Source organism: Lathyrus oleraceus, chromosome 2 (genome assembly GCF_024323335.1).
Source record: "Lathyrus oleraceus cultivar Zhongwan6 chromosome 2, CAAS_Psat_ZW6_1.0, whole genome shotgun sequence".
Taxonomy (NCBI): domain Eukaryota; kingdom Viridiplantae; phylum Streptophyta; class Magnoliopsida; order Fabales; family Fabaceae; genus Lathyrus; species Lathyrus oleraceus.
In genome coordinates, this window is record NC_066580.1 from 40883303 (window position 1) to 41027481 (window position 144179).

At 35.8% G+C, this 144179-nt stretch overlaps 4 protein-coding genes, 2 non-coding genes and 2 pseudogenes across 6 annotated transcripts; 3 read left to right on the forward strand and 5 right to left on the reverse strand.

Annotated features, from left to right (window-relative positions):
- Window positions 1-2807: 2807 nt before the first annotated feature.
- On the forward strand, window positions 2808-6827 carry LOC127117976 (uncharacterized). The gene is made up of 3 exons (XM_051048106.1): window positions 2808-3092; window positions 4203-5507; window positions 6373-6827. The coding sequence occupies exons 1-3, from the start codon at window positions 2910-2912 to the stop codon at window positions 6598-6600; spliced, it is 1716 nt and encodes a 571-aa protein (XP_050904063.1). The 5' UTR covers window positions 2808-2909; the 3' UTR covers window positions 6601-6827.
- An 81-nt stretch (window positions 6828-6908) lies between these two features.
- On the reverse strand, window positions 6909-10102 carry LOC127117977 (lysM domain receptor-like kinase 3; annotated as a pseudogene).
- A 282-nt stretch (window positions 10103-10384) lies between these two features.
- Window positions 10385-72070, reverse strand: LOC127121100 (putative UPF0481 protein At3g02645; annotated as a pseudogene).
- On the forward strand, window positions 41611-41717 carry LOC127124554 (small nucleolar RNA R71). Its single transcript, XR_007804033.1, has one exon. It is a non-coding gene; the product is annotated as a small nucleolar RNA R71 (small nucleolar RNA).
- Window positions 54708-54814, forward strand: LOC127124664 (small nucleolar RNA R71). The gene has a single exon (XR_007804128.1). It is a non-coding gene; the product is annotated as a small nucleolar RNA R71 (small nucleolar RNA).
- A 131-nt stretch (window positions 72071-72201) lies between the features above and the next one.
- LOC127117980 (lysM domain receptor-like kinase 3) lies at window positions 72202-75246 on the reverse strand. Its single transcript, XM_051048108.1, has 11 exons — window positions 74587-75246; window positions 74475-74508; window positions 74369-74373; window positions 74128-74280; window positions 73813-74015; window positions 73618-73707; window positions 73389-73482; window positions 73153-73304; window positions 72969-73060; window positions 72739-72880; window positions 72202-72631 (listed from the first exon to the last, which is right to left on the reverse strand). The coding sequence occupies exons 1-11, from the start codon at window positions 75218-75220 to the stop codon at window positions 72368-72370; spliced, it is 1863 nt and encodes a 620-aa protein (XP_050904065.1). The 5' UTR covers window positions 75221-75246; the 3' UTR covers window positions 72202-72367.
- Window positions 75247-81428: 6182 nt separating this feature from the next.
- On the reverse strand, window positions 81429-87295 carry LOC127117979 (lysM domain receptor-like kinase 3). Its single transcript, XM_051048107.1, has 13 exons — window positions 86897-87295; window positions 85248-86737; window positions 84721-84754; window positions 84607-84611; window positions 84319-84480; window positions 83846-84048; window positions 83427-83516; window positions 82937-83030; window positions 82704-82855; window positions 82523-82614; window positions 82218-82356; window positions 81986-82084; window positions 81429-81815 (listed from the first exon to the last, which is right to left on the reverse strand). Exons 2-13 carry the CDS (start codon window positions 85879-85881, stop codon window positions 81657-81659), a joined length of 1863 nt encoding a protein of 620 aa, XP_050904064.1. The 5' UTR covers window positions 85882-86737; window positions 86897-87295; the 3' UTR covers window positions 81429-81656.
- A 44653-nt stretch (window positions 87296-131948) lies between these two features.
- Window positions 131949-132394, reverse strand: LOC127121831 (uncharacterized). Its single transcript, XM_051052267.1, has 2 exons — window positions 132073-132394; window positions 131949-131986 (listed from the first exon to the last, which is right to left on the reverse strand). Exons 1-2 carry the CDS (start codon window positions 132392-132394, stop codon window positions 131949-131951), a joined length of 360 nt encoding a protein of 119 aa, XP_050908224.1.
- Window positions 132395-144179: the final 11785 nt, after the last annotated feature.

Here is a 144179-nt window from a genome sequence, read left to right on the forward strand (position 1 = left end):
CACTTTTAGACCTTCCGTGCGTCTCCGATCTTGTGGCATGTCAGTCCGTTCTATTGCAAAGAGGTAACTGCCTAAGACTCGATTCAGCGAGCTGCAACACCTACTGCTAGGACGTTGAACACATTGCCCACCCTCCTTTGACACAGCTGGTGTCCTCTTTTGTAAGTCCATGTTCAGATGACAATCCTTAACCCCTAGTTAGCCGAACTATGTTTTGCTCTGATTCTCATTCCAGATGAGATACGTAGGCATAAGACGCGACGTCTTACCGAGCACACTTCTCTTTAACCCATAGGTAGCTGAGCTACGAAGACTCTGATTCTCATACTCAGATGAGATACGTAGGCAGTGGATGCGACATCCTTGCGAGTCATTTTCTTTTAACCTTCCTTTTAGTAAATAGTACTTTAGATATACCTACACCTTTAGACTAGAACAACACTTATGAAAAGGGCTCCCTAGGAGTACCTAGGATGTTTTGGGTGCTTAAAACCTTCCCATTGCATAACCAACCCCCTTACCTAGATCTCTGACATTTTTACTAGTTTTTGATTCGATAAAACTTTTAGGTTTTTGTTCGATTTCTAACCATTCCTTTGGATAAATAGAAGTGCGGTGGCAACTCGACTTGTATGGTTTACCTTGGATTTAGTCGATATCTCTAATGGTAACGAATACCCTGCTACATACGTCTCAAAGCAGCTCGAGATACGGAACCACGCAAATAACCATAAACGGGACTTATGTGCGCGTGCTCAACTTCGTAAAAACTCTTTTGAAAAGAAGCTCTAATGTTTCCCAGTTGTAACCTCAAGTTGTTATTCATAGCTTCCCAACATTTGACCGTGTCACCTATACTGTTTCCTAACATCTGCTTTAACTTTCAATGAGCAGATTCAACACTAAAAGTATTGAAAATAACAGATAAAATATACATAAAAAAATATCACATATAAAAATAACACATAAACGATTATAACACGTACCGATTAGTCGTTGTGTTACCCAAATGTAGCACTCGATTAATCCATGCTCCAACAAATCTATGTCTATGTGGAGTCAACCATGTGTCTTTCACATAATTAATAAATCCACTATAATCAACACATGCTTGCTCAAGTTGATGCAACTGTTGACCATACTCAACCTCATCACTAGCCCAAACAACTTCCATCCATAATGTGTCTATCGTCTTTTGCAGGTCATTCATCACCTGTTGTTTGCATTTGGCACCAACGTTTTTGTTAATGTAAAATCTACATAGCAAATTAATCGACCTGGGAAACACAATTTCAATTGCTTTCATCAAAGCAAGATCTCTATCTGTCAAAATCACTTGTGGACACAAGTCTTTCTTCACAAACAACTCTTTTAGTTTCTCCAATACCCAACAAAAATTCTCTGTCTGCTCAGACTCCATATACGCAAATGCAACAGCAAAAGTCAACTCGGTTGATATCATGCCATCAATTTCAAACAAAGGTTGTCTATATTTGTTTGTCTTGTAGGTGCTATCCATAACTAACACAATCGGAAAAATATTCAACAACTTAACTGAATCAGGATGGGCCCAAAATATCTCTCTCACAACTTCCGAGTCATCCTTTTTTCTACTCCAATACACATAGCCTGCATCCTCAATAAGCTTAAACAAATATTGTATCTCACTTCTAGGACCTCTTATCTCTTTTTGTATCACACTCTTATGCTTGTATACTTGGGTAATCCGAGTGACATTCTCAGGATCTCGGTCTTGCAAGGAAAGTAATATGTGTCTAGGTGGTACATGTCTCTTTGTCAAATTAACGACATGTTGCTTCTCATCTGTGGTCAACCTACCAATGAAGGAATGACCTTCTAATCTATTAGGTAAACCATGATTATGTAACCCACATTTTACATCAATCTTCCAACCAGACCCATCTTTCGCCGGAGTCGACCTGATTTTAAATGGGCATCCACATTTCTTGGACACACTTTAGGTTCCACTATCAGTACTCTTGTGTTTCCCACCTTTATCACAACCAAATATTAATTTGTTACTTCTCCCTCTCTTCCCTGTTTCAGTATCTGAACGACTGATAATAACATTTACTTTATTATCGATTCTAACCTCTTTAGTCCATCTGATCACCTCTTCCCGTGTACCAAATCTTTCAGTCGTTATAAACGCATCAGAAGTATCTACACATATTTGGGGAAGATTTTCCATTCCTGCACAATAATTTTTTTTAAAAAAAAAAATGCAAACCGAAAGTCTTCAAAAAAGAGTTCCGGAATACATAAAACACAAACCAGAAGACTTCTTCAAAGAGTTCCGGTATGTGTCACTTTGTTTACCGGAACTCTTTCAAGAAGTGTTCCGGAACGTGTCTTTTTTATTAAAGAACCAGAACTCTTTCTTGAAGTCTTCCGGTTCACTACTTGGTGTGTTCCGGATGTCTTTTGTGAAGTCTTCCGGTTTGGAAAAAATACATACCGGAAGTCTTTTTCCAGGAGTTCCGGTGCGAGGGTGGAATGTGTAGTTTTTGGAAGTTTCAACTAAATGGTAAAAATGAAATGGTAAATTGGTTAAAACCAGTTAGGATAAAATTGGTATTTTTGAAAAATTATAGGGGTATGAGGCTAAACGTAGGGGTACGAAGTAAAATTTTCTTTTTAGAGTGTCAATAAGAAATTTCTAAAAAAATAGTGGGCTTTCATGAAAACCCATTGGATTCACAGGGCCCACGAAGAAAGGCCCAGATCATTCTAGAACAAGAAAATAAGCCATCGCACAACAACTCAAATAAAAAACTCTCAATTCAATACTTAAAAGTTAATCGATTCTTAATCAACAATCACAAATCAGAAACTCTTCTCATTTTCGTAACCAACACGAACTTACGACAACACGAAACACCGAGAAAATGGATTTTGAACTGAGAAGAGCGAGAGAGAAGATAGAGAAAGAGCAGAAGGAAAGAAAGGAGAAAGCGAGATGGAGAGTTCAGAAGGAGAAGAAAGCCAAAGAAGATGCTCGTATTCAAAGGGAAGCCATTGAAGCTGCTCAACGATCTCGTCGTATTGATGCCGCTGAAGCTCAACTCAAGGTATAATCAAATCCCTCTTTTCACTCTTTCGCTTTTCTATGAATGCGATCATCAATGGATCCTTCGAATTGATCGAAATCAATTATTAGTATGATTCGATAATCTGAGACGTGAAATTAGGGAAATGGAAGCATTAGGTTTCGATAATGGAAGATGGATATCTCTGTCTTCAAGTTTTGCGGGTCTAGGGTTTAGTATAGTTATTACTCATGAGTTTTATGTAATGTAGAAATGAAGTTCAATTCTATTGATTATTCAATTTCTATGTTTTTGTTGGCTTTTCAATTTATTTATTTATTCTTTTGTAAGGATTGGAGCATGTCTAATCATGATCTAGTGTGATTAGCTGATTATGTTACCGAACAAATTGCGAATAATTCTGTCTTCCTTTTGTTGTTTTTTTAAAAAAAAATTGTTTATACAACAACATCTTTAATTTCATCTTGTATAAAAATGTGCATTAGGTTACAATTATGTTCGATATTGTTCTATTCTAATTATGGAGATTTTGATATTACCCATACTGGTCTGTGCCCCCAACTCAAGAGAAGCTTCTGAATATGTATGGTGGTGTGATTGTCATCAAACTTTAAGAAACCATATCATACTAAAGCATAAGTAAGCTGTTCGGTATATGATGCAGTCCTTCAAACTATAACCCTTTATGGTTAAACGAGGCATATTATGTGCCAAGAAGTAATTTTATTGAATAATAGGGTAATGAATGAAGCGTTGAGCTCTTGACTGGTTAATCAATGAGTATATGTGACAAATGAGCATCACCCAGAATAACTATGCTTACAAGTATAGGTCCTTGAATGGTTTTTTATCTATAAGACTGTACCAATCAGTTGCAATATTATAACCGTCTGGTCTATTGTTTTTCTTTCTTTCATTATTTTACCTTTAATGCGTTTGAAATTTGAAATGTATAATTGTATTTGTTAGTCCTTACCCACTGCTGATATAGATAAACTTGCCAATCTACAAGTATGAATGTCAGTTTATCATACATTGCGGTCTATGGGTGCTATCAGTTAATCGTATGCCTAACTTTTTAATGTGACAATACTAAATGCACGATTCCTTGATTTACTTTGCTCAATTCAGGCTGACCAACAGATGCAAGAAAACCTACTTGCTGGGAGGGGAATTGTTTTTTATCGTTTACTAGAAGCTGTCCCTTATCAAGGTAGTGGAGATAAGATCAAATTGCCTCCTTCTTGTTTTACAGACTTGTCTGATCATGGAGCTCTTGATAAGGGACCAATGTACTTTCAGTTATCGTTAACTCACAAGGATGGATCTTCAGGCACTCAAGGTACTGACGAGGAGAAAACGGGAACCACCCATTCAGGAGTTTTAGAATTCACTGCTGATGAAGGTTCAGTGGGTCTTCCTCCTCATGTATGGAATAATTTGTTTTGTGAAGGTTCTATTATGGAATCTCCATTGGTGGAAGTCCGGTATGTTTGGCTTCCAAAAGGGACTTATGCGAAACTTCAACCTGAAAGAGTAGGATTTTCTGATTTGCCAAACCATAAAGCTATCCTCGAAACAAGTCTTCGGCAGCATGCTACTCTTTCTCAAGGTGACATTTTCATTGTAAACTATGGAGAACTTGAATACAAATTAAAGGTGCTTGAGTTAAAACCTTCTTCAAGTGTATCTGTTTTAGAAACAGATATTGAAGTCGACATAGTTGATCCGATTGAATTCTCAGAACAGACTCATCAACATGTTTTAATTCCAGTTGTATTTCGGACGCCACAATCTGGAACAGTAGAAGAAGGAAAGTTTGTGTATTACAAGTTTTCAATAGACAATGACACTTGGGAGAAAATTTCTAGTGGGAGTTCTAGTATCGAGGTCAAATTAGAATCAGAGACAAATGAGGGAGACACTGATCTTTTCATTTCTAGACATCCTCTCATATTTCCTACACGACACCAGCATGAGTGGTCTTCCCATGATATTGGATCAAAGACTTTGATTCTCAGTTCTAAAGATAAAAACTTGGCTGCGGGGACTTACAGCGTTGGTGTATACGGCTTTAAAGGATCAACCAAGTACAAGCTATCAGTCACGATTGAAGATAACTTAAACCAAAAATTGGGTCAGCAAGCATCATCTTCTATGTCATCCATGGAATTGGATACTGAACAATGCAGGAATTGCAGGCATTACATACCCTCAAGGACTATTGCACTACATGAAGCTTACTGTAGCAGGCACAATGTTACATGCCAGCATGAAGGGTGTGGAGTTGTTCTTAGAATCGAGGAGTCCAAAAATCACATTCATTGTAACAGGTGTGGTCAAGCTTTCCAGCAGGCAGAATTGGAAAAACACATGAAAGTTTTTCACGAGCCACTTAAATGCCCTTGCGGAATAGTACTTGAGAAAGAGCAAATGGTAAGTTGCCTATCTCACACCCTTGTCTATTGTAGTTTTACTTTTTTATTGTTCTTTCTTTTTTTCTGTTTTCTAGTTTCATTGTTTGATATTGTTCTTTTGGTGTTATGTTCCAAGTCTTTCACTGGAAGTAGAAAACAGATGTGTTTTATGTTCATTGCTTAAACTATAGTTCTTTTGATTTGTTGTCTATTTACATAAAACTTGTGTTTTTCTTATGGTTTTACTAGCAAATGTGATATAGCTATTATTGGATGTTTTAATCTTTCAGTCAGTATGCAATTAATGTCCTTGTTAATTATAGAAAAAACTCAATCTGACAATCTGAAATCTGAATTCATAAGAAATATGTTCAAACCATTATTTTCATTATCTTATGATACATACTAGTCGTCTCTAGATTCGATACAAAATTGAGCCCAATTGATATGAATCCCCAGGGTATATCTATTTTGGACACGAATCTCATATGGAGTCCCAATTCATTATAGATTTACTATGATGGATTTCATGGATAAGCCTCTTCTCTTTTGGGCCTGGCCGTCCTTCTATTTCAATGAATGGGTTGACTGATGAATCACTACTTAAACTTAGTGTGGTAGATACTTTTTTGTAATGTTTGTATAGCTACCCACTTTTCTTGTCATTTTATTTATGATTTGAATCTTGAACCAATTTAATGTCCTTATGTGATATATCAACTTATAAATTTGCAATGTCATTTGTTTTCACTTTAAGTTGGTAATTATTATGTGATGTTTTTATTGGTAATTATTATATGATTCATAAAATAGTCTTCTGATTCACAATTAGAAATCTGACTATCCGACTAAGAAGTTTCAATTTTTTATTTTAATTTTTGTAGGTGGAACATCAAGCATCAGTTTGTCCCTTGCGACTAATTCCATGCCGGTTTTGTGGTGATATGGTTCAAGCTGGAAGTTCTGCCATGGATGTGCGTGACAGATTAAGAGGATTGTGTGAGCATGAGAGTGTTTGTGGGTCAAGGACTGCACCCTGTGATTCTTGTGGACGTTCAGTAATGTTGAAGGAGATGGACATACACCAGATTGCTGTTCATCAAAAAGGCTAATTCTGATGCACTCTCTGTTGTGAAGGATTGCATCTGGGTAATCATCATATAGAACTTAAAAGAAAGATGAATCGTTTGTATGTATGTATTGGTTGGCCACCATGGGTTCGCACCCAGTTGTGGATGTGTTGTGTTACATTGTTGATCTTGTTATTCAATATGCACCAAATTATGATTCTTTGTAGAAAATGTTTATTTCATCTTATAAAATATGTGTTTGAGAACAAGTATTATGCATTATCATAACAAAAACTAGAGAAAGTAAAATGATTTCCAGAGTCTTCTCTTATATTAAGCTTTGCTGCTAGCTAACATTGGTCTAGACCAGTCATGCTCTTCGGTTCCACACTTTCATTCTAATTAAAGATAAATTATGTATTCAAATTTCAATATACTATCATCAACATTTTGTATGATTTTTTCTTTATGTTTTCTTCTCTTATAATAAGCTTTACAACCAGTACAAGATAAAATTGTATTAAGTTTTACAGTGGAATTTCAATTTTGATCATCATGCTCCACAATGGGACTCAATGCTTCACTACCTCTCATACTTCCATCATCAATAGTAGAATTTAGTTTCATTAGAGAAACCACAACAGCTCTCATTCTCGGGCGCCCTTTCGGATCTCGATTTGTGCAATCCTTGGCAAGCTGTGCCATCTGCAAGTGAAAAAACAGGTAAAGCTTGTATGATACTTAAATTAGAAACAAAGAAAATGTTAAATGATTCATAAATATATACCTTGCTTATAGAATCAATAGAATAGTTATCTCCTAGCCTTGGATCCACCAGCTTTCTTAGACCTTCTATATAATCTCCCTCTCCATCAATAACTTCATCAAACTGACATACATATCATCATAACTTAGATTTATATAACTATAAATAAGGTTATGAATCGAGAAATGAAAATCAATTACCAAAGTTACAAGGCTCTTGTATTCATCAACAGACTCATTAGTCTTAATCTCAAGACTTTCGAACTCGGTACTAGGTTTATCAGTCTTGATCACAGCTGCTTTAGCAGAAATTAGTTGATAAAGAACAACTCCAAAAGCATATACATCTATCTTGCGAGAAATACGTCCATATGCATTTCTACATAAAAGTGAATGGTAAAATTAAACTAAGTGGACTAACTCGACTAAGATCTCAAAACTTCAAATTCGATCATCAACTACGTAAAAAGAAAACAGAATTTGTCATACTCCGGGGGCATGTAACCGAATGTGCCTGCCACATGAATAGTGTTATCTGTTGAACTTGCAACATCAGTAAGCTTGGTTAATCCAAAATCTGCAATCTGTAATAGGAAACAATATGCATATGATCTCTCACAAGGAAAATAGTAAGAACTAAGAAGCTTTCGCAAAAGTACTATATACCTTCCCAGTGAAGTTTTCATTTAACAAAATATTGTCCGATTTTATGTCGCGGTGGATATATACAGGAACCGAATGATCATGAATATACTCAAGACCTCTCGCCACATCGAGAGCAATTTGTAACCTCGTAGACCACGACATTGGTTCTCTCTCTGAAAATAGTTCCACTTGATTTTTTTATGCTCAAGTTACATTAATGAAACATCATTGAAAATAGATATTCTTAATGTTATGACCTGAATTATGTAGATGTTGGCTTAAGTTTCCATTGTCCATGTATTCATATACAAGAAATAGAAAACCCTCAACACAATATCCAATCAAGTGTACCTATTTGAACATACAGTAGATAGATATAGATTACAAACTTACATTGTATAATTCTCTATGTTCAAACACACGCACGCGCACACACATACCAGGTTCCAGTGATGAACACTTGTTAAGACTTTGAGTTCAGCAAGAAATTCTCTTGTTGCTTGGACCTTCATCTTTTTTATTGCAGTTTTCTGTGTAATTGTTAGTTTAAAACAAGTTTTCTTTCAAATGATCAACGCAGAGTAAATCTCACAATGCTATGATTACAAACCTTCCCTCTAAGTTCTGCGTAATAGACCGTGCCAAATCCACCTTGACCAATTTTACTATCCAAGCTGAAGTTATTTGTAGCCTTTGCTAGTTCTTGATATGAAAACTCTCTTGACTTTTCCATCATAACTCCTGTAAGGCTAGTAGCGTGCCCACTGGATCCCGAAGTTTCACATCCTAAGACATCACCAGAAATAGAAGAAACAACTATCCGCATGATTAACTTGTTTTCATAAGCTATCCTAGAAATTTATTGACGTAAATAAACAATTCACGAACATGTTATAAATTATTTTCATAAGCGCTTTCGAATAGTGATACAGGTGTTCATATCATAAGAATATGAATACGAGAGATATACATTACCATTTCGAGTTGAAAGAGCCATAGAAGTTTCTTGCTGTATAGTTTTCTTTTCTTCCTTCTTTTCGAAGTATCTGACATAGATAAACATAACAAACAATAGAAGCCCAAATATTCCTGCTATAGATATACCAACAGTTGCACCCTTAGGAAAACCTGCTTATATAGAAAGAAATTTAGGATCACAAGAAGCATTGACCTTCTTTATATTCTCGTATTTTTTATGAACAAGCATCATAATAACAATTCAGAAGGCCAAACCTGTTCTGCAAGAGAGAAAAATGGAAGTTAGAAAATTACATGAGGCAATATTTACTTCTATAACGCGCATGAACAGTGAGACATTCAAAGTTACCAACCTAGGATACAAGGAAACATAATGTCCATTTTGATCTGTAAGTGACAACATGTGTCAGCGTAAGATCCAACCATTTGTATCAAACACAGTTGAGCAGAAGACCGAAAGTTGATGGAAGAAAAGTAGAAAATTCATACCTCTTCCCGGAATGAACACTATCCCACTCCCTTTGCTGAAATTGACGTCAGGATTGAAATTCTGTATCAACCCTTCATCAAGTTTAGACGCGTTCGCAATCTTCTCAAGAGAATCCGTAGACCTTAACGGATAAGTAATAAACAAGCCATAATCCTTTGAAATCTGGCTATTCCCACAAGAACAATTCACAGTGACATTAACCTTGGCCTTAATAGGTATATGATTTGGATGATAACTATTGAACTTTTGCAAAACTTGAACTGAAGTCAAACTTGCATAATAAGAATTTGCAATCAAATCATAACTATCTCTTTCATTTGCTGTGTATTCAAACACATGTCCCAAGAATTCACCTCCAATACAGTCACATGGGAATGGAATGTTGACTCTAGAATAGGAAAAGATATTAGCACGATTGGATAATATGTCTCTATTGTATCTGATTAAAACATCAGAAGAATTGAAGGCTGACACAATTTTTGATTGCATAAAGTTTGTTATATTTTGGAGTTTAAATGCAGGCATGACATGGTAAGAAGCTAAAGCTATATCACACCCCTTCACACACTTGGATTCCACTTTGGAAAAAAAACACTCCAAAAACAGAAACAATAGTAAGCTAAATATTAGTTTCATTTAGTCAATAAGAAAGAGAGAAAATGAAAATGGCTGCTGAGGGAAAATAAGAAGCAAATCAAGAGTTTGTTTTGTGAATGTAAATTGATATGCACACCTTTTAGATGTTAGGAATGCATGTTTGACTAGAGAATGTGGAGGGAACATTGTAATGGTTGGTTGGAATAAGAGTTGACATGTTACTAAATAACTCATTCATATACTGAAAATGTCAAAGAATGTTCTTGTATCACTATTAAGAATCTAAGTATCAAATATTCTGACGAAAAAAACAAACCAAATCCCCTCCCTTGGAAAATTCCAAATGTTAGTTTAGTCATCTACAACCAAAATCGGAAGCCTAAGAACACCTAGATCAAATGAAACGTCTTTGAGGCTCCATGTTTTGCTTTTCTTGAAGCTCTACTGCTGATCGAATAATCTCTTCTCCTGCTTCTAAAGTTAGTCAGTTTCTTTTTGTTGCTTTGGGCATGTGTGTTCGGTGACTTGGTCCTTGTTGAATTAGGCTTTTTCTATACATGTCCAATATGTGCATGCATTTTCCTATGTTTTTATAGAAACTAGTAAAGGACTCGTGCGTTCGCACGGGTCGCGCAAGTGCAATAATTTATTTTAAAAAAATTAAAATATATATATATGGTTGGATAAACGTATACAAATTTATTGCATAAGAGTTTTTTTTAATGTAATGAATGTTAAATGATCAATAAATGGGTTTAAAAAATTTCCACAAATAACTTTTTCCAGTTTTCTTACGGCTTTTGCTCATTCAACATGATAAGTTCATTTCTTGAATTTGGAACAATACTTGAAATGCTAATATATAATATATAAGTTACATGTTAAGAATGGATCATTTCCATTATATATATATATATATATATATATATATATATATATATATATATATATATATATATATATATATATTTGGTACGAAAATTCGTCTGTTCCATCCAAAATAATTGGCAATTACGTAACATGTGGATATGTGTAATATAGGAAAATGAAAAGTTTTTCATCAGCCTATGTATTAATATAGCCGTAAAACCTAAAGGGATTTCATTAGAGCATGTTTATCTATAGTTTTCCCAAGTTCCTACACATTTACCGATTTCATTAGAGCATGTTTATCTATAGTTTTCCCAAGTTCCTACACATTTACCGATGTTGCTGTGTCAGAAGCATTTGGATATTTGAGATTTTCCAACGTTCTCTCATTTGCAATGCCCATAAAGAAACACACGTTCCTACAATTTAAGTGGTTCATATTTATTATTAAAAAAATTCAATTTGTCATTTAAAGAAAATCAAACAACGATAATATTTGGCAAAAAAACTACAATAATAACTAATTTGATTTCAGGATATTGATTTCATTTTGGAATGATAAGATTGCAACAACAATAAAATAACGGTAATATTATTTAGTAGTATAAATAGGTAATTTATTTTATCACATTTTTCACTCACATGTAGTCTAAATTTGACCAATTTATTTTATTTAATTTTAATTTTTTTGTGTACACATTTCATTTGAAAATGAACCTCAATCAACATAACACATGCTCCAATTTTATGCAAAATGATGGAAGTCTTCTTTGTATCCCAAATCAACAAAACACCCCATATTTTGGAAATCCACCTCTTATTCCAAATCCACACCATAATTCAAGATTTCAAAATTCTCTTTTTATCCCAAATCCATAAAATAATTCACCCATTGGAAATTACTCATATCATACATCACCTTACCCAATGAAAAACTCTCTTTTAATGTATTTTGATATATTTGAATCAATTTTTTAATTATATTTTATATAATATATAGTGGGATTTAGTGGGGCCCATTTTCTTAGCCCACTTTAATTATTTACAATCATTTTCTTGTACAACTAAATGTATAAAGAATTGATATTCTTATTGATTTATTACAAATCATGCATAACATTAATTATCTTACGGCTGAATTATTTTAATACTCCACTGACCTAGCCAATAGAAAGAATGCAGTGGACATAATTATTCATTTCAACCCCCAACTATATTTTGGCAAATAAATAATTTAAATATGTTGAGTTATAATACTATATATGATGACGTGAGATTGATAAAAAGTATAGTTGCATGCTTAATTTAATCATTTCAAACAAACAATGTAGATTTTCTATTACCAATCAAAAGACAATTCACTGTATATGATAATTATACCTTGTTTTTTTTATAAATCCTTAATTCAGTTGAATGCAAGATTCAAACATTGCTCCAACATTTCTGAACTACCTGCAATTTTAACATATGTATTAGACTTTGAAAAAAAATTGTAAAAAAATGTGTTTCTATGTGTTTTCTATAATTAGTTTTGAAGGATTTCATAATAAATTTTTATGTAATTGTTTTTTTAATTTCTAACACCATTAGGCATGCTGAAACTAAACATGACATGCAATAATCTATTTATAATTTAGTTGTATACACATATTTCATAAGATGACAACGTATTTTGTTATCAATCTAAAATACTTATTAACATTTGAAGATATGATACTCATATAAATTTTGTAGTTGAAAGAACACACAAAACACAATGTTCAACATAACAACATAGGATTTTGAATAATTTCACACACATGAATTAAATACTCATTATCATCCTTTAAACCATACATGAAATATAAATGTCAATTGTAATCCCACAAAATAAACACTTCAAAAAAGTAAGAACACATCCTACAACCAAAACATATCATGTTCTTAACAACTTCATACTTAAACTCATTCTGGTGCTAAAAAGTTCATAAAATATATTTCAATATCAAATTTCCGAAAATTCTAATTAAGAAGATGGTTCTATCTTTAATTTCTTGGATGGTTTGGTGCCTGATAATTGCATAGCGCCAGACGCTTCAAAATCAACTTCTTCACCCTTGTCAGCAATTACAACATCCTTAGCCGGAGTCATTAGAATGATTGATTCTGGATCATTTTCACCAGATGCAGATAATGTTTGCTTGCAATATAAAAAATTAATTGTCAGATATAAAATGAATTATAATAATATAATATTTATCATAGAAAATTATTATGTTAACAAATGAAGATACTTACTGTGGAAGTTTCCAAATTTTCTTTGTTAGGGACCAACTTTGCATATTCAGTTTTAGACTGATTCTGCACATTGAAACATCGAATATTTATTATACTTGTTAAATGTTTAAATAATACATGAATTAAGTGAATATTATACGTCTTCTACTATGTAGTCATTTTCAATCTCTTTAACAAAGGCTTCATCATCACAAAGCTTTCAAACAGACGCTTGGGAAAACGTTGGCTGCACCTTAACTCTAAAAGCCATTTTCTTATTCAACAACATTTCAAGCTCATCAGGATAAACCATTGGATCATCTTCTCCATTCTAATGGAAAAATAAAATATCAACCATGAGTGATAATCTGAACTTTACAACTCGATAAACTATTAACATTTTAACTTATGTATAACAATGTACCTCCACCATAGAGTTATGCATAAATTCAGCAGTCATTTCAAGTATAGCAGCACATTCGGAATCCCAGAATACAAATCGATATTTTGATTCACCATTGCTAACATATATCTCAATCTTGTACCTATAGTATTTTAAACGAAGAAAATAATATGATTAATAACAAATCCATTACCAAATTTATTTGCAATTCATCTAGATTATATGTACCTTGGTATAAGCTGTTCGACTTTTTGCCCACATGAACATTCATAAGCTTTTTCAGGATTAGGTGCCTTCGAAGAACACCTTGTGCAGCCATAATAAAACCATCCATACTTTGAGACAGCAAATTTCAATGTGGTTGCTACAGTAACACATAAAGTTTCCTAAAACAAATCAAAAATGATATTAATTTCAAAAAGCAAACAATATAATTGTAATAGTAAAGATAAATTCGGCTCTATAGTATTCAACTTACATGTTTGATTTTGCAGAACTGACTTAAGGACATACATTTCGCATTATGAACAAACCTTTCTACTGGCAAATACTGAGAACCACCAGACCAATTAGAAAGAGATTTTGCAGATTGAGTAGGCTTCTCCTTCTGTTCATTAGTAGGCAACCTATAGAAATAAGATTGTTTTTGAAATTAAAAATTATGTATAATAATCTGAATATAAATAAATAAATAAAATCCATACTTAGACATAAAATCTTGAATTTCAGGGATGTCTTCATTTATCAACAATTTGGAACCACTCCATGCATTTGACACTGTAAATTGTATAATTAATATAAAAATTATTGAACTTATAATGAAAAATACAAATCAGCTATGTATTTATAAAGTCTGATAGTGTAATACCTTGGCCATCTTTTACCATTGCATGAGTGAGCAGAATTACAATAGCTCCATTGTTTTTAGGATCATTGTAGTAAGCCAAAAATTTTGATCCATAGATTTCCCATAAATTGCAATTTATGCAATTACCCCTATTTTGCAATATAAATAAACAATATTATATGATGGGATTCAGTGATGCAAAATATATAAATTTATCAAACACATAAGTTATGAAAACAATGCGCATTACTTCAAATCTTTCAGCACAACAGAAACAACAACTTTCTTCCCCGGAGTGTTGGATTGGATATGGTTTATCTCACTAACAGCACCTATAATATCTACATTAAAGTAAGGTTCATTATTGAATGTGTTTGCAAATATATAAGTTATATAAGTTATAATAGAATTTAAATTACCTTCCAGTCTATCGGTTTTGCATTTGCCTTGAAGTATCTCACCAAAATCTTTAAAGAAATATCCTTTAGGTGGAATATTTTGAAGTTCGATTGCCTTCATTGTGGTACCACCAAGAAACACAAGAGTTTGTTTAGTGAATGTAAATTGATATGCACACCTTTTAGATATTAGGAATGCATGTTTGACTAGAGAATGTGGAGGGAACATTGTAATGGTTGGTTGGAATAAGAGTTGACATGTTACTAAATAATTCATTCATATACTGACAATGTCAAAGAATGTTCTTATATCACTATTAAGAATATAAGTATCAAATATTCTGACGAAAAAAACAAACCAAATCCCCTCCCTTGGAAAATTCCAAATGTTAGTTTAGTCATCTACAACCAAAATCGGAACCCTAAGAACACCTCGATCAAATGAAACGTCTTTGAGGCTCCATGTTTTGCTTTTCTTGAAGCTCTACTGCTGATCGAATAATCTCTTCTCCTGCTTCTAAAGTTAGCCAGTTTCTTTTTGTTGCTTTGGGCATGTGTGTTCGGTGACTTGGTCCTTGTTGAATTAGGCTTTTTCTATACATGTCCAATATGTGCATGCATTTTCCTATGTTTTTATAGAAATATGTTTTTCTATTTTTGTATATTCTGTAACACAATATATATGAGTTATTTATAGATTATGAATTAGAGTAGGAAATATGGGTAATTATTCTTCCTATAAATGTTAATCCTATATAAGGTAAGAATAAAATAATACAGTTAATTACTATTTAATTACAATTTAAATCCAGCTATAATGAGTTGTACAACATAATCTGTTTTGATTTTGAGCTAATATTCAACACTCCCCCTCAGGCTGGCATGAATATATCGTTCATAGCAAGCTTGCACTTGTTGTTATCAAAGAGTCTCTTTGGAAGACTCTTTGTGAGAACATCTGATACTTTACTTTTTGTGGGTATGTAGAACATACAAATCTCACTGCTGTCAATTTTTTCTTTGATGAAATGCTTGTCCACTTCAACATGCTTCGTCCTGTCATGTAGGACAGGATTATGGGCAATAGAAATAATTGCCTTATTATCGTAGTAAACTTTAATTGGAGTTGGGCCAAAAAACTTCAATTCTTCTATGAAATTTTTGATCCATAATACTTCACAAAAATCATGGGTCACAGATCGGAATTCAGCTTCTGCACTGCTCCTGGCTACAACATTTTGTTTTTTTGCTCCTCCATGTAACTAGATTTTCACTTACAAAAGTACAATATCCTGAGGTAGACCTTCTATCATTTATATTACCTGCCCAATCAACATTTGTATAGGCTTCAACTAGTATATGTCCTTTATTTCTGAATATCAGCCCATTTCCTGGAGTACCTTTCAAATATCTTAATATTCTGAAAATAGCTTCAAAGTGGGCTGCCCTTGGTGCATGCATAAATTGGCTTAGTACACACACTGCAAAGGCTATATCTGGCATTGTATGTGATAGATAAGTTAGTCTTCCAGTCAATCATTGATAACATTCTCTATCTACTATTTCATCTTCAGCAACTAACTTTAGTTTCACATTGGGATTCATTGGTGTTTCTACTGTTTTACACCCTGTCATCCCTGTTTCTGCGAGTAAGTCGAGTATATACTTGCGCTGGTTGAGAAAAATTCCTTCTTTAGATCTTGCGAACTCCATCCCAAAAAAGTATTTTAACTTTCCAAGGTCCTTGATATCAAACTCAGCCTCAAGTCTTCTCTTCAGATCACTAATTGCTTTGAGGTCATCTCCTGTAATAATAATGTCATCAACATATACTATTAAGATATCAATCTTACCTTCACATGAGTGTTTAAAGAACATAGTGTGATCTGCTTGACTTTGGGTGAAGTCATGTCTCTTAACCACACTTCCAAATCTCTCAAACCAGGCCCTTGGCGATTGTTTCAATCCATATAAGGATTTTCTCAATCTGCATACTTTGTTTCTTCCAAGATTTTTTTCAAATCTAGGAGGTAAACTCATATATACTTCTTTATGTAATTCACCATTTAAGAAGGCATTTTTAACATCATATCGATATAGTGTCTAATTGAAATTTACTACTGATCGCGACTTAGTAAGTCTATGGGAATCGTGACTGCAAGTGCACAGTCCTATCACGTAGTTTTAAAGATTATCGAACCCACAATGACTAATAACCGAACGTATCGTTATCTAATGTTACTATGTAAATCTAAGGCTGATGATCATTCTAAGATTGAAGGGATGAATAGAATATTAATATAGATATTTAATAAAGGGATATCAGTATGTAACGCATCAAACTTCGGGGATTCGATAAATATTTGGTGTAATCTTATTGGTCAAAATATTCTTCAGTAGAAATTATTTATAAAAAGGACTTAGTCTCACAATCTCGTTTTATTGACTCTAACCATACTCCTAAACCAGAATGCTTGGCTCTCGCGGTCTCATTTTGAATTTAAAAGTAATTTTTTAATATGAATAAAGTCTAATTAATCCTAAAGCGCCCTCGATGTGTTTAGGATTAATGTCTAGTTTCAGCTTCTGATTAAAATCTCAAACTCTCGTTCTTGTTGACCATAACCTTAGTTTGTTATGTACTCTCGTACGAAAAACAGTTTGATTAAAATAAGAAACTAAAAACTGGAAAAATAAGTTTTATAAAAACTAACACCAATTATTTATGAATCCCGTTGTTTCGACGGTCTTTACATACCGATACCTAAGGGTTTAGCCGGACATGGTATTTGGAAAATCAAACATACAATAGGGCATAAATAAATAAAATAGCAATCAAAATAAAACCTGGATTACGAATTGAGAACTGGAACTGAATCTTGATTCTTCAATTAAAATAATGTCGGCAGGCTTTGGCAATGAGTAATCATTATAATTGAATTCAAATGCGTAAAATAAATTACAATAGTCCCCGATGTGGAGAAACTATCACTTTTACAAGGTAAGAAAAACTGCCTAGAAAACTAAAAGAAAATAAAATCTGACTAAAATTAAGTGTACGATCGAAAGCTGGAAGAGAGAGAGAGAGCTCTGGCGTGGAGAAACGAACTTCCTTATATATTTTCCACTTCCCTAAATTATCGCCAAAGGTGAGTGGATTCGTTATCCTCTACCTTTTTCTTGTTAGATAAGATTTCTTTGAGAAACTTAGCATATGAGTGCATTTGAGTGATGACTTCTATAAAGGGTATTGTGATATTCAATTGTTTTAGAAGCTCTACGAATTTTTTAAATTGCCCTACACTTTTAGATTTAACAAGTCTTTGAGGATAAGGGATAAGGGGTTTATATGGTGGTGAAGGCACATATGGTTCTTCTTTCTCTATGGCCTCTTCGTTTTTATCTTCCTCTTGATCGTCTTCCTTCTCAGTTTCCTTACTAGGGTCTTGGTGAATGGATGGGTTTTGAATTCTAGGGTCGGTCGGCCCGTCTAGTTCTATCCCACTTCGTAGTATAATAGCATTTGCATGACATTTCGGGTTTGGTTGCGACTGTCCAGGAAATGTGTCTATAGGAGCAGCAGTAGGTGCTTGTTGTTGAGCCACTTGTGAGATTTGTGTTTCCAACATTTTATTATGGGTGGATAACGCGTCTACCTTGTTTGCTAACTGCTTGATTTGCTCCCCAGTATGTATGTTTTGATTTAGGAAATCCTTATTTGTTTGGGCTTGGGTAGCTATGAAGTTTTCCATCATTATTTCTAGGTTCGACTTCCTAGGAGCATTTTGAGTATTTGTGGCAACTTTATGATATCCTGGTGGTACAACAGTTGCTTGGTTAGGTGCATACAATGCATTATTGTTTTTGTATGAAAAATTAGGATGGTTCTTCCAACCTGGGTTATAGGTGTTTGAGTAAGGGTTTTCTTGAGCATAGTTCACCTGGTCTGTGGAGGTTCCTGTCAAGAGTTGACATTCTGGGGCAGCATGCCCTGGAACCTCGTATATCTCGCAGTTTGGTGCTACGGCAACCACGGTGGCTGCGGGTGTTATGGTCAAGTTGTCTATCTTTTGAGTAAGAACATCTACCTTGGCGTTGATATGGTCAAGACTGATTAATTCGTACATGCCGCCTTTCGTTGGAGGTTTCTTGTTAAATTGTAATCTTAAGTGTCGGGTTTTTGTTATCATATCCACAGGGATTGTAAGATATCACCGCCGTTCGATGGTTGTATTAATTCTAGCTTAAGGTAACAATAGGGTTTTGGTTGTTGTCACGTTATCTTGCATAAAAAATGTAATAAAATGCGGTAAAAGTTATGGTTTGAATATTTGAGAAATATTGCCAAAGTTAGGGTTCAACGATCACTTTGCATGTATTTGTTCGGTCAACAATCTTATAAACTCCTTTAGATGATAAATTATTTCACAAAGTCCTCCCAATGTGTTTCTCTCGAAAACACATTGTGAGTTTTCCCATTTTGATCCATTGTTTATCTCTAACACAATCTATCAAAATGACAACTTTTTGGTTCAACCTTATGGTGAACAAAATCATTCATTACTATCTCTAGCTAACAAACAAGATTGGATGAAAACCTAGGTTAAGAGTTGGTAAACATCTCTCGATCATAAACCAACACAAAGAGTTTTGAATAAGAACAAAGTTTTCATCATAGATTCACCATTAAAGAGTTTACAAATGAAGATCCTTACATTTACACACAAAGCTAATGATCATCTACATCTAACCTTGACAAATGGAGGACTTAGCTACTCATTTTCATGGTAGCTTGGTCGGCAAGTTTCGGAAGAAGGTTGATCAACATCCAAGTCGAATAATCAAGATTGGATGGGAATCCACCTTCTTTTTGTAAAAGATGGTTAAAAGATGAAGAGAAATGAAATCTAGGTCAAAAAGATCTCTAGAGCAAAAGCTGGAAAATATCTAGAAAAAGTACAAAAGTATGGAAAGATGAAGTATGGCTCTCAAAAGTGGCACTTGCTACTTATAGTGCTGTTTCTGGGCTGTCATGCTCGCTAGGCGAGCAGACTGCTTCGCCTAGCGAGCCCCAAAATAAGGCACCTGAGGCATCTGCGCCCAGAGAAACAGCCTTTCCCAGACTGCCATGTTCGCCTAGCGAACAAAACCTTCGCCTAGCGAAGGACACGCTTCAACCTTCGCCCCAGCGAGGTTGAGAGGTTTTGCTACTGGAATGCTCGCTGGGAACTCGCTAGAGCCTCGCCTAGCGAGTGAGTGCTGGCTGCGCTTTTCACCAAGTCTGGAAGTGTTCGCTACCCACCTCGCTAGCAGCTCGCCTAGCGAGTTTGGTCATGTTTGCCACTGTAAATTACTGGAGCATTTCGCTGGACTCTCGCTGGACGCTCGCCTAGCGAGTGCTTCGCCACAGCCCTCGCCTAGTGAGCAAGCTGATGAATGCATGTTTGATTTGATCCCTTTTCCAAATTTCTTGTGTCTTCACTTTCTATTATTTCATGCCTACTTCCTGCACAATAACACACAAATCAAAGGTACCAAGATCGTTTATCATTGAATTGCATTTCATCTAAAACAAGGGTGGTTTTGAACATTTTAGCAAGGAAATGGAGTGAAAGATACCCATATTTGATAGCTCAAATTAGCACTTTTGGGTATCTAACAACTCTCCCCAACTAGATTCTTGCTTGTCCTCAAGCAAAGTATGCCTCTTGAAGGACAAGAGGATTTGCTTTAAGAAAAAGGTTTCTCCGAAGTCGGATAAAACGGCTCAAACACAAGCGAATCAGCAGGTACAAATTTCCAACGGTTCGAATAAAATAATACACAAGAACTAAAACTTAATAGTAATGCGAAATATTTATCTATCTACAACAATATTATTTTGAATGAATCACCCTATCTCTCCTCTTCGAATAAGGAATGAAGAATTTACGCGTTTGCAACCGCGGGAATAAACTCACTCTCTAACAAATAATGAAGAAATCAATTCGATTCATACAATGTCTAACAATTATAAATGGTAATGTGGAAGCACGAAGATCACTAAGGGCTTTTCGGTTGAAGCTTGGTTAGGTTAACAAACAAGGGTCATTTCTTAGGCCATTGAAAACGAGATTGCCGATGCAAAAGAGACATTCACTGTACATTATTTACACATCTCAACTTCGTTCCATTTATTTCTCATTTGAAACCTTCACAACTCTTATTTCACAACTCAAATTTTGTTTTTCACTATTTTTCTTCCAAGCAAGCATTAATTTTCATTCTTTCTATTTTTGTTCTTTTCTTTCACATCATATTTACAAAACAAATGTTTCTTTTCTATATTTTCTATATATATATATATATTTTTTGCTTGCTTGGTTTTTCTTTTTTCAAGAGTTGTGGTACTTACCGATTCTCCCCAACTTATTTCTTACTCACCCTAAGTGAATGCTCTTAACTTTTTACGGCAAAAGAACAATAATCAAGATTTTCCGGGTTGTAAAAAAAAGATTTTTGAAATCTCGCTTTATTTCAAGCTGAGATTCAACTGTTTAAGCTCAAAGGGGTTAACGAATACTCTCTCTGCTCACAGGTAAGTTATTTTTGGATGTAGTTGTGCTCGATAGAAAACAAGTGCCTCGATCATTTCTAATTGCTTCCACATATTCACAATAATAAAAGACAAAGCATGAATCAAATGAATCAACAAAACTTATTAGAATCCAGCATTTAAGTGTACAATGGAGGTTTCCTCACAATTTGTGGTCTTAAGTTCTAGATGAAACATTCATTCAATTATGTTGCAAAAAGACAATATTCAATTTACCAAAAAGAGTAAAGTTCTTAATGCATTCTAAAATTCTAGCCGGAGGTAACCATGTACCTTAGCCTCATTCACTTGTTTATTCTTATCATTGCCATCCAAGCTCGGATGCACCTTCATTGGGTACTTCTTTGAGGAGCAACCAATCTAGAAGGTTTGCCACTCAATCAACCAAAAATTTATTAAAACAACAAAATTTAAAACAGAAATAATAATATAAACTTCAAAATTTAAATTTGTTCGTGGGGGACAAAACACCCCAAAAGTACAAAACCAAAGTCAAAATACAGAATCCGAAAATACAATAGAAATAAACATAAAAACTGAAAAATACAATAACTTAACCCTCCAAGGGCTCAGAATCCTCCTCGCTACCAGCCTCAGAACCGGTAGCCTCATCATCATCATCATCAGCTGCACCACCAGAAGACGCACCAGCGCCCGCCCCCTCACCATACACAGGCCTGTCCACAGGCCAGTTGGCGTTAAGCAGAAACTGCTCACGCGTCATCAATGCATGAGCACCACTTCCCTGCAGCTGTAACCGCTGCATAGAATCGTGCATATCTATCATGGCACGCTGGGTTGCCGCCATCCATTCCCAATTGTAATCGCACACAGCCTGCAGGTAAGGATCTGGTCCAGGAGTAGAAGTACCAGGACCATCAGAAGCCCGGGTACTCTCTGCAGCTGCACTGCCTCTAACATTCTTCGTCTTGCAATATTTGGCCACATACCTGTCATCAATGGGCGACGGGATCCTTACCTGACCCCTTGAGGGTAGTCTCACCCTCTCCTGAATGCACAAACTCATGATTAAGCACGGGAAAGCCAGGGGACAATTCACACGAGCCCCCGACTTTAGCCCGCTCTCAATCACGGACTTAAGCTCATTAGCAATAATCCTCGCCACATCGATCTGGACGTTTGTGAGGATACAATGGACCAAATGTGCCACTGGGATCGGCACGGTAGAAGTGTGGGACTTTGGTTGGATGTTTGTCAGCATCATCAGCAGAATCAGTTGAGCCAAGGGAGTCATGTCCTCCCTATGATACCTCATGGGAACCCCAGATGGGTTCAGCTCAACAGATTTCCCTCTTAATAGCAGGGCGGCAGAAATGGCTTCAATATCCCGGTGAAACCGTAAGTATGTGTGGTATGTGTCCCTCTCTTCGGCTCCCAGCTGGAGCGGTTCACCTAAGACTCGGTTAATGGCATCCCGATCAAACGCAACGGGACGGCCGACCACTCGAGATTTCCAAGTAAACGGCTCGTCATCATCCGGTAGTGCGTTCGCATAGAACTCACGTACCGTTGCGATATCATAGTGCTCGAGTGGGGAAATTAACCGATCCCACTTCTTTGTGTCAATCAACCCGGCGAATGCTCTGTTTGTGCCTTGAGGGTTGATGATGAATCTCTTCTCCGGTAGAATTTTCCGCTTCTCCAAAGCAATGTACCGTGCAGCCTGCTTCGGGCCGACAAACTTGTTGGTATCAAACTGTATTGTTTCGGGACGGGAAGTGTTCCCTCCCTTTCTCTTCTTTGAAGCGCCGGATCTAGATTCCATCTGCAAAACATAAAGAGGAAGCCAACACAACACAAAACAGATTAGACAGCAAAACCAGAATTCAAAGAACTGTCATGCTCGCTGCTGCTTCGCCTAGCGAAGTGGCAGCGAATGCTCGCCCCTGGTTCGCCTAGCGAGCTGCTAGCGAACCTTGCGGGTTTTTGGGTTCTGCAGCATTTTCAGAGAAATCTTCCCAAAACCCACATGCTAATGGTTTCAATTTCAGAACCTAATGATATATCAATTAAAGAAACGTTCTATGCTATTGGTAATTACAGATTCACATGCAAACCTAAAATTCCCAATTGCAAAACCTAAAATCCCACATGCAAACCTAAAGTTTCCCATACCAACAACTTCATCCTAAATGACATTCAAATCGGAAATAAACAGAGTTCAAACATAAAGAAATTGTTTTAGGGCAAACCTTAGTTACACGGATTGATTGAAATGTGAAGTGGAATAAGGTTTGCAATCTTCCAATTAGGGTTTGAGTGAGTTGTTTGTGAGAGAGATGAAAATGAGAGAGTGAGGTGAGTGTTCAGTTAAATTGCCTCAGCAGAGTTGCAAAAACAGAAAAGTTGTGTTTAAGCCAAAATGAGTGGCCTGTTGAGATTTTAACCTTGCGCATCTCTTCCAACTTGATTGATATGCGGCATTGCGCATCTCTTCCAACTCAAGTAGCTGCACCTTCCTTTTTTCACCGGCCAAATCATTTTCAAAATTTAAAAATTTCAGGGCCCACAAGGCTTTGTGCTCCAATTCAACCGGCAAATGGCAAGTTTTACCAAACACCAATTGAAAGGGAGTTAGGCCAATTAGAGCTTTAAAGGCGGTACGGTATGCCCATAACGCTTCATCCAATTTTTGGGACCACTCTTTTTTCGAATTTGACACAGTTTTTTCGAGAATTCTCTTAATCTCTCGATTAGAGACCTCGGCTTGCCCATTAGCCTGCGGGTGATACGGAGTTGTCACCCTATGTGATACACCGTAATGTTTTAAAATGCTTTCCAACGGCGCATTACAAAAGTGTGACCCTCCGTCACTTATCAACACTCGGGGGGTTCCGAAACGGGAAAATATGTTTTTCTTCAAAAAATTTATCACCGTTTTCGCATCCGCCCGAGGTGAGGCAATCGCCTCAACCCACTTAGAAACGTAATCAACTACGACAAGCATATACTCGTTCCCATAAGAGGGCGGGAATGGTCCTACAAAATCGATGCCCCAACAATCAAATACTTCGACTTCTTGGATATTTTGGAGAGGCATCTCATCTCTCTTACCAATCCCTCCGCTTCTCTGGCAACTATCACAACTTTGCGCATGGGTATGTGCGTCTTTGAAAATAGTGGGCCAATAAAATCCCGATTGGAGGATTTTAGTGGCCGTTCTCACCCCATTATAGTGTCCGCCGTAAGGCGAGTTGTGACAATGCCAAAGGATGCTCTGCGCCTCATCGCCAGTAACGCATCTCCTTAATAGGTTATCACTACCCAACTTAAACAAGTACGGGTCATCCCAAACATAATACATGGCATCCAAAAGAAACTTCCTTTTTTGGTTCGAAGTTAGGCCGGGAGGCACAAAACCACTAGCCTTGTGGTTCGCAAAGTCTGCAAACCACGACCTAACTTTGACTTTAAACAGTTTTTCATCAGGAAATTCTTCCCGGATTTCCTTCTCTGACGCTGTAACCTCCACATTCACCAAGCGGGATAAATGATCCGCCACAAAATTTTCCGACCCCTTCTTGTCTTTGATTTCCACATCAAATTCTTGTAACAAGAGGATCCAACGGATGAGCCTTTGCTTCGAATCCGGTTTGGTTAGGAGATATTTAATCACCGCGTGGTCGGTATACACTACGACTTTAGACCCTATAAGATAAGACCTAAACTTTTCTAGCGCGTACACTATTGCAAGTAGTTCTTTCTCCGTGGTGGCATAATTTATTTGAGCCTCGTTAAGAACCTTACTTGCACAATGTATCGCATGAAACATTTTATCTTTTCTTTGGCCAAGTACCACTCCAACTGCGTAGTCGCTCGCATCACACATTAGTTCAAAATTTTCATTCCAATTGGGAGCGACTATTATTGGAGCGGTAACCAATTTTTATTTTAAAGTTTCGAAAGCTTGCAAACAATCATTGGTTAAGAGAAATACCTGGTCCTTAGCTAGCAAATTGCTCAAAGGCTTAGCCACCTTTGAGAAGTCCTTGATAAAGCGCCGATAGAACCCAACGTGCCCCAAAAAGCTTCGTATGCCCTTCACATTCACCGGAGGAGGTAACTTTTCTATCACTTCAACCTTAGCTCTATCCACTTCAAGCCCCCTTGAAGAGACTTTGTGGCCAAGCACGATCCCCTCGGTCACCATGAAGTGACACTTCTCCCAATTAAGCACCAGATTGGTCTTCACACATCTTTCCAACACCGTTTTCAAGTTTGCCAAGCATAGACTAAAAGACCCACCAAATACCGAGAAGTCATCCATGAAGACTTCCATTGTTTTCTCTATCAGATCGGCAAAAATGGCTTGCACACATCGTTGGAAAGTCGCCGGTGCATTGCACAGCCCAAAGGGCATTTTTCGGTATGCGACACTCCAAACGGACACGTGAAAGCCGTCTTCTCATGATCGGCTGGGTCAACCGCAATTTGGTTATACCCGGAATAGCCGTCCAAGAAATAATAGTATTGTTGGCCCGAGAGTCTTTCGAGCATTTGATCCATGAATGGGAGTGGAAAATGGTCCTTTCGAGTTGCGGTATTCAACCGCCTATAATCAATACACATTCTCCACCCCATTGCAACTTTAGTAGGGATCAATTCATCCTTGTCATTTCGGATTACGGTAATTCCACCCTTCTTCGGAACAACGTGTACATGACTAACCCACGGACTATCCGAGATCGGGTAAATCATCCCCGCATCCAACAACTTTACAACTTCCTTTCGAACAACCTCCTTCATGGTAGGATTTAAGCGGTGTTGTGGTTGAGCTACCGGCTTAAAATCCTCTTCCATCAAAATCTTGTGCATGCAATAGGAGGGACTAATTCCTTTTAGATCGGAAAGAGTCCAACCCATGGCTTCTTGATTTGTTTTTAGCACAGTGATCAGACGGGCTTCTTCTTCATTTGTCAAAAGGTTGCTTATGATGACCGGCTTTGCCTCGGTCTCATCTAGGAATACATACTTCAAAGTAGAGGGTAGTATTTTCAATTCAATAGGCGCTTTTTCGTCAATAACCTCCTTCTTCAAGTCTTCTTCCTCTACTTCCCACGGTTGTAGGTCGTCTAAACTATCAAGTTCCTTTAAGCATTCCTCAAGAGCTAGCTCTTCTTCAACGGTGAAAACCTCCAATGAGTCGTCAAGAGCTAACTCCATAGGAGATATCTCATGAATATTCTTTGAAACTTCCAAAATAGCGTCTTTGGTCACATCAATGCGAAAGCTATCATTTCTATCTTTTGAGTGCTTCATTGCTTCGAATAGATCGAATGTTACTTCCTCATTTTGGACTCTCACCTTCATTAAACCGTCATCAACATCTATCATCATTCGCGCGGTCTTCATGAATGGTCGGCCCAAGATGAGCGGAGCATCATCATCTTCCTCCATATCAATAATAATAAAATCGACCGGGAAAAAGAATTTGTCGACTTTAACCAAAACATCTTGGGCTACGCCATGAGGATGGGTTGTCGATTTATCCGCCAATTGCAACGTCATTCGGATGGACTTAATTTCTATATTGCCAAGCCTTTTTATAATAGACAAAGGTATAAGATTAATGCTCGACCCCAAGTCAATAGTCCCTTCCCGACATAGATATCGCCAATTTTAACCGGCAAAGTCACTCTTCCCGGATCAACCTCTTTTTTAGGAAGCGTCCTTTGAATAATTGCATTACAGCTCGCATCAAGGACGATGGTCTCCGGTTCCGTATACCTCCGTTTTTTTGTAAGTATGTCCTTCATGAATTTGGCATACTTGGGCATTTGCTCCAAGGCTTCGGCAAACGGGATGTTGATTTGTAGTTGTTTAAAAATATCCATGAACCGGGCGTAATGCCGTTCATTCTCTCTTTTGGACGGGGCATGAGGATAAGGTAGGTTTTGGATTGGAGTAGTGTTCACTACCTCCTTTCCCTTTGCAACTCTAGCACTCCTCCATCTAGGCTTTTTCACTTCCTCCCCCCTTACTTCATCAATCGTATTTTTCTCAATCTCCACACTTTTTTTCTTTTCAACTTCACCATTCTTTTCGTTATTTTCAACTTTTTCCTCCTCATTCCACTCCCCCACTTCACCATCAACATTTTCCTCCACTATTTCCTCCTCATTTTCTTTCTTTTTCTCTCTTTGTTCACTCTCAACTCTTTTGTTATTCTCACTCATCAACTCCTTCCCACTTCTCATTGTGATCGCCTTACAATGCTCCTTAGGATTTGTTTGCGTGTTTGCCGAAAAGGAAGGACCGGTTTATTGTTCCGCGAGTTGCTTAGCAAGTTGCCCAACTTGAGTCTCGAGATTTTTTATAGCCGCGTCGTTGCTTTTTTGATTTGCCATTGACATTTGCATGAATTACGTCAATGTGTCTTCCAACTTAGAAGTCACGACCGGCGGTTGTTGAGGTATATAAGGATTTTGGGGAGGGTTTTGACGGCTAGAAGAACCACTTCCATAACCTTGGTTATGGTAATAGTTACTCCTAGGTTGGAACCCTTGGTTCCCTTGGTAATGTTGTTGTTGATTTTGAGGGTGCGGTTGGTAAGGTTGTTGTTGTTGTTGTTGTCTCGGTTGGTAGTCCCTTTGGTTTGCCATGTAGTTTACATCTTTGAATCCCAGAGGTGGACAGAATCCGGTGTCATGCTCACCTTTACAAAGCTCACAACAAGCTATTTGTTTAGCTTTAGACGGTTCTCTCAACTCTTTTATTTGTTGCGTTAAGAGTTCCACTTGTTGTGAGATGAGCTTGTTTTGGGCAAGGATGGCATCGTTCGTCCCTAGCTCAAGCACTCCCGGCTTCTTCAAAGAGTTGCCTCGACTTTGACTCTGAAGATCATTTAGAGCCATTCGATTTATGATATTTGTAGCTTCTTCGGCACTTTTTGACAATAAAGAGCCACCCGAGGTAGCATCCAACAACGTCTTGCAATTTGGTTGAAGTCCATTTTTGAAGATATGGATTTGAGTCAATTCATCAAATCCATGCCCTTTACATTTCCGAAGCATGGACTTGAATCTTTCCCACGCCTCATTTAATGATTCATTGGTTCCTTGTGCAAACACCGAGATGGCCGTCTTGGATTCCATGAACCGGTTATGGGAGAAGAATCTTTCGATGAATTTCTCTTCTAACACGTTCCAGTCTGTCATGACGGCTGGTGTTTGGTCTAAGTACCAATCTTTTGCTTTGCCGAGCAAAGCGTGGGGAAATAATCTTCTGAATAACGGTAACTCCTGAGCCTGATCCACTCCGGCCGCCAATGCTATCTCATAAAATTTTGTGAGAAAAGCAAAGGGATCTTCATGGTCCATTCCGGTGAATGGACTTCCATATAATAAATTGAGAGTTCCCGTTTTCATCTCAGTTTGCCTTCCCGTGTGGTTGGCAAACTGAGCGGTGTTTCTTGGACTGTTTATGCATGGAGTAGAAATAGGTGGTGGTGGTGGCTCTATGTTAGGTATGAATGGTGGTGGATTTGTGGTAGAAGAACTTTCTCCTTGCTCTTGACGTTGTCTAGCCTGTTGCCTCCTACGTCTCGTTTTGCTATTGTTCCTCCTTGCGGTTCTTTCGATCTCGGGATCAAAAAGAAGTTCGTCCACAGGGATTTGCCCTCGCATAAAACGTAAGCTGCACACTAAACCAAACAGATTACAAGCACAAGTCAAAAATTCGAAAGCTAAAAATTAAGCAACCATTGCGATGCTCGCAATATCAATTTACAATCCCCGGCAACAGCGCCATTTTGTTAAATTGTAATCTTAAGTGTCGGGTTTTTGTTATCGTATCCACAGGGATTGTAAGATATCACCGTCGTTCGATGGTTGTATTAATTCTAGCTTAAGGTAACAATAGGGTTTTGGTTGTTGTCACGTTATCTTGCATAAAAAATGTAATAAAATGCGGTAAAAGTTATGGTTTGAATATTTGAGAAATATTGCCAAAGTTAGGGTTCAACGATCACTTTGCATGTATTTGTTCGGTCAACAATCTTATAAACTCCTTTAGATGATAAATTATTTCACAAAGTCCTCCCAATGTGTTTCTCTCGAACACACATTGTGAGTTTTCCCATTTTGATCCATTGTTTATCTCTAACACAATCTATCAAAATGACAACTTTTTGGTTCAACCTTATGGTGAACAAAATCATTCATTACTATCTCTAGCTAACAAACAAGATTGGATGAAAACCTAGGTTAAGAGTTGGTAAACATCTCTCGATCATAAACCAACACAAAGAGTTTTGAATAAGAACAAAGTTTTCATCATAGATTCATCATTAAAGAGTTTACAAATGAAGATCCTTACATTTACACACAAAGCTAATGATCATCTACATCTAACCTTGACAAATGGAGGACTTAGCTACTCATTTTCATGGTAGCTTGGTCGGCAAGTTTCGGAAGAAGGTTGATCCACATCCAAGTCGAATAATCAAGATTGGATGGGAATCCACCTTCTTTTTGTAAAAGATGGTTAAAAGATGAAGAGAAATGAAATCTAGGTCAAAAAGATCTCTAGAGCAAAAGCTGGAAAATATCTAGAAAAAGTACAAAAGTATGGAAAGATGAAGTATGGCTCTCAAAAGTGGCACTTGCTACTTATAGTGCTGTTTCTGGGCTGTCATGCTCGCTAGGCGAGCAGACTGCTTCGCCTAGCGAGCCCCAAAATAAGGCACCTGAGGCATCTGCGCCCAGAGAAACAGCCTTTCTTAGACTGCCATGTTCGCCTAGCGAACAAAACCTTCGCCTATCGAAGGACACACTTCAACCTTCGCCCCAGCGAGGTTGAGAGGTTTTGCTACTGGAATGCTCGCTGGGAACTCGCTAGAGCTTCGCCTAGCGAGTGAGTGCTGGCTGCGCTTTTCACCAAGTCTGGAAGTGTTCGCTACCCACCTCGCTAGCAGCTCGCCTAGCGAGTTTGGTCATGTTTGCCACTGTAAATTACTGGAGCATTTCGCTGGACTCTCGCTGGACGCTCGCCTAGCGAGTGCTTCGCCACAGCCCTCGCCTAGCGAGCAAGCTGATGAATGCTTGTTTGATTTGATCCCTTTGCCAAATTTCTTGTGTCTTCACTTTCTATTATTTCATGCCTACTTCCTGCACAATAACACACAAATCAAAGGTACCAAGATCGTTTATCATTGAATTGCATTTCATCTAAAACAAGGGTGGTTTTGAACATTTTAGCGAGGAAATGGAGTGAAAGATACCCATATTTGATAGCTCAAATTAGCACTTTTGGGTATCTAACAACTCTCCCCAACTAGATTCTTGCTTGTCCTCAAGCAAAGTATGCCTCTTGAAGGACAAGAGGATTTGCTTTAAGAAAAAGGTTTCTCCGAAGTCGGATAAAACGGCTCAAACACAAGCGAATCAGCAGGTACAAATTTCCAACGGTTCGAATAAAATAATACACAAGAACTAAAACTTAATAGTAATGCGAAATATTTATCTATCTACAACAATATTATTTTGAATGAATCACCCTATCTCTCCTCTTCGAATAAGGAATGAAGAATTTACGCGTTTGCAACCGCGGGAATAAACTCACTCTCTAACAAATAATGAAGAAATCAATTCGATTCATACAATGTCTAACAATTATAAATGGTAATGTGGAAGCACGAAGATCACTAAGGGCTTTTCGGTTGAAGCTTGGTTAGGTTAACAAACAAGGGTCATTTCTTAGGCCATTGAAAACGAGATTGCCGATGCAAAAGAGACATTCACTGTACATTATTTACACATCTCAACTTCGTTCCATTTATTTCTCATTTGAAACCTTCACAACTCTTATTTCACAACTCAATTTTTGTTTTTCACTATTTTTCTTCCAAGCAAGCATTAATTTTCATTCTTTCTATTTTTGTTCTTTTCTTTCACATCATATTTACAAAACAGATGTTTCTTTTCTATATTTTCTATATATATATATATATTTTTTTTTTTGCTTGCTCGGTTTTTCTTTTTTCAAGAGTTGTGGTACTTACCGATTCTCCCCAACTTATTTCTTACTCACCCTAAGTGAATGCTCTTAACTTTTTACGGCAAAAGAACAATAATCAAGATTTTCCGGGTTGTAAAAAAAAGATTTTTGAAATCTCGCTTTATTTCAAGCTGAGATTCAACTGTTTAAGCTCAAAGGGGTTAACGAATACTCTCTCTGCTCACAGGTAAGTTGTTTTTGGATGTAGTTGTGCTCGATAGAAAACAAGTGCCTCGATCATTTCTAATTGCTTCCACATATTCACAATAATAAAAGACAAAACATGAATCAAATGAATCAACAAAACTTATTAGAATCCAACATTTAAGTGTACAATGGAGGTTTCCTCACAATTTGTGGTCTTAAGTTCTAGATGAAACATTCATTCAATTATGTTGCAAAAAGACAATATTCAATTTACCAAAAAGAGTAAAGTTCTTAATGCATTCTAAAATTCTAGCCGGAGGTAACCATGTACCTTAGCCTCATTCACTTGTTTATTCTTATCATTGCCATCCAAGCTCGGATGCACCTTCATTGGGTACTTCTTTGAGGAGCAACCAATCTAGAAGGTTTGCCACTCAATCAACCAAAAATTTATTAAAACAACAAAATTTAAAATAGAAATAATAATATAAACTTCAAAATTTAAATTTGTTCGTGGGGGACAAAACACCCCAAAAGTACAAAACCAAAGTCAAAATACAGAATCCGAAAATACAATAGAAATAAACATAAAAACTGAAAAATACAATAACTTAACCCTCCAAGGGCTCAGAATCCTCCTCGCTACCGGCCTTAGAACCGGTAGCCTCATTATCATCATCATCAGCTGCACCACCAGAAGACGCACCAGCGCCCGCCCCCTCACCATACACAGGCCTGTCCACAGGCCAGTTGGCGTTAAGCAGAAACTGCTCACGCGTCATCAATGCATGAGCACCATTTCCCTGCAGCTGTAACCGCTGCATAGAATCGTGCATATCTATCATGGCACGCTGGGTTGCCGCCATCCATTCCCAATTGTAATCGCACACAGCCTGCAGGTAAGGATCTGGTCCAGGAGTAGAAGTACCAGGACCATCAGAAGCCCGGGTACTCTCTGCAGCTGCACTGCCTCTAACATTCTTCGCCCTGCAATATTTGGCCACATACCTGTCATCAATGGGCGACGGGATCCTTACCTGACCCCTTGAGGGTAGTCTCACCCTCTCCTGAATGCACAAACTCATGATTAAGCACGGGAAAGCCAGGGGACAATTCACACGAGCCCCCGACTTTAGCCCGCTCTCAATCACGGACTTAAGCTCATTAGCAATAATCCTCGCCACATCGATCTGGACGTTTGTGAGGATACAATGGACCAAATGTGCCACTGGGATCGGCACGGTAGAAGTGTGGGACTTTGGTTGGATGTTTGTCAGCACCATCAGCAGAATCAGTTGAGCCAAGGGAGTCATGTCCTCCCTATGATACCTCATGGGAACCCCAGATGGGTTCAGCTCAACAGATTTCCCTCTTAATAGCAGGGCGGCAGAAATGGCTTCAATATCCCGGTGAAGTCGTAAGTCTGTGTGGTATGTGTCCCTCTCTTCGGCTCCCAACTGGAGCGGTTCACCTAAGACTCGGTTAATGGCATCCCGATCAAACGCAACGGGACGGCCGGCCACTCGAGATTTCCAAGTAAACTGCTCGTCATCATCCGGTAGTGCGTTCGCATAGAACTCACGTACCGTTGCGATATCATAGTGCTCGAGTGGGGAAATTAACCGATCCCACTTCTTTGTGTCAATCAACCCGACGAATGCTCTGTTTGTGCCTTGAGGGTTGATGATGAATCTCTTCTCCGGTAGAATTTTCCGCTTCTCCAAAGCAATGTACCGTGCAGCCTGCTTCGGGCCGACAAAATTGTCGGTATCAAACTGTATTGTTACGGGACGGGAAGTGTTCCCTCCCTTTCTCTTCTTTGAAGCGCCGGATCTAGATTCCATCTGCAGAACATAAAGAGGAAGCCAACACAACACAAAACAGATTAGACAGCAAAACCAGAATTCAAAGAACTGTCATGCTCGCTGCTGCTTCGCCTAGCGAAGTGGCAGCGAATGCTCGCCCCTGGTTCGCCTAGCGAGCTGCTAGCGAACCTTGCGGGTTTTTGGGTTCTGCAGCATTTTTAGAGAAATCTTCCCAAAACCCACATGCTAATGGTTTCAATTTCAGAACCTAATGATATATCAATTAAAGAAACGTTCTATGCTATTGGTAATTACAGATTCACATGCAAACCTAAAATTCCCAATTGCAAAACCTAAAATCCCACATGCAAACCTAAAGTTTCCCATACCAACAACTTCATCCTAAATGACATTCAAATCGGAAATAAACAGAGTTCAAACATAAAGAAATTGTTTTAGGGCAAACCTTAGTTACACGGATTGATTGAAATGTGATGTGGAATAAGGTTTGCAATCTTCCAATTAGGGTTTGAGTGAGTTGTTTGTGAGAGAGATGAAAATGAGAGAGTGAGGTGAGTGTTCGGTTAAATTGCCTCAGCAGAGTTGCAAAAACAGAAAAGTTGTGTTTAGGCCAAAATGAGTGGCGTGCTGAGATTTTAAATAAGTGCTGTCAAGCAGCGCTCGCTGCTGCTTCGCCTAGCGAGCAGCTAGCGAATCAGCTCGCTACTGCCTCGCCTAGCGAGCATCAAGCGAGCATGACAGCAATTGCCTTTTCAAAGGCAGCATTACAGGTACTTTCAGCATGGTTTTAACAAGTGGACACCCAATACAACAGAACAGGAAAACAGTAAATACTTACAATGTTGGGGTGCCTCCCAACAAGCGCTTGTTTAACGTCGGCTAAGCTCGACGGTGTGATGCTCACAGAGGAGCATCCAACGGAATAGCACAGCTCTCGCGATCCACATGACCGCCGAGATAAACTTTCAAACGTTGGCCATTCACGGTCCAACTATCCTTCTTGTCCATGTCCTCAATGACAATAGCCCCGTACTCCTTCACCTCTTTGACCCGAAATGGCCCGGACCATTTTGATTTCAACTTTCCAGGGAATAACTTCAACCTGGAATTGAACAAGAGGACCAACTGTCCCGGCACAAATTCTTTCTTTCGGAGCTTCTTGTCATGGTACTTTTTAACCTTGTCTTTGTACAACCAACTTGAGTGATATGCGGCATTGCGCATCTCTTCCAACTCAAGTAGCTGCACCTTCCTTTTTTCACCGGCCAAATCATTTTCAAAATTTAAAAATTTCAGGGCCCACAAGGCTTTGTGCTCCAATTCAACCGGCAAATGGCAAGTTTTACCAAACACCAATTGAAAGGGAGTTAGGCCAATTGGAGCTTTAAAGGCGGTACGGTATGCCCATAACGCTTCATCCAATTTTTGGGACCACTCTTTTTTCGAATTTGACACAGTTTTTTCGAGAATTCTCTTAATCTCTCGATTAGAGACCTCGGCTTGCCCATTAGCCTGCGGGTGATACGGAGTTGTCACCCTATGTGATACACCGTAATGTTTTAAAATGCTTTCCAACGGCGCATTACAAAAGTGTGACCCTCCGTCACTTATCAACACTCGGGGGGTTCCGAAACGGGAAAATATGTTTTTCTTCAAAAAATTTATCACCGTTTTCGCATCCGCCCGAGGTGAGGCAATCGCCTCAACCCACTTAGAAACGTAATCAACTGCGACAAGCATATACTCGTTCCCATAAGAGGGCGGGAATGGTCCTACAAAATCGATGCCCCAACAATCAAATACTTCGACTTCTTGGATATTTTGGAGAGGCATCTCATCTCTCTTACCAATCCCTCCGCTTCTCTGGCAACTATCACAACTTTGCGCATGGGTATGTGCGTCTTTGAAAATAGTGGGCCAATAAAATCCCGATTGGAGGATTTTAGTGGCCGTTCTCACCCCATTATAGTGTCCGCCGTAAGGCGAGTTGTGACAATGCCAAAGGATGCTTTGCGCCTCATCGCCAGTAACGCATCTCCTTAATAGGTTATCACTACCCAACTTAAACAAGTACGGGTCATCCCAAACATAATACTTGGCATCCAAAAGAAACTTCCTTTTTTGGTTCGAAGTTAGGTCGGGAGGCACAAAACCACTAGCCTTGTGGTTCGCAAAGTCTGCAAACCACGGCCTAACTTGAACTTTAAACAGTTTTTCATCAGGAAATTCTTCCCGGATTTCCTTCTCTGACGCTGTAACCTCCACATTCACCAAGCGGGATAAATGATCCGCCACCAAATTTTCCGACCCCTTCTTGTCTTTGATTTCCACATCAAATTCTTGTAACAAGAGGATCCAACGGATGAGCCTTTGCTTCGAATCCGGTTTGGTTAGGAGATATTTAATCGCCGCGTGGTCGGTATACACTACGACTTTAGACCCTATAAGATAAGACCTAAACTTTTCTAGCGCGTACACTATTGCAAGTAGTTCTTTCTCCGTGGTGGCATAGTTTATTTGAGCCTCGTTAAGAACCTTACTTGCATAATGTATCGCATGAAAATTTTTATCTTTTCTTTGGCCAAGTACCGCTCCAACTGCGTAGTCGCTCGCATCACACATTAGTTCAAAATTTTCATTCCAATTGGGAGCGACTATTATTGGAGCGGTAACCAATTTTTCTTTTAAAGTTTCGAAAGCTTGCAAACAATCATTGGTTAAGAGAAATACCTGGTCCTTAGCTAGCAAATTGCTCAAAGGCTTAGCCACCTTTGAGAAGTCCTTGATAAAGCGCCGATAGAACCCGGCGTGCCCCAAAAAGCTTCGTATGCCCTTCACATTCACCGGAGGAGGTAACTTTTCTATCACTTCAACCTTAGCTCTATCCACTTCAAGCCCCCTTGAAGAGACTTTGTGGCCAAGCACGATCCCCTCGGTCACCATGAAGTGACACTTCTCCCAATTAAGCACCAGATTGGTCTTCACACATCTTTCCAACACCGTTTTCAAGTTTGCCAAGCATAGACTAAAAGACCCACCAAATACCGAGAAGTCATCCATGAAGACTTCCATTGTTTTCTCTATCAGATCGGCAAAAATGGCTTGCATACATCGTTGGAAAGTCGCTGGTGCATTGCACATCCCAAAGGGCATTTTTCGGTATGCGAACACTCCAAACGGACACGTGAAAGCCGTCTTCTCATGATCGGCCGGGTCAACCGCAATTTGGTTATACCCGGAATAGCCGTCCAAGAAACAATAGTATTGTTGGCCCGAGAGTCTTTCGAGCATTTGATCCATGAATGGGAGTGGAAAATGGTCCTTTCGAGTTGCGATATTCAACCGCCTATAATCAATACACATTCTCCACCCCGTTGCAACTTTAGTATGGATCAATTCATCCTTGTCATTTCAGATTACGGTAATTCCACCCTTCTTCGGAACAACGTGCACATGACTAACCCACGGACTATCCGAGATCGGGTAAATCATCCACGCATCCAACAGCTTTACAACTTCCTTTCGAACAACCTCCTTCATGGTAGGATTTAAGCGGCGTTGTGGTTGAGATACCGGCTTAAAATCCTCTTCCATCAAAATCTTGTGCATGCAATAGGAGGGACTAATTCCTTTTAGATCGGAAAGAGTCCAACCCATGGCTTCTTGATTTGTTTTTAGCACAGTGATCAGACGGGCTTCTTCTTCATTTGTCAAAAGGTTGCTTATGATGACCGGCTTTGCCTCGGTCTCATCTAGGAATACATACTTCAAAGTAGAGGGTAGTATTTTCAATTCAATAGGCGCTTTTTCGTCAATAACCTCCTTCTTCAAGTCTTCTTCCTCTACTTTCCACGGTTGTAGGTCGTCTAAACTATCAAGTTCCTTTAATCATTCCTCAAGAGCTAGCTCTTCTTCAACGGTGAAAACCTCCAATGAGTCGTCAAGAGCTAACTCCATAGGAGATATCTCATGAATATGCTTTGAAACTTCCAAAATAGCGTCTTCGGTCACATCGATGCGAAAGCTATCATTTCTATCTTTTGAGTGCTTCATTGCTTCGAATAGATCGAATGTTACTTCCTCATTTTGGACTCTCACCTTCATTAAACCGTCATCAACATTTATCATCATTCGCGCGGTCTTCATGAATGGTCGGCCCAAGATGAGCGGAGCATCATCATCTTCCTCCATATCAATAACAATAAAATCGACCGGGAAAAAGAATTTGTCGACTTTAACCAAAACATCTTGGGCTACGCCATGAGGATGGGTTGTCGATTTATCCGCCAATTGCAATGTCATTCGAATGGACTTAATTTCTATGTTGCCAAGCCTTTTTATAATAGACAAAGGTATAAGATTAATGCTCGACCCCAAGTCAATTAGTCCCTTCCCGACATAGATATCGCCAATTTTAACCGGCAAAGTCACTCTTCCCGGATCAACCTCTTTTTTAGGAAGCGTCCTTTGAATAATTGCATTACAGCTCGCATCAAGGACGATGGTCTCCGGTTCCGTATACCTCCGTTTTTTTGTAAGCATGTCCTTCATGAATTTGGCATACTTGGGCATTTGCTCAAAGGCTTCGGCAAACGGGATGTTGATTTGTAGTTGTTTAAAAATATCCATGAACCGGGCGTAATGCCGTTCATTCTCTCTTTTGGACGGGGCATGAGGATAAGGTAGGTTTTGGATTGGAGTAGTGCTCACTACCTCCTTTCCCTTTGCAACTCTAGCACTCCTCCATCTAGGCTTTTTCACTTCCTCCCCCCTTACTTCATCAATCGTATTTTTCTCAATCTCCACACTTTTTTTCTTTTCAACTTCACCATTCTTTTCGTTATTTTCAACTTTTTCCTCCTCATTCCACTCCCCCACTTCACCATCAACATTTTCCTCCACTATTTCCTCCTCATTTTCTTTCTTTTTCTCTCTTTGTTCACTCTCAACTCTTTTGTTATTCTCACTCATCAACTCCTTCCCACTTCTCGTTGTGATCGCCTTACAATGCTCCTTAGGATTTGTTTGCGTGTTTGCCGAAAAGGAAGGACCGGTTTGTTGTTCCGCGAGTTGCTTAGCAAGTTTCCCAACTTGAGTCTCGAGATTTTTTATAGCCGCGTCGTTGCTTTTTTGATTTGCCATTGACATTTGCATGAATTGCGTCAATGTGTCTTCCAACTTAGAAGTTACGACCGGCGGTTGTTGAGGTATATAAGGATTTTGGGGAGGGTTTTGACGGCTAGAAGAACCACCTCCATAACCTTGGTTATGGTAATAGTTACTCCTAGGTTGGAACCCTTGGTTCCCTTGGTAATGTTGTTGTTGATTTTGAGGGTGCGGTTGATAAGGTTGTTGTTGTTGTTGTTGTCTCGGTTGGTAGTCCCTTTGGTTTGCCATGTAGTTTACATCTTCGAATCCCGGAGGTGGACAGAATCCGGTGTCATGCTCACCTTTACAAAGCTCACAACAAGCTATTTGTTTAGCTTTAGACGATTCTCTCAACTCTTTTATTTGTTGCGTTAAGAGTTCCACTTGTTGTGAGATGAGCTTGTTTTGGGCAAGGATGGCATCGTTCGTCCCTAGCTCAAGCACTCCCGGCTTCTTCAAAGAGTTGCCTCGACTTTGACTCTGAAGATCATTTAGAGCCATTCGATTTATGATATTTGTAGCCTCTTCGGCACTTTTTGACAATAAAGAGCCACCCAAGGTAGCATCCAACAACGTCTTGCAATTTGGTTGAAGTCCATTTTTGAAGATATGGATTTGAGTCAATTCATCAAATGCATGCCCTTTACATTTCCGAAGCATGGACTTGAATCTTTCCCACGCCTCATTTATTGATTCATTGGTTCCTTGTGCAAACACCGAGATGGCCGTCTTGGATTCCATGAACCGGTTATGGGAGAAGAATCTTTCGATGAATTTCTCTTCTAACACGTTCCAGTCTGTCATGACGACTGGTGTTTGGTCTAAGTACCAATCTTTTGCTTTGCCGAGCAAAGCGTGGGGAAATAATCTTCTGAATAACGGTAACTCCTGAGCCTGATCCACTCCGGCCGCCAATGCTATCTCATAAAATTTTGTGAGAAAAGCAAAGGGATCTTCATGGTCAATTCCGGTGAATGGACTTCCATATAATAAATTGAGAGTTCCCGTTTTCATCTCAGCTTGCCTTCCCGTGTGGTTGGCAAACTGAGCGGTGTTTCTTGGACTGTTTATACATGGAGTAGAAATAGGTGGTGGTGGTGGCTCCATGTTAGGTATGAATGGTGGTGGATTTGTGGTAGAAGAACTTTCTCCTTGCTCTTGACGTTGTCTAGCCTGTTGCCTCCTACGTCTCGTTTTGCTATTGTTCCTCCTTGCGGTTCTTTCGATCTCGGGATCAAAAAGAAGTTCGTCCACAGGGATTTGCCCTCGCATAAAACGTAAGCTGCACACTAAACCAAACAGATTACAAGCACAAGTCAAAAATTCGAAAGCTAAAAATTAAGCAACCATTGCGATGCTCGCAATATCAATTTACAATCCCCGGCAACGGCGCCATTTTGTTAAATTGTAATCTTAAGTGTCGGGTTTTTGTTATCGTATCCACAGGGATTGTAAGATATCACCGCCGTTCAATGGTTGTATTAATTCTAGCTTAAGGTAACAATAGGGTTTTGGTTGTTGTCACGTTATCTTGCATAAAAAATGTAATAAAATGCGGTAAAAGTTATGGTTTGAATATTTGAGAAATATTGCCAAAGTTAGGGTTCAACGATCACTTTGCATGTATTTGTTCGGTCAACAATCTTATAAACTCCTTTAGATGATAAATTATTTCACAAAGTCCTCCCAAGGTGTTTCTCTCGAACACACATTGTGAGTTTTCCCATTTTGATCCATTGTTTATCTCTAACACAATCTATCAAAATGACAACTTTTTGGTTCAACCTTATGGTGAACAAAATCATTCATTACTATCTCTAGCTAACAAACAAGATTGGATGAAAACCTAGGTTAAGAGTTGGTAAACATCTCTCGATCATAAACCAACACAAAGAGTTTTGAATAAGAACAAAGTTTTCATCATAGATTCACCATTAAAGAGTTTACAAATGAAGATCCTTACATTTACACACAAAGCTAATGATCATCTACATCTAACCTTGACAAATGGAGGACTTAGCTACTCATTTTCATGGTAGCTTGGTCGGCAAGTTTCGGAAGAAGGTTGATCAACATCCAAGTCGAATAATCAAGATTGGATGGGAATCCACCTTCTTTTTGTAAAAGATGGTTAAAAGATGAAGAGAAATGAAATCTAGGTCAAAAAGATCTCTAGAGCAAAAGCTGGAAAATATCTAGAAAAAGTACAAAAGTATGGAAAGATGAAGTATGGCTCTCAAAAGTGGCACTTGCTACTTATAGTGTTGTTTCTGGGCTGTCATGCTCGCTAGGCGAGCAGACTGCTTCGCCTAGCGAGCCCCAAAATAAGGCACCTGAGGCATCTGCGCCCAGAGAAATAGCCTTTCCCAGACTGCCATGTTCGCCTAGCGAAGGACACGCTTCAACCTTCGCCCCAGCGAGGTTGAGAGGTTTTGCTACTGGAATGCTCGCTGGGAACTCGCTAGAGCCTCGCCTAGCGAGTGAGTGCTGGCTGCGCTTTTCACCAAGTCTGGAAGTGTTTGCTACCCACCTCGCTAGCAGCTCGCCTAGCGAGTTTGGTCATGTTTGCCACTGTAAATTACTGGAGCATTTTGCTGGACTCTCGCTGGACGCTCGCCTAGCGAGTGCTTCGCCACAGCCCTCGCCTAGCGAGCAAGCTGATAAATGCTTGTTTGATTTGATCCCTTTGCCAAATTTCTTGTGTCTTCACTTTCTATTATTTCATGCCTACTTCCTGCACAATAACACACAAATCAAAGGTACCAAGATCGTTTATCATTGAATTGCATTTCATCTAAAACAAGGGTGGTTTTGAACATTTTAGCAAGGAAATGGAGTGAAAGATTCCCATATTTGATAGCTCAAATTAGCACTTTTGGGTATCTAACATTTCTCTATTGAGGTTCTTTCGCTATCCCACTGGTAATGATTCTGGGCCATACTTTCAATAAGTTGATAGGCCTCATTGTAGGGTTTATCCATCAGTGCGCCACCTGCGGCGGCATCTATCGTCAATCTTGTGTTGTACAAGAGACCGTTGTAAAAGATATGAATGATTGACCATTCTTCTAGACCGTGATGTGGACAAAGCCTCATCATGTCTTTGTATCTCTCCCAAGCTTCAAAACGTGATTCATTATCTTTTTGTTTAAACCCGTTTATTTGGGCTTTTAGCATAACCGTCTTACTAGGTGGGAAATATCGTGCTAAGAAAACTTTCTTCAACTTGTTCCACGTAGTGACAGAGTTGACTGGTAGAGACTGGATCCAAGCTCTAGCTCTATCTCTTAATGAGAATGGGAAAATACGTAGTCTTATAGCTTCTGGGCTGACACCATTTGCTTTCACTGTGTCTGCGTATTGCAAAAATACTAACAAATGTAGGTTCGGGTCCTCCGTGGGACTACCTGGAAATTGGTTTTGCTGTACGGATGACAACAACAAAGGTTTTAGCTCGAAATTATTTTCCTCGATGGCAGGGGAAACGATGTTGTTATATGGTTCATCCTACGAAGAGATTGTATAGTACTTAAGAGGACGGTTTTACACTCCTTCGACCATCTTTGGTTGAATAACTAGTTCAGGAATAGGGATATTAAGACTGGGAAGATTTAGCTTGATAAGATGTTATCGTATCAAATCTCGTATCCGGCATTCTAATCTAAGATAACGCTCAGGTTCATCGAACGGTAGCTTTAACTTCTCGCCTTGAGAGCGAGTACTTGGCATACACTCGACAAATGTAGAAAGGGAAAAAGAATTATTTGCCTTAGTCTATACTGGGCAACACTGGAGTTACGATATCAACAAATTAGTCCCCGGCAACGACGCCAAAAACTTGATCGCGACTTAGTAAGTCTACGGGAATCGTGACTACAAGTGTACAGTCCTATCGCGCAGTTTTAAAGATTATCGAACCAACAAGGACTAATAATCGAACGTATCATTATCTAATGTTGCTATGTAAATCTAAGGATGACGATCGTTCTAATATTGGAGGGATGAAGAGAAATAACTATAACATAAATAGAATATTAATAAAGATATTTAATAAAGGGATATCGGTATGTAATGCATCAAACTTCAGGGTTTCGATATATATTTGGTGTAATCTTATTGGTCAAAATATTCTTCAGTAGAAATTATTTATAAAAATGACTTAGTCTCACACTCTCGTTTTATTGACTCTGACCATACTCCTAAACCAGAATGCTTGGCTCTCGCGGTCTTATTTTGAATTTAAAAGTAATTTTTGAATATGAATAAAGTCTAATTAATCATAAAGCGCTCTCGCTGTATTTAGGATTAATATCTAGTTTCAGCTTCTGATTAAAATCTCAAAATCTAGTTCTTGTTGACCGTAACCTTAGTTTTCTATGTACTCTCGTACGAAAAACAGTTTGATTAAAATAAGAAACTAAAAACCGGAAAAATAAGTTTTATAAAAACTAACACCAATTATTTACGAATCCCGTCGTTTCGACGGTCTTTACATACCGATGCCTAAGGGTTTAGCCGGACATGGATCCGGTAACAGACATGGTATTTGGAAAATCAAACATACAATAGGGCATAAATAAATAAAATAATAATCAAAATAAAACCTGGATTACAAATTGAGAACTGGAACTGAATCTTGATTCTTTAATTAAAATAATGTCGGCATGCTTTGGCAATGGGTAACTGTTACAACTGAATTCAAATGCGTAAAATAAATTGCAATAGTCCCCGATGTGGAGAAACTATCACTTTTACAAGGTAAGAATAACTGCTTAGAAAACTAAAAGAAAATAAAATCTGACTAAAATTAAGCGTACGATCGAAAGTTGGAAGAGAGAGAGAGAGAGAGCTCTGGCATGGAGATACTGCCCTCCTTATATATTTTCCACTTCCCTAAATTATCGCCATAGGTGAATGGATTCGTGGCTAAAGTCATGGAGAAAAAGTAGGGAAGACTGGGTTGTGCGCCACAATTTTAGGGTTGAGCGCCACAATCTTCATACTTTGTGGCGGGCGCCACCACCCTCTTTGGATTATGTGTCGGGCACCACATATCCAAGTGATGGGCACCACAAGCCCATTTGGTATGGTGGCCCATTCTCTCTGTTTTTTTTTATTTTCTTCTCTTTTTCTTTCCTTTTTGCTATTTTCCACTTTGCTTGTTTGTAAACCTTTTATTCGATAAATACCTGCAATAAACATAAAATATTGCGTAATAATAAGTGTTAATCAAGTAAAAAGCAATGCATATGAAGTCAAAAATACGATACGTTTTTGCGTTGTCAAACTCCCCCATACTAAAACCTTTGCTTGTCCTCAAGCAAATCTTGTGTATATGAATAAAACGTTTGGTAATATCTTTGCAGCATGAAGTATCAAGGCTTGTAAGAGACACAATTGCATTTGGATACTCATTCTAGTCTATAAACTTTACTTTGGTTAAAAGTTGCATTATCAAGTACTCATCTCCACACTAAGGGTATCATTGGAACACATAGTCACAATATTGCGACCATAAGTCTCCCTCCTATACAAACCAATCCGAATCATGTTATCATGCCTAAGTCTACCTTACTAAACCTTCTTTTTATCCTTTTTCATTCCGGCGCAATCACATTAAGCCCGTTATCCTTTCACATTCATAGCAAGATAATCTGTTAGTGACTATGATCTCATCATTATTTATTTATTTCTTTTTCGCACTTTGGCTCAAATAATAGTTAAAGATGGTTATACCGTTGGGCTAAATGACCGGGTGAGGGTCACCTAACTTAGAAGGAACAACATTTTTCATACATTTCGTAATCTTTTCTTCTCTTAAGCCTGAGATCATACACTTATTTGCATCGACTTCCTGCGTAGTGTGTGCTTAAGATGGTGCTGACTGCTAGATAAACTACTTAAGGAATATTAAAGGATGGAATTTAAGGCTATGACATGACAGTTACTCAAATCGATCTTATACTTGGGAGATTTAAGGTGTTAAAACGATACCGATCTTATAAAGTTTTTCGAAATCTCTACAATTCAACCTTAGTTTGATTTATAGGTTAGAATTTTCAAAAGATGTACTGTATCTCTAAGTCTAGATTTTTGCAAAAAAAATTGTATAGCTTAAGGAAATGGGAGAATCAGTAAATAACGGAAACCATGTATAAAGACTCGACAACACATTGATATTTAAATCTACTATAATATTAGGAAATAACAATAATTTAAATCTACCTAGAAAGCGATAAATAAAAAGCTGTAAAGCTTTCTCCCCCATGCTTAGACCCGCATTGTCCCCAATGCAAAGACATAAGATAGAAGAGAAAGGTAGAACCTGAGTGTCTTGCTACTAGCGCCTTCTGCCACGTGTACGTGCACGTCCACCGTTTCCTGGCTGGTGAGGTGGCGTATAGTCTTGTAGGTCCTCCACACGCATTGTCAATGTTGCCATTTCATCGATCAAGCCAGACATGTTCTGTTCGGTTCTGAAAGCATAGTCGTACTGATCATGATGCATTTGGTGAAGGATTTGCATTATTTCAGTTTGCTAAGCTTCCATGTTTTGGGTTTGTAGGTTGCGCTAAGCGTCTAATTCGCTATGCCTCAGCAGTTCAACATAAATCTCATCAAGAGTGGTTGATGCCACATTTCTTCTTCTGGGTCTTTGGCTGGAGGATGTACCTGCAACATTTTCAGATGACATGTGTGTGGTGTATGGGTAAGTAGCGGGAGCAGCTTGCTCCAGAATGTAATCCTCATCGGTGTCCCCGCCAACAGCTACATTCTCAGGAATGTGCGCGGGTGCTTGGTTAGGCACCAAATCATTAATATAACAATAATTTTCCGGGTTACGCACATCTGTGTGATTTGGATTTGGGAGGATGAAACCTTGTAAGACATTATTTTCAATTATTAAATTAAATTTACCGTCTCCCCTTCGTTTTACCAATTTCATGCTCCTTTCCATGTCTATGTCAATGGCATGATGCGGGAGCGGGGTTAGCCTGGAGAATTTTTCTTCGAGTCCTAGGACTCTGGCAATGGAGGTTATTAAACCTCCAATAATAACCGGCTCTCTCTTCGCATTGACAATGGTCTGCATGTGAGATAGCATAAAAGGGACGGTATTCACCTTTTGTGGCAAAAATGTGGCGAACAAATAAAAGAGTTTTTTTTTCGTTCACCTTGTTAGAATTTGCTCGGCCAAAAATGGTGGATGCCAATATTTGGCGGAAATATCGAATAGCCGGGTTGTGAATTAAAGTGGCTCTGTTTCCCTCAAAACTATGGGTTACTGTACCGGTTATTTCCCTCCAAAATGGTTGAAAGGCGCGTTGCCAACCCTCAGTATCTGGGACCTTACTTACTATGCCGTCCCCATGGGGGAAATGTAGCAGGTATGCTAGTTGGGAAAATGTAAGAGCATATTCGGCGTTGAACAACCGAAACTGGACTGTCTCACTGGAACAGTTTGTGTTGGGTGTGGGACTAAAAATTAACGAACTTAGAAATTCCGGTGTTAATTGAGCATAGACAGGATCCTTAAGAGATAAGAAATAATTTAAATTTAAAGTGTCTAGCATATAGTTAACACTATCTAAAATTCCTAAGGCAAATAAATAGGGTTCATCGATATACCTTGTTGATTCGATCTTTCTTGCGCTTAGAGTCGTGTATGTCTCTTCTTGTAACTCACCTGGCTCGTCGTTTCTGAACACTATTTCATATTTCCTCATCTGTGCCATGATGAAGTTTTATACTTCTTGTGTAATGTAGTAAGAATATAGCAAGAGAGAGGAGAATTATGCTTATGAGAGGTGTGGTTTTGTAAGGTTATGTTGGTGGTTTATATAGAGATGAAGGTGGTTGGAAATTTATTGATGAAATAAATTTCATTTATGGTTTTCAATGACTTGGTCAAAGAATTTGAAAATGGTTGAAAAGGATTTAAGACATTGTCAAGCATGCAAGGGACAAAGCAATTAAGGGATTTGATGTGACAAATAGTACACAACAGTGTGCATGTGAAAGGAAATGTAGTGGCTGGCGCCACTTTTCATGCTCATGGCGGGCGCTACTAGGGACTTGTGGCGGGCGCCACAGTCCTTACATGGGCACCACAGCCTGTGTGTGGCAGGTGCCACATGCAGTGTGGTTTGCTCCCATGTGGGTCTCTTTATTGCTTTGGCCACCATTTTCATTTGAAATTTTAATTTACCGGCATAAAATAATGGTTTAATAATTAGTTAGAAGAAAACCAACATAATATATGGGTAGGAATGAGAAACAAGATATAGTAAAGTGACATTAAAACGCAAAATTGAAGAATAAAAGAATGGGGCAGACGGGAAAAGATGATATAATTCGTCTACTGGAACAAAAAGAAATAAAGTAATTAAATAAATTCTCAATGTGTAAAAACAACAATAAAATTCCAAACATGAAAATAAAACAAATGTCAGTGAATCGGTAATATTCAAATAAATTAGCCATTACGACGACTGCTGGTAGGAGGAGCAAACAAGTAGAAGTGTTGGTAAATGTGATCCAGGTTCTCTGTCACTACATCCATAAAGTCGTGGAATTCCACACGCCAGATGATTAGCTCACTTCTCAGATTTGCAAGGTCTGTCTGAACAACTTCGATGGCAATAGCATGATCGGTGAGAGATGCAGCAGGTATAACTGGGGCATGCGATTCAGCATCAGAGAGATGATTATCATAGTGGTCGTAGATTTAGGATTTCTCTGGAGGAGAAATTGGTGCATCTGGTGGTCCATCCAAATCATAGAGTCAGTTGTTCCTATCATGTACACTTGTCCTATGGTTTGGCAAGGTAAACAGGTGTACTACTTGGCGTTAATTAGAAATTCAAACACATCCGGGCCTAGGTTCCTAATGATACTAGTGTTGAAACAAAATTGGATATTCATTGGTCTTATCCCACCTAAAGAGTTAAGTCTGATAAGTGGTTATCTCAGTCCAATGGCATTGGCTATCATGGTCATTGAGCCTCCCACTAAGATTGGTCCATGAATGTAGAGGCGTTAACAGGTCGGGATTGTGATGCACAATACATTATAAAGAGTTCGTCTTTGGACACGAAGGTTCTGTTTTGTTCCTTTCCAAATAAGGTGTGAGCTGGGATCTTGTGGAAATAACGAATGGCAGGGTTATGGATGTTCTCTAAATGCATAAGGTCTGGCTCGGGATGGTCATTTCCTGTGATGCTACCCCAAAAGTTATATAATTCAAGGTCTACGAGCTTGTCTTCCTAGGTAATGGTAAAGGTATCAGGACCATTAGGGCATCCTAGAAGTTCATCTATTTCTCTATGGGTGTAGTGGTAGTAATTATCGTACAACCTAAAGGTGATGAGACCGTTGTTAAATCACATACCATGGTTTGGCAGGTAAACTAGGGAGCTTAGGAATTTTAAAGTCAACCTACTGTAGGAACTAAATTTTCTTTTGATAGCAAAGGTGTCCCAGCCTAGTTGGTTAATTAGGAACATAACACTGTCTCTTATACCTAATTTGGTCATGGTGCATCCATCTGGGCATAAGGTTAGTGCCATTTCTCTCTGAGCTAGAGCCTCAAAACGTCTCTTTTGAGCTCTGCCTCTGAAGACTATATCCATGTAATCTACTTGTTGCATTGTGATGGTCAGTAGCTAGATAAAATCAAGTAGATAACAGCATTAAGTTAGTAATGGAAAATAGTAAAGAAAGATACTGATTAACTTTATGAGAAATAAGAAAGAAAGAATGAAAAATAAGCAATAGTAATAATCATAAATTTAGATAGTTAAATTAAATAGTTAAAGATAGAGTGTGGATTGTCTCCCACCAAGCGCTTTGTTTATTGTCATAAGCTCGACAGAAATAGAATAGATGTTATTCTTGTGAATGAGCGGGTAGCTCTGCAAGCTTTAGATTTGCGATGAAATCATTGTTGTCTATGTTGTGGTAATGTTTCAAATGCTGGTCGTTTTTCCCTTTATCTCTATCGCTCCATTTGGAAAGACATTGGTAATTTCGAAGGGACCAAACCACCTAGAACGAAGTTTTCCGGGGAAGAGTCTGAGGCGGGAGTTAAACTGAAGTACTTTGTCGCCTTCCTTAAACTCTTTCCTTGATATGCGATTGTCGTGCCATTTCTTATTTCTTTCTTTATAGATTCGGGCATTCTCATACACATCTAGTCTAAGTTCTTCTAGTTCATGGATATCTAATATTCTTTTTTCGCCTGCGACAGTATAATTGATATTAAGGGTCTTAATGGCCCAATATGCTTTATATTCTAATTCTACCGACAAATGACATGATTTTCCATAAACCAGCTTAAAAGGTGTGGTTCATATTGGGGTCTTATAAGCTTTCCTATATGCCCACAGGGCTTCGTGTAATTTTGAGGACCAATCTTTCCTAGAGGTGGCAATCGTCTTTTCTAAGATTTGTTTAATTTCTCGGTTCGAGACTTCTACTTGCCCACTCGTTTGTGGATTATAGGGTGTTTCTATGCGGTATCGAACTCCATATTTCAGTAATAGCTTTTCAAAAATTCTTGAAATGAAATGGGAGCCACCATCATTGATGATAAGTCTCGGCACGCCGAATCTAGGGAAGATTATACGCTTAAAGAGTCTAATAACCACTCGTGTGTCATTCATTGGAGAGGCTATGGCCTCAATCCATTTTGACACGTAATCGGCCGCAACAAGGATATACTTGTTACAAAAGGAAGATGGGAATGGTCTCATAAAATTGATTCCCCAAACATCGAAGACTTCTACTTCCAAAATGCCTTTAAGTGGCATTTTGTCGCGTCTAGATATATTGCCAGTGCGTTGACACCGGTTATAATTAATGATCGCGATATGGACATCTTTCCACCGAGTGGCCCAAAAAAGGCCTGCTTGCAAGATCTTAACACAAGTCTTTGAGGTGCTTGCATGTCCTCCATAGGGAGCGAAATGACAGTGGGAGATTATGTTTTCTACCTCATCTTCGGGGAAACATCAACGAAAAACGACATCGGCGCCTCTCTTGAAAAGCAGAGGCTCATCCCAATAGTAATGTTTAAGATCATGGAAGAAATTTTTCTTTTGTTGGTAAGTCAAGACCGGTGGAAGCACCCCGACTACTAAGTAGTTGACGAAGTCAGCGTACCATGGCAGTGTGGTTTTAGTGTAAATTGCTTCCACTGCCTCGTTTGTTTTGGTATCCTTATGGGTTAACACATATTTAGCTGTATTACTTTCCAGTTGGGCTATGAGTCTTTCGTACGGGAAATCATCGTTTATAGGCACTCGTTCAGGTTCAATACCTTCCATTCTTGACAAGTGATCGGCCACGATGTTTTCAGTTCCCCTCTTATCCTTGATTTCTAGGTCAAACTCTTGTAATAGTAAGATCCACCCTAGGAGTCTTGGTTTGGTGTCCTTTTTGTTTATCAGGTACCTAATTGCAGCATGGTCGGTATAGATAATTATCTTTGCTCCTACTAGATAGGAACATAATTTATCCAGAGCAAAAAATACGGCTAAAAGTTCCATTTATGTGGTGGCGTAGTTCATCTGTGCAGGGTCTAGGGTTCTACTTGCATACTATATTGCATGAAGTTTCTTATCCCTTCTTTGTCCTAAGACTGCACCTACAACATAGTCACTAGCGTCACACATGATTTCAAAGGGTAATCTCCAATCGGGCGGTTGCATGATAGGTGCAGTAATAAGAGCTGTTTTTAGTTGTTCAAATTCCGCTAGGCATTTTTCATCAAAGATGAATTCGACGTATTTCATCAATAAGCCAGTCAGTGGTTTGGTGATTTTCGAGAAATCTTTAATGAATCGCCGGTAGAAACCGGTGTGTCCTAAGAAGCTTCGTATTTCTCTTACGGTTTCCGGAGGCTAGAGGTTTTCTATAACTTCTATTTTGGCCTTGTCGACTTCAATCCCCTTATCGGATACTATGAGTCCGAGTATGATCCCTTGTCGGACCATGAAATGGCATTTTTCCCAGTTTAGCACGAGGTTCACTTTTACGCATCTTTTAAGTACCATTTCAAGATTCGATAAACAACCTTCAAAGCTCTGTCCGCATACAGAGAAATCTTCCATGAAGACTTCCATGATGTCATCTATAAAATCAGCAAAAATTGACATCATGCATCTTTGGAATGTTGCAGGAGCATTACACAGTCCGAATGGCATTCGTCGGTAGGCGAATGTACCATAGGGACATGTGAAGGTCGTTTTATCTTGGTCGTCAAGATGAATAGGAATTTGTAAAAATCCTGAATAACCGTCTAAGTAGCAGAAGTGAGAATGCTTAGCCAATCGTTCAAGCATTTGATCGATAAACGGTAAAGGAAAATGATCTTTCCGAGTGTTTTTGTTTAATTTTCTATAATCAATACACATTCTACTTCCAGTAACCATTCTTGGTGCTATAGATTCTCCTTTTTCATTATTAACAACTGTGACGCCTCCCTTCTTCGGTACGACATGTACTGGGCTGACCCATTGACTATCGGATATCGGGTAGATAATACCCGCTTCTAACAACTTTTGCACTTCTTTCTTTACTACATCACTCAGAATGGGATTTATTATTCTTTGATGTTCTCTAGAGGTCTTACTGTCTTCCTCTAGCATTATGTGATGCGTGTATATGGAAGGGCTTATTCCTTTTAGATCTGAGATATTATAGCCTAAAGCAGTTGGGTATTTTCTCAAAATGTGTAGAAGCTTTTCGGTCTGTATCTGCCCTAAGTCTGCATTGATGATCACACTGAATCACACTGTGTTTTTGACTCGGATTTCACATGTTTATTAGGACTTTATTATCATTTTTTTTTGTATTATGCTCTCTTTTATGTTGTTTTAAGATATTTAGCTCTTTCGGGACCCTTTTAGAAGAAACGAAGCAAAAAGACCTAAAATTAGGGTTTTTCGGCGAATATTGTACACATGGCGTTGCACATGGCGACCACTATAGGAGAAGCCATGCCTAATCATCCCTCAACCAGGAGGTAACCGCCATGTTCCCATGATCTTTCCCATTTCCACACATGGTGGGCGCCATGAAGGGATGGCGGACGCCACCTTTGCAAATCACGTTCCCACTAAGGAGAAGTTGGAGGGCACCATGGTCTTTCCAAGCTGCTGAAATCCTCTATAAATAGTTCGTTCCATTTCATTTTCAAATCATCCAACTTAGTTTACAACACTAAGACTATATTCTTCATCTGTAAAAGCGGTAATCCGTCACATCGGGGGGTTATCGCACCTTAGTGAGATTGAGTTGGGTCACCACGAGTTGTTGTCGTCTTTATCTTCAGAGTCGGAGGTTTATTTTTCCTTGTACCAGATTTAAAGCCTCCGTTTGGAGCAGGTTCTTATTTATCGCTTTATTTTATTTATTTACTTGTCTTTCTTTACTTTTATTTAATTTCTGTCTACGCTTTACTTTATTTAATTTCTGTCCACGCTTTACTTTATTTACATTCTCTGTCCACGCTTTATTTTATTTATTTTACACGCTTTACTCGTTCTTTACGCCTCACATTCTAAAACAACTTTTCATCATGATCAATATCGTTGTGTTTGTTGGTATTACCATGTCTGTCTAAATCTTTTAAAGGTTAAATGTAAGGATCGCGGTTAAAGAGATGTTTCACATATTGAATCTGTAGAAATACTTTAAAGGCTGTTTTGATTTTTAACTTGAGTTTTCTGAAACAAACTTGGTTAGTTTTAACTATTCAAGGAGTGTGAAAGCACCCCAGCTTAGTTAACTAGGAACTTTTATCACTTTAAGGAAAAACAATTTTTGAAACTGTTTTCGGACGCGTTAATAGATTTAAAATCAGGAAACTCCTTGGGTAAAACTTTCCAAATCAAAATCACTTTTCAATTAAGTTTACGAGTCTTATTTCTTAAAAATAAGTTTACTACTTTAGCGTTTTGCGCACCTTTTATAAGTGAAAATAAAAGGCCTTAATTTAAGGGTAAACTCAGTTCTGAATACGCGAAAGCGATAATTCCTGTTAAATGGATTCTTTTCAAGAGTAGAAAATATTGCCTCATAAGTAGTTCTATTTAGACAATCGAAACATCACTTAACTGACGTGATATACATTCAAACATGTCTTTATCTACACTGCATTTATTATTTACCGTTATTTTGCAACACCAATATCTCTTTTATACCGCCTTAGATAAACATCGTAACGATAGTAATCGATAGATTGACGATTTGGTCTCTGTGGGATCAATATTCTTTTATATTAATTTGACGCGATTCGTGCACTTGCGAATTCACCGATCAATTGACTATTACAGGTCGCTCGAGTTCAGTGTCTAGGAATTCGTACCTTAGATTTCTGGGTAGCGTCTTAAGTTCTAGGGTTGGTTTCTTTGGGCAAGGCATATGATCGGGCATTAGTGCTAGGCATTCGCTTAGGCTATCATCTTGGTATTCCTTACTCCAATTTCCATCTTCAAAAGTAGGAGGCCTTGGAATTTTCAGTATTTCAGAGTATGATGTTTTTTCATTCTCCATTTCTCTTATACATTCGTTGATGACATCTAGTAGATAACATGTATCGTCTATAGCTTGTGCCTTTAGGAATTGCGTCAAAGTGAATTCGACTTTTTCCTCACCAACTTTGAAGGTTAGCTTGCCTTTCTTAACATCTACAATAGCTCCGGCCGTAGCTAGGAATGGTCTTCCTAATATGATAGGGATGTTGGAATCCTCTTTTATATCCATGATTATCAAATTAATAAGAATATAGAATTGTCCTATGCATACCACAACATTTTCTAGCATATCTACGGGAAATTTAACAGAACAATCTGCAAGTTGTACGAACATCCTCGTAGGTCTTAGTTCTCCCATTTTTAGCCTTTCGCATATGGACAAGGGCATTAAGCTAATACTGACTCCTAAGTCGCATAGTGCTTTGTCTATGACAAACTTTCTGATTACACAGGGTATGTAGAAACTACCTGGGTCTTTCAGCTTAGGAAGCATATTGTTTTGTATTATGGCGCTACACTCAGTAGTAAGTGTAACAGTTTTGTTATCCTCTATCTTCTTCTTGTTAGATAAGATTTATTTGAGAAACTTAGCATATGAGGGCATTTGAGTGATGACTTCTGTAAAGGGTATTGTGATATTCAATTGTTTTAGAAGCTCTACTAATTATTTAAATTGCCCTACACTTTTAGATTTAACAAGTCTTTGAGGATAAGGGATATGGGGTTTATATGGTGGTGGAGGCACATAGGGTTCTTCTTTCTCTATGGCCTCTTCGTTTTTATCTTCCTCTTGATCGTCTTCCTTCTCAGTTTCCTTACCAGGGTCTTGGTGCATGGATGGGTTTTGAATTCTAGGGTCGGTCGGCCCGTCTAGCTCTGTCCCACTTCGTAGTATAATAGCATTTGCATGACCTTTCGGGTTTGGTTGCGGCTGTCTAGGAAATGTGCTTGCAGGAGCAGCAGTAGGTGCTTGTTATTGAGCCACTTGCGAGATTTGTGTTTCCAATATTTTGTTATGGGTAGCAAACACATCTACCTTGTTTTCTAACTGCTTGATTTGCTCACTAGTGTGTATGTTTTGATTTAGGAAATCCTTATTTGTTTGGGCTTGCGTAGCTATGAAGTTTTCCATCATTATCTATAGGTTTGACTTCCTAGGAGCATTTTGAGTATTTGTGGCAGCTTTATGATATCCCGGTGGTATAGCATGTGCTTGGTTAGGTGCATATAATGTATTATTGTTTTTGTACGAAAAATTAGGATGGTTCTTCCAACTTGGGTTATAGGTGTTTCAGTAAGGGTTTCCTTGAGCATAGTTCACCTGGTCTGTGGAGGTTCCTGTCAAGAGTTGACATTCTGGAGCATCATGCCTTGGAACTCCTCATATCTCGCAGTTTGGTGCTACGGCAACCACGGTGGGTGCGGGTGTTATGGTCAAGTTGTCTATCTTTTGAGTAAGAGTATCTACCTTGGTGTTGACATGGTCAAGACTGCTTAATTCGTACATGCCGCCTTTCGTTGGAGGTTTTTCTACGGAGGTTCTTTCGCTTCCCCACTGGTAATGATTCTGGGCCATACTTTCGATAAGTTGATAGGCTTCATTGTAGGGATGATCAACCATTCTTCTAGACCGTGATGTGGACAAAGCCTCATCATGTCTTTGTATCTCTCCCAAGCTTCAAAAAGTGATTTATTACCTTTTTGTTTAAACCCGTTTATTTGGGCTCTTACCATAGCCGTCTTACTAGGTGGGAAATATCGTGCTAAGAAAATTTTCTTCAACTTGTTCCACGTAGTGACAGATTTGGATGGTAGATACTGGAGCCAATCTCTAGCTCCATATCTTAATGAGAATGGGAAAATACGTAGTCTTATAGCTTCGGGGCTGATGCCATTTTCTTTCAATGTGTCTGTGTATTGCAAAAATACTGACAAATGTAGGTTCGGGTCCTCCGTGGGACTACCTGAAAATTGGTTTTGTTGTACGACTGACAACAATGAAGGTTTTAGCTCGAAATTATTTGCCTCAATGGCAGGGGCAACGATGCCGTTATGTGGTTCATCCTGCGAAGGGATTGCATAATACTTAAGAGGACGGTTTTGTAGTCCTTCGGCCATCTCTGGTTGAATAACTGGTTTAGGAATAAGGATATTAAGATCGGGAAGATTTAGCTTGATACGATGTTCTCGTATCAAATCTCGTATCCGACATTCTAATCTAAGATAACGCTCAGGTTCGTCAAACGGTAGCTTTAACTTCTCGCCTTGAGAGCGAGTACTTGGCATACACTCGACAAATGTAAAAAGGGAAAAAGAATTGTTTGCCTTAGTCTATACTAGGAAACATTGGAGTTACGATATCGACTAAATTAGTCCCCGGCAACGACGCCAAAAACTTGATCGCGACTTAGTAAGCCTATGGGAATCGTGACTGCAAGTGCACCGTCCTATCGCGTAGTTTTAAAGATTATTGAACCCACAAGGACTAATAATTGAACGTATCGTTATCTAATGTTGCTATATAAATTTAAGGCTGATGATCGTTCTAATATTGGAGGGATGAAGAGAAATAACTATAACGTAAATAGAATATTAATAAAGATATTTAATAAAGGGATATCTAAAGGAGAAGAGCGATCCAAAGCGCAGTGGAATTTAAAAATTTATCCTTTAATAATCCTTACGAATGGGCATGATCGGTGATAGAATTATTACCTCTTGTGGCAATTGAAACCTTTGATGCATATCTACAAAGCGATCATGAACATTGAATGGTGACAACACCTCTACTCAGTCCACACGAACGGAATCCTTCAATCTCAGTGTTAGATGCTACGAATGAAGGCTTTGAGTGAGAGAGAGAAACGAAATTACAACTGCAAAAATGTTTCTGCACAAGGGTTCTATTTATAGAACCACTTCTGTGGACTGCAAGCTAAAAAGACCACTTAAGTGTATGTGGCCCATATCTTATAATAGGCCAAAATCACTTAAGCGCGTGGTACCTTACCATATTTCGTATTCTACTTAAGTACACCGTACCTTACGATGTTCTACAATTCACTTAAGTGCATCGTACCTTACGGTGTATGAAGACATGACTTCTCAAATGTTTTGATGACGATAAACTTCTCGACAAGTCTAAGATTGATTAACAAAAAGGATTGATCAAGATTCAAGCTCATGAAGGAAGTTTTCAACTAAATGATCAAGTCTCGATGAAACTCATGAAGATTCGTATATCAAATGAATATGTATAACACTTGACCTCTAGATGATTATACAAGTGTTAAAAACATGTCTCATTCATGTCATAATCATTGGAAGTAATTTTATGCATCAAATAAATCATAACACTTCATTTTAAAGCTATTTTTCAAATTTGGGATGAAGTAATTGATTATCCATTTTAAGGTAATCAATTACTCTATGAAAAATTCAAATACTTTTGCACGTTGCAGGCAAGTAACCGATTACCCATATTAAGGTAATCGATTACCACTGAACCAGAGGCAAAAATCAGTGCATCTCTTCATAGAAACTTTTCTATTTTCTTTACCATGAACCATGATATCCTTTGGGTAATTGCATCCATTTGAGGAGGTGTTTAAACAACATATATACATCATTTTTTCAGATTTCAAATTCACCTCCTTGCAAAAATTTCAAATCAATTACTCATATTCTTTCAAACATTTTTTAAGTGTTCTTCCAAATTTTCTTAAGAGTGAAACCTTGCATAAACCTTCTTTTTAAGCATCATAGTTTCATTCCATACAAAGAACACTTGTATAATTATTGTGAGAATTAAGTGTTACAAAGGAGAAGATCAATTTATAAATTGATATACTTCAAATTTTCAACTATTTCATCTTCTACAAAAATTCAGAATTGTATCTCTTGATTACAACTTATTTTTAGGATCGTTAAGAATAAGTTTGTAAGATTTTATCCTTGCTATCCGGTGTGTGGATGCAAGAGGTCCTTTTGTGAGAATTTGAGTCTCGATTGGACTTTAAACATTGTAAATCCAAGAGGATTGTTCTTGGTGTGTTAGAATTAGATAGAAAGGTCTTAAGGTGTCTTGTCTAGGAATCTAACATTATAGTGATTTCTCTTTCGTGTTGAAAGGGGAATGGAGTTCTCTCGATCTGTGAGGGGAACCACTATACATCGTGGTGTTCTTTACTTTCCTCACTTTACCGCTTTTCATCACATAAGCATCTCAAGAAAGTAAAAATCAATAAACCGTAAACAAATTCGGAAAATCGTCTAAATCCCTCATTCACCCCCCCCCCCCCCCCCCCCCCCCCCCCCCCTCTAAGGCACTCCTTAAACTTACAATTGGCATCAGAGCAGGTTATAGGTAACCTGTTCCTAAAAGATCTGCATGGCTTCCGCAAGCACGAATCCGGTTTTCAAAGACGGTGGAAGTAGTAACAAACCACCACTTTTCTTTGGAGAATATTTTGATTTTTGGAGGATCCGCATGAAGGCACATCTAGAAGCCCAAGGAGAAGGCATATGGGAAGCCGTTGAAGATGGTTCGCATAATCCTATGAGTGTGGTCAATGGCATTGGTACTCCAAAGATAAAGAGTTCGTATGATAAAGATGATAAGAAAAAAATCTTAAATGAAAAGAAAGCAATAAACATTCTTCAAGGTGCTTTAAGCATGGATGAGTTCTTCCATATATCTCAATGCAAATCGGCGAAACAAATATGGGACACCTTAGTGGAGACACATGAAGGCACCGCCGAAGTAAAGAGATCAAGGTTGAATACATTAAGTCAAGAATATGAGATGTTTAGAATGCTGCCCGGAGAATCCATCGTGGCGCTACAAAAGAGATTTATTCACTTGACTAACCACTTGATTGCTCTTGGAAAAACATTTACAAATGACGATCTCAATCTTAAAGTACTAAGATCATTGACTCGAGAATAGAAACCGAAGGTGACGGCTATCTCCGAAAAGAAAAGTCTTTCAACAATGACGTCCGCATCACTCTTTGGCAAACTTCAAGAACATGAGTTAGAACTTAGTAGGCTTGAGAAACATGAAAGTCAAGAAAACAAATCTAAAGGAATTGCCTTGAAGGTAGACTCAAAAGAAGATAAAGATGATGATGCATTGGAGGAAGATGAGAATTTCATGCTCCTTGTTAAAAGGCTTGGTAAGTTCTTTAACAAAAATGATAAATCCTTTAACGCTAAAAAGAATAGACATTTCAGGAAAAAAGAGACCACCACATCTACGCAAGATATAACATGCTATGAATATGGAAAGCAAGGCCACATAAAGTCGGAATGTCCTAAACTTTCAAAGAAAGGCGGATTCAAGAGCAAGAAGGATTTCAAGAACAAAAAGGCATATGTTACATGGGAGGACAATGAAATTAGTTCTTCATCCGGATCGGATAGCGAGGAATGTGCAAACGTGGCGCTAATGGCTTCTCATCATTTTGATGATGAAGAAGAGGTTAGTAATGATTTTTCTCTTTTTGATGATGATGCACAAGGTTCAATTAATGAATTGTTAAATGAATGCAAAATTCTTTATAAAACTATATCATCTCAAAAGAAACAAATTTCTTCCTTGGAAGAAAAGATTGAAATTTTTGAAAAAGATTTTGAAAATGAAAAACAAAAGATGATTAGTGAAAAGAAGAATTTTGTATGTCTAAAGTGTGAGTCTCTCTCTTTCTAAATTGTCCAACTTAAAAGAGTCCTTGAAAGGTATGAAAAAGTAAAAATTGGTTTGGAAGGGGTTCTTAGCCAACAAAGGTACTCAAATGACAAAAGTGGACTTGGTTACTCCAAATTTTCTAAACCAAGTTCAAATAAAACTATCTTTGTTAGGCCTAAGGATCAATCTCCAAAAGAAAGAGTCAACACACCAAAAGTTGTGCATCAACGTCCTAAAAAGAAAAGGTTTACAAAGAAAAATTCTTATGTTCCTAGATATAAAAGCAATTTTGAACCAACTTGTTTTTATTGTGGTATTATGGTCATACACCTAATGCTTGCTATGTTAGAAACTTTAATGTAGCAAAGGGGCATTATGTATGGGTTGAGAAAGGTACTAATTATGAAGGACCCAAAGCAATTTGGGTACCTAACAAAACTTAATTTTGTTTTGTAGGTATGCTTGAAGGCCACATCAAATCTTTGGTATTTGGATAGTGGGTGCTCTAAGCATATGACTGGTGATGTGCACAAATTTTCAGATCTAATGCTTAAGGCCAAGGATTATGTTACTTATGAAGATAACAACAAAGGAAGAATTCTTGGCATAGGCAAAGTAGGTGCACCAAATTTCATAGCCATCGAAGATGTGTTATATGTCGAAGGACTAAAGCACAACCTCTTAAGCATAAGCCAACTTTGTGACAAAGGATTCAAAATAAGGTTCACAAAAGATGAATGTTTAATTGAAGACGAAGTCACAAAAGAGGTAATGCTTATAGGTAAGATAATTAATAATATTTTCATGATTTCCCTTGATGATGTTTCTTTGAAGGTTAAGTGTCTTGTGGCAAATAACAATGACTCATGGTTATGGCATAAGAGATTTGCTCACATTCACATGGAGCACTTGAATAAGTTAGTAAAACATGACCTTGTCATTGGATTGCCAAAGATAAAATTCATCAAAGATAGACTTTGTGATGCTTGTCAAAAGGGGAAGCAAATCAAATCAACTTTCACATCCAAGAATGTGGTGTCCACTTCTAGGCCACTACAATTGTTACATATGGACTTATTTGGTCCATCAAGAACAAGAAGCTTCAGAGGTAACTTATATGCTTTAGTTATTCTTGATGATTATTCTAGATATACTTGGACATTCTTTTTAATGCATAAAAGTGATGCATTCAAAGCATTCAAGAAGTATGCAAAGCAAATTCAAAATGAGAAATCATTAACAATTGCCTCCATAAGAAGCGATCATGGTGGAGAATTCCAGAATACTTCTTTTGAAGACTTTTGTGAAGATCAAGAAATATTTCACAACTTCTCGGCTCCAAGGAATCCTAAACAAAATGGAGTAGTTGAAAGAAAGAATATGTCATTGGTGGAACTTGCAAGAACAATGCTTAGCGTCGCAAATCTTCCGAAGTATTTTTTGGGCGGATGCGGTTAGCACGGCATGTTTTGTAAGTAATAGAGTTAACATAAGACCTATCTTAAAGAAGACTCCATATGAACTCTTCAAAGGAAGGAAACCCAACATTGCTTTATTTCATATCTTTGGATGCAAGTGCTTTGTCCTTAACAATGACAAAGACAACCTTGGTAAGTTCAACGAAAAATCGGATGAAAAGGAAATTGTTGTTTGTGATGATGATGATGATTTTGTAGAAATTCCTAAAGAAGATACTTCAAACAAGAATCAAGAAGAACCGATTCAACAAGAGTCAAATGAAAATGATCTATCTAAGGAATGGAGGACTCATAAAGATCATCCTATTGACAAAGTAATTAGTGACATTAGTCAAGGTGTTGCTACAAGATTGAATCTCAAGGATGCATGCTTAAACATGGAGTTCGTTTCGCAAATAGAACCCTCTAAAATTGATGAACCTCTAGGAGATGATCAATGGATTGTTGCTATGCAAGAAGAATTAAACCCATTCGAGAGAAATCAAGTTTGGGAACTTGTTTCTAGACCAAGTGGTAAGCACATCATTGGAACAAGATGGGTGTTTAAAAACAAACTTGATGAGAATGGAATAATTGTTCAAAACAAAGCAAGATTGGTCGCTCAAGGGTATAATCAAGAAGAAGGAATCGACTTTGAAGAAACTTTCGCTCCGGTTGCAAGGTTAGAAGCTATTCGTTTATTACTTGCTTACGCATGTTCAATGAATTTTCAGTTATTTCAAATGGATGTCAAAAGCGCCTTCTTGAACGGCTACATCAACGAAGAAGTCTATGTCAAACAACCCCCGGGCTTTGAAGACTTCAAGCATCCTTCACATGTATACAAATTGAAGAAAACGCTCTATGGATTAAAACAAGCATTAAGGCATGGTATGATCGTCTAAGTAATTTTCTATGTGAAAAAGGTTTTGAAAAAGGCAAAGTAGACAAGACTTTATTTATCAAGAAGATAAAAGGGAACACCTTACTTGTTCAAGTCTATGTAGACGACATAATCTTCGGTTCAACCAACAAAGAACTATGTGATGAATTTGTGTTGATAATGCAAGGTGAATTTGAAATGTCTATGATGGGAAAGATGAACTACTTCCTTGGATTGCAAATCAAGCAACTAAAAGATGGAATATTTATCAACCAATCAAAGTATTGCAAAGAGTTGTTAAAGAGATTTGAAATGGATGGTTGTAAAGCAATGTCAACACCAATGGGCTCCGGAACCTATGTTGATCAAGACGAATCGGGTGTGTCAATTGATATTACGAAGTATCGAGGTATGATTGGTTCTTTATTATATTTGACGGCAAGCCGTCCTGACATAACGTTTAACGTGTGTTTATGTGCTCGCTTCCAAGCAAATCCAAAGGAGTCACATCTCATGGCGGTCAAAAGAATCATGAAGTATCTCAAAGGAACAACTAACATTGGCTTATGGTATCCTAAAGGTAGTGTTTGTAAGTTAATTGGTTATTCTGACGCGGATTATGCAGGTTGTAAAACAGATAGAAAAAGTACTAGTGGAACATGTCACATCCTTGGTAATGCATTACTCTCATGGTCATGTAAGAAACAAGCGTGTGTTGCTCTTAGTACGGCTGAAGCAGAATACATAGCAGCGGGTAGCTTGTTGTGCACAGAATCTTTGGCTAAAGCAACAATTAAGTGACTATGGAATCGATCTTGGATGCATACCACTCCGATGCGACAACACAAGTGCAATTAATATTACAAAGAATCCTATCATGCACTCAAGGACCAAACACATAGACATTCGACACCATTTCCTTTGTGATCATGTGCTTAAAGGCGATGTCGAAGTTACCTTTGTCGATACTCATAATCAACTAGCGGACATTTTCACAAAACCACTCGCAAAAGAACCATTTTATAAGATTCGAAGAGAACTTGGCATTTTGGATGAAGGTGATATATAAATCTTCCATAATTATTCACTATACATTATAATGAGGCCAAGGTACACAAGTTTTTAATTTTTTTTATTTGTGAAATTTCTCTTTAAAATGTGTATATGAAATTTTTGCCTTTTGTTGATTTTATATTAGGTAAATTTAATTTTTTGATAAAAAAAATTTCACTCAAAATTGCATTAGTATGTATATTACCTTGTCAAACTCAATTTTTTTGAAAATCCTTCATATTTTGGGTTGTGCGAAGCTACTATTTTTTCACTTTTTTCTTAGAGTAATCGGTTACTCCAAATTGGGTAATCGATTACCCTGCCTGTTTTTGCCTTCCTCACGCGTTTTTTATCTATGTAACCGATTACCCTTTTTAGATTAATCGATTACCACTGTTTCTTCCATAATTTTTTTAAAATTTTTTAACACACGTGAGTTTTTTTGTCATAAAGAGTACTTTTGGTCTTAAGTGTTTTTTCTTGTTTTTTTGCTTAAGTCAATCACTTCAGCATTGGTACTCTATATGTCTCTATCTCCAACCTTCACATTCATCTCACTCTTCCATCTTCCTTCTCCTCCATTAACTCTATTAACTCCATTCAAAGTAAAATTAAAACCCGACTCACATTATCACTCTCCACAAACTCCATCTCTTACAACTCAACTCACCAAATTCACTCTCCATCTAGAATCCAAGAAATCCTTCAAAAACCTAACTCTCAAAGCTTCCATGGCACCTCCAAGGCAAGATAAAGGAAAGAAGAAAATGGATGAAGAAGCCTCTCAACATACAGAAGAACAACATGCTGCCACTGTGAAATCCAGAAGGTTGAGCTATGCTGTCCGGACTCGAACTCTCATGCCGGTAAGTTAGCTTTTGGAATTGGTGATTATTATCCTGATATGATAAGGGATTTCTTTTCAAAGCTTTACTTTTCAAACTTTGCTGAAAAATTCAGGGGTAGATAAGTTAGCTTTTGATATTGGTGATTATTATCCTGATATGATAAGGGATTTCTTTACCACTGTAACTTTTGGAACCGATGATTTTGGTGATTTGGTGTTTACTGCTAAGGTTAAGAATGTTGAATTTTGTATGGATCTGAAACAATTGGGAACCTGTCTGGAAATCCCTTCTGAAGGTGAAGAAATCCGTCACGGAACTGAACCCGACACTGATGCCTGGAGCAATTATAACAGTATGGAATATTTTGTTTCAATTTCTAGAAGCACTCAGGCTAGCCTCATGAGCCGGCATAAACCAGAATCCTCAAGGGTGGTGACATTTGTTAACCTCTTATCTATGAGTGATAGGATTCTCCATTATGTTCTTGCTTATGTTTTGGTTCCAAAACATTCAAATCATGCCCAAGTTAGTGAACTCAAACTGCAACTTATTAGAGCTTTGAAAATGAACATGAAGATTAATTGGGCTTATGTCATTTACCATCACATGAAACATCAATTATCCCTAAGTGGTGGACTTCCTTATGGTAGACTTGTTTCAAGAATTTTGGAATTCCATGATGTTCCGCTTCAAAGAGAACCAAAGACTCCTATGATGGCTAGAAACTGTGAAATCAATGAGGTTACTGCAACTAAGAACACCGACATTATTATCGGACCAAATGGAGTGTTTCGGTACAAGGATACGGTCGCTTCTTCCGCTCCTCCACCAACTCCGGAAGGTGATATCACAAATTCTATGCTTTATAACAAGATGTGTTCCATTGAGACCACCATAAATCATAATCACAATGTCACCCAACGTGGAATCAAATTACTTCGGAAACTCTTCCTTTCTATGAACCGTCAACATGTCCCAAGTGAAGAAGGTGATGAGGAAAGTGAAGAAGAAGGTGAAGAGGATGATGGAGTCGATATGTCGGAAAGTGATTGAGTTGGCCATTTTTTTTTGTTATTCACTAGTTTATGGTTTTAAGTTAGTACATTTCTAGTTTCTTTTAAGACTATGCTAAGTCCATTGGCTTTTTATGTTTTATCCGTCTTTCCATTCCGTACTAAGTTTGGTTTATATTATGTTTGTATTATCTTTTGTTTCATTCTTGTGTTATGTGGTGCTTGGTGTATGTTGTTTGCTTATTTCACCCTTTTTGTTAATGACAAAGGGGGAGAAGAGATTGTTATTGTGTTATTTCTTTGTTTTCTGTTTCTCTCTAACAAAATGCAGATTTCAAAAGACTCCTTAAATCATAAATTAAGGGGGAGCATCAATTTAGGGGGAACATTTGCTAGAGAAACATGCTTGGATCGAACTTTTTTTTTTGGGTTGTCATCATCAAAAAGGGGGAGATTGTGAAGACATGACTTCTCAAATGTTTTGATGACGACAAACTTCTCTACAAGTCTAAGATTGATTAACAAAAAGGATTGATCAAGATTCAAGCTCATGAAGGAAGTTTTCAACTAAATGATCAAGTCTCGATGAAACTCATGAAGATTCGTATTTTAAATGAATAGGTATAACACTTGACCTCTAGATGATTATACAAGTGTTCAAAGCATGTCTCATTCATGCCATAATCATTGGAAGTAATTTTATGCATCAAAGAAATCATAACACTTCATTTTTTAAGCTATTTTTCAAATCTGGGATGAAGTAATCGATTATCCATTTTAAGGTAATCGATTACTCTGTGAAAAATTCAAATATTTTTGCACGTTGGAGGCAAGTAACTGATTACCCATATTAAGGTAATCGATTACCACTGAACCAAAGGCAAAAATCAGTGCATCTTTTCATGGAAACTTTTCTATTTTCTTTACCATGAACCATGGCATCCTTTGGGTAATTGCATCCATTTCAGGAGGTGTTTAGACAACATATATACATCATTTTTTCAGATTTCAAATTCACCTCCTTGCAAAAATTTCAAATCAATTACTCATATTCTTTCAAACATTTTTTAAGTGTTCTTCCAAATTTTCTTAAGAGTGAAACCTTGCATAAACCTTCTTTTTAAGCATCATAGTTTCATTCCATACAAAGAACACTTGTATAATTATTGTGAGAATTAAGTGTTACAAAGGAGAAGGTCAATTGATAAATTGATATACTTCAAATTTTCAACTATTTCATCTTCTACAAAAATTCAGAATTGTATCTCTTGATTACAACTTATTTTTAGGATTATTAAGAATAAGTTTGTAAGGTTTTATCCTTGCTATCCGGTGTGTGGATGCAAGAGGTCCTTTTGTGAGAATTTGAGTCTCGATTGGACTTTAAACATTGTAAATCCAAGAGGATTGTTCTTGGTGTGTTAGAATTAGATAGAAAGGCCTTAAGGTGTCTTGTCTAGGAATCTAACATTATAGTGAATTCTCTTTCGTGTGGAAAGGGGAGTGGAGTACTCTCGATTTGTGAGGGGAACCACGATACATCTTGGTGTTCTTTACTTTCCGCACTTTACCGTTTTTCATCACATAAGCATCTCAAGAAAGTAAAAATTAATAAACCGTAAAAAATCCGGAAAATCGTCTAAGTACCTCATTCACCCCCCCCCCCCCCCTCTAAGGCACTCCTTAAAGTTACACGATGTTCCTTAGTTACTCTATCTCTCATCAATATGTTCTTTTGTGTGTGACCGTGTAGGTTTTCACGGCATTGACGATTATATTAAATCACATATTTAACATAATAAACAGTGAGTGGTATCTAGCAACACATCACTGCTACCCAAGACACGAAAATGTCATGTGATCTGACAAATCCTTTTATGATAATACTTATGTATACAATTACCCTTTTACCCTTATGTCTATATTGAACACAAGGCATAGACCGTGTCATCCTTGTCCAATTCAATATTGGGCCTGTAGACATTTATCCTATTACGCAGGATGAGCTATCTCCATCTAGGTCACTCATGTCCCTCAGCATGCTTCGTGGGGGTACCCATCAACTGTCTTTATGGTCATCCAATTACGGACAATGTTTGATCAACAATAAGGCCCTCGACTATACATCTAGGGTCCATAGTGGTTTCAGGTCGAAGGGTGGTATACACCATTATCACCATGAGAATAGCTTATGACACTTTGCATAACATTCTATATAATATTCTCATAACGGGTCAATCTAGTATAAATATTACTCTTAATATTCATACCTATGTTTAAGACTTGATAACTCCTTATCCATGATCCATGAGATGTGACCACCAGTCTATATACATAATAATCTTAATGCTTTAATGTTATCCCATTTCACAATAAAGCTCGACAACGGATACTTTAAGAATAATGTCCTTATGTTTAATGTGATCTCATGATTAAGTCACACTTGATACATTAAACGGACTAGCTATTCTAGGGACTTTATTAAACAAACATAATAAAGAAAAAACCTTTTATTATTAATAAATAATTCGATACAAGTACCAAAAGTATTGGCCTCTAGGGCTTACACCAACAATATCGGTATGTAACGCATCAAACTTCGGGGATTCGATAGATATTTGGTGTAATCTTATTGGTCAAAGTATTCTTCAGTAGAAATTATTTATAAAAAGGACTTACTCTCACACTCTCGTTTTATTGACTCTGACCATACTCCTAAACCAGAATGCTTGGCTCTCGCGGTCTCATTTTGAATTTAAAAGTAATTTTTGAATATGAATAAAGTCTAATTAATCCTAAAGCGCTCTCGTAGTGTTTAAGATTAATGCCTAGTTTCAGCTATCTGGTTAAAATCTCAAACTCTCGTTCTTGTTGACCGTAACCTTAGTTTGTTATGTACTCTCGTACGAAAATTAGTTTGATTAAAATAAGAAACTAAAAACCGGAAAAATAAGTTTTATAAAAACTAACACCAATTATTTACGAATCTCGTCGTTTCGACGGTCTTTACATACTGATATCTAAGGGGTTAGTCGAACATTGATCCGGTAACAGACATGGTATTTGGAAAATCAAACATACAGTAGGGCATAAATAAATAAAATAGCAATCAAAATAAAACCTGGATTACGAATTGAGAACTGGAACTGAATCTTGATTCTTCAATTAAAATAATGTCGGCAGGCTTTGGCAATGAGTAACCGTTACAACTGAATTCAAATGCGTAAAATAAATTGCAATAGTCCCCGATGTGGAGAAACTATCACTTTTACAAGGTAAGAAAAACTGCCTAGAAAACTAAAAGAAAATAAAATCTGACTAAAATTAAGCGTACGATCGAAAGCTGGAAGAGAGAGAGCTCCGACATGGAGAAACTGCCCTCCTTATATATTTTCCATTTCCCTAAATTGTCACCAAATGTGAGTGGATTCGTGGCTAAAATCATGGAGAAAAAGTAGGGAAGACTGGGTTGTGGCAACCACAACCCTAGTCCTTGACTCCGTGGCGAGCGCCAAAATTTTAGGGTTGAGCGCCACAACATTCATGCTTTGTGGCGGGCGCCACCGCCCTCTTTGGATCATGTGGCGGGCGCCACACATCCAAGTGATGGGTGCCACAATCCCCTTTAGTGTGGTGATCCATTGTCTCTATTTTTCTTCATTTTCTTCTCTTTTTCTTTCCTTTTTGCTATTTTCCACTTTGCTTCCTTGTAAACCTTTTATTTGATATATACCTGCAATAAACATGAAATACTGCGTAATAATAAGTGTTAATCAAGTAAAAAGCAATGCATATGAAGCCAAAAATACGATACGTTTTCACGTTATCAACTGCAAGAGAAAGAAGAATTATGATAGAATTGATCTTAGCAACCGGGGAAAAAGTCTCTTGGTAATCAATACCATGAGTTTGAGTAAATCCTTTTGCTACTAATATCGCTTTGTATCTTTCCACACTTCCATCAACCTTGCATTTCAATGTAAAGACCCACTTACACCCTACTGACTTTTTATCTTGTGGTAGATCAGTGATACTCCAAGTGTTATTTTTGTTTAGAGCATCCATCTCTACTTTCACCACTAATTTCCAATTCGGATCATTTAATGCTTCCTGAGTAGTTATGGGCACAAACAAATTAGAAATCCTAGACACATATGTCTTGTGGGTGTGTGATAGTTTGTCATATGACAAGTAATTAGACATAAGATATTTAGTGCATATACGAGAACCTTTCCTCTCAGCAATTGGGACATCGAGGTCAAGAATATTTTTTCTCACAGATATTGGAAGATTAATATCAGGAAAAGATAAATTAGATAAATCATTGGATGAGTAAGAAGGATTACCAGATGAAGAACTAGAAGATAGATTATCTGTAGGACCTTCACTTGGTAAATCAGATTGGATTTCTACTGGAGAGACAATAGGGTTTGCACCACCTTTGTGGATTTTTTTTCGAACATACACTTTAAGTTCAGGATTATCATCCTTAATCAGTGTTTCTCCCCCTATTTCAGATTCTATTATCTTAGCACTTGGGTGATTCGTAGTCACAATATCATCTAGAGCAAGCAAAGTTTCCCAAAAATTATCTTCTTTATTATTACATTGACTCTCCCCCTGAAGAGAACTTTTAAAAAAAGGATGATTTTCAACAAAGTGAACATCCATGCTTTCAAAAAAATTCTTTGTAACTGGGTTAAAACATTTGTATCCCTTTTTATTGGATGCATAGCCAAGAAAAACACATTTTTCGGCTTTAGGATCCAACTTAGAACGAAAAACATTGGGGATGTAAACATAACAGAGACAATCAAAAACTTTAAGGGGTAGATCCGTAACAATACGGGATGTAGGAAAATTGTTTTGTAACACTTGTACATGACTTTCATATTGTAACACCCGAGATGTCATTCGATTGATGAGGTGACAAGCCGCTAATAAAGCATTTCCCCAAAGATACTTAGGTACATTCATAGAAAACATAATAGCTCTAGTAACTTCGAGGAGATGTCTATTTTTTCTTTTAGCAATACCGTTTTGTTGAGGAGTATCGCGACAAGTGGATTGATGAATTATCCCCTTAGTTACAAGGAATGTACTTAAATATTTGTTGAAATATTCAGTGTCATTGTCCGACCTTAGAATTCCAATCTTGGTTTGAAATTGATTGTTAATCATGTTAAAAAAATCTTGAAATCTTTATTCAACTTCTGATTTCTTTTCCATGAGATAAACCCAACACAGCCGTGTATGATCATCAATAAATGTCACAAACCATTTTTTTTCCAGGCATAGTTTTAATTTTTGAAGGACCCCAAACATCACTGTGAATTAAATAAAAAGGTTTGAAAGCAGAATAGACTTTTGATTTAAAAGACACACGATGATCTTTAGCTAAGTGACAAGCTTCACAATGAAATTGTGAGGAATTTATTTCTTTGGAAAAACCAGAAAATAAATGTTTAAGATATGAAAAACTAGGGTGGCCTAATCTTTTATGCCATAACATAACTTGATCTGAAACAGCAGATGAGTTTGTATTGTTTGAACCGAAAAATGTTGTATTGCCAAACTGAATTCCATCAAGGTAGTATAGTCCATTCATCTCTCTAGCAGTGCCAATCGTCTTCCCCGAGTTCTGGTCCTGAGAAACACAAGTAGATGGACGAAAAAGAACAGAACAATTAGTGTCCTTAGATAATTTATGAACAGATAGAAGATTACAAGCGAATTTAGGAACATGTAAAACAGATTGCAAAGTGATTTGCTCTGAAATTTTTATGTTGCCTTTGCCTGCAATACTTGAATAACTACCATCAGATATCCTAACTTTTTCAAAACCTGAACTAGGAAAATAGGAATTGAATAGATGAAAGCAATTAGTCATGTGTTCAGATGCCCCTGAATCTATTATCCAAGGGTTACGGTGGTTGTGGGCAGATAGTGCCCAAGAATCCTTACATGTTTGTGCCGCAGTTCTAGTAGGAATATTAAGAGATGAATTGAACTTTAGAAACTTAAGAAGGTTATCCATTTTCTCCTTCGTACATGGAGACGAATCAACCTCATTGGCCATAGGCATAGGACGGTCACCAAACTTGCCAACCATGCCATGGTTTGGTCGTCCATGTAGTTTATAGCAAGTTTCCCGAGTGTGGCGATTGCGCCCATAATAGTCACAAAATAAATCAGTCTTGTCCCACCTCGTTGATTAGGAAGTGGTTTACGATTGACATGGGGAATTGCCAAGGCAGATCCTTCAACTGGTGGAGGGACAACTGTTGTATTTTTGTCAAGCATCACTTGTCGAAGACTCTCTTCGCGGCGTACTCCTGAAAAGACTTCACCAATTGGAGAGATAGGATTTTTGCCTAGAATTCTGCCACGAACCTCATCAAAATCAACATTTAGACCTGCAAGGAACTTGAAAACACGACTAACATCCACCATCTTCTTGTAATATTTGCTATCGGCAGGTGATATCCACTCGTACTCATTGAAAAGGTCCAAATCTTGCCAAATACGTTTGAGACAATTGAAGTATTTGGTGACTGAATCTTCACCTTGCCGAATTTCTCCTAGTTTGAGAGTTAATTCGTAGATTTGGGATTGATTTTCCAAATCAGAGTACATTTGGGAGACACCTTCCCAAAGTTCTTTTGCAGTATCATAACAGAGATAATTTGTACATATCTCTTCATCCATGGAGTTGACTAACCATGTCATGACCATGAAATTTTCAGCATCCCATGTATCATAATCTGCACCTGCCTTGTCTGGTTGTTTTTTGTCGCCAGTGATGTAGCCAATCTTTCCTCTCCCCCTGAGATACATACGAACGGATTGCGACCATCGAAGATAATTAGCACCGTTCAACTGAATTGTTGTGATCTGAACAGGGTGTTTTTCATGGTACGTCCAGACTAATTCATGTGTTTTAGGTTCAGATCAGGAATGTTTGGGTGAAAGTGAGGACTCAGTTTCAGACATTATGTGGGATGGAAAAAAAAAGACAAACAGAGCGGAAGCAAAAACAAAAAACCCTAAAGAATTATTTTTTCGCTCTGATACCATATAGAAATATGTTTTTCTATTTTTGTATATTTTGTAACACAATACATATGAGGTATTTATAGACTATGAATTACAGTAGGAAATAGGGGTAATTATTCTCCCTATAAATGCTAATCCTAAATAAGGTAAGAATAGAATAATACACTTAATTACTATTTAATTACAATTTAAATCCAACCATAATGAGTTGTACGACATAATCTGTTTTGATTTTGGACTAATATTCAATAATATTGAATCAAATGTGTGCTAGGGTTTAATAATTTCACGATTTTCTCTTTTAATAACTCATAATCATCTTTCTAAAATGTTTCATAGTTTCGACTGAATAAAAATCAATCAAAATAAGAAGAAAAAACCAAAATATGTATATTGAAAATTGATAACTGGTTACCTGCTCGGTTCTAGTTTCAAGTTGAATCAATGTAGGTAAAACCGTCGTAGGAATCTGATTCTCAAGCATAAACATGTCACGCTTGATATATGGCAAAACATAAAACTTACCATGTTCACCAAAGACAGGATCATTTTCAGCATAATCATCTACAACACAATCATTAGCTCTCAAAATCTCCAAAATAAAACAACCATCAAGAATCATCATTTGAACAAACTTTGGTGTATCTAATATCCAACTTGGATCAAGTGGCTTGTATGAGTCTCTCAACTCTTGGACCACTTGTTCCATTTCTTGGAATACCAACTCAATGGGTTTTTGACATCTCTTTAGGAAATGAACAAGTGCTCTATGCTTGTGTTCTTCCATAGCTTTTAAATGTTCTTCTCCATAATGATAAGGACCAAAGGAAATTGCTTGTGGTTTGTAGGCTTTTTTGTTTAGATTTGTTACTATTGAAGGTATTTTGTAAATTGAATGCTTCTTCCATTGTTCCATCTCATCATATATTGAAGGACCACTGCTCTTCATCTCTTTGTTGATTTGATCAATCCAATTCATTTCTAATTCCATGTATATAGGCAATGCTATATAAATTAATTAGTGATCATATATATATATAGTAGCTAGGCTAACATGTATATGTTTAGAATCTTATCTTATGTACATTTTGAAAGCAAAAATAAAGTTTTCACATCATAATACAAATTGTACTTCAGTGTTACAACTTCACTAAAAATAATTACAGGATGTCTTTTTGAAATCTAGGACCTTTTGAACATTTTGGGAAATAAACTTTGAACACAAAGTAAAAAACTTCCCAACTAGTTCAGTTTTAACAAACATCATTCAATCTGGCACAAAGAACCTTCATCTCACTGACAATAGATTTATGAGAGTTTGATTTTCATAGGAAGTGTCATCATCACAATCTTCAAATGGTGATGACAGTGTCATAAGATCAACAACTAAAGATCTCATACTTGGGCGTAGTAGTGGATTATCTCTTGTACATGCTCTCCCAAGTTGAGCCATCTTTAAAACAGAATCAATTGGATAGTTTTCTTTAAGCCTAGGATCCACCAATTTGCGAAGAGCTTCTGAAGGATCAATCTGATTAAGTGCTTTTTCAAACTGCAATAAAAATATGTCAAGGGTGAATTCATAGCAATTGGATTGTGAAAAAGTATATGAATTGAGTGTTAAAAATGATTTAGTTTGATAGAGGGATCGATATCTACCAAGGCTACAAGACCCTTTGATTCAGCAACAGATTCTTCACCTGTCTTCAGAACAGCATTCTTTGCAGATATCAGTTCATAAAGAACAACTCCAAAAGCATATACGTCTATTTTCGGAGAAACGTCACCATATTGAGCATATCTTCAAAACAAAGAGAACTCGACTTTACTAATTAATCATGCAAAAAAACGTGCGATCGGAATATAATATAAGGAAAAATAGGTCATACTCTGGTGGCATGTATCCAAAAGTTCCAACAAGACGAGTGTGAAGTGTGGAATTTCCAACTTCAATAAGTTTGGTCAAGCCAAAATCTGCAACCTGAATTTAAAACCATGATCAATAGTTTAATTTATCTGAACAAAGAAATGAAAATTTGGAAAGGAGATTTTTAAGATTGGTCATAATGTAACCTTTCCGCGCAAGTTTTTGTCTATCAATATGTTTGCTGATTTTACATCGCGATGGATATACACAGGCACGGTATGTTCATGAATGTATTCAAGGCCTCGTGCTGAATCTAGAGCAATTTGGACTCTACTAGACCATGGTAATGGCTCTTTATCTGGAATCATATCGCCATTATTCGTAAATGTTTGACAGTATTGCAAAATCACAAAACCTTAGCACTTCTTTTTTCTGATCTTACCTTTACCATGCAAATATTGACCCAAGTTTCCATTGTCAATATGTTCATAGACAAGGAAAAGCGACCCCTCAACGCAATATCCAATCAACCTCACCTATGTTGTTCATAAAAATTGTAGGTAAATTAAAACATGCTTCATAACACATTTGAACCTGTTCATGCAAAAAGCATAACAAAGATTTTAACAATGAAAAACATTTAATTAAGTAGTTATATCATGTTGTTATACCAGATTCAAATGATGAACGTGCGTTAAGACCTTCAACTCACACAGAAATTCTGATGATGCTTGCACATTCATCTTCTTGATTGCTGTTTTCTGCATATAATCAATCGTACGAGAGGATAAAAACTAAGTTATATCAGTTGCTGCAGATATGGAACACTAACAATAAATAAAGATCGAGTCACAACAGCTTCGTACCTCGCCTCTGAGTTCTGCATAATAGACAGCTCCAAATCCACCTTGACCGATTTTATTATCCAAACTAAAGTTATCTGTAGCCTTGGCTAGCTCTTGATATGAAAACTCAGTTGACTTTGCCACCATGATTCCTGTGAGGCCTGCAGCACTACCAGTACCATGCCCACTAGATCCTGAAGTTTCATATTCTCCACTACTCGAGGCTTAACGATAAACCGAAAGTTGTTTTCATAAGTTATCGTCGAAATCTTATTGAAATAAATAAATAACTCCTAACTGTATCATAAGTTATTTTCACACAGAAATTACCATTACCATCTTGAGTCGAAAGCGCCTTAGAAACTTGGGGCAGTATAGTTTTCTCTTCTTCCTTTTTCTGGAAGTATTTGACATATATACAGATAACAAATAACAGAACCGCAAATACTCCTGCTATAGATATACCAATAGCTACACCCTTACCAACACCTGCTTATATATATAACCAAACTTAGCCTCACAACAACCATCAAGCAAAAAAAAACAATCATCCTAGTAGCAATTCAGAAGGCCAAACCTGTTCTGCAAGAACAAAAAAATGAAACTTAGAAACAAATATGAAGCAAATTTACTTTTTCTATAAAGCATTCAACATGAGAAGTGAGATAATCAAAGTTACTTACTTAGGATACAAAGGAACATATTCTCCATTTTTATCTGCAAAGTTAAAAATAACTTTTAAGCGAAGTCGTCACAATTCATACCATAGATATACTTTGAAAAGAACATTCATACCTCTTCCTGGAATGAACACTATCCCACTTCCTCTACTGAAATTGACATCAGGGTTGAAATTCTGTATCAACCCTTCATCAAGTTTCGACTCGTTCGCAATCTTCTCAAGAGAATCCGTAGACCTTAACGGATAAGTAACAAACAAGCCATAATCTTTTGAAATCTGGCTATTCCCACAAGAACAATTCACAGTAACATTAACCTTAGCCTTAGCAGGTATATGATTTGGATCATAGCTGTTAAACTTCTTCAAAAGCTCAACACTAGTCAAACTTACATAATAATTATTTGCAATCAAATCATAAGTATCTCCTTTCTTTGTTGTATATTCAAACACATGTCCTAAGAACTCACCTCCAATACATTCACATGGGAATGGAATGTTGATTCTAAAATAGGAAAAAATATTACCATGATTGGTTACTAAGACTTTGTTGTAACTATTTAAAACATCAGAAGAGTTGGTAACTATCTTTGATTGCATATAGTTTTTTATAGTTGGGAGTTCAACTAAAGGCATTACATAGTAAGAAGCTAAAGCTAGATCACACCCTTTCACACACTTTGAATCCACTTTGAAAAAAGCACACTCCACAAATAGAAAGAACAAGAGTAAGCCATTTTTTAGTTTCATATTTGGTCAATAAGAAAGAGAGCAAATCAAAATGGCTCCTGAAGAAAAGGAAGAAGCAGAAAAAAAACAAGATTTCTAGGACTATATATCTGGCCTTTCAAGTATACTATGATTATATATAATAGACTATTGATTTTTTTTCTGCTCAATTATGATAAGAACAGACATGCATGTTGGGATACGTTTGACTGTTTTGAAAAGAATGAGTTGATATGTCACTAATTGATGTAAAAATGTCAATGAGTGTTGCTCCCCATTATCACTACCAAGCTTAATTGCACTTTCAACTCCTAATTTTTAGCCATTTCCTCTAAAAAAAGTTTTTAGAAAATAGATGAAATAATATAATAAATAATTAAATTTATCTTAGAAAAATAATTAATATCAAAATAACAAATGAGAGAAGGATTGGGAGAGGTAGTAGACAATGAGACTTTATGTTATGAATGACCTAAGGGTCTCAAATAATGCAATATCAACTTCTACTTCAACTACTAATTTATTAACTCCTTTTAATTTGGAATCTACGTATTCCTGTTTTTATTTATATCAACTTCTAGATTAAATTACTTTGTTTTTTATGAAGCTTTAGGAAAGTTACAAACCAATGCTATATCATAATAATGTGGTTGTAAGTTTGTTAAATTTTTCAGCTTTACCTTTTTAATAAATGTTCTATTTCATATGCACCATTTGACTTAGTTCACTAAGACGTATGTGGTTCATCATCGGTTCCTATCAAAGATGGATTTAGATATTATATTTTATTTATCGATGATTATGCTTGTTATTATTGGATTTACCTTATGAAAACCGTTATAAATTTTTGACATCAATCAAATGTTTCGTGTGATGGTTAAGACTCAACATAATATTGTTATCAAGTATTTTTTATTGTGATTGGTGGTAAATATATCTCTAATAATTTCTCTAAATTACTTGCATATGTAGGATTGCTCCCTAGACATCTTGTATTGATACTCCTCAACATTGTTACGTTGCTAAGATTGTTCATTCCCTTTTGTTGTATGTTTCATGTGCTTGGTTTGAGAACTTTACCGCTGCTATTATATCCCTGGTTTTTTCTCTAGTGATCATGATTCAACTTTGTTTTTCAAGACCACTTCTCATGGTTGTATTTTACTTTCATTCTATGTTGATTATATGATTATTACAAGCGATAAAGTTGACAAGATTGATGATTTTCGCTACTTTTTTGGGATTGAAGTTGCCTACTCTCCTAGAGACTAATTTCTCTTTCAATCCAAGTATATTGCTAATGTTCTTGAACAAGCTAACATTTCTTATATTAGATCAATAAATATTCCTCTTGAATTGAATGTGAAATATGTTTTTTTAATGGTGTTCCTCAACCAGATCTCACTCTGTATCGTACTTTGTTTGTAAATTTGATGCATCTTACGATTATCCTATCTGACATTGCTTATGTTGTTTATGTTGTCAGTCAGTTCATTGTCTCTTCCACTACAGTATATTGGATAGTTGCTCTTCGCATTCTTTGTTATCTTTCGGAATCTAATTTCAAAGCCTTTTATCTCCTACATCGTCTATGTTGGAGTTATGTGCTTATTTTGACATCGATTGGGTTGGTAACTCCACAAGTCATAAGTCTACCACATATTTTTTTATACTTTTTTAAAACTTTTTAATTCTATTTTAAAAAAAGAATATTGTTCTTTTAAGAGAAGTAAAGTATTGTGCTATGACATCTTACGCTACAAAAATATTTTAGTTGTTATGATTACTTTCTGATATGAGTGTTCATTTTTTAACATTATAATTAAACTAGAAGATATCACTTACCATTTTATCAAAGTAGCTAACTTATTTGTTTTTTTTATATAAGAAACTAAAAGTCTATACTTAAAAAAGAAAAAAGGAAATACTATTTAAAATATAGAAAACTCAACAATAATGTATTATTCATAGTTTAGAAATGTTATTTAATTTGAGTGTATTATATGAATAATATATGTGACATGAATGATATTGAAAATGTTAGCACGATTAGTTTAATGCTTTGTATTCAAAATGGAAGCCCTGTCCGTAGCTATGCAACAACTTCGCATTGTCTCAACTCTAACAAACATCCAAAATTTCCATTATGCAGCTGTGCTTCATTGACTTCCCTGCCATAAAATAAAAATATTGAATCAGTTGGAAATTTTTATTTTATTTTATTTTGACACAATTTTTTGTTTGGTTTATTTATTCATTATAAAATTTGATATAACATAATGAGGGACAAGTGATAACTTTGTTTGTAGATATTGAATCATCAATATAATTATTATTACAAAAGATAATGATGCTATGTTGTTTATTGCAAATAATTTAGTAAACAAGAGTATACTCCCGGATAATGCGGGGGTTCTAAATATAAAATAAATGTAATTTATATACTACTTGGGTGGACTTTAAAATAATATTAATTTTGAAAAAAATATCATGTCTTAAAATAGAAATGTAAGTTAAGTGCTAAAATTTTATTTAAATATTTTAAGTTAATAAAAATTTATTTTAGTAGTTAGATTAGAATCGTTTTTTTTTCAACTTTAAAAAATGGATATTTTCTTTATATTTTTAAGAATGCATTTTATAAAATCGATTTTTAAAATATTCTAAGTTTTTCATTTTATTTTTTTAAAATTGAAAGATTAATTTTAAAATTTTATAACGTAAACATACATTATTGAAATTAAAATATATTTGAAATCGTAATTTTTAAAAAAAATTATATCTCAAAAATGATTTTTATAAAAAATTATTTAAATAGTTTTAAAATTAAATGATTTTTAAAATTTTGATATTTATTTATTTTTAATAAATGATCAAATATCTAAAATAATATTTTAAAAATGACAATTCAAATCAAATTTTCATTTAAATTTTTATAAAAAATTCTTTATAAATTTTTTTTACACAAAATTATGTTACACTATAAAAATTATTTTAAAAAAAAAAGATAAAATAAACAGGCTCAAAATAAATTATATAAATATTTATCAAATAAAAAATTACTTATTAAATAGATGTTGAATCTTATGAACTGGACTAGCAATCTAAAATAAGTCATATGCATGAATTAATCTTATAAATGTTTCATCTTATTCTTCTTATTCCCTTTTTTCCATGTGTTTTACATGATATATATATATATATATATATATATATATATATATATATATATATATATATATATATATATATATATATATATATATATATATATATATATATATATATATATATATATATATATATATGTTTGTGTTATTTTCTCACTTTTTTTTATTATGTCAGTATACTTTCTGAAAGAGTAGAGTGTACTTTCATTATTTGCGAGGAGGAGTTTAATTACTTCAAATCATTATCTATCGTTTTCTTTGTTTATCATATCTCTTAGAAATGCATTGCCATTATCAAAAACGGGAAAGTTGTTTATCCAAGTTCTTGTAGGTATAACCGTTAGTTGATTTTGGTGATGGCAACTAATGAATAAGCTTTTATGAATGCAACTCCATAAATCAAATGACTTTTGGATGTTGAGAGCTCTTTGTGATAAGGGGAGTCGATTTCAAGTGTCATGTAAAGCTCCTGATGATGACATAATCAAAAGATATCTCAAGAATTATATGTCATACAAGTGTATCAAGTGTGAGTAGTGTGGATAATAGTCTCACATTGGTTGGAAATGTGGAGACTTGAACATTTATAAGTGAGAGAACCCACCTACCTATTACCTTAAGATTTTGGGTGAATATGTGGTGTGTCTCTCACAAAGGTGTTGCTCCAAAAGAAGAAGTCCAACAATGTTCAATGCTCCCTAGTGAAAAACTCCCCCAACAAATGTATCAGAGTCTTTGGTTCGAGAAAGGGACCGACTTACTTGTATCGAAAATCAAACATCGTCAGTGTGGTGAATAAGAAATGTTTCGTTGAAGAGTGTCAACGGCGCCGGTGTGGTGAATAAGAAATATTCAGTGCAGTACAAGAGTTTGTGGAAGTAAGAAGAGATTTCACTTGAGGGGGAGCATTGTGGACTCAAACTTGAGGGGAAGTTTTAATAATGTATCAAGTGTGAGTAGTGTGGGTAACAGTCTCACATTGATTAAAAATATGGAGACTTGAGCATTTATAAATGAGAGAACTCACCCACATATTACCTTAAGGTTTTGGGTGAATATGTGGCGTATCTCTCACAAAGGTGTTGCTCAAAAAGAAGAAGTCTCACAATGTTCAATGCTTCCTAGTGAAAAACTCCCCAAACAAATTCTAATCAAGTTGATGAATAAAGTTGAGGTTTTTGAAGTCTGAAAAAGAGAAAATGTGAAAGTTCACATAATCTTGCACGTAACGTCTTAGAGTGCTCAGTTAAATTGTAAAAGGTCAATAATAAGTCTTGAAGTACTAAGGTAAACTCACATACCCACTTAAAATCTTTTGAAACTTCTATAATATTTTGATAAAATACCTGAAAATATTTTTATACACATGCTTAATTGATTAAGAACTTGATTAATCAACTAGGAATAATTTTATATTGGTTAATTGATTATCATATTAAGATTAATCGATTAAATCATTTTAACACTTCCAAATCGATTAAAAAAACTCGTAATCGATTAATGACGGCAGAACTCAAAAACTTTCCATATGTGAGTTGCTTAATCGATTAAATCATTAAAATGGACCATGGATCATGAATCGTTTCCGTTTTTAGTCAATTTTTTTCCTATATAAAGAATGTTTCTTCTCTTTTTATTTTGCATTAAAATTATGAATAAAAATCTCTATCCTTCTTCTATTCTCTCTATTTATGTATTTGCCTTTCAAAAGAATTATTGTAGTGCTAAAAGATTAAAAAGCTCTTATGAGAGTTGTGTTGTAATTAATGTTGTGATTAAATTTCTTTATTCAAAAGTATGATTCTCTTGTGAATTGTATTTGTAAGAAACTTAAGGGTTGCAATCTAAATCTAAAAAAAATCTTGGTTGAGGGTACTTGAACTAAATTTGTGTAAAAGTTGTGTTTGATTGTTGATGTTTCATGAGGTGATCGTGTAAAAATTCAAGTCTGATTTTAGTGGAACTCTCAGAAGAAATTTTTTGGGGACATGAGTAGGTCAAATTGTTATGTCAAACTCGTATAAATCTCTGATGCACTATTTCTAAACTCGTTTCTCTTTAATTTATTTTGATTATTTTATTTTTGATGTGTATCTCTCTTCATCACCATCTTTCTTTTATCTAATTCTTATCCTCTAATATAAAGGTTTTTTAAATTAATTTTTTTTAATTAATCAGGAATTTCTAATAACACAATTCACCCCACTCTCGCATGCCCTTTCCCTCTTATATTTAGAGTCACTTACTTAACATAATTGTCATCAATGTCTTCATAAATTGAGCTCTGCGCCAGATTGGATCTCTTAAGATACACAAAGGAAGTTTCCTTTGTGCTTTTTGAAGCATACATATATTGTATGCCCTAATTTGTGACAATAGAAACATATCTTGATGCATTTGCCTCGACCAGCTAAGGAAATTCTTGTATAAAAAACTATTGAGTGATTCTTATACAGAGCTTTGGCTAAATTAGAAACAATCTTGTCTTCTTTAAAGGGTGTAACATGGTGTCCTTGTTGAATGAACATGCGGAAAGCTTTGTTGATGTTGGGAAGGCGAGTCGTTAGCATGATTTAGGATCGAACCAAAGCGCATTGCTCATTTGATCCATTGAAAAAACGTTTAACATAATCACCTTCTCGATATCCCTTGATGGTATGAGTCAAAGTGCAAGTTCATTTCACATTGCAATTGCAAGTAGGGATAGGTCGAACATTTTCAAGCTCACGTAGAAGTTTCTTGAGGGTGGTAAAGTATTGAGTGATATTTTGATTTCCTTGCTAGAGAGCATAAATGTCTTCTTGGATGTCAGAAATGTGGAAGACGTCGCCTTGATGATATCTATCTTGAAGTTCTAGCGATATTTCTTGCGCGATGTCCATCCAAAGAACACTCTCTACTATTTCAGCTTCAATGGAGTCGGTTATTCATGCCATGACCATGGTGTTGCAACAATTTCACACGACGAGTGAATGATTTTAGGTTTTTGGGTGAATTAGGGTTTCATCAATGAACCCTAATTTGCTTTTGGTTCCATCAATGAATATTAAAAAAGACAATTCCTTTTTAAAATGTTATATATAAACTGTACTTTAGTGTTACAGCGTCACTAAAAATAATTACAGGATGTCTTCTTTGGATCTAGGACTTTTTGACTATTTTGGGAAATAAAATTTGAACACAAGATCAAAACTTCCTAACCTCAATATTATGTTCAGAGTACAAACATTTTGCTGTATGCTTCTAAAAGTTTTCACAAACATCATTCAATTTGGCACACAAAGCCTTCATCTCACTGATAATAGATTTGTGAGAGATTGATTTTCATAGAAAGTGTCATCATCATCAGTATGTGATAAGAGTGTCATAAGAGCAACGACTAAAGATCTCATACTTGGGCGTAGTAGTGGATTGTCTCTTGTACATGCTCTCCCAAGTTGAGCCATCTGCAATTCAAACATTCACCACACATTAAGAAAATCTGGTACCAAGAATTTTGGGCGCAGTAACTCTCACTCATTTCGAAAATAACTTTTACATATATAGATTCAATTATATTCCACAACTTTATCACATCATAACATTCAAATTTTCTTCTAAGAGAAATGATTCCAACCTTTAAAACAGAATCAATTGGATAGTTTTCTTTAAGCCTAGGATCCACCAATTTGCGAAGAGCTTCTAAAGGATCGATCTGATTAAGTGCTTCTTCAAACTGCAATACAAGACAAGTCAAGGATAACCTCATTGCAACTAGCTTACTAACATTTGACTATGAAATTTAATCGAGTGTTTTGTATGTAAAGATGCTATAGTGGGATAAAAGGGTATCTTGATTTTAGACATACCAATGCTACAAGACCCTTTGATTCGACAGCAGATTCACCTGTCTTCAGAATAGCATTCTTTGCAGAAATAAGCTCATAAAGAACAACTCCAAAAGCATATACATCTATTTTTGGAGAAACATCGCCATATTGAGCATATCTTCAAAACAATTTAGTTGGTTAATAAACCAAGAGGTTTGATTTTACTAATTAATCATACAGTGATACAAAAACCTTTTGTAACTAGCTCTTCATCGTTATATCACTATATAATAAAGTGACATAAGACGCACTCGAATTTAATACAAATTAAAAACAAATCATACTCTGGTGGCATGTATCCAAATGTTCCCACTAGACGAGTGTGAAGTGTGGAGTTTCCAACTTCAATAAGTTTGGTCAAGCCAAAATCTGCAACCTGAGTTTAAAACCTTCCATAGTTTAATAAATTTCAACGAATAAAGGAAAATTTGGAAATAAAATCGTTTAGATTGATTATAATGCAACCTTTCCGTGCAAGTTTTTGTCTATTAATATATTCGCTGATTTTACATCACGATGGATATACACAGGTACAGTGTGTTCATGAATGTATTCAAGGCCTCTTGCGGAATCTAGAGCAATTTGCACCCTACTTGACCATGGTAATGGCGCTTTATCTGGAATCATATCACCATTGTTAATAAATGTTTGACAATATTGTAAGATCACAAAAGAGCACTTTCTGTCGCTGATCTTACCTATACCGTGCAAATATTGACCCAAGTTTCCATTGTCAATATGTTCATATACAAGGAAAAGTGATCCCTCAACACAATATCCAATCAACCTCACCTATGTTGTTCATAAAATATAGGTAAATTCAGAAAAAGATTTATAACATACTTGAAACTTTTTATGCATATGCAAGGTAAAGATTTCAAATATGGAAAAACAAATAAATTAAAAGTATGCAAACATGTAACTAATATATTCAAAATCAAATAATGTTATGCAGTGTCTTAAATATTTTTTAACTTTATAGGACAGATAATGGTCAACAAGTTACATATTAAATGTTTTGCATGTATTTTGCTTGATAGTCATAGAACTGTTCTGTTTTCAAAATCACATTAGTTATACTTGCTTTGTTTTAAATGATTATTTTCAAGCCATGCATAAAAATGATTGGCCATCCTTCCCAAGTAGGAGTACAGAATATATGGCTTAAGATGTTGAAGGATATTATACCAGATTCAAGTGATGAACATGTGTTAAGACTTGCAACTCGCAAAGGAATTCTGTTGACGCTTGTACATCCATCTTCTTAATTGCTGTTTTCTGCATAGAAGAAATTGTATGAGAGGAAATTCAACTTGAAAAGAGTGAAAAAAGTGGTTATTCTATGTGAAGAGAGAAACAGACACTTTCCAATTCGTATGTACACGAGTTATCAACTCAGTTATAAGAGTTTGACCATGTAACTTCAAGAAATAGAGTTCAAATTCCCTCATAAATAATTGTAAATGGTCATTAGAGCAACTTTAATAATAGTTTTTTCCACAATTTCAAAAATAAAGTTTTATAAAACATTTTCAAAACAAAGCACGATCAAACAAGCTAATATTATTCATTTTTAGTTTTATAAAGATATAGACGCAGTTACATACCTCGCCTCTGAGTACTGCATAATAGACAGCTCCAAATCCACCTTGACCAATTTTATTATCTAAGCTGAAGTTATTTGTAGCCTTGGCTAGTTCTTGATATGAAAACTCAGTTGACTTTGCCACCATAATTCCTGTAAGGCCAGCAGTACTACCGGTACCATGCCCACTGGATCCCGAAGTTTCGTACTCTCCACTACCCGAGGCTTCACCGGGAACAGAAACAAAAATCAACAACCATAGTCTATTTTCATAATCAAAGTGGAAATATGATTAAACTGTTTTCATATAAGTAGTAAGTTGTTTCCATAAACTATCACTGAAAGCTTATTGAAATAAATGAACAACTTCTGAATATGTCGTAAACTATTTTTTGTAAGATTTCTCAAATACTATACAAGTGCTTATAACATAAGATAAGTTCAAATAAATAGTTTAATAAGAACTTCAATTAGAATATGAATACAAAAATATACCATTACCATCTTGAGCTGAAAGCGCCGTAGAAACTTGTGGCAGTTTAGTTTTCTCTTCTTCCTTCTTTTGGAAGTATTTGATATATATGCAGATAACAAATAACAGAAGCGCAAATATTCCAGCTATAGATATACCAGCAGCTGCACCCTTACCAAGACCTGCTTATATAGAACCAAATTTAATCTCACAAGAAGCAATGACCGACCATTATTGCATTCTCTGTTTTATTTTTGGAACAAGGATCAAGCTAAAATTAATCATCATAATACAAAGTCAGAATGCCAAACCTGTTCTGCAAAAGGAAAAAAATGAAAGTTAGAAGGAATAGAAACAAATATGAAGCAATATTTACTTCTTCTATAGCATTCAACATAATAAGTGACATAACCAAAGCTACCTACCTAGGATATAAAGGAACATATTCTCCATTTTTATCTGCAAAGATAAAAATAAATAAACTTTAAGCAAAGTCATTACCATAAATACCATATATATACTTTGAAGAAGAATAACAGAGTAAGTTATCCATTGAATATACTATAATTGAAACCAAGTGGTTGAACTCTAGTGATTAATTAGTTTATATGAGGTTGAATTGACCAGGAGTACCTTAATTCAAACGCTAACTAGAACAATTGTTGGATAGAGGACCATAATAAATTATCTAACTCATATTTATACCCAAGTACTTCTGATCGGAACCACCAATTTCATTGGGATTAACAATGGAGTTTACATATAACCTACCAACTGCATAATTTCATATTTACCCGATTCACCGGGGGCGAGAGTGGAATGCCCAACCATTTGTGCCAATCGCAGTTGGTAGAGTAATTTATTCATTGAATATACTCTAACAGATATATTTATACCCAATACTTCTGATCTGTACATCAAAGGGGGTGGAAATGAAGAAAAACATACATACCTCTTCCGGGAAAGAACACTACCCCGCTGCCTTTGCTGAAATTGACACCCAAATTGTAACTTTGTATTACTCCTTCATCAAGATTAGAATGTCTTGCAATCTTCTCAAGAGTATCCCTAGGCCTAAGTGGATAGGTGATAAATAGCCCATAGTCTTTTGAAATCTGGCTGTTCCCACAAGAACAATTAACAGTGACATTAACCTTAGCTTTGACAGGTATATGATTTGGATCATAGCTGTTGTACTTTTTCAAAACCTCAACAGTTGTTAAGCTTGCATAATAGGTATTTGCAATTAAATCATAAGTATCGCCTTCATTTGCAGTGTATTCAAACACATGCCCAAGAAATTCACCTCCAATACATTCACATGGGAATGGAATGTTGACTCTAAAATAGGAAAAAAGATTATCATTACTGAACACAATGTCTCTGTTGTACCTTACTATAACCTCAAAAGAATTGGTAACAAGCTTTGATTGCATAAAGGTTGTTATATTGGAGAGTTGAACTAAAGGCATTACATAGTAGGAAGCTAAAGCTATATCACACCCTATTACACACTTGGATTCCACTTTGAAAAAAATACAATCCAGAAACATAAAGAACAGCAGTAACCCATTTTTGAGTTTCATTGAATCAATAAGGGAAAGAGAAAAAATCACAAAATGGCTGCCGAAGGAAAGCAAGAAGCAGAAAAAGAAATTAACTCAAATCAGCAACGAATGATTAATATGTAGTACAAAATTCATTTCTTGAAAATAATGTCACACTTCCTAGCTTTTCTATTCAATAGACACTGTTGATATTTTTTTATATGGAAAATGAGTCTAATTCAACTATCAATTTTTTATGCACACATTTCTGCTCTTATATGTGATCAGAACAGACATGCATGATTGGATACGTTTGACTGTTTGAAAAAGAATGTGGAGGGAACATAGTAACTGTTGGCTACAATAAGAGTTGACATGTCATTAATTCATTCATGTACTCAAAATGTCAATGAATGGATGTTCCTAGTGTATTAAAAAAAAGTATATGTAAAGACTAAAGATTACTCTAAGGATACTTTGTATCTAAGTTTTCACTTTCAGTCTATGTAAAAGTTGTTTGATTTTATTGCCCAAAAAAAAAGTTGTTTGATTTTAGCATGTCAATTACAGAAAAAAATGTTTTTAATACTTTTTTTTGATATAGACTCGGTTATTTTTTCTATGGTTGACATTAATTATTGGTTAAAATGCATTTTTGGTCCTCAATTTTCACAATCCTGATATTTAAGCTGCCCATTTTTTAAAATATTCATTTTGGCCTCTTAACTTTATTTCCAATTTCAAAAGTGAGAACCTTTTTCTAAGCAGTCTATGTGTAAGTTTGGATTTTACCGATTAAAAGTTAAAATCTTTCTTGCAGCCGTCCAAGTAAAAGTATCCCTACCTACTAGGCATTTCATCGAACACCTTCAAGGCCAATTCAACAGCACCATTTCTAGAATACCAATCAATTAAAGATTCTCAACACACAAAATCTTTATCAACCATGAAATCAAACACGCGTCTAGCCAAAATCATACAGCCCAATTTATAATGCATATTAAACAAACTAATCTGCACAAACTTTTTAAAATCAAACTGTGAACTTGTTTACCTTCATATAAGAGTGAAACCATATGGAAGAAGGTAGTGAATCATTTGAAGAAAGAAAATAATGGGATGTGAGATTGTGTAGAAGAAGGAACGAATATGGTTGATGTGATTGTGTGTGGAGTGAGTAGTAAAGATAGATATAAGACATGTAGAGTGATGAGGGTTATTGAAAATTTCGAATTTTTGAGATAGAGATCATGTTGGTGGGTTTTGATGGGAATGCTAAAATCATGTGGAATGTGGTTGAGATTTTTGCCAAGGACTCTACAAAACATTGGAAGCAAGATGACGATGATGATGTTCAACCAGGATGAAAACTTTTTTTCTTTCTAATTTTTAACTTTTAATTATAAAATCCAAGCTTCAAAAATAGTCCAAAAGAAAAATATAATAAATCAAAAAGAAAATACAAATGAGCTAGTATACATAAAGAACAACTCGATATCAATCCTAAACGGATAATTAAAATAACTAATAAGAAAAATTGTGCTCTCTTCTCAAACCATAAATGGAGTGAGAATCGGAGGTAACATAGGATTTGTATTTCTAATGCAGTGGAGGTTGACCTATAAGGTTAACACTTCAACACTTAAATTAGTATTTGAGAAAGAAGAGTGAATTGAATTTGAATTTGAAATTTAGTACTTGAATTTTACACCTTCTTTATATATAGTAAACAGGAAATAACAAACTTATTATTTGTCAGGCGTGGTCGATCGGGTTGGTTATGATCAACCCAAACAGTTGTCTCTCAAACCTATGTTTATGCATAGCAAGGTAAGGGTTTGTCGTTTTAGCCTCGACTGCATACCACTCTCTTACTTATCTTTGGAAGAGCAAGAGGAAGTTTCCTGGAGATTCACGCCTTTAACACTCCATATTTCAAATGTCTATTCGGAGGTACCATCATTATGACTATTGGGAGCTGAAACACTTGAATGTTGCGTGTGAGTGATTTGACACGTTTAATAGAGTCTAATTTCTTTTGCATGTTATCATACGATTCTTGAGGAGTTAACGTCGTACTTTCTTTGAGTCATTTTCCAAATTTAGCAGTTATCCTCCTTTTTTGACATTTCTCTTTCTTGCATCGGGAAAAAATAGCATATCATGGGTAATAAAACATATAAGATTGCAAAAAAATTCCAGAATACTCAACCTTTTTGGGTGGACACTATTTATTCTGCTACCATTTTTGTCTTTGCTACACTTGGTAATCTTGATGGAGTCTTTCTTGAGCTAGGTTCATCTTCAGATTTGGGCATTTTTACCCCTGATGAAAATGACGGTAGTGAATATGGAAATTACGCCATTCCCTTTTATGAGTGTCGTTCACTAAAATAAACAATTTTTATATGCTAAGACTAAGGTAAAATTAATTGATAAATATAAAATTACACTTAAAAATAATTAGTTGATTGAAGTAACATTGTTAAATTACAAAAAAATATTGTGGATCCTCGGAAACATGTGTGGTTCTGTCCTAAGGAAGCACCTAAATAAGGTGAGAGATTGAAGTAAGACTACTAGACTACATAACAAATAATACATTGACACGTGTCCCATTAGACAACTACTATACAACAGAAAGTTCTAGGTCTCAAAATCCTAGAATTTGGCTATAAAAGAAAGGAAATAGAGATATCAGTATACACACTTTCTTTAACCTAAAATTCCCTTATTACCTCTAATAGCCACTGATTGAGCGTTAGAGTGTATGCATTGACTCTCGACACCGGACTGAGACACCGAATATCTATCACAAACTGGAGTATACCATAAAGTCTAGACAAGTAAGTCTAGTACCAACCGCTTCAGATATATAACAGATCATTGGCACCGTTTGTGGGAAGTGCTTTAATTGGCATCTTTCTTTCTTCACCTCACACTAAGATGGTATTTATTAGTGGAGATGATTCTTGTCATAGCCTCTCAGAAAAAGTTCAAACGATGATGGCAAAGGGAAAAATCCCCCCCCCCCCAAAAAAAAAAGCCTTTGTCAACAACCTAAAGAAGCTTTCACTGGTAGGACAATATTTCAGTTGTTGACTATATTAACTAATTAATATATGTAAGCGGAGAAGGTGTCGCGGTCCAATCTTTCATTGTCAACAGTGACTTACTTCACTCTAACGGGAATGGATGATTTCTCTTAAGCAAACATTCATGCGAAGGTTTACATCTTGGGAACTCACTAACTTGAGAGAGAATCATGTTGCCGTTTAATGATGATGAATTTATCAATGACGTCCTAAACTATCACATATTTACAGTAGTGATGGCGAGACGTGTTGTTCGGTGTCTGTTGGTAGACCAAAGGAACTCATGGAACATCGTGTACAAAGATATGTACAATGACCCGGGCCTATAACCAAAATTACAAGTGTATGTATTAAAACCTTTAAGTGACGAAGATAATGAAAATATGTTTTGAGATTGTCATAAATCAGAAAGCCTAAAATTAGTGTTTGGTAGGTTTAGTTCGCAAATGCGTTCATTAATATTAGAATATTAAATATATCTATATATTTTCATTTAATTTAGAGATACTTTAAATTAATATAAAATATATTATAAGATATTCATAATATTTTAAAAAATATTGTATCTTAAAGATATTATAAGATATTTATAATATTTTTAGAGATCTTATAAGATATTTATAATATCTTTTATTCTAATAATTAATGGATTATATTTTGGTTTGGTTATTGATATGATGAGTTTCAACAGTTATAAATATGTATCTCTATCATTATTGTCTTCACAACCTTCAGAACTTTATCGCTGAAGACAAAGAAAAAGGTTAGAAATCCTCGATAAACTTAGAGAGGCACGAGATTTTGGGAAACGTTTAAAGGTATTTAAAGCTATTGGGAAACACATATAAACATGTTGACTTGTGTGATTCATATATTAAGAGTTTGAGTGATTTGGAAACACTTTGGTAGAAATAGGGTTTTATTTGTGGCAACTCAAAAGGTTTTTTTTTATAACTCATTTGTAATCTCTTGTAACAACTTTTGTAAGTATAGTGAATCGAATAACTGGCCTCTTCCCATAGTAAATCATTTGTTTGAATTAGGTAAACAAGTTATTGTGTTCTTGTATTTTATCTTCTTATTCCTTGTTGTGATTTTGCTTTCATTTTTGGCAGGTTATTGTGTTGCTTTAGGCCATTTATTTTGATTGTCATTTTTCTTTTTCCCCATCTATCAAACTTCATGGTGTGTTTAAACTCTGAATAATTCTTATTCTTAATTTCTTTGATATATTCTACTAGTTTTTCACAATAAATTATTTTACAATTGTATCATAGGAAGGCCAACATTGGCAACCCTATGTGTCATCTCATCAACCATTCACCTAAATATGAAATTTCATATCGTGGCAAACTGAGTTGTAGTGGTTGAATCAGACTTGACCACGTCTTGTACATGTTCCCTAGACATTCCAGAAAAACGATAATCACTTGATGATAGTTTTCCATTAAGTGGAGTGAGGATTCCAAAGAATCGGTGGATATAGACATTGAGACCGAAGAGCAACCCTACCCCGCAAAATTGTGGAAGACGAGGAAGCTGAACTTGTAGAAGCAATAAGAAAGGTGGAAAGGCTAAAATCCCTTAGAAATTTCATCAAAGTTACTGAAAGATAGGATCCTTCTAAATTCATTTGAATTAGGGAAGGTCTACCCAAATCTATGCAAGAAGAGATAACAAAATTCCTAAGAAAAATCACAATATATTTACGTGGTTGGGGAAAGAAATTGTAGGTTTCATTTATGTGGTTTCCTTACACACTTTGCCCCTTTAGAATAATGTTCAATGTGTGATACAAAACAAAAGGAAATAATCACCAAAGGAGGCCCAGGATGCCAAAAGGTTTATTAACGAACTATTGAAATATGAACTTATAATTGAGGAGAAATACACTTTGTGTCTTTCTAATGTAGTCTTGATTTGAAAATCAAACAACATGGCACATATGTGTTGACTACTCAGACTTGAATAAATACAATCCAGAATACATGTAATCATTATCGAGACGAACAACCTATTTCACCGATCCATTTTATCTCGAGTTTTAAGACCAGGAAAAGCGTTGAGTGTAGGCAACCTTGGTCAGGAATTTCCTTGCAAGAAGATACACATGTTATCATGGACAAAGTAACAAAAAATACAAATATTATACAAATAAAGTATGAGATAAATTCTACTTGTTGTCCACTTACAAGATAAGGATCGAAAGAAATTCCATCGTCTAGAAGGATGACAAAGTGATCAAGGGAAATTCGTTAAAGAGGTTACTATCTCCCCCATTAATTATCGACTTTCAATAGTAGCTTTGACATTCAAAGCAACTCTAGGGTTGAGGAACATGACTTGTTTCACATATTTATCAAAAGATTGTTGGAGATAACCATGTCATCCTTACCAATGGCGAGCATTTCCTTTACAAAGGTGTTTTCCCACTTTACCAAAGGTTTTATTCCGCTCTTTAAGCCGAGAAGTCACAGTCTCGACCTTTTCCATCGCCTCTGCAATATATTTCTTCAAAGATTCTTAACCCTCAGTCGGAGTCAAAATTTCATTCTTTTGTCCATCCTTTTCAATCTCTAATGCCCCCTTGGTTGTACCCAGATCTCTCTCGAATGTGCGATTGTCACGTTGTTTCCAACTCCTTCATTAGAAGTTCAACATCGGACCGTAGACTTTCTTTTTTATTCTAGAACTCTTGGTATCTGGTAAACATTAAACTAGTAAGGATAATCTCTCTATCCAAGTAACAAACGCATTTAACAAGACCCTTTTATCTCTAAAAAGGCCTTATAGAAGCCCACATTATTTGTATACACTAGTGATGAGCGCAAAGAGTTTTTATAGGGACTTAGGAGACCAAACAAGTTAGGACCAACATGAATTTTCCCTATTCATAGAAATTTTTGTGAAAAAGTGAGTCTTTTATTTTATTTAGTATAAAGGAAGTTAAAACCTCGGGCCTAGAAACCATTATTGAAGCCCCAACTAAGTTAGTTGCCATGACGATGACACTTCTACCTTCATCGACCAATGAGTGATTTGACTTAGATCATCTTTTGCAGGTGCAGTTTGGACCATTAATTGAGCCTTATTCTTCCCGTAATCTTTGAAATCGTCTTCAATAGTCATGATTGTTGTAAAAAGGAGAGAAGAAAGTTAACAATTTATAGAAAGAAATATATAAGAGCAAGGCATCAAAGGATCATAAGACACACCTAATAACCCTAAGGAAACGTCCCAATTGGGGCCTAAAACTCGAGACCGTGTATCTATGTACCGAGTTTTCATATTTTATTTCTTTAAATTAAGATTAATGTGAGAAACCTGATCGAAACCGTTGAAAAAATCTTGGGAAGAAAAACTGCACTCTCTTTCTGAGTTAGAAATGTCTGCCATCTTGAAAACCAAATCCTCTATAGTTTAGTTGGGGATGTTCTAGTTCCTACATCGAGGGAATATTGACAAATATATCACCAACCACTTCTTCAAAGTTATGTTTTGATGAGAAACGGTGGTATGGGGCTCAAGAAGAACATAATGAAATTTGGAATATTTGAAAGATTATGTAAAGAACATTAAAAAAACATAGGGGGTTGCTTAAAATAAATCAAACCAAATGGGGTTTGGCATCTTCCCAAGCAACATGTAATATACAAAAGAAGACATTAAATGATGCTTTTTGACCAAAAATTTGCATACCAACTGAAAAGCCCTGATGAAGACCCGATAATTAGGGTGTAGTTAAGAGGGCACCACCACTAGATACTATATTGTTTTCTTGAAAATGGTGAAGGGAAAAATAACCTTATCTCCCAAAACAACACATCAAATATGGGGAATGCTGGGTGAGAAAAATCTTGGCAGATCTATCAAAAAATGATGGAAGTACGACCCCTTAAGCACCGGAAGGGCCACCAAGGGAGTCCCCAGATAAATGTTATCCACCCAAGGGTATGAGCGGTGCTTTTCCTCGTCGATTAAAAGTCTAGAAAAAAGATACTCGATAGAATTCACCATGGCACCTAGTCACACACATAGAATAATGAGTTCTAGGAAGGTATCCCCATTAACTCATCATTCCCCTTCGAGTTAAAGGAATAAAGACAAAGACACTACTATACTAGTGATCACATTAAAATGAAATCAGCTTTCCTAAACCATCATCGACGAGAAAAATGGAATGGATAAGCATGGAGGAAAACCCATGTTACTACTTATCCACTATCACTCCCAACCAAAAATAAAGTAAGGAAAGAAACTAAAGAGGCACAATAAAGACTTACTAGTAAGAAATTTGAGAAAATTTGAAGAATGAAGAAATCAAGCACCTTGAAAGACAGAAAATTGACAATGGATAAGTCAAAAGACAGGCATAAGCCAAAAGTGGGAGAATAACTCATTCTAGTATGTATAAGTACCTTTTCCTCAAAGATTAGAAGATGAGAAGATAAAGATCCAATGATCGTAAAACATAAATAGTAAAGGTCACACATCAACCAATAAAAAAAATGACATCATCAAAATAATAATGACAGTTAAAGTTCCTAGGAGGTAATCATACTACCGTTAATGATAGGTGATTACTTTATACACCTTAAATGGAAAATGGCATGAAACGAAGGAGACATATCTCAAAGAGTTCTACTAGTCGCTGACAAGGGAAAAGAAGAATACCAAATATCAAGAATGACAAGACAGTGATTGATGAAATTCTACCAAAAAATATTTATAGAGTCAGAGACAGAAGAACTTTTGTGAATAATGCCTGAGATCACAATCCATAGTCTAACTTAGTTGGATTAGGCTTAGAGGGCTAATTTTCCACCTAAGTCAACATAAACGTTTAAAACATCCCAATAAGTGCACATGCCCTTAATGAAGAATACTTAATTTGACCTTTAAATTTATGGGTCATTAGATCAAGGCAAAAAGATCAGCAAACACAAAGATTAAAATGTCTTGAAGAAGAAGAACATTACACCTCGAGAACATGTGTGGTTCTTCCCTAAATAAACAACTAATCAATGTGAGTAATTTAAGTAAGACCTTTAGATTACATAACGAGTAACACACTGAAACCTGTTCCGTCGGACAATTATTCAACAACAAAAGGTTCTAAGTTTCAAAATCCTAGAATTCAGTTAAAAAAGGAAGGAAATAGAAAAATGAAAATGTACACATTTTCTTTAACCCAAAACCATTTTACCTTCTCTAATAGTAACTCATTTGAGCGTTAAAGTACATGCAAATACTCCCAACGTCGGACTGAGACATCAAATATCTACCATAAACTATGGACGAATCTAAGGAGGGGCACCCGGGAGCTTAGGTCCCTCCCCTGTCTATTAAATATTTTAGGGTTAAATATACAACACCTTCTACAATATAACTGAGACTCGCTTTAGCCCTTGTAATTTTTTTTATTCCCCCTCGTAATACCAAGATTCCCTCTATAAGGCCCCCGTGCGCACTATTTCATCCCATATTCTCTTATTTTTCCAGTGTGGCATATATGCTAATGCCAGGTGGATCAAATTTTAATTTTATTAGCAGGCGTGGAATTTCATTAATTCTTTAAATGTTATATAGCATTTCTGCTAGGGTTTCGAAGGATTCTAATTTTTCCTCTTTCTTCATCCCTACCGTTTCCTGAAGCCAGACACATGTTCCATATGTTCATCTTTTATTCTGTTATGCCGCGCTAGATTCCATAGCTTCATCTTGCATACAAGTTCCCAGTTTATCGATAATTATCTTCCACGGGTTTGAAAACATGGGTGGAAGCAAAACATCATATATTGGTAACTCAAGTGGACTTAGTTTGCCAAGATGTGGATGTAATAAGCCAATGAAGATGTGGGTATCAAACACCAATGAAAACCCTAATCGAAAATTATAGAAATGTCAAAATTCAGGGGTAAGTCTATGTTCATGTTTCTCTTTGTTTTTCAGTTTACTTTAACTCTTAAATTTGTTGTGAACCTAATTGCATAGTGGGTTAAGTTGTGAGTTTTTCGTGTGGGACGATGAGGCTGGTCTGGTTCAAAGGACTCAAGCGATTCCCAGAAAATATTGTGAATGTGAAATGATAATGGTGAATTTGAGGGAATATGTGAAGGACATTGGCAAGGAAGTTGGGACTGAAATTGACAAGGAGTTTGGTGTAGAATTCAGTTCAAAGAATCTTGAAAAGATGAAGAAAAAGCTTATAATGGAGAAGAACAAAAACCATTGGTTGATTAGTGCACTTGTTATGTCATGGATTTTGTTCTCAATCTTTGTTAAGTTAATGTAATCTTGTGTATTAGATGTTGTATCATTTTATCAATCTTTGTTAATTTATTGTGATGTATGAGTGTATCACTTGACATTTTATATAATGAAAAAGTTGGTATTGGTTAAAATCGTGGTATGATATTTTAGTTTGTTTAAAATTCTGGTCTGATATTGTAGTCTTTAAAACGGAATAATAATTATGGAATATCATTAAAAAGTAGCACATAAAGTGCATAAGTCATTACAAAGTAGCACATAAAGCGCATAAGTCATAGACAAAATTGCACATGAAGTGCATCATTACAAAGATAACAAAATGGCACATAATGTGCATCAGTACAAGAATAACTTAAACATAACTTAAACCTACTACTAGTAACTTAATACAAACATAAAGTTCATTATTTGTTATTTCTTTTTCTTTCAAGACTTCAATGATCTAGTTAGCACCCGAAGCTTTGAATCATGTCCATGAGCATTTTTTTCCTGTGTACTTGTTCCTTCATTATATTTTGTTACTATGATTAGCTGGTCACTAGATGTACCCTGACCTAGGATTGGTTTTTGAAAACATCTCAACTTATTTCTTTCACTTTGCCTTTTTCTCATCTTCATTACAAGTACTTTTCCCTTCTTTTGTTTTGCTTGTACTTGACTTAAACCAATCTGACACCATGCAAGAGATTGCTTGACTTGCAACAACATTGTTATCTACATCAACCTTGTTATCAGCTTGACTTGCATCATGATGCACATCACCATAGACATCTGGTTGCACATCAACATTAACATATGGCTGCACATCAGCATTTTTCTGCACATTCTTCTACTTTTACTCAGCTCTAGCCTGTTCTGATTTTGGTTTCCTCTACATTCAAAATAGCACAATGCATACAAATACAATTTATGTTACATTCAAAATAGCATAATACAATGCATACAAATAAAATTTATGTTACCTTTCTTTTTAAAGCATTAGGGTCTTGTGTAAGGCTCTTGCATGACAAATCATTATGCCCAAACTTGTCACATTTTGTGTACTTATAAGCTACACCAGGTCTTCTCCTCCTAGCACGATCCACAACCTATAAGTTCCTTCTTTATAACCCCACATATTCACCAACTTACGAATGCTTACAATTGTCCATTTGTCTATGTGTTACCCAAAAACATGTGTATTAACACCCCCTTTATGAAGGATGTCATTCTACTTGACCAATATAAATTCACCTCCATGGTGAAAACTCACATTAATATGTTGAATATCCTCTGAAATGGATTCGAAACAACATTTAAAGCTCAATGTCGTCTTCAACCAAAATAATCTCAGACATTGGAAGAGAAGAAAATTAGAAAAACTTACCTCAAACATGATAAGCTTCAAAGTCATCTTCAACAGTCCATAAACAACCTTCGTCTTTGTCTTCAACACAAGTTACCTGATTTGTGGAATTTTCCTGAAACCCTAACATGTAAAGGGGGGATTAAATAATACAATTTCAAAATGTGAAAAAATATAAAATTTAATTCACCTGACATTAACATATAGCTACGTTGAAAAAAATAAGGAAATCTGAGCTGAAATAGCACGTATGGGGGCCTTAGAAAAAGAATATTGATATTACGAGGGGGGGAATAAAAAAATCTTTTAAATGAGGTTAAAGCGAACCTCTCTTCCATTGCAGAGGGTGTTGTATATTTAACTTAATATTTTATTAATATATTATTGAGTTTTAAAATAAAAACTAATTATAATTAAATAAAAATAAAAAAACAAAATATTTTGTTTATATTATGATAAACTTATAAATTAAGTGTATGTTTGAATGAAAGGCAAGTTCGTGAGTTTGATAAAATTATTATGACAACATATTTTATTAAAATTCTAAAATGTACAACTTTTATTAAAATTGGGGTGGTTTATTGTGAATTATTAATTTTACCACAACATTTCATACAACTTAACAATTAAGTAATATAAATGGAAAAGAATAGAAGTGAGTTTACAAGAATTAGAATAAATTGTGTTAAACTATTTATTTTCTAAAACTAAAAAAATGAACGAATAAAAGCAAATATAAGAATAATTATATTTTGTGGGCATGAAAAGGATCAATATATTAATTAAAATTTTAACTATATTAGCTCAAACTAATATTATAATGAAAGACATATTTGTGATTCAATATACAACTCTAATGATTTTTTTGATGATGATGACATATGAATAAGAAAAAGATATCATAAATTTTATGAGCCAAATATTTTAAGTTTAAGTTGAAACTGTTAGATAATGTTGAACTTGAAAATTTAAAAATTTGATCAGGTAAATTTGAAGATGTGAAATTGTAAAAGCTCGCTTAATATCATGCTTAGAGTTTTATTTTATTTTTTAAAGTTTGGTATCTAGTCTCGCGTCTGATTAATCTAAGGGGATCAACTCCACCGTCCATTGGTGGGATCTATTCAAAGCAGAGCTTAAACAAGTTCGATATGAATTGACCCAACACAAGGATTGTTATCACCTAACGGAATTCGAACCTGAGACATTGAGAGAATTAGTATTTTATCTTATTTTTTGATCGGTTACTTGTAAATGAAACTAGAGTAGATCTTGAGGTACTAAAGTAATAGACACACAAAATATTGCAAACTTCTCATATTTTTTTATTGTTTACAAAACTTCTTAAAATCAATCCGGATAAATGCTTAAATAATTAGAAAGCTTGTCAGATCAATTAGGAAAAAGTAAAATACATTGGATAATCAATTAAGACTTCATTCTAATTGATTAAGTCAAAGTATAACCCTTCCAAATTGATTAGAAATGCTTGTAATCGATTGAATGACGTCGAAATTCAAAATTTCATTTGTTGGCTTGGTTTAATCGATTAATACATATTCTTAATCGATTAAAAATTTTAAAAACTCATGAATTATTTTTTTTTAGCTAAATTTTTTCTTATATAAATTAGACTTCTCCTCATTTCAAAAGACATCCGTTTTTCAGAATAAAACTCATTATATCTTTTTATTTACCATTTTCTTCTAAATTCTACTGTGAAGTGGGATGAATGAAAGAAACTAATTTCTCCACAAACAATAGTGATGTATTAAAAATTGAAAGAAAAAAGAATCAACCATTTATTTAAGAATGAATTAGTAAACCTAGAAAGTAACAAATAATTTAAGATAAACATACACAACACAGTCTGATGTTGCATGCCAATCAACTTAACTTGGAATGTGAATTATTTTGGGTATATTATGAAGAAATGTGGAGAGAATCTCCTTGGTTGAAAATGGCAGCACGATTTGTTTAATATGTTGCATTCATAGTGGCATCCCTGTCGGTAGCTGTGCAACCACTTCACAGTGTGTCCTCTCATAACTCCAACAAACACCATACTTTCCATTTTAAATTCGGAGGCACGCTTGTGCTTCGTTGACTTCAACACCATAAAAATCAAAATGGAATCACTCCTTCACAATACTAGTTGCATACTAGTATTTCAGTTTATTTTTATGTTCATTTTGAAATTTTATTTGTAACATGATAAGAGACAAGTGGGAATTCTGTTTGGAGATATGATTCTAAAATAAGATCATGATAAAATATATAGATTGATAGACATGTATCCTCTTATTATTTATTCAAATTTAAGTTGGCTATTCTATGATGGAATAGAAAATAGGTGATAGATTAAAGATGACCCTGGTGGTGACGAATAATTAATAATTAGAGAGGCTGTCTAATTAAAGTTGGTGAAATAATTAAAGTTATCACTCACAAACTTATTTTTTGAATCGATGGAACAAATACCCATAAGATAGGTGAAATAATAGTAAATTTTTTGGAAGTGGAGAGTGAAAGAGGAGAGTTAAGGGAGAGAGAGAGAAAATTGAGGGTGAGATGTTATATTTTTATTAGTCAGGGTGAGAGTGTATGCTGAACATTTATATAGAAGTTACAAATCAATTGAGATACAATTTGACCAAGTACAATAACAGAAAATACATAAATTCGGGTTTGTAACCGGTTATACCAAAGTGGGTAACCGATTACGCCTAATGTTAATTAATCTGGAAGTTAATTCAGCTTCAGTGATAACCGGTCACACAAAATCCTGTGATTGGTTACGCTTGCGAAAACTTGACTTTTTTACTACTGAAAAACATATTAGACCTTACTATAACCGGTTATCAATCCGTGGTAACCGGTTACAACGAATTACTACAAAAACTTCAACACACCACCTTAATTCAATTGATGCAAATCTACCATACCCATGCTCATCTTCAACCTCTTTAACACATCATCCGTGACTCCCTTAGTCAACAAATCAACAATTTGGTACTCACTTCTGCAATATCCCAATCGTAACCTTCCTTCACTAACAAGTTCCCTCAAATAGTGACACCTCATCTCTATGTGCTTGCTCCTCCCATGTGCAATTGAGTTCTTAGCAAGATTAATCGCGGAAATATTGTCAACTAAGAGTGTGACAACCTCACCCTCACTGCTGCCCAGCTCCTCCAATGCACTCATAAACCACAAGACTTGACACACACATAACAAAGTGACAATGTACTCGGTCTCATAAGATGAGAGTGAAACTACCGATTCCTTCTTCAAACATCATGAGGTTGGTATCACACTGAACATAAATATGTATCAGGCTATAGACTTTCAATCATCTTTATCTCCACACCAATTAGAATATATAAAATCGAGCAAATTGCATTTTCTTCCCATATCCGCTGCGGGAAAGAGAATTCCACAACCAATAGAACCTTTGACATGCCGTAGGATCCTCTTGATTGCTGCCAAGTGAGACACCTTCGCTTTCACCATGAATCTACTCACAATATCGACACTAAATGCCAAGTCCAGCCGCGTATTGCACAAGTAACGCAAGGATCCAATCAACCTCCTATATTGAGTTGGATCAACATCTTGATCATCCTTATTCTTAGACAACTGCAACCTTGGGTCAGCTGGAGAAATGGCAACATTGAAATGCTTCATTTCAAACTTTTTCCATATCTCAAGAGTATATCTCCTTTGGTGCATGAGCAGTCCCATTTTGGATTTGTGTAGCTAAATGCCAAGAAAATAAGTCATGAGACCAAGGTCCGTCATCTCAAACTCTTCCATAAGTTCACTCTTAAACTTTGAAATATACTTTTTGTTGCTTCCCATTATCAATCAATCATCCACATATAGACATAAAATGATTACTCTTTCACTTATACCCGTCTTCACATGGACTTTATGCTCTGATACACATTTCTTGAAGTCAGTTTCCTTTAGGAAACCATCAATTCTTTTATTCCAAGCTCTTGGAACTTGCTTCAAACCATATAACGCTTTCTTCAACTTGTAGAATTTTAGCTATTGGTCTTTCACAACAAAACTAAAGGGTTGTCCTACATATACCTCCTCTTCAAGTGGTCTATTCAAAAATGAAGATTTGACATCCATTTGATAGATAGGCCAATTGTGGTTATTTGTAATACCAATTACAAGCCATATGGTTTCGATCCTAGCAATTAGTGCAAATACCTATTAAAAGTATATGCCTTCTCTTTGCAAAATTCCCTTAGCCACCAATTGAGCCTTACGCTTGATTATCTCGCCCTTGGAATTTGCCTTCACTTTAAACACCCACTTCACACCAATTGACTTATTCCTTTTTGGTAGATCAACTAACTCCTAAGTATTGTTCTTCTCAATGGATTCCAACTCCTCTTTCATAGCATAAATCCACTTTGGATCACTTAAGGCCTCTTTCGTATTAACGAGTTCAGATTCGGCCATAAGTGGAAAATGAACGAAATCACCATCATCATTGACTTCATTGTCACAAAACAACTCACAATCTTGGAGTCTCTGAGGCAAAACCCTTTGACTTGTTGACCTTCTGACATTTCCTTCATTTCGAGCTTCGACAACATGTTGTTCTTGCCTTCTACTTTCCTCAGATTCTAGAATTTCAAAACTGTAACCGGCTACAACATTCTTGTAACTGGTTACAACCTGCATGTAACTGGTTACAGTCTACTGGTAACCGGTTACACCCTGTTGCACCTGCTTCAATTCATCAATCACAACATCCCGACTGATCATGATCCTCTTGTTTACATCATCAAACAGTTTGTAACCACCAGTAAAGTGATATCCAACAAGTATCATCACCTCTCCCTTGTCGTCCAACTTATTTCTAAGTTGACCCTGAACATGTCAGTATACAACGAAACCAAAAAATCTCAAGTAGTTTAGATTTAGCTTGAAATCCGACCATGCTTCCTCTGGTGTTGCATTTTCCAGCTTCTTTGTAGGGCACCTATTCAACAAATAGACAGTTGTGGATACCGCTTCTCCCCATAGCTCCTTTGACAAGTTCTTCCCCTTTAATATGCTTCTCACCATGTTCATGATTGATCTATTCTTTCTTTTGGCTACACCATTTTGTTGTGATGTATAGGATGGTACTACCTCATGCACAATCAATTCTTGATCATAAAATCTCCCAAAGTCATTTGAGACATATTCGCCTCTACCATCCGTTTTGAGCACTTTGAGCTTGTGACCACTTTGTCTCTCCACCATGAACTTGAACTTCTTGAACAATTCAAATACATCATCATTTCTCTTGATTAGGTATGTCCACGACTTTCTATTATGCTCATCAATAAAAGTGACAAAATATCTATTGCCACCAATGGAATCAACTTGCATCGGTCCACACACATCCGAATACACTACCTCAAAGTGATTCTTGGTTCTCCGATCTGCATCGTTGCTTAATTTCCCTTTATGTTGTTTAGCTTTCACACATTCTCACAAATTTCAATTGGTATGTTGATCGATGGAAACCCCGTTACCATTCTGTTCTTGTGTAAATATTTGAGATCTTTAAAATTAAGATGCCCAAAACGATAGTGCCACATCCACTCTTCACGACTTACTCCAGTAACAAGAAAACTATGCTCCATATCCTTCAACTCAACCTTGAAGATTCTATTGGCATTCATAGGCGCTTTAAGGATCAAAACTCCATTTGCATCCATAACACACAGTCCCTTATTTTCCATGTGAATATTGTAACCCTTCTCAAGTAATTGGTCAATAATTAGAAGGTTACATTTGATTCCCGGAATATACAATACATCTTTGATAAAGGAATGTCCATCATCCCTCCTCATGATTGTCATACCCTAATTTTGCCCTTAAGATTCTAACTATCATATCATTTGCATTTTAACCAAGATCACAAGCGTGATATCCTCATAACTTTCACCTCTTTGGGTTTTCCTTTGTGGGAGATCATCAAGCACCCTTGGTATTTTCTTTTTACCTTTTTGCTTGCTTGTAATCTAACTTTGTTAACCTTATTTAAAATATAAAAATATGTTTTGTTTCCTTTTTCTTATTTTACAAGGTAGGGACTTGAAATCAAAGGATCGAGTTTGGTTTCTAAATTAGGGTTTTGATTCTCAAGGTCAAAGTTTGGTCAACAAGTGGTCCACAAGAGTTTTTACTTCAAGGCATGACCTATAATCTTAGGCCACATTCATGTCAAGTTTCATTTAACATCCTTTGATCAAGAGAAGTTCAAATTTGGTTCCTAATTTCAAAGTTGATTCAAGTATGGTTCATGTATTTATTTCCATGTCATCTCCATCCAATTTTCAAGAAATTATCAAGATTATTCAAGGGATGATAAAGTTTCTTTCATTTGGTATTCAAGTGTTCATCATTGGGCCTTTGGATGCAAGAAATGGCAAGAAATCACAAGTTGGTATATGTTTGATTGACCAAAAATCAAATATGAAGTATCACTTGGTCCAAACACTACAACTATCTCATTTCTCCATATTTTTTGAAATCTACTTTGATACAAGGCAACATATTTAATATATTTTTTTGTCTAGTAATTTAATGACTAGAGTTTCATCCATAAATGAGATATAATGGATCACCAATCTTTGATAGTCCAAAATCTGCTACCTGTGATACAAATTGAATGATGAAGGATCTCACATCATTATGATCCCATTAAGAAAATCGATTAATTTTTATTTTTGATATATAAATTCTACCTTTCCACAAAAGTTTTTGTCTAATAAAATATTTTCTGACTTTATATCGTGATGGATATACACATGCTTGGTATGTTCATGAATATATTCAAGATCTCTTGCTAAATTCCACCTTAGACAATGAAGAGAAAACCTTCAATAGAGTATCCAATAAAACCTACCTGCATTGCCACAAATAGGTAGATAAAAAATAAGAAAATAGTATAAACATCAATCATATTTACTAATAGACACAAAATTACCAGATTTGCGTGCTGAGCAAGAGTTAAGACTTCCAATTCAGCACAAAACCACCTTCACCAATTTTATTTGCCATGCTGAAGATATTTGTGGCAATGGATGATTCTTTGTATGAAATTTTTTGTGATTTTTCTACGATAATGCATGTGATTTGATTGTGAGTACCAATTTGAACCGAGTTCATCATCATGGAATATCCATGATGAAATTATATTATAAACAAACAGAATAACAATAATAAAATTTCCTGCTATTAGTCCTCCAACAGATATTCCAGCAATAGACACAACTCCTAGACATGCTCATGTAGAAACTATTCATGAGATGAAAATAACATTGATATAAAAAAAATTCTAAGGGTGTAAGAAGACCAAACCTACATTGCTGCAATGGAAAATGAAAACTTATTATAGTGTCTTTTCAGAAATGAAAATAATCAACGACAATAAGGTTAGAATAACTTCCATTTTGGTCTGCAAAAGTAAAACAAAAAAATTTGTGAGGTAAGTATTTCAAAATTCACATTAGACCAAAACAAATTGAAAATATACAGTCACATTCTATATCTATTCTATATCTATGAGATTACAAATGACCGACATTAACACAAACATAAGAAATACCACTAATAGATTCGTTGTGAAAAATATAATAATAATATTAATTTCGTTATACTACTACTTAAATTCATTTCACATCTGGTGAAATAAACTTTTTATATCGGATGACCTTCTAAGGTAAGATAGCATGTTATAGTAAATATGTCATTTTTCACTTCGAAGGACTAGTTAGGGTGAATAAATGCTTTTCACCTCGATTAGGAAGTGAAATCAAAGGGATATTCCAGATTTCACCTCGGTCATCAAGTGTAAATGATGGGATAGTCATTATTTTTCACATCGGCCAAGTGCGTAATCGAGGGGGATAGCCATTGCTTGTTACCTCGACCATGTGGGACAAAGAATAATAGCAATCTACCAAATGACTTAAGTACAATAAAAATATAATAGGCAAGAACACATTAAATTGTTTATCCACTTCAATTAAATAGATCTACTATGAGGAAGAGAGAAATTTGCTTATTCATTATACTTCAAAAATGTTAAAAGAGAATATAACACGAGTTATAAGAAAATAGTCTTCACAAGTTTCAAAGAACGAATTCTATTTTCTTAACCAAATGTTTCTCCATCTTTCCAATTCTCAATATATAAATCACACAAATTCAAGATGTTTAAACTCTATCATTCCTCACTACGATTTCTACGCCTTATAAAATACGTACTAACAACAAGTGAGAGAGATATATTTATAACTTCTGAAACATGTTTTCTTTCCCTCTTTTTCTCACTTTTGGTTTAAAGACATATTATAACAATTATTCACTTTGAATTTAATGGTATGTCAATTTAACCATAAATCACCTTGTTGCTCTCTCCAAAACTTAAATCACTATTCAATATATTGTATCAAGTCTAAGCAATGTTTTAATTTTGATCTTAGAAATAATTTAGTTAACCAATCATTCTCTTCTAAGGGCACCTTATGAACCAAAATCTTCTTTAACTCAGCCACGTCTCTTATATGGTACAAATTAATGTTAATGTGTTTTATTCTCTCATGATAAACTTCATGATTGGTCAAGTAAATTACACTTTGACTATCACAATTTATCTTTACACGTTTTTGAGTGATCTCTAACTCCTCAATCCTTCCCCTCAACCATATGACTTCCTTGACCCCTTCAACAAAGACTATATATTCCACTTGAGTAATAGATAATGTGACCATTGATGATTTGTCTTCCAACTTATAGTTATCCCAAATAGTATAATTAAAAACTTGATAGGAATCTTCTAGTATCCACATTACATGCATAGTTAGAATTTACAAAATCCTCAAAAGTGTCTTTTTCTTGAGTTGAATTTTTATACTTTAAACCACCATTTGAAGAACCATTCAAATAACTCGCCACCCATTTCAAAGCTTTCAAATAAACCTGGTTATAATTTGCATATACCGACTTACTATGCCGTCTGCATATACTAAGGTTGGTCAATTACAAACCATAACATAAATAATGTTTCCAATCTCACATGTATAAGGAGTATTGTCCATTATCTTTTTCTCTCCTTGGATTCAGAACAATGCATAATCAAAATATTTGTGTGATTACCTAAAGAAGTGATGATGATGTTATCATTTTTTATTCTAAACCGCTCTACCACATTCTTCAAGTAGCTTAATTGAAATAATAACAATTCACTCTTCTTACAACTTCTCGTGATATCTATCCCTAGAGTTGTTTTACCTTCACCAAGATCTTTCATCTCAAATTCACCATTCAAAATCTTTTTGAGCTTAATGATCTATATCTTTCTAGAACTTGCCATCAAATTATCATCAACATATTGATGGAGGAAGACAATGAGTTCTTCATTCATCTTTAATATGTACACATAACTATTAATTACTTATTATAAAACCATGTTGAAGAAGAAATTCGTCAAACTAATGATACCACTTCCTTTGCCTTTGTTTCAACCTATACCAATAATACTTAAATAAACAAACCTTAGCCTTATCCTTTTCAAAACCTTCAAGCTACTCCATGTAGATTGTCTCATCAAGGTCTCTATGTAATAAAATTGATTTGATGTCCATCTGTTTCAATTCAAGATTATATTGAGTCACAATAGCCATAAGTACCCTTATAGACAGTTTTTACCATATGTGAAAATATTTCATTGTTATCAATCCCCTTCGCCTGAGTAAAACTGTTGTTACAAGTGTTGCCTTAAACCTTGATTATTCATTTTCTGGAATACCTTCATTATTCTTGGAGATCCACTTGCACCTAGCCATCCTTTGTTTCTTAGATAGTCCAGTCTCATAAGCTCCCAAGTACAATTTTCATCAGTGAATGCATCTCATCTTTGATCAATCTCAGACATATTTAACTTTATTTGCTTTTGATTGATTCTCTAGAGGTCTTTGGTTCTGAATCTTGCAACCCTTGAGGGCATCATTGTCTCTCCTTTTAATCCTCCCGCATAACTATGTTGAATTAAGATTGCTTGCATCTTAATCCTCCATAATCCAAAGTAGGCATGACAATATAACCCGTACCCGCGGGTACCCACCCGAACCCGCCACGAAGTTGATGGGAAAATCTGATTTGACTGGGTTTGGATTTGGGTTTGAGTTTGGGTTTGGGTTTTCACTGTTTATAAAATATGGGGACTGGTCGGGTAATGGGGACACTAGTACCCGCCCCCAAACCCTCCCCGTTTATTTCATTATATACATTATTATTTATTTTTGATAATTTAGAATATTAAATAAGTGGTCAATGTTTTGATATTTTGATTTGTATTAATTATTTAAAATATTTAAAATATATGTATGAATTTTTTTTTTAGATTATTTTATTTTATTATTTATAATGTAATTTGATTTCGAAAAATAAATAAATATTTCTATTAAAAAATTTGATTTCACTAAATGAATGGTGGCGGGGCGGGGATACCCGAACCCAACCTGAACCCGTTTGAGACGAGTTTGGGTTTTATTCTCCATCCCCAATTGGGTTTGGGACGGAGAACGAAGATTTTTTGAGAATTTGGGTTTGGGTTTGTGTTTGGGGAGGTAAAAATCGTCTCTGACCCGCCCTGTTGCCATGCCTAATCCAAAGTCCTTGTCTTTGAAAAAAAAATCTCGATGTCCCATTTGAAATTCATATTTCTCACTTGTAAACATAATCCTTTATCCCACGGTGAATGCCCCATGTTATGTAAAACCTAACAATAATATTAATTTTATTGAAAGGTTCAATCAAACCAAGGTCATTGATGTGTGTGACAAAGAACAATGAAAATCAACCAAATGAATTTAGTGCAATAAAAATATAAAAGGCTATAACCACTACTACGAAAAACGCCTATAAAAAGATTGTGAAAGCCCTATAATCACGGTTGAGCAACCATGGTGAGATATCGTGTGGTTGTAAGTAGGCTATTTACAATCACGTTCTATTGGTCGTGGTAATAAACTGGAAAACATGCTACATATAACCACTATGGTAATAAATAATTGTGGTGAAAGGTCAACCCAATTTTTCATTTTTGCCACATGTTTTTCTTGACTACAATGATAACTTTCACCATAATATATAATATTAAATATTTTTAACAGAACAACAACAAGAACTAATGTTGCTAAGTCAAATCCATGTTTTCCATGCCTCGTTTAATTTGGAGAAGAGATGATAGAGTTCCAAAACTCGTTAATGGAAGAAATATTTTTTAGTTTCGTTTATGGAAGAAATGATGTTTTCAAGTTTGGTTTAGTTGAGAAATAGTGTTTCTCAAATGGAAGAAGTTTGGAGGCAAAAGGTGAAGTTTGTCTAAGTACGTCTAAGACAAAAGTGAATGAATTAAAAATGTTATATATCTTTAAAAAAAAGTGTCACTTTTCACCATGTTTGAAATTTCAATCGTGGTGAAAAGTGACTTAAAAATAAATAAAAAGTAAAAATATTGGCGTTGAGATTTGAACTCATGATCAGATACCACTTTTCATCACGATTAGAATCCCAACCGTGGTTAAAAGTCATGTTTTTCTACTTTTCACCACGATTATTATTAAGAACGGTAGTGAAAAGTGTTTTAATAAAATAAGAAAATGCATGCGCCTAAATATTACTTATTACTTCGATTGATTGAATAACTGAGATAATAACATATTACGCAATATATATTTTACAGTAGTGAATACATAAATTATTTATCCAATTCGATCAAATTGATCTACTTTAGAGAAGATAACTATTCTTAAATTTAGGGGTGTTCATGATTTGAAATTTTCACTATCCAAACTCTACCCACATAAAAACTAATATAATTGATTGGATTTAAAAACTATTTTTCAAAACCGATTTAAGAAAAATATAACAAATTTCATAACCATTTTTTAAACAATTAACTAGTTTGTTCAAAATTTATAGTACACTCAATTAGCAAATTGTTAAGATGGAAAGTAAATTTATTAAAAATTATTTAATTAAACTTATTATGCTTAAAAGTTTGACGCAAACCAAATCAACATTTTACGAGAAGTTACGTAAACTCATTTGTTACAAGTTAAAAAAAGTCTTTTTAAGTATATATTTTTTAAAACTGATTTGTATAAAAAAATTATTTATAGAAAGTAGAAAATATTATGAATTCAATTGGTATAATTTTGATTCAGTAATTTATATATTTATTCTTAGATATTAATTACTAAAAAGTTTTATACCATTAATTATCATTCTTATCCGTTTGCATTACTTCATAAATAATTAAAATAAAATATAAATTGTTTTCAACATTCAACATTCAATTAAATTTTTATTATAAATTTTTTAACATAATGATTATATTAAAAAATGATTTTTATTAAATCATTACTTAAACCTGGAACAAGTTTGTAAAGTTAATCAAAATTAAATTTTTATTAAATCTTATTTAAATAATTTTTTTATTTAAAATCTCTTTTACTTATTTTTATAACAAATAGATAATTGATCCTAAACCACTTACAAAGACAAAGACACTTGGGTGATGTTTAGTTTTTTTATTAAACTTGTTTGTTACATGTGGAAAAAAAAAGCAACAAACCACTATTAATTTATTTATTCAAAATGTAACTATGAAGGTCACACCCAGATTAGGTCATTAACCGGAAATTGCAATTTAAAACTAATTTATATTTATATTATGATGTTAAAATGAAATGTAAAAATTTTAAAACCGGTTATAAAATTAGAATTTTAAAATTTTAAATGGATGCAATAATAACTGCATATTATATATTCTGGTTTTTTCAATATGATTTGGATATGATTATGAGTTGATTTCTTAAAATTGAATATTTTGCGTAGCTCTATTCCGATTTACTATATTTCAAAATTGTTAAATGAGATTTGAAGATGAGTTATACAAAAAATAACCTTTAAATTTCTTTAAAAATAAATCTTATTTTTTCTCAAGTACTTTTCATTTTTTCTACTCTTAATATATGAATCACACAAATTTAATGTGTTTAATTGTTTATTTGGTTCTACGATGATGAAAATTGATTTTGAGGAACTCATTAGATAAAATTGATTATGATTAAAAGTGAATTGAATGTAAAGTAATTAATGTTTAAATAACTTCATACAAAATTGAGTCGAATGATAAATTTTAATGTAAAAATCATGTTTAAACTCAAAAACATCAAATTCTATATTCAAGTAAAATCAATTTTTTTGAGCTTGAAAGTTTTTGTAGTAAATTCAACACACCGAATCATAACATTAGAACTCTTATTTATACTGATATACAATAACTTCTTGTAACAATCTTCTCTTCAGAAATTGACACGTAATTGCTACATGATTTTCGCCTCTGAACGTCTCTCACGTGCCCTAACGGTTTCTGATATTCAATCTTCGAATTTTGACAAGTCAAACAAGCATATACAAACTCGGCTACTTCCTTATTCATTCTTGGCCATCAAAACAATTTCTTCAAGTCTTGATACATTTTTGTGGCATCGGGATGAATACTCAACCCACTTCTGTGACCCTTGTCAAGAATACTCTTCTTAAATTCAGGTACATCTGGTACACAAACCCTGTCTCTGAACCTCATCACATCATTCTCGACAATTCTGAAATCACCACCCTTATCTTGATTGATTTACACAAGTCGATCAATCAATCCCACGTCAGTCTTCTGACCCTCTCTGATCTCTTTAAGAATACCACTCGCCAGCTTCAACATACTTAGTTTCACACTATTAAGAGTCTCTTCACATACCAAACTCGTGTCTCTAAACAACTCGGTCAATTCTAACTCTCTGACCACCAACATCGACATATGTAAAGACTTCCTGATTAACGCATCCGCTACGCCATTAGCCTTATCAGGATGGTAACTTAAGTTAAAATCATAATCCTTCAGGAATTCCAGCCACCTTCTCTACCTCATGCTCAATTCCTTCTGATCTAATAGATACTTTAAGCTTTTGTGATCACCGAACACCTCAAATTTGGAACCAAAGAGATAATGTCTCCAAATTTTCAAGACAAAAACCACAACTGCTAACTTTAAATCATGCGTAGGATAATTCCTATCGTGAACTTTTAATCGTCGAGAAGCATAAACCACAACCTGACCATTCTGCATCAGCACACCTCCTAGAACCATCTTCGAAACATTACAATACACAATAAAGGATTTACTCGGATTCGGTAAAATCAAAACTCGAGCAGACATCAACTTCTTCTTAAGTTTTTGGAAACTCTCTTCATAATGCACATCCCAAAGATAGGCTTAACCCTTTCGAGTCAACTTAGTCAACGACAATGCTAACTTTGAAAAACCTTCAATGAACTTCATGTAATATCTAGCCAAACCCATAAAACTTCTGATCTCCATAACTGACTTCGGAGTCTCCCACTGTAACACAACATTTATCTTCGACGGATCAACTACAATACTTCCACTAGAAATCATGTAACCAAGGAAACTCACTTCCTCTAACTAGAACTCGTACTTAGATAACTTATTATACAACTTATTCTCTCTCAACACCTGTAATACAACTTCCATTTGCTTCCCATGCACTTCCTCGAATTTAGAATATATCAAGATGTCATCGATGAACAACTCCATAAATTAATCTAGATAAGGATGGAAAATCCTATTCATATACTCCATAAACACACCTAATGCATTCGATACTCCAAACAAAATTAATGTATACTTATAATGACCATACCTCATTCTGAAAGCAGTCTTCAGAATGTCCGATGGTTTCACTAGAATTTGATGATAACCAGACCTCAAATCTATCTTGCTGAACACAGACGCACCTACTAACTGATCCATCAGATTGTCGATTCTCAAAAGAGGATACCTATTCTTAATAGTTACCTTATTCAGATGTCGGTAGTCAACATATATCCTCATACTACCGACAACATCGGCGTACCCCATGACGAAACACTCGGATGAACAAACTTCTTTTCAATTATATCTTCCAGTTGCTTCTTCAATTCACTCAACTCTGAAGCAGACATCCTATAAAGATCCATTGACATCAGACTCATGCCTGGTACTAGGTCGATGGAAAACTCCACCTCACGCTCTAGCGGAAAATCACTAATATCATCTGGAAACACCTATGGGAAATCACTCACCCCTGGTAACTCGCCCAACACAACTTTGCTTTCTGCCTTCATAGAAGCTAACATCATAAGAACCTCGACATCATCCTTCATGAACTCATCTACTTGCTTAGTAGACATAAATAACTCATCACTTGCATCAAACTCTGGAAGTGTCACTGACTTATCAAAATAGTTGACATGAACTACGAATCTTCATCTTCAACAAACTCAGAAAAATAACACTGACTTATCCAACAACCTGAGCTCTTGCAAACAATGGCGCAATGAACCAACTCTCAGAATCTGAAACATCTCAAAGAAGTAGAAGTTTCTCCCCCACTTGTTTCAATCCTGCTCCTGCCAACAAACGGTTAGAAAAACAAACGAGTACCAACAGTGTTTCACACACATGCCGCGTACTAGGGAACAAACAACATTATAAAACATGATTAGACGGGCCAACGAGACTCTGATACCACTATATAACACCTTAAACCCCACATACAATTTAATATGGAATTTAATTAAATAAAAATGCAACCATTCAGGGTGTCATGCTATTAGCTATAAATTTGATGCTCAAAAAGATATAAAAAGTCGAGTATAAAACTTAAGGAAATATTTGGAAGAAATCCAAGTTGACTTCGACGGGAGTCAGATGAAGCTTTTTCAATTGGAAATTGACAAGGAAATTGCTATATTGTCGAAACGGTTCGAGGATGAGTTCGACGAGGGTAAGTTCAAAATCCAGGGTGAGACTGATAACCAAACTTTTTCCTTATCTAATCATTCAAGGGACACATGGAGGCCTATGAAAGGAGAAACACATGCAAGCAGGGACTTGTCGTTTTCTGAAGAAAAAAGGCCATTTGTTATGTTAATGTCGAAGTAGTATAAATATGAGTCTTAGCATTAAGATTCAGGGTATTCAATATTGTATCAAACTCAAAACCACTTGAAGTACCTAAGTGTTATTGAGAAAAGAGTTTTCTGAGTGTATGTACATATGAAACACCATATTTTCATTCAGTGCCAATATATTTACATTTAAAATCATTTTTTATGCCATTTACCTTCTTGTTGAAATTATGTTCTTTCTTCATATTTTTCTAAAACTCTATTTTGCATTACTTTTAATTGTAACATTATCATCGAAGAACATAATAATAGAACAAACCTTAAACAAAAACCATACACATATGTCCTAGGATCAATCTAGTCGAGCCTGTAAGTAACCAAAATATCAATTTTGAAAGACTAGTGCTTGTTTATCAAAATCCAAGATAAACAATTTGGCACGCCCAGTGGGACCCTTGTGTCTAGTTTTTATTGTATTTGAAACAAATATGCATTAGTTCTTCATACAAATTTTTATCAAACTTTGTTGCATGAGATTGAGGAATGGTACGATAGCCAAAAATAATGCATCAAGACCGAAAAGGAAATACGTTAAAAAGATCGTTAATCCACTAAACAATAATGGAGAACAACCTCCTCACTCGATAGGAGAGAATACGGCCACAACGAATGTGACAGAAGCAATTCCTTCTACAGCAAGCACGACGATAATTTCGTCGAACGCGCATATTGGCCTAGTATTATCATCCCCTTTACGAATGTAGGGGCAACCAGTAACCCCAAGACCAGTAGGGGCTAGTAGTTTTAGGCCTTATGTGATTGGGTTCACAATGCCGATGAATAGTCGTGAACAACCATATGGCATGCCAACTTCTACGATGACAAATTTTAATAATAGTACGTTAACATTTACTGATCCAATGGTGACTATAATTTCTCCGTTACAAGGGCCGGGATCGGCCGTTAACAATTTGGGTCAAAGCACCCAACCTTCTGAGATGGGATTCCCTGCCCAATTACCAACTTTCACAACCAATTCCACGACGGTTTTAAGGCAGCAAATGGACGAAAGAAACCATGAGATGGTTCATATGTTGGCCCAACACACAGGGACAATATTCAATCCTCTAATCCAAAATACTACCCAAACTAATTAGCGAAATGCTCAGACAAATCAGCAATTGGAAACATAGATGATGCAAATTGCAGATCTCTTTGGTGCCCCTCAGGTGCTAGTTCGACAGCCTCGCCGAGAATTGATGGTAGAAAACCAAGGTTTGATTGTAGGAGAAGAACCAACAATAAATCAGGATCAATAGTTTGCACCCAATGGTTTCGAAGTTGACCATGGCCAACAGGGCAAACCTCGTAGGGTCGAATAACAAATACCCATGGAGAGAGAAGCCCCAAGAATAGTGATGGTCAATCGAGATCAAAATACAGACAAAATCATCCATCAATTTTGATAGGACAAAATTACAGTGGGTAACAATTTGGCAGCCATGGTCGAAAGGATTATGGTGCGAAATGGGGTAAACATAGGCCTGCACAGGCCAAACTACACATCTCCTTTGTCGGGATATATGTTGCAAACTAAACTCCCAAGGGATGGAAAGTCCCAAAATTCACAAAATTCTCTAGTGATACCAACGAATCTACTGTCGAACACATAACAAGGTATTTGACTGAGGTTGGGGACATTGCCAACAATGGGAACTTGAGGATAATATATTTTCCTACTTCTCTCACAAAAAATGCTTTCACTTGGTTCACCACACTCCCAGAAAACTCCATCCATGATTGGACTCGTTTGGAAAGACTGTTCCATGAACAGTTTTATATGGGACAATCTAAGATCAGTTTAAAGGAACTGGCAAGTATTAAGCGTAAATTCAACGAACGAATATATGATTATCTAAATGGGTTTCGGTTGTTGAAGGAAAGGTGTTTCACACAAGTGCCAGAACACGAAATAGTCGAAATGGCTGTCGATGGTTTAGATTACTCCATTAGAAAGAAGCTAGACACCCAATATTTAAGAGATATCGCCCAATTGGCAAACCGAGCTCGACAGGTAGAACGTTTAAAAGATGAAAAGGCTAGGGCAAGTAAGAACAACAAAAGGGAAAGGGTAGCGTACGTCAAAATGGATGAGGATAGTCAAGAAATATGTAGTGATCTTATAGGTTTTGACGAGAGCGAAATCGATTTGGCCGAATTGAAACAAGGTTCACCTTACTCCTGCAAGGTTCTTGCACCTACAAATGGAAAAAAAACCTTAGAGACAAAAAAGAATGTCAAGTTCCCTAAGAGAACATACATGTTTGATGTGACAAAGATCTTTGATTTTCTAGTCAAAGATGGATGATCGTGCCACCCAGTGCTAAAACACCGTCGTTAGAACAACGAAAAAAATGAGGCTTTTACAAGTATCACAATTTTTTAGGCCACAAAATCTCACAATATTTTCTTTTCAGGGATCTTGTGCAGAATGCTATAAAAGACGGAAGGTTGAAGTTTGGTGACAAGGGAAAGCCCTAGATGAAGATTGACTTAGACCCTTTGCAAGTGGTGGATGCCCATTACGTCGAACCTACCGATGTAAATATGATCGTGGATGTTGAAGGCCTTCATAAAAAAGGCCTTATGATTGAAATTGTTAAGGGTCTCAAACAAGGTTTCGAAATAACTAAGGCTACTTGTTGTACCCCAAAATTTACCCTCTTCTTTTCAACCCTAATTGGCTCATGTTTCTTTATCATACATGTGCGTGCATCTCATTGGTTCTATGGTTATGGGATCAAGGTATCTTGCTCTATTGGCTCATTTCAAGAAAGAAAGAAGAGGGACAAGTATCCAAGTCAATGGTGAGAGGATGTCCTCAATCTCATGGGTCACTCAAGCCATAAGGGTTCCATATGCATCAAGATATTTCCACATACTCATTGTATCCTCAGATGATTGAGATTTGCAAGGGATTTGAAGATGATCATCATTCTCCTAACATGTGGCTATCAACTAGGGTTTTAGTCCATGCATGTTTTTAGGATGGTTTTGTAATTTGTAACATTCTTTTCATGGAAACTATGTATGAACATGCTTTGTAAATGAGAATCTTGAAAGTTTATGGAACGTTTAGCTAAAATGTGAATGTTGTAACGTATTTGAATATATGGAAATGGTTGTAATTGGAAATGTTAATTTTGTAGAACATGGTTTTGTGTGATGAATGGATTTTGGAATTGTAATGATTATGTAAGTTTGGAGATTCTCATATTTCTGTATTGGAATTTGAATGGAAATAGGAATGGAATGCTTAAATTTTGGATTGAAAGCATTGGTTTGTGATTGTAATGGGTGACTATTAGGACATTGAAAGTTGAATGCGTGAATTGAGTTGAACTTGCGAAATGCATATGAATTAGTGAATGTGACTCGTCCATGGTTGAATCATGATTTGACCTTAATAATTGTAACGGTTCATGTTTTTGGAAGGTTAGGTTTTGAAATCGGAGTTGATTCATGGTGTAGTGAGACATGAGTTGACATTCGTATCCAGTTGGAATTGAGTGATTATGGCATGGCTTATGAACATGGTTTAAAGGCTTGTGGAATTTAGAAATTGAATTAAGGATTGAATGTGAATAAAAAAATGGACATGATTCAAAATGGTTAACAATGCGATTGTGAATAAAACTTGAGGATGACAAGGTGGGAAAGTGACTCTGGTTTAGAATGAACCATTGTATGCGATTTTGAATGAACATGGATCAAAGATGGGTCATGGCTCAAAGGTGAATCATGGATCATGATAGGTTACATGGGTTAAGACATGAACCATGGTTGGAAACAATCAGGGTTTATAATGGATTATATGGAATTGACCTTAGGTGGATGATGGTAACCAAACACAAGACCATGGTGATCGAAGGAAGAAAGCATGATAGGTTGACTTTGGTCAAGTGGTTGACCAAAAAGTCAACATTTGACCAAAAGTCAAATGATATAAGAGGTGATGAAATGAACCCCTATGATTAGAAATGCATGTTCAAATGGAAACATGAACCAATCGAAACCAACTTCTTGAAGAAACAATAGAAATCATGTTAGGGCTTGACCCAAAATGAATCAATGACAGTGTATGAAGTGACTTAAATCAAATGAGATCAATGGCAATATGTAGTGGAATGTGAATGTAACCATGCCTTGAACTAACCTAGGGTTTTGAACAATTACTAATCCAAAAATCAACAAAACATGGTACTGAAGCACCAACTATCCCTAATTAGGGTTTCAAACAAAGCGCCAAGTTCCTCAAATAGAAAGTCAGACACAAGCTCCCATTAGGGTTGGATGTACAGATGAATGTCAAGACATAGATCTCAGGAGTTAAGGTCCCAAAGAGTCAAGCAATTAGGGTTTTGAACCACATGGTGAGCAATACCCCCATCTTCAGGGCAAAGCCCTGATTTTCATTGACCACGTCCTTTGAATATATGATACTTGTTAGCAAATATTAGTCATGAATAAATGATGCACATGAATGAGTCTCATATCAACTGAGGTGGAAAGTAAAAAAGGGAGGGAAAATTTTGGGGTACTACACTTAGGTGTTTACCTAATTACATGTTTATGTGATGCTTGCTTGCTTTCATTTCCTTGCAGAAGTGTTTGATTGCATGCTCCTCATAGGATCCTTTAGTTCTTCCTTGGTCAAGATTGAACTAAATAGACCTTAGGATTGGTAGCCATGTATGACAACATTAGGTAGAAGTTGCCCTGATCCTAACTTTAGGTCCACATTGCATGACAATAAATATGATTGAGACTCCCCTTTTGTTAGTTCTTTTTCTCTTTTACATTCATTCTAAAACTAAAACCTTTTTCTTAATCAAACTTAAAAACACTCTAACTCTATTGCAACTCTTTCACAATTAAGAGAGAAATACACAGATACCCCTACCTTCTGAGGCACCATCTGATGTATCCTTTCAACAAAAACACTCAATAAATCAAAACTCCTTTTTCCGCTTGACTTTTCTTATGAAAATTTTCAATAAGGGTTGTTACCCATAAAAAACACCAACACACCAAAGTTTTTGAGAAGAACTACGATGCTTTGATTCTTTTTGATATGTAGGCATTGGGTTATAAAACCTAAGCGAGCAAAAAAATAAAAATCTTTTCTTTTTCCCTATTAATAATTCATTTTCATGCATTCCCTTCGCAACCTAGTTTTAGACTTGACACACCCTTTGAATAGAACAACAAGAGTGGATCCTGTAGAGTACTACACACGTGAGGGGTGCTAATACCTTCCCATTGCATAATCGACTCCCTTACCCATCTCTTGGTTGCAAGATCATTAGGTTCACCCTTTTGTAGATTTACTTAGTGTTTCCTTTCCCTCTCTTGGGGTAAATAACATCGGTGGCGACTCTATTTTCGGGTGCGCGTTTCTCCGATATGCGACAGCTGGCGACTCTACTAGGGAACCCCCTTAGCAAGTCAGTCCTAGCTCTTGTTCATTTTCTTTTCACTAGGTGTTGTTGGTCTATTACTTTTCTGCTATTAATCATGTATGTGTTTGCATGCCTTTGCATTTTGGTTATTGATTTCATTGTGCTATGCTATTGTTGTGCTGTTGTTTCTTTAGATGGGTGTTAAATTGAGGTAAAAGGCCCATTACCCAGACAAGTGTACACATATGATTAGAGTGGATACTCATGTCAACTCTCGTGGCCCTCGACACGTATGAGAATGTATGAGATACCACACCCAGACGAGGTTTTCTTGAGAATGCTTTTGTCCTGCATCCTTTGTGCATCAGACAAAGTGTTGTTGATAGAGGACTCACGACTTTGGTGACCATTAGGAACCCCTGTTTCTATACAAGACTAGAACTTACCTGTGAGTTGGGTGAGGTTAATAGTAAAACAAGCCTTCACCATACCTGGTTTTCTCATAATCAGAAATGATGTCGAACCTTTGATCCTATTACATTTGACCCGACTCTATTGGCAGCATAACAGTTGCTCATATTTTCTGGAAACCTTGATCCCATTGCATTCTTAAGCATTTGTTGACCTCATTTTGACATGCAAGTGAAGCTAGCAAAAATATACTCGAACGTATCGTACGCTTGAACATACAACATAGTCACCATCGAACTTTATTTATTCCCGAAGGGAAGGGAAAACATCGATAAAACCCCAGGGAAAGAGATATGTTGGGTAAGGAAGTCAGTTATGTCAGGGGAAGGTATTAGAACCCCAAACATCAATGGTAGTCCATGGGAACCGTTTTAATTGTTCTCTCTAGAATATGTGTGATGACTAAAGATTACTCACAAAAGAATGGGGAAAGGAAGAGAAACAGATAAAGTGCTCGGTGAGGGTTAAGGCCCTCATGCCTACGTATCCTCATAGTGCAATGAGGAATTCAGAGCTCCGTAGTTCAAAGAATGAATGGCGGGAGGTGAAAAGAAGTGATCAAAGTATGGTCTAAACCAAAGGATTATATGATTTGAACTCCAAAAAGGGTTAAATATAAACCCAAGAGTAAAACTAGTATGAACCAACAAGTGAGGGCCTACAACACTGTATTGGAACGACAGAAAAAGAATGAATTAAGTGTTTGGTTTTATAGCACAAACAACTCTTGATTCACAAAGGGATATAAGATGGAGCACAAAGGATAATTTATTTAGCTCAAAGAATTGGGTATATCACGTGAAGTGAATGAAGGTAGAATGCGAATGAATCATGAAGATGAATGGAACGAAGTGACCAAAATCACATAATTGAGTATTTGGTAACAAGTGACTGAAAATGTATAATTTGAAACCAAAGGTCAGATATACATCGAAATCCATAAGAGAAATGAAATTTGTACCATAGAGGTAAACATGCATCTTGGCCAAAAAAGAAGGAATTAAATGTTTGGTTTGACAGCACAAACAACCTTAGGTACAAACGCGGACTTTTCACTAGGCGTCCTAAAAGGGTATATATGGATATCCAAAGAAAACTGCATTTCAGTTTCGAAGAAACGGTATGTCACTAGAGTGAACGGTTTATGATTGAAGGTAGGTAATGGGTTATGAAAGATATGGATGGTGCCATAAGGCGGAAGGAATAATTAGAAGTATGCTCGCCAAGAATTCGCATTCTCGCGCCTACGTATTCTCATCGTGCAATGAGAAAATCAGAGCAATCATAGTTCGTGGAACTACGAAAATAGAGAAAGAGATTGAGGGTGATGGAAAGTATAACTTGTACCAAGAGAATGGTAAAATGGGAACCCATAAGATAAACCGACTTTGAACCCAAGGGTAAAGACATATTGGCCGAAAAAGAAGGGATAAAGTGTTTGGTTTGACAGTACAAACAACCTTCAATTCACAAAGTTTTGGCCCAAAATGAGGTAATGAATATTTGGTTTGACAACACAAACATCTGGTTCACAAGGTGGACTATAATTGAGTCGTCCTAAAAGGATGTATATGGGATCCCACAAGAAATATTGTTGGGTACAACAAACAATATATCACTAACTGGGGAATAAACAGTTCGAGATCAAGGAAGAATAGTATCTTGGATTCATGAAAGAATAAACTCCGAACCGAAGAGAAAATAAGTGTTTTGGTCAAAAAGAAGGAATAAGGTGTTTGACAGCACAAACAACTTTCAATTCACAAAGTTAAGATTCAGTTTAGGAACTCCTAGTAATTGTCATGACTTGTTGGTTAGGAAAATGTTGGGTGTTTAGTTCTGTTATTGTTTGTCCTTTTTTTCAATTGGAAGGTGTCAACTGACTGTTAGAACATTTGGTGGTGTAGAATGACTTGCGGCAACTCCTTTTTCACTTGTCTGCTATTAGGATCACATTAAATGGGCCTGCTTTGTAAATGATTATTTATAGGTTATGGAAGGACCAAACAAAAGGTTATTTGCAAGTGATGAAGCTTGAAACGCTTGGTGATACAAGGGCCGAATTTCTTGTTAGGAGAGACCTGTTGCCATGCCTTCACATGTGAATGCAAAAATGGCTTTTGTGCATGATTTATGCTAATCCCATTGTTGGCGCTGATGAACTGTTGTTTCTTGGCTTGTATGCATTATTTTAGGACGCTATGTGGACCGTGTCGCTGCATTGGAGTCTTAATGACCATGGCTAGTTAATGGTGAGATTCACTTGTGATATTTGAAGGCAGGCGCGTTTTTCTTTTTGAATTTGTTCTGTGGCTTATGCTTTAAGCAGGTGCGCATTCTGGTGCACTGGGAAATTGGCTATTTCGACGAGCTTGCTGCTACACCAGATGCATTACTTGCGGATCAGCAGGGAGTAGCTTCTCGGTTGTCGCAAAGCTGGCTGGTTTATGCTGGAGCCAATAATTGTTTTGAGCGAGTTTATTTTGCAGCGGCGACTTTTGCAGCTGAGTTTCAAATGGCGTGAAGAAGATCCACCACTGCCTAGGATTACTTGGTCGTGCTTGGAATTTCTTTGTTGTAGGTGGCTTCACCATAGTTATGTAAAAAACAAAGTTATTCTCATATGTATGCTTTGTTTCGTACCGTTACACTCATACTGTAAAACTGGATATTTGTGCATGCATTGCCCTTTATACTTACCCTGTGTTCTGTACCTGCATTCTTGGTTCCAACCTTTTTTAATTGAATGTGAATAAAGGTTTTGAGTGGAGATTGGATTGGACACGGCTATGAATATTTGTGTGATTGGTAATGGCAAGTGGATTTGTTGGTTAAAAGTGGTTATAGATCTGGTTTTGGGACATTTGGGGTTAATGGTCAAACATTAAAGTCAATCCTAAAATTCAAATGGGATTAAAATTAAATTAAAAAAAATCCAAGATTCAATTGAACTTAAGATTGATTAAAATCAAATCCAAAATTTATTTGAAAATAGAATTAACTCAGTTAAAATCAAATGAAATCAATCCCAATATCCAAAATTCATTAGACATTAGGACTAGTTTAATGGAAATTGAAATTAATTAAAACCAATTCCAATATTCTAACATTCATTCGAAATTAGAATTAATTCGAAATTGATTTCAAGTTGAAGTTAGAATCAAATTGAAAAACGTAACATCATGATGGATACGACAATAATATATAGTGGATTACGGATGTTGGCTGACTTTGGTCAACTGTTTGATCGAAAAGTCGACAAGCGATCAAGTGGAAAGTAGGTCTCAAACCAGGATTTTTGTATGAGTTGTATGGGCTTTATGGTTTCAAGAACATATCTTTCCAACAAAGTCTTTTGACGAATTAGGATGTTCCTTAACTAGGTCTTCAACCAATATGATCCCCAACTAGGGTTTAGAGGTCAAGATGAGGCCTACGGGACAACCATGAAGCTTTACCACCGAATTACCAGTAAATTAGGATTTGACCCCTCTTGGGGAGAATTATGTCGGATCCATGTTGAACTCACAACTTCAAAGGTCAAATCAATAAGTTAAGCCTTTAGGATTTTATTAGCTCCAAAACCCTAGCTTTGCAAGCCAATAACTTTGAATCAGAAATGATCAACCACTGAATATGAATACATGACTGATGCTCATGCATGGAGCACGAGGATATTCAGTTAAGGGTTTAATAAAAAAAAAGATCAGGGAGGGCAAATTTTGGGGTACAACAACATGTTCTTTTATTTCCATGTTTTCTAGTCTTTGAGTCTTGTTGTTAAGCTATCTTTGAAGATGAACACTGTTAAGAAGGTCAATTACAGATACAACATCATCTACAAGTTCCCAAGCCCATTTCTGGATGATCTTCTCAAGCTAGCTAAAAGGTCTTCCACTGACAATCTTATTGTCTTCAGAAAGGATTTTGAGTTACCTGGAAGCTCCTCTCAATAAGTACCAGAGGGATGTCGTTCATACTCTGTTACAGTTTTTTGATCACACTTTGAGATGTTTCATGTTTCCGGATTATCTGTTAGCTCCTACTTTGGAAGAGTACTCCAGTATCTTAGACATCCATATCTTGCACCAAGTACCTTTTCATGCTTCCATGAAGAAACCTGATGCTGCTCAGGTTGTTGCTGCTCTTTATTTGAGAGAATCTGTTGTGAAAGCTAACTTTAAGAGGAAGGGAAGTGTATGTGGTTATCATTTGAATTTTCTGTTGAAAGAAGCTGATGGTATGGCTGACAAGGAGGATTGGAAGAATTTCAAGTTTGTTCTAGCTTGTTATGTTTATGGGATTATGTTAATTCCTAATGAAGTGAAATTCGTTGATGAGAATGTTGTTGCTATCTTCATTCAAAGGAATCATGTGCCAATCTCCTAGGATATTTTTATCATTCCATACACTCCAGGAGTTACAAAGGGAAAGGTGGCATCGTCCATTGTTGTGAACCATTATTATACCATTGGTTTAGAAGTCTCATCCCTTGCCAAGGTGCTTTTATTGATACCCAAGACACCTTGAAGTGCTCCCAAAGGATGATGGGACTCACCTCCAAGGACATTGATTGGTACATAGTTTTAACAAACTGGAAATCAAGGAAGTGATTTTTTAGTTGTGGGGAATTTCCCAATGTGTCTCTCATGGGGATGAGGGGTGGCATTAATTACAACCTAACTCTTTCTCGAAGACAATTAGGGTACCCTTTAAAATATTCCCCTAAGGATAAAGATGTACAAGAATCCTTGTGTTATGATGTGCTTGATAGTTCTGGATGGAAGGAAAGAGCTGCCAAAGCATGGAGAATTATTCATCTGAATGGAGGGACTTATTTTGGGAAGAGAGATTTTGCAGTCTATTCACCTTATGCTAAATGGATTGAAGAGAGGAACAAAGATCGTCATTGGCCTTTCCCTCTAGAAGCTCCTTTGTATCCACAAGAGCCTGATCATCCATATGTTGTATCTAAAGGATCTTATGATCAGATTCAAGCTCAGAATCTCCGACTACTTGCAAAGAATGAAGAGTTAGGGGTGAAGCTTCTCGTGGCTAGTCAAGGAAAAGCTCAGTTGTCTCACAAGCTCAAGAAGGTTCAGAGAGAAGTGGATGGGGTTGTGAAAGTTAAGAAAAGACCAATGGTTGAAGATGGTAGAGGAAACACGTCTGTTTCTGTTGAAGTTCATAAGAAGGTTCGTGAAGAAGCAAAAGAGAAGATCAAACGAAAGCACCAAGATTATGAAGTTCTTAAAGCATCCAAAGCCAAGATGGAGAAAAGATACAAAGCCAAGATTGAAGAGTTAGTGAAGAAACTCCGAGCTAGAGATGTCCAGTTTGAAGAAGAGAACATTCATAGGCTAGGAGTGGAGACTCAACTTAAAGGAAGCAACATTCAGTTGGAGAAAGTTGTAGAAGAAGTAGCAAGTCTCAAAGTTCGGTTGGAGGGAAAAGTTGATGATCCTGCACCGATTCCGCTTCCGGAATGCAACGAGTGTAAGAAGTTGATTGAGCAGTGTCAGTACTTAGATGACATTATTTTTCCTAAAAGATGTGGTTATTTAAAGTCTTGTTTTAAGGCGCGATCAAGAAGGAACAAGGAAGCTATTCAACGAGTCCAAGAAGTGGAGTTTGAAGTATTTCCATAATGGAGGGTCTCTGACCTATCTAGATTGGGGAGTTTAGACTTTGTTTTATCTTTCTCATGTGGTGATCACCATCAGGGTTGTTGATAGGGTCTCTTTGGTTTTGTTAGCTTTGGCTAGTTGTTTTTTTTGTAAGCTATTTGTATTACACTTTATTTTGGTTTAATGAGTATGATGATTGGTTTACCGGTGTTCACTATTTATCTTCTTTTGCTTAATTAACTCGAATCGAAATTCTAGATCCCTGGAAATATTTGAACATGTCATTGCATACATTGCATACATTGCATGCATTCATACCCCATGCATAACAGGTTTTTTTGGCCAGTCTTCTTATCTTGATTCTGCTTTTCTTAGCAGAGATTGCAAACCCGACTTTCCACCATTACTCCACAAGAAGCAACCAACGTCATCAAATGGAGAAAGTTCAGGCCGATCTTGCGGAAATGAGGACTCAGGTAGACACTAGAATGACACAGTTTATGGAAGTTATCACCAATCTGGTTCGTGGTCAAGATGAGTTGGGGGATCTTATTGAGAGGCATCGAGTGGTTCAGAATGAGAATGAGCATCCTGATTTTATGTTTGAAGATATTTCTATGGGGCAACCTCGTCCCAATGCTACTGTGAACTTCACCAATCAACATGCTAATGATTATCAGAATTTCGCTCGTAATCAGGATCTGCATGGCAACCAAGGCCATTTTCCACCACCTCCACCATTTAATCATGGACCCCATCTCATTGCTAGAGAGATAATGGGGCATCCAAATGGGAGGGGGAATCCTCGAGTACACGAATTGGAGATGGATCATAATGAAGACATGTACTATATGCACAACAGTGATTTGGGTTTTCCTGCTGAAGATAGAAAGTACCGTATGCTGGAAGAAAGGTTGAAGACAATAGAAGGCCAATGAGTTTTGGGGATGGATGTTAATGACTTGGGGCTGGTACCAGGAGTGAGGGTTCCACCAATGTTCAAAGTTCCTGTTCTTGATAAATATAACGACACAACTTGTCCTAAAACTCATGTGAAAGCTTACTACCACAAAATGTATGTGTATTCATAGGATGAAAGGTTGTTGATGGATTTCTTCCAGGATAGCCTATCTGGGGCATCCCCGGAGTGGTATATGCATTTGGAAAGAACCTATATCATAAATTGGAGAGATTTGGTTGAGGAATTTGTGAGGCACAATCATTATAACATTGACATGGCTCCAAACAGGACCCAACTGCAAAGTCTGACCCAAGGCCCGAATGAGCCTTTCAAAGAATACACTCAGAAATGGCGTGAATTAGCTACTCGAGTTCAACCTCCGATGATGGAGAGGGAACTTGTTGATATGTTCATGGGGACTTTGCAAGGTCCATATTATGATAGAATGGTAGGAATCACCTCCATTGGGTTTTCTGAGTTGATAATGACATGAGAAAGAATTGAAGTTGGTTTGAAGATGGGCAAGATCCAGCCTGCTAGTGTCGGCGGTTCTGCAGGTGGAAGTGGTAAAAACCGTCCAGTGGGTATCCTAAGAAGAAGGAAAACAAGTCTAGTGCAATGTATTCTCACAGGGGTCGAGGAAGAATTCAACAACAACAATAACAACAAGTGAATGTTGTGACTATACCGATCATTGCAGTTCCTCAACCACAACAACAAGCCCAATATCAACAATAATAGAATGCTCCGTGTCGTAACTATAATCAGCCAAGACATCCAAGACCTGAGAAGGTGTTTGATCCTATTCCTATGTCTTATTCCTAAGTTCTCCAACACTTACTTCAACACAAGTTGGTCAATTTGAGTAATATGCCATCTCCTCCTGAGAGGCTTCCTGCAAATTACAATCCTAATGCTTAGTGCGAATTTCATTCCGGTGGTGTGGGTCACGATGTGGAGAATTGTTTGGCATTGAAGTATGCAATGCAGAATTTGTTAGATTCAAAGGCCATCCAGTTCACTCTAGACAATGGACCCAATGTTATCCAGAATCTGATGCCTTCTCATAATGGACCAGTTGTTAATGCCGTTGAAGACGATGAAAAGTTGAATTTGATCTTGGATGTGAATTTGGTGACTACTCCATTACCGTTTGTTAAAGAGTATTTAATTAAGAATAATGTTTATCCTGGTTGTGTTCCCGAATGTTGCAAATGAAAGAGGTATCCAGAAGGATGTGATGATTTGAAATCAGGAATTCAAAGTTTGATTACATAAGGGTTTTTACAGTTTGACAAAATTAGGAAAGACGAGAAAGTTGAAGAAACAGGTGTTGTAGTGATTTCTATCTCGTATACTCCGATTAATATTCCAGCTCCAGCAAGACTAGTGCCCTTGACTATTACCTTGCCTAGTCTTATTCCCTACTCCAGCGAGAAGGTTGTGCCATGGCATTATGGTTCTGATGTTTATTATCATGGAGTGAAGCAAGAGGAGAAGTCTTCTAAGGAGAAACGGTTTATGGATGATGGTTTGAGTGTTGATAATCTGGCTGGTACAGGAAGAATTACAAGAAGTGGTAAGGTCTTCCCTTCACCAAATGCTCAAGATAATGTTGATGCCTTGGCGAAAGCTAAAGGTAAACAAGTGATGGCAGATAATCAAGAACCTATGCAAATTATTGTTCCATAGCAAAATACAGTGCCTAGTGCTTCCTCCTCCCAGGAAGTTGCAGACTGTTGAGGATAATCAGGAAAAGTGATTACAAGGTGGTGGATCAGTTGAGTCAAACGCCGTCCCAGATTTCGATTTTGTCTTTGTTTTTATGTTCTGAGACTCATAGGAATGCTCTCATGAAGTCGTTGAGTTCTACTTTTGTTCCTCAAGATATTACAGTCAATCAGTTAGAAGGGGTTATGGCTAGCATATCTGCAAATAATGGTTTGGGTTTCACAGATTTTGATCTCCCGCCTGAAGGGAAAAACCATAACAAAGCTTTGCACATCTCCATGGAATGTAAAGGTACTACTTTGTCCCGTGTGCTGGTGGACACTAGATCGTCTTTGAATGTGCTTCCCAAGTCGGCTTTGATGAAGATAGATTATGCGGGTGTTGAATTACACCTGAGTGACTTGATAGTCAGAGCTTTTGATGGATCCCGAAGAGCAGTATTTGGTGAAGTGGATCTGCCTGTTAAAATTGGAACTCAGGTGTTCGGTACGACGTTCTTTATCATGGATATACAACCTGCTTATTTCTATTTGCTTGGCCAACCCTGGATTCATGGGGCAATGGCTGTAACATCTACTCTACATCAAAAGATGAAGTTCCTAGTGGATGGTAAAGTGATTCCTGTTTGTGGAGAAGAAGAGTATATGGTTAGTCATTTGGCCTCTTTCCGTTATGTAGAGATTGAAGAAGAGTTCCATGAAACTCCTTTCCAGGCTTTTGAAGTTGTTCAAGTAATCAAGGCTCCTTATTATGAGGAGAAGAAACGTGCAGTTCCCCTTTCATCTCTAAAGGATGCCAAAACGATTGCGGAAGCTGGTCACCCCGAAGGTTGGAGTCGTGCGTTGGATCTTCCTCCCAAATTTGACGAGTTTGATCTCAGTTTCAGTCCTGCCAGTCAAATTTCAGCTCCCAGAGCTCTAAATACTTCCACTCCGATGAAAATTTCCAGTGCTGGTTTTGTCAAAAATGGTCAAGTTAATGTTGTTGGTGACGAGGTCGAAAGTGATTATGATATTGACAACTGGATCTCCCTAAGTGTTCCAAGGGAGGAGATCGACAATTGGACTTCTGAGGATATCACCCATGTCACACTCAATCAGTAGTAAATTTCTATTTTGTTTTCTTTATCATGCAAATATTCCTACGCTCTGCCCAAGACATAGCGAATCATGTATGGCCACCATGTTTTTATTTACAATCTTTATCATTAAATAAAGGACGTTTTTGCATTCATATATTTTGCTCTCTGCCTTTCTTTTTATTTTGTTTTTCTTTTAAAAAAATGGCAATGTTTCTTTTCGTCACACACTTCCTAAAAAACATAAAAACATCATTAATGCAGATTCTCATCCACCACGAGTTCTATTGATAACGATTCTGCTATCGCTCATTATGACTTTGATAATACGATCTACCAAGTCGAAGAAGAAAGTGAGGAAGTTTGTGAACTTCCTGAAGAGTTAGCAAGGTTATTGAGGCAAGAAGAAAAGGTCATCCAACCGCATCAAGAACCGATTGAGGTTGTGAACCTTGGAATTGAAGACGAGGTGAATGAGGTCAGGATAGGGGCCGCTCTAGAGAAAATTGTGAAGACAAGGTTGATAGAGATGTTGCAGGAGTTTGTTGACATTTTCGCTTGGTCTTACCAAGACATGCCTGGGCTCGATACAGATATTATGGTGCATAGGCTACCCTTGAAAGAAGAGTGTGCACCTGTCAAGCAAAAACTTCGAAGGACGCGCCCAGATATGTGAAAGGAGATCAAAGATGTGGTTCAAAAGCAATTTGACGCAGGTTTTTTGATTGTTACTTCATACCCTCCGTGGATGGTTAATATCGTTCCTGTGCCTAAGAAGAATGATAAGGTCAGGATGTGTTTGATTATCGGGATCTGAATAGAGTGAGTCTCAAGGATAATTTCCCGCTTCCTCATATTGATGTATTGGTGGATAACACTGCACAATTCTTGGTATTTTCTTTTATGGATGGGTTCTCTAGTTACAATCAGGTCAAAAATGGCTCCGGAAGATATGGAGAAGACCACATTTATCACGCCTTTGGGAACCTTTTGCTACAAGGTAATGCCTTTCGGTTTGAAGAACGCTGGGGAAACCTACCAGCGCGCGGTGGTAACTCTCTTTCATGACATGATCCATAAAGAGATTGAGTGCTATATGGAATATCGAATAGGTTGATAACATCCAATTAGGTTTGTTGTACCGAGAATATTGGGTTGCGATCTTTAAGTGATTCAAATAAGAAAACTGGTTTGGGGTTTTCTTTCAAGATATTTAGGGTTTGGAGGTTTTTGACAAGATTGTGCAATTCGAATCCGATCGAGTGAAAGTCTTGAGACTAGGTGTGTCGGCAAGGGAGTAGCGTGATAAAATGTGAAATCTTTGTTACGGGATAAAATGTGAATAATTCGACATGTCACCCAAGAAATGAAGTCATACAAAGGTGTACATGGTAATTTTACTATCAAAATCAATTTTAACCAACTCGAGCATTCATAAATTGGGTTGAGTGTGAAGATTGTGTATAAAATAAATAAATTTTAAATTTAAAAAACATGTAATACAATTCAATACAGTTTTATACATTTCAAACAATTAAATTAAATGAATTCTAATAACTATGAAGCAATGACACTATGAAGCAATTAATTTCTATTTTCAGTGTTATTTTTTCATGTTATATTATTCCTCGTCCTCCTCAGCTTAAGGTTTGATAATGCATTTTGACGTCTGAAGTTCTACTATATTAAAATCTATTTTTATATATGAATAAAATTAAATAGACATGAACGGTGTTTTCTTAATTATTTATTAATGCTTTTATTTTATTTTATATATATTTACATGAGTTGAATGATATGATCTCATTGTTATTAATTTAAATAAGTTATAAGATTTTATTTAGTGCATGTATTAATTTTCCTCTTTAATATATTTTTATATAAGGTTAAAATACGGTAATATAGACAAATAAATAAATTGAAAGGATCATAGTTCTAATCTAAAAGTAAAAGGCATGTTATAAATTGACACTAAAGTAAAAAATAAAATACATGCATTAAGTGGAGAGTAATTGGTGAAATTTCAAATCCTAACGGCATCTTGTATGATTTATGTATAGCACCTTTAAATTATTTCTATCAAGTGCATTTGATTTGGAATTTTCCTTTTTAAATGAGCAAGACTACCCATTGTACTCTTTATTTAATGATAATGTTTTTTCTTTACGAAAAAATAATACTATAGGTCGACAAATAGAACTACAGTTGGACCTATGGACCTATGGAAAAATTTTCTTGGTTATAGGTCGACACATGAAGTCTATAGGTCGACACATAGGAAACACATAATTGTCATATGTCGACACATGATCTTGGATAGGTCGACCTAAGCATCGAACATGTAGACACATAACCTGTATAGGTCAACCTATTCGATATTTGTCTTCAAAACTAGTATGTATGTAGTATTTATATGCATGGGTAAATTAGGACGAAAGGAAATGCTTTAATACAACATCATACGTGTCGACCTATAGACTTCATGTGTCGACCTATAGCCAATAATTTTTTTTCCATAGGTCGACTTATAGTTCTATGTGTGGACCTATAGCCATAAAATGTTTTCCATAGGTCGACCTATAGTTCTATGTGTCGACCTGTACTGCTATTTTTCACATGCATTAATTTTTCATGAATGTTTGATGCATGAGACCTTCTCAAATTGTTTCCAAATACTTTTATGCGTCCTAATGCTAAGATGCACATAGAGATTCAGAGGATATCGTCCAATATACATTTATCCTAAAGTATCCTAGTTTTGACATCATACAAAATATATCAAACAGAGGTTTCACTCACAGTTAGAAGCGTTGAAAGGATCAAAGAAGATGGATGATGCCATAATAGAGAAGGAGAAGACAATGATGATCGAGAAAGCCCACATCGCCATTGTATTGAGTCTTAGTGATAAGGTTCTCCGGCAGGTTTCAAAGGAGAAAACTGCAGGTGATGTATGGAAATCATTTCAAAGAAGGTGGAAGATTTAGCTACGATTTTGTCCTGAAAGGATCAAAGAAGATGAATGATGCCTTAACAAAATCGTAGGTAAATCATCTCAACCTCAGGCAAGCTTTGTATTCATTCAAGATGAGTGAAGAAAAAGTCTTGGTTGTTCAACAAGTTGATTCTTGATCTTGAGAATATCAAGGTCAAGATTGATGATGAAGATCAAGCGTTGTTGTTGTGTGATTTACCCAAGTCTCGTGCTCATTTCGAAGAAATTCTCTTGTATGGAAGATATTCGTTAACCTTTGAAGATGTTCAACCAGCCTTGTATTCTAAGGATTTGAACAAACAAAAGTAATATAAGTCATCTTCTGTTGGTAAGGAACTCTCCGTTAAAGAAAAATTCACAAAGAAGGACGGTAGATTTGAGAAGGAGGGTAAAGTTTGATAATTCATATAGATTTTCATTCTAGATAATTGATCCAATTCAAATTGGATTGTTTTTAAAAACTCTTTTTTAAGTTTCGGTATTACAAACTATTATTTTTTAGATAAGCAAAAACATTATCATTAAATAAAGAGTACAATGGATAGTCTTGCTCATTTAAAAAGGAAAATTCCAAATCAAATGCACTTGATAGAAATAATTTAAAGGAGCCATACATAAATCATACAAGTTGCCGTTGGTATTCGAAATTTCACCAATTAATTTCCATGTAAGGCATGTATGTTATATTTATTCTAGTGTCAAAATTTATAACATGCCTTTTACTTTTACATTAGAACTATGATCCTTTTAATTTATTTATTTTTCTATATTGCCATATTTTAAGCTTATATAAAAATATATTAAAGAGGAAAATTAATACATGCACTAAATAAAATCTTATAAGTTATTTAAATTAATAAGAATGAGATCATATCATTGAGATCATGTAAATACATATAAAATAAAAATAAATAAGCATAAATAAATAACTAAGAAAACACAGCTCATTTCTATTTTATTTTATTCATATATAAAAATAGATTTAAACAAAGGTGGAAGTGCATGATCAAGCCTTAAACTGAGGAGGATGAGGAACAATATAACCTGAAAGAAAAACAGAAACTAATATTACTTTTTTTATAAAATAATAAATATTTATTTGAATTGATACTAAAATAAGATTAACTTACTTCCACATTTATCTTTAGGAACATCTGTAAGTTGACAAGTATTAGCTATATACAATGCTTTTTCCATGCTGATTCTATTTTCAATATCAGGAGTCACAAATTTGCAGTAACACGACATATTAGCACCTTTTAATGCTGCACAACAAGCTGTTAAACTTGCTAATGGTGGATTTACTGGTCCATCCTTTTCGACAAAACTTCTACAACTAGTTAAAATGCCAAAAACATTACCACCACAGTTTGGTAATTGACCAGAAATTCCTAACACTAAGATGCTTACTGTTAGCATAAATATGGCAAAGCTTGAGATTCTAGTTGCCATGGTGATCAAAATACAAGTATTTTATCAAATTTGATTAACAATCAGAATAAGAGGAAGGATTGTTAACTTGTATAAAAATGATGCACGGTTTATATAGAGGAATGATGATCTGAAAAAATCATAGCTATTTATTATTTACCGTTTTACTTGAAAAAATATTACCAATAAAACCAGACACCTAAATTTTAAAATTAAACTTTTACCGTTATTAACATTCGGATGTTTCCTTTTCAATATCATCATCACATTAAATGAATAGAAAAAAATTAAATTAATTTGTGTACATACAAATTAATTTTAATTTAAAACACATATACCTAAAAAGTTCAAAAGTAACCATAGCAAATATGAACATGTTTTCATATAAAATTATATATAGAACGGTAAAATAATATATATATATATATATATATATATATATATATATATATATATATATATATATATATATATAAAATTCAGATTTGATTAAAAGGCAATCATGAAAAATAAATTTGTATTTAAAAGTATAATTCATAACTAGTATATAGTCATTATTATAATTATATTCTTATATTAGAGAAATTAATGATATTAATGATATCTTACAACTATTTAATAATGGGAATTTAAAGCATGTCTTTGGAGATTAAAAATACATGTAATATTTATTATTATATATTTAGCAGTATCACAAATAAAAATTTATTTTAACATTATTTTAAATATTTCAAAGTGAAAATAAGCTTAAGATAGTTTGTATAACTCAAAATCAGCCATTAGCCATTATTCAGGTCAATTTTTAGAGTGAACTTGTTCATAAACTTGATGATAAATATGACAATACAAAGAAAATATGGGATTGTTCCAAAGACAAGTCACTAATACAATAATATTTATAAACAAACAAATGAACATAAGTTCAAGAATCTTCAAATAATTGTAATTATTATTGTCTTATAAATTAATTAAAAAATATTTCACCAAAACATTAAGTAAATATAGTAAAAATATTATCTTGCAGTTTAATTAAATATTTACAACCAACCATACTGAGGAAGAACACCTTCTCAACTTGCAAAAATTGTTTGAAAGATTGAGGAGATTCTGATTGAGATTGAATTCCAACAAGTGTATTTTCGGGATAAGATCTGGTAAATAATTTGACTTTCTGATAAGTGAAAGAGGAATTGAGGTTGATCCTGCAAAGATAAAAGCAATCCAAGAGATGTCTGAACCAAAAACACAAAAAAAAAGTGCATGGTTTCTTGGGGAGATTGAACTACATTGCAAGGTTCATCTCTAATCTAACAACCACTTGTGAATCAATGTCAAATTATTGAGAAAAGATCAGGTCGTCAGATGGAATGAAAATTGTCAAGAAGCATTCGAGAGAATAAAAGAATACTTGCAAGAACCTCCAATCCTCATGCCCCCGGTGGAGGGAAGTCCGCTGATCATGTATCTTACCGTCCTCAATGAGTCAATGGGGTGTGTATTAGGCCAACATGACGAGTCTGGCCGAAAAGAGCATGCAATATACTACCTCAGCAAAAAATTTACCAGCTGTGAAATTAAATATTCATTGCTCGAGAAAACTTGATGCGCTCCAGCATAGGCTGCTCGCCGGCTGAGACAGTATATGTTGACCCACACTACCTTGTTGATCTCAAAGACGGACTTGATCAAATATATTTTTGAGAAGCCGACTCTCACGGGAAGGGTTGCTCGTCGGCAAATGATTTTAACAGAATATGATATTCAATATACGACTTAAAAAGCAATTAAGAGTAGTATAGGAGCCGATTATTTTGCTCATCAACCTATAGAGAATTATCAGTCGATGAAGTTTGAATTTCCTGACGAAGATGTATTGTTTCTCAAAGAATATTACAACAGACCAGACCCAGATGAAGGCCCAGAACCAGGACCGCGATGGACGCTCGTGTTTGACGGTGCTTCAAATGCTTTGGGAAATAGTGTGGGAGCTACTATTACTTATCCCATGGGTTTTCATATTCCTTTCACTGCCATAATCTATTTTGACTGCACAAATAACATGGTCAAATATGAAGCTTGCATCTATGGGATTGAAGCAACTATTGACTTGAGAATCAAGTATCTGAACGTATATGGGGACTCAACTCTAGTTACCAGCCAAATCAAATGAGAATGGGAGACAAGACACCCAAATCTGATCCCACACCGGGAACATGTATTGAAGCTGATTCCGTATTTTGAGGAGACCACGTTCGATCATATCCTGAGGGAAGAGGATCACTTGGCAGATACACTGGCTACTCTGGCATCCATGTTCAAAGTTAAATGGGTGAATGAAGCCTCCTCCATCAGCATTATGAGGTTGGATGATCCAGCTTTTTGCTACGCTAATAATGAAGTGCAAGATGATAAACCTTGGTTTTATGATATCAAAAGATACCTTGAGAAACAAGAGTACCCGGATGATGCGTCTATTCCAGATACGAAAACATTGAGGAAGTTGTCTGTCATATTCTTCTTGAGCGAGGATGTGTTGTATAAGAGAAATCATGATTCCGTCTTTCTTAAATGCATGGATAGACACAAAGTAGAAAGAATTATTGGGGAGGTCCACGAAGGATCATTTGGAACCCATCCAAGTGGTCATTCCATGGCTAAAAATATTCTGAGAGCACGTTATTACTGGATGACCATGGAGATTGATTGCCACCTTCATGCAAAATCGTGTCACAAGTGCCAAATTTATGCTGACAAAGGGCATGTTTCTCCCGTGCCTTTGAATGTTATGACTTCTCCATGGCCCTTTGCAATGTGGGAAATTGACATGATCGGACGCATCGAGCCTAGCGCTTCGAACATATACCATTTCATCCTAGTGGCCATTGATTATTTTACCAAGTGGGTGGAAGCCGCTTCTTATGCTAATGTGACTAGGAAGGTGGTTGCCCGTTTTATCAAGCAGAATATCATTTTTCATTATGGGATTCCTAAGAAGATTATTACGGACAATGAGTTCAATCTGAACAACAAAATGATGACGAAGTTGTGCCAGAATTTCAAGATTCAGCATCACAATTTCTCCCCGTATTGCCCAAAGATGAATGGAGTTGTTGAGGTAGCTAATAAGAATATCAAATGGATTATACAAAATATGATTGTAACCTACAAGAACTGACACGAGATTCTACCTTTTGCTTTATACGGTTGTTGTACTTCGGTATGTACCTCGACCAGGGCAACCCCATTCTCGTTAGTGTACTACATGGAAGCCGTTTTACCTGTTGAAGTTGAATTCCCTTCTTTAAGGTTGATGACAGATGTGAAACTTGACGAGGCTAAGTGGGTTCAGAACAGATTCGATCAGTTGAACCTCATCGAAGAGAAGAGAATGTCTTCTTTCTTCCATGGACAGTTATATCAAAACAAATGAAGAAAGCATTCGACCTAAAAGTTCGTCCTCAGAGCTATAAGGCTGGTGACCTTGTGTTGAAAAGAATTATTCTCCCTCAATCCGATCCCAGGGGAAAGTGGACTCCAAATTATGAAGGGACATATGTTATAAAGAAAATTTTCTCTAGCGGAGCCATGATGCTTGCAACTATGGATGGTGAAGACTTTCCACTCCCCGTGAACGCAGACGTAGTCAAAAAATACTTCGCACGGCGAACCACAAAAAATGAATAAAAGGTTCGGGCAAAAATTAGGGATAAAAATAAGTATACCCGCTAAGTTAAAAACCCAAAAGGGCATCTTAGGAAAAAAAGGATATCCCGGTGGATAGAAAACCCGAAAGGGTGATCCAGGTAAAAGTTAGGGATTGAAAGCGAAAGGCTACATCTTGAAGAGGATCTTTGATTTCATTTCATGTTATAAATTGGAAACCCCGGAGGGTGGGAATCAGTCCAATCATCTTCTTCCAAAAGCAAAGTGATGAGAACGTTGAGGTCATAAGAGTTATAGCAGAATCAGAACCTGATGGAAATCCGTAGTCACATTGCCACTCTTGTAATACACTTTTGTTATTGTTTTTGCAATTACCTCTTTTTAGGAATTGCTTCCTGATGTAAATGCCTACTTACAAGCCAACTATTAATAAAAAGTTCTTTTCACTCAAAAGCTTGTTCTTTGTTTTTACTTTACCGTTTTGTTTGCAAAAATGTCCAAATTTTTTATAATCATTGCATCTAAAAATTCGAAAGGCCTTACATAACATGATTAGAAACATTTGAAGTTGCTTGCAATTTTTGTGTGGCCTGGTTGGTAGACGAAGTAGTCATGCTATACCTGGGACACTTCAGTGTGATTTGTTTTGTAGGAGCCATTTTTCACTCACAGATGTACGAGATACCAGCACGAGAGAAAGTTTTATTGTTAAGATACCAGTGTGGAATTCCTGATCGTTTTGTCCGTAGAAGATGTTGTTTAAAGCTGTGCTTTTTGGACAATGTTTACTCTCGAAGCAGAGTTCGTCCCCAGTCACGAGATCTTTCTTATTCCGCGGCCGAGTTTGTCTGAAATTTTTCTCATTCCCTATTATGGTTGCTTTGTTGAGACTTCTTGTATCTCCAACAGAAGCTTATTTTTGAAGTTCTCCTATGAAAGAATCATTTCATCCCCAACGGTGTTCAATCTTCATTAAATCTCATCATTCGGAGTTTGCATTAAAGATTTGAATCTCTCCATCAGATCTTGCAATTTATTTTTGCAATTTCCCTACAGAGTTCCGAATTTTCAGGGCCCTCTTCAGCAATTCCTTACATATCCTTTATTTCTCGGCAAAATCATGCATCATTACATCGCATCTATAAAATTGTTTAGCATTTCCATTTTTCACATGGAGCATTACACCATAGAAAAAATCAAACATGCATCGAACATGAGCCAATTAAGGTCTTCTTGGTGTACCCCCAGGAGAGTAATTCTTACAAAATACCCTGCTACATGGTGCATTACCAACTTGGGTCTCTTTCTTAAAGTCCAGTGTTTACTTGTGTTTCCTTGATCAGTTCTGTTTAGCCCTCCTTGGTTAAGTCCAATCGTTATTGGCATTTCTCTAAAGTCCAGTGTTTTTCGGTGTTTCCTCGGTCAGGTCTGTTTAGCCCTCCTTCGTTAAGTCCAATCATTATTGGAATTTCTCTAAAGTCCAGTGTTTATTGGCATTTCCTCGGTCAGGTCTGTTTAGCCCTCCTTGGTTAAGTCTAATCGTTATTGGCATTTCTATAGAGTCCAGTGTTTACTGGTGTTTACTGGTGTTTCCTTGAGTGGCAGAAGAAATAGAAAGTTTAACCATTATCCAATGCATTAACATTCCTTAGAGTGCAAGTTTCATGGTTCGTTGGATGTTCAATCCCCTTTGACCTTGAATGTCTGAAAGTCGTCGCTTTTTTTGACCTTTCAGGTCAAAGAAGATTAAATAGGGGCAACTGTTATACCCCAAAATCTACCCTCTTCTTTTCAACCTTAATTGGCTCATGTTTCTTTATCATACATATTCATTCATGTCATTGGTTCTATGGTTATGGGATCAAGGTATCTTGCTCTATTGGCTTATTTTAAGCAAGAAAGAAGAGGGACAGGTATCCAAGTCAATGGTGAGGGGATGTCCTCAATCTCATGGGTCAATCAAGCCACAAGGGTTCCATATGCATCAAGATATTTCCACATACTCATTGTATCCTTATATGATTGAGATTGGCAAGCGATTTGAAGATGATCATCATTCTCCTAGCATGTGGCTATCAACTAGGGTTTTGGTCAAAGTCAGGTTGTGACTGACTTTTTGAGCAAAACTTATTTCCATGATCCTATATGTGTCTCAAGGAATTCACGAGTGAAGTATTGGTCATCAGATGTCATCAAAAGAAGGCCAGTTAATAAATATGGAAGATGAATCGACTGTGTAGAACAAAAGTCAACGGTGCAACACAAAAGTCAACAGTGCAACGCAAAAGTCAATTGTGCAACGCAAAAGTCAACTCCTGACTTTTTAAGGTCAAACTTGTGTCTCATGAGTCAAATGTGGCAAATGGTTGAGATTTGTCCAAGTGGAATCACAAGAATCAAGAAAATCAAGAGTTTTGTCTACAATTACACAATTTGGAAATTAGAGTTTTTAGAAACTTTTTACTTTTGGCAAGTTTGGTGTTAATGAGGAGCTCCCTTCATGGTCAATGTTCCCTATGATAAAGACTCCAAATAAAATTGGCCTTAACATGAAAATTGTTCTCCTTTCTCCAAGCTTTAAAGAGATATCAAGTTTCAAGCATTTGGAGTATCATGGTTTAATTTATGACCATTGGAAGATTGGTATTTCAAATTCATCAAATGTACAACACTTAGAAATTTTCTAAGTGTTTCAAGTCAGGATTTCCAAGCATGTTCATGGAAATTTTAAGGAATGTTAGAGGCTTCATTTCAAGTTGCTTTCAATATTAGAAATTTTCCTTGGTCCTCCCTCTTTCCATTAGTATCAAGCCTGTGAATTTTGATTAAGCACACACCAAGTTACATTCGTGTCAAGTTAGTTGCATGGCCATGTTTGTGCTCAAGATGAATCATGCAATCAACCAAGTTCTGCACACTTTCCCCAAATAGATCAGCAGGGTTCACTCTACCACACGCACCACCTTCTTTTCCTTTCCCTAAATGACCCAAACAAACCTTCTCCATACACACTCTTGCTCCCATGCATTTAGCAAAAGAAGAGATGTTTCAAGCAAACAAACATGTTGGTTCTGTCCTCCCTCACGTACCAAGCCCATACTGATGTTTTCCACTCCTTTTCCCATGACCAAAGTTTTGTGGAGGAGGCCATTTAAGAGAGAGAATTTAAATATGCAACTTTGAAGCTTGAAAGCATTTTCTCATTTGGAAGCTCGTCCCTCACCATTTGTTCTGCTTCATCTCTTCCACTTGAAGATTACAAAGCTTTGTTGGGGGGATTTTTGAAGCTCAAACAAGCACAAGAGTCAGTGGACCTTATCCACTAGGTAAGCTTCTTCCCACTTCATCTCCTTCATTTTAAACCTAAGCATGCCATGAGTAGTTTGTATGTGTTGTGCGTGAGTGGTCAAACATGATGTTTTGGCTTGAATGTTTGAGTTTTGTACATATGAGTTGCTGAAACTTGGTGAGAATAATGAGTTTTGCTTGAATTTAGTGCCAACTTTATCCATGATTTATCCACCATTTTGATTTTCTCTTGACATGATGTTGTTCTACTCCATGAGATTTAAATCTTTGCTTTTGATTTCTTTCATTTTTGTGAACTGTGGACGAAGTTATGTGCATGAGAAGATGATATATGAGTTTGTATGGGATTAAGGCTTTAAATCGCGTTTCATTTTGAACCGACGTTGAAGATGATGTGTGGCGCATTTTGATTGGTTGGCCTTTTGTTTTATCGTTTGTGACTTAAAGAGTGTGACCGGTTGATACTGAGTCACATGATTTTTTTGTTTATTTAATTGTGTCACGCTTTTTTTTAATTCATAATAATTAGGATTGGATCATGGGCCACACCTTTCCATTTTTCCCACCCTTAGTTTGGGCCCATGCACATTGTTGACTTGTTTCCAGTTCATTCATGTTTTTGGTTTGACATAATTCTGGAATTAGGGTTTTGTTCTTAATGATTCATATGGCCTTTTGCTCCATTTTATTTCTTTTATTTTATTTTTCAATTCTGATTTTATTTTAATATCTCCAATTCCCCAAAAATTCTCCAAAAATTCATAATTATATTTTAAAATGTTATTTATTTTTCCATATTTTTTATTTTATTTTTCTAATTGTTTTATTTGTTTCTTTTAATTATATCATAAAACGTGTTTGGTTTGACATAATTTTGGAATTAGGGTTTTGTTCTTAATGTTCCTATGGCCTTTTGACCCCAATTTTTGTACACACCTAGGAACATATATGTAGGACATTTGGGATTTATTTTGGTGATTTAACAATTCAATTTGGTTCATGTTTGATCTCCTTTTAATGTTTGAATTGTAAGATCTATGATGGGTTGTAATGCTTGATATTTATTCCCATGTTAAACATTTTCTTGGCCTTACTTTTAGACACATATTAAGACACTTTTGAGTTGATGACTTACTTTTGTCTTGATCATTTTTCACTTGTCTTTGGAGCCTCCTAAATTTTTCTTTTGAGTAATACAATGCATGTCTTTTTGGGCTAGCCTTTGTTTATTTTGTTTGTTTGTCCAAGGAATGCACTTGTGAAGCCATTTAGGATCTTTTGTCCTCTCTTGTTCTTGATTAAGATACCATGAGGTAGAGCCTCTATACTCATTTTCATAAACCATCCCATGCCTTCTTATTTTAATTCAATTGAGTTTCCCACATGATGTTTGTTTGTTCACTTTGTGATCCTTCCTTAAGTGTACCCTGTGTCATGACTCCTCCATGCTTGAATGATCTATGTGATTGATATAATATGCCATTTACTTATGCCTTTTTGTTTTTTATACTTCATTTCCATGTTTCATCTTTACTCTTTGCATAATATGATGTCTGTTTCCATTTAGAAGCATGCTTATGTTTTTACCATGTTCACCCTTTGCTTCCCTCTTTGAATGTAGTTTGATATGATACTTTGGTGATGATGATAGGTATTTCAAGTGTGAACTCCATGTTGATTTCTCTTGTCTAAATTGCCTCATGTTCATCCTTCTTGATTAAGAATTGTTGACTTTTCTTGTTAACTTGAATGTTTGTTTGCTTACTTGAATGCTTATGTTTTGAATTCAACTCTTGTTTGGGATTTTGATATGACATAGAGACATGTTTGAGGTGATTGTATTGTTCATGTTTATATGTTATCTATTTCCATGTCCCTTCTCTTTTATCTTTGCTTGTTAGCACCTAGGGTGGAGGACTAGTTCCCAATTAGGTTTGTTTGTAACCTTATCTTTAAACATGTTTGTGAAACTTCCTTTCTAAAGAATGATTAATAGATTATAATAAGTTTATTGTGCCTTAGTTTTTGATTTGTTTGTCTTCTCATATCCCTCACTTTCACTCACTTTCTTCTGCCATGCTAAGTTAGGCAATCCACACTTGTAGCCTTGCATGCTAGCTTATTTAAGTGTTTGCTTTCTTTTGGGTTCTAATACCAAAATCTCTTGAGCATGACCCCTAGGGATTTGATTAACATGTCTAAATACTTACTTTGATGATAAGTTTGTTATCCCATGATTGTTTGATAACATGTTCACTTGGTTGATTAATCTTTGTTTGTGTACTTTGCCTCCTTACTTGTTCAAGTAGGATAGTTCTTAGGTTAAGAGATGTTCATATCTTGTATGCCTCAAATCTTTCTTCCTATGGTTTGATGTATGATTATTCAATTAACATCTTTCCTTCTACCTTGCTGCTTGCTTGGGTGTTCACCTATTTGCATGTCCTTTCATCTTTGATGTTTGCTTGTTTAAGTGGGCATTGCTTTAGGTATCTTGTTTAAGTGCCTATGTGTGAGTAAGTGTTTACTTCTAATTTGATGTGTGATTGTTTAATTTCCATTTTCATATAATTTCTCTTTTTTTGCCTTGATGTGTGATTGCTTTAGGTATCACATTAAATGAATAGAAAAAAATTAAATTAATTTGTGTACATACAAATTAATTTTAATTTAAAACACATATACCTAAAAAGTTCAAAAGTAACCATAGCAAATATGAACATGTTTTCATATAAAATTATATATATATATATAATATATATATAATATATATATATATATATATATATATATATATATATATATATATATATATATATATATATATATATATATATATATATATATATATATATATATATATATATATATATATATTCAGATATGATTAAAAAGCAATCATGAAAAATAAATTTATATTTAAAATATTATTCATAACTAATATATAGTCATTATTTTAATTATATTCTTATATTAGAGAAATTAAATTACATTAATGATATCTTACAACTATTTAATGGAAATTTAAAGCATGTCTTGGGAGATTACAAATACATGTAATATTATTATTATATATTTAGTAGTATCATAAATAAAAGTTTAATTATATATTAGTTTAAATATTTCAAGTGAAAATAAACTGAAAATAGTTTGTATAACTCGAAATCAGCTTTTGTTCAGGCCAATTTTTAGACGTGAACTTGTTCATAAACTTGGTGAAACTAGATGATAAATAGGACAATACAAAGAAAATGTCGGATTGTTCCAAAAACAAGTTAATAATACAATAATATTTATAAAAAAACCAATAAACATAAGTTCAAGAATCTTCAAATAATTGTAATTATTATTGTCTTATAAATTAATTAAAAAATATCACCAAAACATTGTCTTACAAATTAAATATAATAAAAATATTATATTGCAATTTAATTAAATATTTGCAACCATGATCAAATAAATCGTGCATAAATTAAATAATAGACTCGTTAAAATAAACAATAATTTGTATCCTTTCACCATTTTATGTTGCTTGTTATCTTTGATATAGTGAAAAATAATAGTATAAAAATATATTATTTCTCAAATCCATTTTAGACAGGATGAATAACTTGACCGAGTAACCCAAGCATGCCCATATTTTAACTATGTTCATGTGTTGTTTCTAAGATTATGTACATATTTTTTGGAGTAGGTCAAATCCAGACCATTGCATTTAATCTTGAATGATAAGTTAGTCGGTCATTCTATAATATGTTGTCTTATTTCATAAAAGAGGGAACTTGTTTCAGATATAACATTAAACATGGTGGCGCTGAAAAACATATATACATGCATCTTTAAATGAAAAAATACCTCTAAATGTTTCAAATACATAACAAATATACAATGTGCATCCTCGAGACAACAAGGCAGTCAGAGGACCAAGATTTGAGATGTTACAACTGTTAAAGCTTTTAGAGGATGACAACTATGTTTCTAGGTACAGGGTTTGTGAGGATAAAATCACCGTTCGAGATATATTTTAGAGTTATCATAATTCCATCAAGTTGTTCAATACTTTTTCCACTGTGCTCATAATTGATTCAATGTACAAAACAAACAAGTATAAACTTACGCTCCTGAAAATTGTTGGTGTTACCTTTGACGGAGATGATTTTTTCAGTCGGTTTAGCATTTTTGGAATTCGAAAAAGAGGATAGTGTTACATGGTCTTTGAAAATATGCAAGACTATGCTGAAGGACCAAGAAAATATGTCCCAAGTAATAATCACCGATCACGACACCGAACTGATGCATTTGATGCAACGGTGTTTCCTACATCGTATGCATTACTTTGTAAGTATCGCATAAGCAAAAATGTGAGAAGTCAAGTAAAACTTGGGTTGGCACCAAACAAATCAAAGGCGATGACGGGAAAATGGTAAAACTTGGCGTGGTGGTGGAAAAATTAATGGATGCATGGAATAGTATAATAAATTCTTCCACACAATAATTATATATATAATTTGTAATATATTTCAGGAGGGTGTGTGCGAGATATCCGGATATCCTGAAATATGTTGAGACACTATTTTGGACAAGGTCAAAGAGAAGGTTCTTTGTGCAGGGATCAATCAGTTTATATACTTTGGCAATACTACAACTAACGGAGTTGAATCTGCACATGCTAGACTGAATAATTTATTGGGAAATAATAAATGTGATTTCTGTCGAGATTGGAACGTCGTGAACCAAATGCCCTGAAACTAACATAATGAGATACAAACATCTTTCGTTCTGAGCATTACTATGTTAGAGAACATATTCAAAGACAACATCTTTTATTCATAGT

Coding starts and splice junctions, on each gene's coding strand:
- LOC127117976 (XM_051048106.1), top strand. CDS start 2,910: ATGGATTTTGAACTGAGAAGAGCGAGAGAGAAGATAGAGAAAGAGCAG. Junction 3,093..4,202: donor CCGCTGAAGCTCAACTCAAG/GTATAATCAAAT, acceptor TGCTCAATTCAG/GCTGACCAACAGATGCAAGA. Junction 5,508..6,372: donor TACTTGAGAAAGAGCAAATG/GTAAGTTGCCTA, acceptor TAATTTTTGTAG/GTGGAACATCAAGCATCAGT.
- LOC127121831 (XM_051052267.1), bottom strand. CDS start 132,394: ATGGCAACTAGAATCTCAAGCTTTGCCATATTTATGCTAACAGTAAGC. Junction 131,987..132,072: donor TCCTAAAGATAAATGTGGAA/GTAAGTTAATCT, acceptor TTTTTCTTTCAG/GTTATATTGTTCCTCATCCT.
- LOC127117979 (XM_051048107.1), bottom strand. CDS start 85,881: ATGAAACTCAAAAATGGGTTACTGCTGTTCTTTATGTTTCTGGATTGT. Junction 83,517..83,845: donor ATGCAGTACTCAGAGGCGAG/GTATGTAACTGC, acceptor TCTTCTATGCAG/AAAACAGCAATTAAGAAGAT. Junction 82,357..82,522: donor TTTGGATACATGCCACCAGA/GTATGATTTGTT, acceptor ATTGTTTTGAAG/ATATGCTCAATATGGCGATG.
- LOC127117980 (XM_051048108.1), bottom strand. CDS start 75,220: ATGAAACTAAAAAATGGCTTACTCTTGTTCTTTCTATTTGTGGAGTGT. Junction 74,509..74,586: donor AGTGTTCATTCCAGGAAGAG/GTATGAATGTTC, acceptor TTAACTTTGCAG/ATAAAAATGGAGAATATGTT. Junction 74,016..74,127: donor GGCGCTTTCGACTCAAGATG/GTAATGGTAATT, acceptor TTTATCGTTAAG/CCTCGAGTAGTGGAGAATAT.